This window comes from Petromyzon marinus, chromosome 48 (assembly GCF_048934315.1).
Source record: "Petromyzon marinus isolate PM22_M1 ecotype Great Lakes invasive population chromosome 48, UKy_Petmar_22M1.pri1.0, whole genome shotgun sequence".
In the NCBI taxonomy this organism is placed as follows: domain Eukaryota; kingdom Metazoa; phylum Chordata; class Hyperoartia; order Petromyzontiformes; family Petromyzontidae; genus Petromyzon; species Petromyzon marinus.
In genome coordinates this window covers 257,742-362,349 of record NC_133714.1, presented here as the reverse complement: position 1 = coordinate 362,349, position 104,608 = coordinate 257,742, and the positions used below count along the sequence as shown (strand labels likewise).

The window sequence follows — 104,608 nt, the reverse complement described above, 5'->3', positions numbered from 1 at the left end:
CTGTATCGTAAATGCGAATATAAATAATTTGAGGTCACAAAGTCCGTCTATGGTTTTTCCATTCTCGGTTGGATTCATTGAGTGACTGGAATGTGAAGGCAGTGGCTGCTTCATCATTCACACTGAGGCCCATCAAACACTTGCGTGAACATGCAAGTGTACGCTTGCATGGGGCGCCGCGGTGGCTCGGAGATGTTAACTCCCTCGCCTAATACAGGAGGTCATGGGTTTGATCCCGACTCTGATGCCTGCTGTATGTTTGGAGTTTGCGGTGTCTCTCCACGTGACCGAGTGGATGTTTCTCCGGGTTCTCCGGTTTTTCCCTCCACATTTCGAATGAACGTTGCGTTTAGAGAATGTGGCTGTTCTACATTTCCACGTGATGATGATCCACTTCGTCGGGCGATATTTTGCGATGGCCAGGTCGCTTCTGAAAAAGAGCTGTCTAGCCCAGTGGACCTTACCTGGGTAAAATAGCGTGGATATCCACGCATTAGCAATCGACCTCGAGACTCGCACAATCACATCTACGTCCCCCCATGACCCAAAGAGACTTCGCGCAGTGGCTTGATATCATCAGCACTGCAGCGGGCGGGCGTTAGCAGCCCATGCGACTGTTTGGGAGAGAGCCGGCCTGGTGGATCCCAGCAATCGCATCATCGTGGACCCATGCCGCGTAACCTTCAACGATCAGAGTTCATCCCCCCGACGAAGCTTGGAGAGCTGAATGGGAGTTCAAAAGAAACTCGCAAACACCGCCTTGTGAAAGAGCCAAGGCAGAAGATCCCCTGGGGTTTGATCTTCCACGAAGCTGTTCATGCTCCACCCTAAAGCGCATCATCTGCTGAGCAAACCGTGGTGGTAGATGCGGATTCCCGATGCACAAATGGAACATGGAAAACTCTCCAGTGGCAGTGGTGCGACTGTGGTGGTCCAGAACAGACCGTGCAACGTATCACAACGCACTGCCCGATCTACGTACGAAGGAGACATCACGACGACGTTGGCACATTTCTACTCCGCGACTGCTCCTGACGCGGTTGTCTGGGCCCGACCACCTGCACGTGGCATCGTCGTCGTCGCTCTGCGACAAGAAGCAGCAGCAGCACCGTCATTGTCAACATCGTCGCGTTGCCATCACAACTCGGGTGGACTTTGCGTGGCGGTGTTTCTAACGCCGTGTGTGGCGCTGCGCAAGTGAGAGCACGCGGTCCGTGTGGGAGTGAGTGTGGGTGTGCGAGTATGAGTGTGTCCGTCTGCTACAGCAGAGGTGTAGGGAATTCCAACAAGACCTACAGTGAGGGAAAAAAGTATTTGATCCCCTGCTGATTTTGTACGTTTGCCCACTGACAAAGAAATGATCAGTCTATAATTTTAATGGTAGGTTTATTTGAGCAGTGAGAGACAGAATAACAACAAAAATCCAGAAAAACGCATGTCAAAAATGTTATGAATTGATTTGCAATTTAATGAGGGAAATAAGTATTTGACCCCTCTGCAAAACATGACTTAGTACTTGGTGGCAAAACCCTTGTTGGCAATCACAGAGGTCAGACGTTTCTTGTAATTGGACACCAGGTTTGCACACATCTCAGGAGGGATTTTGTCCCAATCCTCTTTGCAGATCTTCTCCAAGTCATTAATGTTTCGAGGCTGACGTTTGGCAACTCGAACCTTCAGCTCCCTCCACAGATTTTCTATGGGATTAAGGTCTGGAGACTGGCTAGGTCACTCCAGAACCTTAATGTGCTTCTTCTTGAGCCACTCCTTTGTTGCCTTGGCCGTGTGTTTTGGGTCATTGCCATGCTGGAATACCCATCCACGACCCATTTTCAATGCCCTGGCTGAGGGAAGGAGGTTCTCACCCAAGATTTGACGGTACATGGCCCCATCCATCGTCCCTTTGATGCGGTGAAGTTGTCCTGTCCCCTTAGCAGAAAAACACCCCCAAAGCATAATGTTTCCACCTCCATGTTTGACGGTGGGGATGGTGTTCTTGGGGTCAAAGGCAGCATTGCTCCTCCAAACACGGCGATTTGAGTTGATACCATAGAGCTCCATTTTGGTCTCAACTTACCACAACACTTTCACCCAGTTGTCCTCTGAATCATTCAGATGTTTATTGGCAAACTTCAGACGGGCATGTATATGTGCTTTCTTGAGCAGGGGGACCTTGCGGGCGCTGCAGGATTTCAGTCCTTCACGGCGTAGTGTTACCAATTGTTTTCTTGGTGACTATGGTCCCAGCTGCCTTGAGATCATTGACAAGATCCTCCCGTGTAGTTCTGGGCTGATTCCTCACCGTTCTCATGATCATTGCAACTCCACGAGGTAAGATCTTGCATGGAGCCCCAGGCCGAGGGAGATTGACAGTTATTTTGTGTTTCTTCTATTTGCGAATAATCGCACCAACTGTTGTCACCTTCTCACCAAGCTGCTTGGCAATGGTCTTGTAGCCCATTCCAGCCTTGTGTAGGTCTACAATCTTGTTCCTGACATCCTTGGAGAGCTCTTTGGTCTTGGCCATGGTGGAGAGTTTGGAATCTGATTGATTTATTGCTTCTGTGGACAGGTGTTTATACAGGTAACAAGCTGAGATTAGGAGCACTCCCTTTAAGAGTGTGCTCCTAATCTCAGCTCGTTACCTGTATAAAAGACACCTGGGAGCCAGAAATCTTTCTGATTGAGAGGGGGTCAAATACTAATTTCCCTCATTAAAATGCAAATCAATTTATAACATTTTTGACATGCGTTTTTCTGGATTTTTTTGTTGTTATTCTATCTCTCACTGTTCAAATAAACCTACCATTACAATTATAGACTGATCATCTCTTTGTCAGTGGGCAAACGTACACAATCAGCAGGTGATCAAATACTTTTTTTCCCTCACTGTACATCTCTGCTTTATTGACCTGGTCAAGGCCTACGATACGGCTGCCCCTGTCTGACACACCAGGTAGACTCAGCATCTGGTCCTGCGAGCTCCTATGCGTTCCAACATTTTAAGTAACTCAGTTTGAATTTCAAAGTCGTTGTTGTTGTAAACGTGGATCCCACAGCTGGCACGGAGTGGCCTCTACTCCGCTCCTATTGATGTCACTGGACCCTCCCTCAAGTCCGCTCGAGGAGCTACTCCCAAAACCATGGGATACCTTTTTGCCAGTATCAAAGTATGAAAAATAATAATAGGTTTTACCCTTTCTGGCAATAAATATGCCATAAAGGGTTTCGCTGTTCACCCCAAGCTATAAATGCTCTGATACGTGTGTAATGACATGATGACACCTGCTGGTTAGAAAAGGGATACACGGATACAGGCACCGCTAGAACAACATCCAATCTGAAAGGGAGAGGTATCTGGGTAAAAGGTAATGGGCGGGGCTGGCCGAGATGCTCCGGGAACCTGCTCGAAGGTTCCACGAGAGGGCGTGGCCGGAGGCGGAGCCTAGCCGCGCTTGGGGGGATATACGCGGGGGCGGAGGAGGACTCGGGGTTCGTGTGTGGGGTCTTGGGTCAGGGCTGCGTCGCTGCTCGTCGTCATCGCCCTCCGTCGTCCGGCCACGTGGAAGATCTCCTGCGGGCTTCCATCGCCATCCTCGGCACGCCGCCAGTAGAGACGCTAACATCTAAGTGTTGTGCCCAGAGTGAGAGGATAAGGTTGGCCTGTGTTGTGCCCGTGTAAGAATAAAGAAGAAGCACCCTCTACACGACGTGTCGCGGGAGTCGCTCATTACACGTTGCATGGTCTTTGTACTGTTCGCCTTTTGTCGTTCTGTGGTCTGACACTGGTGGTGAGACAAGGCCATAGAGAATGCTGCTGTCTTTGGTGGAGGCCAATCAGTTCCAAAGGCAATACCGTCTATCATCAGAGCCACGTGTTTGTTTGCATGTTCCACAAAAGCATCGTGTGTGGTCAATGTAGTCCATGATTCCATGCAAAAGCTTTGTACTTTGGTGCTTGAACGTCTTGGCACAACTCCCGGTGTTATGCCAGGCAGGGTAAACAACCCGCTCTTATTTCTGAGGCGCTCCACGTTGGTGAGTGGCACAGTGCATTCTGCTCGAACGCCGCGCGTTTGTTCCATGACGCTGATTGGATGAAATACAGGGTGCTTCAAAACAATGTTAACAATTAGGAGACTCACTGTAACGTAACAAATTTCGATTTAAAGTTTTCGTGACTGCAAGGATTCATCTTCTTTGGTTCTTTCGGTAAAGTCACGTAGAATGAGAATAAAATAATAAATTGATAAAATAAAATAACACAATAAAATTCTCACGACGTTTCGGCCACAACACAAGCGGCCTTCATCAGGTCCTCCAGACAGTCTCGTCCCTTCACCTGATGAAGGCCGCTTGTGTTGTGGCCGAAACGTCGTGAGAATTTTATTGTGTTATTTTATTTTATCAATTTATTATTTTATTCTCATTCTACGTGACTTTACCGAAAGAACCAAAGAAAACGTAACAAATGTATGTTAATAGCTTCGAAAAGGCAAAGAGTCTCCACCTCAATCTTGATTTGAAGCTTTCGTGACTGCAGGAATCCATACTCTTTGGTTCTTTCGGTAAAGTCATCACGTAGGTATAAAATAAACAAATTACGACGTTTCGGGCGCAACACAAGCGTCTGTGGGAAAGGTTTTCCCACCTGATGATGGACGCTTGTGTTGCGCCCGAAACGTCGTGATTTATTTTATTTTATACCTACGTGACTTTACCGAAAGAACCAAAGAGTAAAAAGTCTCCATTTGTTCACCATCATTGTCAACACGTGCCTGGAATCTTCCAGATGGTATCCAGAGCCCGGAGGTACATTTCTTGTGATATTGTTGCAGTCTCAGAAGCGTTAACATTTTTTTAGAAGCACCTTAAATATATAAACGCCACCAATGTATTTAGGGAACGCATTTTATTTATGGGTTGTAACGCAGATGCGAGTTGGATACAACGCGATCTGAGCGAAGGGAGTCGTGTCAAAGTGCGAGCAGGAACACGTGGTCGTGAGAACACGTGGTCGTGAGAACACGTGGTCATCGTTGTTGTCGTTGTTGTCATTGTTGACGTCTTCGTTGTCGTTGTTGTCGTTGTCATCGTTGTCGTCGTTGTCGTCGTTGTTGTCATTGTCATTGTTGACGTCTTCGTTGTCGTTGTTGTCATTGTCATCGTTGTCGTCGTTGTCGTCTTCGTTGTTGTCATTGTCATTGTTGTCGTCTTCGTTTTCGTTGTCATCGTTGTTGTCGTTTTCGTCTTCGTTGTCGTCATCATTGTTGTTGTTGTTGTCGTCGTTGCAACACAAGCAATCATCTTGCTGTGGTTTTCACACCTGATGATGATTGCTTGTGTTGCAGTGGAAACGTCGTGAGAATTTTATATTTTTATAATTTTATTGTTTCCCTTCTACGTGGTGACTTTACCGAAAGAACCAAGAATATGAACCAGCACTAGTCGTAATCAACTAGGCACTAATACTATCTATACTCTAAACCTTAAGCAACCATCACTAATCCTATGGCTAATCAACTAGGCACTAATACTATCTATACTCTAAACCTTAAGCAACCGCCACTAATCCTATGTCTAATCAACTAGGCACTAATACTATCTATACTCTAAACCTTAAGCAACCGCCACTAATCCTATGTCTAATCAACTAGGCACTAATACTATCTATACTCTAAACCTTAAGCAACCATCACTAATCCTATGTCTAATCAACTAGGCACTAATACTATCTATACTCTAAACCTTAAGCAACCATCACTAATACTATGTCTAATCAACTAGGCACTAATACTATCTATACTCTAAACCTTAAGCAATCGCCACTAATCCTATGTCTAATCAACTAGGCACTAATACTATCTATACTCTAAACCTTAAGCAACCATCACTAACCCTATGTCTAATCAACTAGGCACTAATACTATCTATACTCTAAACCTTAAGCAACCATCACTAATCCTATGTCTAATCAACTAGGCACTAATATTATCTATACTCTAAACCTTAAGCAACCATCACTAATACTATGTCTAATCAACTAGGCACTAATACTATCTATACTCTAAACCTTAAGCAACCATCACTAACCCTATGTCTAATCAACTAGGCACTAATACTATCTATACTCTAAACCTTAAGCAACCATCACTAATACTATGTCTAATCAACTAGGCACTAATACTATCTATACTCTAAACCTTAAGCAACCGCCACTAATCCTATGTCTAATCAACTAGGCACTAATACTATCTATACTCTAAACCTTAAGCAACCATCACTAATCCTATGTCTAATCAACTAGGCACTAATACTATCTATACTCTAAACCTTAAGCAACCATCACTAATACTATGTCTAATCAACTAGGCACTAATACTATCTATACTCTAAACCTTAAGCAACCATCACTAATCCTATGTCTAATCAACTAGGCACTAATACTATCTATACTCTAAACCTTAAGCAACCATCACTAATACTATGTCTAATCAACTAGGCACTAATACTATCTATACTCTAAACCTTAAGCAACCGCCACTAATCCTATGTCTAATCAACTAGGCACTAATACTATCTATACTCTAAACCTTAAGCAACCATCACTAATCCTATGTCTAATCAACTAGGCACTAATACTATCTATACTCTAAACCTTAAGCAACTCCTACTAATCCTATGTCTAATCAACTAGGCACTAAGACTATCTATACTCTAAACCTTAAGCAACCACCACTAATACTATGTCTAATCAACTAGGCACTAATACTATCTATACTCAAAACCTTAAGCAACCGCCACTAATACTATGTCTAATCAACTAGGCACTAATACTATCTATACTCAAAACCTTAAGCAACCATCACTAATACTATGTCTAATCAACTAGGCACTAATACTATCTATACTCTAAACCTTAAGCAACCATCACTAATACTATGTCTAATCAACTAGGCACTAATACTATCTATACTCAAAACCTTAAGCAACCATCACTAATCCTATGTCTAATCAACTAGGCACTAATACTATCTATACTCTAAACCTTAAGCAACCGCCACTAATCCTATGTCTAATCAACTAGGCACTAATACTATCTATACTCTAAACCTTAAGCAACTCCCACTAATCCTATGGCTAATCAACTAGGCACTAATACTATCTATACTCTAAACCTTAAGCAACCATCACTAATACTATGTCTAATCAACTAGGCACTAATACTATCTATACTCTAAACCTAAAGCAACCGCCACTAATCCTATGTCTAATCAACTAGGCACTAATACTATCTATACTCTAAACCTTAAGCAACTCCCACAAATCCTATGTCTAATCAACTAGGCACTAATACTATCTATACTCTAAACCTTAAGCAACCATCACTAATACTATGTCTAATCAACTAGGCACTAATACTATATATACTCTAAACCTAAAGCAACTCCCACTAATCCTATGGCTAATCAACTAGGCACTAATACTATCTATACTCTAAACCTTAAGCAACCATCACTAATACTATGTCTAATCAACTAGGCACTAATACTATCTATACTCTAAACCTTAAGCAACTCCCACTAATCCTATGTCTAATCAACTAGGCACTAATACTATCTATACTCTAAACCTTAAGCAACTCCCACTAATCCTATGTCTAATCAACTAGGCACTAATACTATCTATACTCTAAACCTTAAGCAACTCCCACTAATCCTATGTCTAATCAACTAGCCACTAATACTATCTATACTCTAAACCTTAAGCAACTGCCACTAATCCTCAGCCTTACCAAATAACCATTAGTACTCACCCTAGCCAGCCCCTAGGGCTACCTCGAAACCTTAACCAACCATTACTAATCCTATGTCTAATCAACTAGCCACGGGTCCTAGCCCTAACCCTAACCAGCCCCGAGGAATAACTGTAATCCATAACCAGCCAGCCATTAGTACTCTGCCTAATCCTAACCAGCTACTATGACTAACCCTAAACCTCAACCAATCAACCCCTAGTTACCCGCCTTACCCTATACCCTAACCAACTAACCCAACCATGAAAATTACCCTAAACCCTGCCCAACCATCACCGATCCTAACCCTAACACTTCAGGCCTACAGTCAACCCTGACCCACCAGCGCTGACCATAACTATCACCAACTGGCCACTCGTACCAGCCTAAACGTTCATCGAAACCCAACCCAAGCACAAGAGCTCACAAGAATCCTGTCAGTGTGTTCGCTGCACCAAAGACAAAGATCCCCCGTGCAGCATTAACGGGCTGTAGGGGCAAGTGCTGTTAACGAGTAGCACCTCTGATGGCCAGCACAGCACACAAGGGGGTGGGTAGCCAACACCATGCCCAGCCGCCTTTGTCTCCCCAATGGCGATGTTTACACCGCACCAGGTACTAATTTGTGGCTGAGTCGACCTAGGGGAGGCCCAAGACCGGTTCAGATATTCGTCGTCACTGGTGTTGGCCGTGAGCGGGAATCGAACTCGGGTTGCTGGGTTCGTGGCTCAGTGCGTTGACCACTTGCGCCACCGCTCCCCACGTTCTCTGCACCACTGCCCCCAAAGCGCCCGTGCCTGGTGTTGAACGTTCCCAATTCTCCTCATCATCAGCATCATGGTGGTAGTGGTGGTCCATCGTTGCTTGGTCTTGAGGTCACCTATTCCTCCTTCAACTCCTGCTCAACATCATCACGTGGTGGTGGTTGGTGGTGGTGTCTTGGCATTGTGGTCTCCTCCTCCTCCCCCTCCTCCTCCTCCTCCATCTTCATCATCGTCACGCCCCCAGACACCGTCTCCCTCTAGATGTCTCCTCCTCCCCCTCCTCCTCCTCCATCTTCATCATCGTCACACCACCAGACACCGTCTTCATCTAGATGTCTCCCCCTCCATCTCCTCCTCCATCTTCATCGTCACGCCACCAGACGCCGCTCGCTCCGAATCTCCTGGTGGGAGCTACTCGTCAGCTTGGACATCAGCTCAGCTTGGCAGCACGGGTCGGCTTCCAACTCGAGCTGCTGCTCGTGCTGATGATGATCATTATCGTGATATTGATGATGATGAAGATACTGCTGCAGCTCTTCCTCCTCCATCTCCTCCTCCTCCATGTCCTCTGCTGCTGATGATGAACTAATCTTGTCTGCAAAGACCAGCGCCAGTACCGAGAGCACGGCGCCAATGAAATACATCTTCACGATGCGACCTGCAGACACCCTTCCGATTTCGGGGTTCGCAATGAGTGTCTGTGGGGGGGGGGGGGGGTCACAGAGGGGTGGATGGGGAGGGGGTTAGAGGGAATGACCGCAGTGGTTTTATTATTTGTATAATTTTACGTGTACAATCCTCGACTTAAGAACACTCGCACTTACGAACACCCACACTTACGAACACTCACTATGATCACTGTTACATTGCTTTTATGGATTTATTTTGGTGATTTCGAAAAGTTTTTTTGGTTTGGCCATGTTTGTTGTAGTACGGAGTTAGACTGATGGCCTTAATCTAAGTTGTCTTGTGGTTGTTGTTGTTGTTTGACTTGCATCCCACTGGGATTTTTGCACACAGCGTTGGTGTACGGTGCTTTTTTCAGGAATATTTTGCTGTTTTTTTTCATGGATTTTCTGTTTGCACAGTCACATAGTCACTTCAAGATGTTTTTCTTGTTCGTGTTTTTGTTTGTTGCGGTTGCACCCGATTCAAGAGCCGAATGGCTCACAGGGCTATACCAAATACATGAAACTGAAACACCCGACTTAAGAACACCCACACTTACGAACATCCGCACTTACGAACACCCGACTTACGAACACACACACTTACGAATAACCGACTTATGAACGCCTACACTTACGAACACCCACACTTACGAACACCTGATTTACGAACACCCGCAATTACGAAAACCCACACTTACGAATGCCCGCACTTACGAACCAGCTTCCATGAAATATATTTTTAATATTAGTAAACGTCGACTTAAAACGCGAACCTCGCACTGGCAAACTGAACCGCGAACTGTTTTGTTCAGCGGAGCAATCCTCCGCCAGATGTAATGAGTCAGCTTCGCGCAGCGAGTGAGTGTTTGTGTGTGTGCGTGTGTGAGAGACAGTGTGCGTGTGTGAAAGTATGTAGGGAGCGGTAGTGTCGTGGTTAACGCTCTGCGCTATGAACCCGGCGACCCGGATTCGTTTCCTGCTCACGGCCAACACCAGGGACGATTATCTGAACCGGTCCTGGGCCTCCCCTAGGTCGACTGAGCCTCAAATGAGTACCTGGTGCGGTGTGTAAACATCGCCACTGGGGAGACAAAGGCGGTCGGGCGTGGTGCTGGCCACCCACTCCCTCGTGTACCGTTCCGGCCTTCATAGGTGCTCGCTAACAGCACTTGCCCCTACAGTCTGTTGAGGCTACAAGGGGGATCTTTGTATGTCTGTGTGTGTGTGCGCTTGGTCCGTGTGTGTCGTTGTCTATATCTGTCTGTGTGTGTCTATGTGTGTCTGTGTGTGTCTTTGTCTGTCTGTGTGTGTCTATGTGTGTCTATGTGTGTCTGTGTGTGTGTCTTTGTTTATGTGTGTCTGTGTGTGTCTTCTCAGCAACCCACGACCACCACCCATCCTTGCAGCGCCTCACGGCTCTCCGAACCTCCGAGCGAAGGCTGCAGTAAGCCTCATTCTCTGACGTGGGATTCTGTAGCCGATGACAGTGGGCCTGTCGCTTTTTCTCAACTGTCCTGAACACCTCCTCTGTCAGCCAGGGTCTCTGGGGAGGTCTGGACTGCGTACCCAAAGCAACCATTGCAGCTGCATGAGTCACAGTCCTAAACCTCGCCCATTTACCCTCGACATCAGGAGGAGTAGGGGACGATGCCAACCCTAGCCGCAAGCGATGATGAAATTCTCGCTTGCAACTTTCATCAGATATATGAGACCAGGCCACTTTAGGTTGGAATGGGGTCCTGGGTGTACACCACCACCGAAGTGGAAGAATGGCAGGCGCATCTTACAGATGACTAGTCGATGGTCAGAGGGCAGATCAGCTCCACGGTAGGTCCTGGTGTCAAAGACATGGGCTCGCATCCACTGGCCCGTCACTCTGTAGTACAGCAGATGTTCTTGCTTGGACCCAGCATGCATCCATGATGTTGTGTGGATGTGCCGATGCCGGAACAGCGTGTTGGTAATTACAAGCCCATGGGCTGCACACAAATCTAGCAGCCTCGTACCGTTGTTATTGAGCTGATCTGGTCCATACCCTCCAATCACTCCAGACCAGGTGCCAGCATCATGACCTGCCTCAGTGGCCCGCGATCACAAATCACTATTTAACTCCATCAAAAAGTAACCTGCAGCGCCACACCTATTACCATCATTAGGGGAAAAAACGGTGATCCAATCTCCGACCCCCAGGAACAGGTTTGCAGATTTGCTGAGCATTTCTGTGAGGTCCTGAGGGAGGAAAACATCGTGGCACAAAGTGAGGATGACCCTGCTGAGGCTGCGGTGCCTCAAATATTGGAAAAAGTCACCCCCTGTGAGTGGCTGGCTGAAGTGCCATCTGTTGAAGTACTGAAGGCGATCCGGAGTCTGAGACCAGGAAAGGCAGCGGGCAGAGATGATCTCCCAAGCGAAATGCTGAGGGAGGGTGCCGTTTGTGCACAGACTGCCCTATATGACATCATAACAACAGTCTGGACCACTGGACGGGTTCCGCAGGATTGGAAGGATGCCCTGGTGGTCCCCCTCTTTAAGAAGGGGGACCGCACAGACTGTAACAACTACAGGGGCATCTCACTCCTCAGTGTGCCGGGAAAGGTCCTGGCAAGGATTACTCAATATCGCCTTACCAGGCACGCTGAGGAGAGGCTTGCGGAGCCCCAATGCGGTTTCAGGAAAGGGCGGTCCTGCACAGATGCCATATTTTCTGTCCGTCTGCTACAGCAGAGGTGTAGGGAATTCCAGCAAGACCTACATCTCTGCTTTATTGACCTGGTCAAGGCCTATGATACCATCAGTAGGCCTGGGCTCTCGGTTGTTCTTCGTGCTTTTGGCGTACCTGACCCTCTGCTCACGATCATTAAGGACCTTCATGATGGTGAGTGGGCCCGGGTAAAACTACGTGGCCGAGAGTCCGAGCCATTCCCTGTACACCTTGAGGTGCGACAGAGATGTCCTCTGGCTCCCACATTATTTAACATCTATTTTGACCACGTAGTTCGTGAAGCCTTCAATAGCTGTACCGGGGGAATCTCCATATGGTACAGATATAATGGGAGGCTGATCGATGCCCGGGTGCGGTCAAGGGATGGCTCCCTATTGCTCAACCACGTTATATATGTTGATGATTTGGTAATAGCTGCTCATTCAGAGGAGGAGTTGGAGACGCTTCTGCTGAGATTGGAGCGTGCCACTAAGAGATGGGGCCTTACCATCAGCCCCACCCAAACTAAGCACCTGCCTGGGTATTTTGTAGCATCGGACACTCCACCCCCACAACTCCCAATCGGTGATGAGGCAGTTGTGGAGAAAGTGGAGAGTTTCCCATACCTGGGCAGTGTGCTTATGACCGGCTCCAGTTTAACAGCAGAGGTCTCACTCCGAATCAGTCGAGCGGCAATATCTTTTCATCGGTTGTGTAACGCTGTGTGGAAGCTACCTGGTCTGTCGCTCCGCACTAAGCTTCAGGTCTTCTTGGCCACGGTCATTCCCTCACTTCTCTACGCTTGCGAAACGTCGACCCCCCTAATGGAACATCTTCGCCGGTTAGAAACATTTAGGCTGGCCTGCCTACGATCTATCCTGGGTTTAACCAGACAGAATTGTGTGAGGAGCTCACAAATCCTTGAAAGATCTGGGCAAGGTCCCATCGGTGAGCTCCTCTGGCGGGCAAGGCTGCGATGGCTGGGTCATGTAGCCCGCATGCCCAGCCACCGCATGCCGAAACAGCTTTTGTTCGGCCGGATCGAGGGGGCTAAACGGGCGCGGCACGGGCTAGAGAAGAGATGGAGTGATGTGGTACAGGAGGACGTGGAGCTGAGTGGACTTGCCGATGACTGGAACCAGCGGTGTCAAGATCGGCCTCTGTGGAGGAGGCTCGTGAAGGACGCTACTGGGCAGTTGGAGGTAGTCACCCTCCAACAACAACAGAGGGCGGAGGAGCGACGCTCACAACAACGAGCGGAGCGCCGGGTGGCTAAAGCACAGCAGGTTGGCATAGTAGGGGGCACAGGTGGTGCATCAGTCAGTCATCTCAGTCAGTCGACCCGTGGCACCTGGGTCTGCTCCGTGACCTGCTGCCAGCGGGCGTTCGACACTTCACGTGGCCTCAAGGTGCACATAGCCTGGCACAAGCGTCGTGGTGACGTCACCGGCACTTAGTGGCGAATGGCGGTTGTTGTTGTTGTCTGTGTGTGTCTGTGTGTGTCTTTATCTATGTGTGTCTGTGTGTGTCTTTGTCTATGTGTGTCTGTGTGTGTGTGTCTGTGTGTGTGTCTGTGTGTGTCTGTGTGTGTGTCTGTGTGTGTGTCTGTGTGTGTGTCTGTGTGTGTCTTTGTCTATGTGTGTCTGTGTGTGTGTCTGTGTGTGTGTCTTTGTGTGTCTGTGTGTGTGTCTGTGTGTGTCTGTGTGTGTCTGTGTGTGTCTGTGTGTGTGTCTGTGTGTGTCTGTGTGTGTGTCTGTGTGTGTCTATGTGTGTCTGTGTGTGTGTGTCTGTGTGTGTGTGTCTGTGTGTGTGTCTATGTGTGTGTCTGTGTGTGTCTGTGTGTGTCTGTGTGTGTGTCTGTGTGTGTCTGTGTGTGTGTGTCTGTGTGTGTATAATTGTGGTGACTCATTGCACCCCTTCCGACAAGCCAGCATCAGGACTCAAGGAAAGTGAAAATGAAACAGATTTTTTTTATCTATTCATGTCCATTTATTTTGTTTAATTTACGGTCGTGTTTATTTTCACAGTGCTACATGTGAAATGCATCATATTTCTTCTCATCTACGAGTTTAACAACGGGTTCCTTTTTGATGAAACGCCATATATTTTAGAAAAAAATAAGAATAGGTTTTACCCTTTCTGGCAATAAAACCAGGAGGTGTTAAGATGTTCAAACACAAAATAGATGAAGCCTCATGCAATTAATCAATTTGCTGCGTTATCCGCGCAAAGTGCCAGTGCTGAACAGGCACACAAATAAAAAGCCCTGACAATCATATCTGGCATTGACAACTGAAACTGATTTTTCTACACCAGAGACGACAGCCTTGTAGAGACTCGGCCTCTGGTGTCGACCAATCCGTTTCAAAGACAATTCCCACATAAAATAATAATAATCATCATGAGAGCGTGTTTGTTTGCATGAGTGTGAGTGCGAGTGAGGGTGTGTGAGTGAGTGTGAGTGCGATTGTGAGTAAGTGCGAGTGAGTGAGAGAGTGTGAGTGAGTGTGTAAGTGTGTAAGTGAGTGTGTAAGTAAGTGTGAGTGTGTAAATGAGAGTGTGAGTGAGTGTGTAAGTGAGTGAGTGTGTAAGTGAGAGTTAGTGTATAAGTGAGTGTGCAAGTGATTGTGAGTGTGATTGTGTGTTACTTCACCTGCGGTGCCTGCTCCATGCTTGCTGAGTCGTGGCTCTACAAAAGAGACGGAGTCGAAGCGACTCCGTCTCTCTTGTAGAGCCACGACTCCTCCTCCTGCTGCTGCCTCTCACCCCCAACACCACTGCCCCACACCACCACCCCACACCACCACCACCACCACCCCACACCACCCCACACCACCACCCCACACCACCAATACCACTACCCCACACCACCACCCCACACCACCACTTCCCCACACCACCACCCCACACCACCACCACCACCCCACACCACCACCACCACCCCACACCACCACCACTACCCCACACCACCACCACTCCACACCACCACTACCCCACACCACCACTTCCCCACACCACCACCCCACACCACCACCACCACCACCACCCCACACCACCACCACTTCCCCACACCACCACCCCACACCACCACCACCACCACCCCACACCACCACCACTACCCAACACCACCACCACCCCACACCACCACTACCCCACACCACCACTACCACTACCCCACACCACCACTCCACACCACCACCACCACCCCACACCACCACCACTACCCCACACCACCACCACCCCACACCACCACCACCACTCCACACCACCACTCCACACCACCACTACCCCACACCACCACTTCCCCACACCACCACCCCACACCACCACCACCACCACCCCACACCACCACCACTACCCAACACCACCACCACCCCACACCACCACTACCCCACACCACCACCCCACACCACCACCCCACACCACCACCACCACCACCCCACACCACCACCACCCCACACCACCACCACCACCACTCCACACCACCACCACCCCACACCACCACTACCACTACCCCACGCCACCACTCCACACCACCACCACCACCCCACACCACCACCACTACCCCACACCACCACCACCCCACACCACCACCTCACACCACCTTCCCCCGGCGACCAGAGTTCGATTCCCGCTCACGGCTAACACCAAGTTCTGATTATCTGAACCGGTCCTGGGGCCTCCCCTAGGGCGATTCAGCCTCAAATGAGTACGTGGTGTGGTATGAAAACATCGTCACTGGGGAGACAAAGGCGGCCGGGCGTGGTGCTGGCCACCTACCGCCTCGTGTGCCGTGCCGGCCTTCATAGGTGCTCGCTAACAGCACTTGCCCCGACAGTCTGTTAAGGCTATAAGGGGGATCTTTGTAATTTGGTGGTGATAATATTTAGATGATCATGCTCGTGATGGTGTGGATGATGGTGGCACTATTAATAATGATGATGGTAGTGATGGCATAACTCACCATCACTCACCAAACACCAGCGCACATCACTCACCATTCCTCACCGCTCATCATAACTCACCACCCCTCACCAAACACTATCGCTCATCAATCAACATTCCTCACTGTCTCTCACTGACTGAGATGACTGGCAGATGCACCACCTGTTCTCCCCACTGTGCCAGGCTAGGTGCGTGAGGTCAGGGAATAGACCCAAATGCCGTGGATTGACTGAGATGACTGGCAGATGCACCACCTGCGCTCACCATTGTGCCAACTCGCTGCGTTTTAAACGCGTGGCACTCCACTCGTTGTGAGCGTCGCTCCTCTGCCCTCTGCTGTTGCTGGAGGGCGACTGCCTCCAACTCCCCAGCAGCGTCCTTCACGTCACCCCATCTACAGAGGTGGATCTTGAGGTCATCGGCAAGTCCACTCGGCTCCACATCCTCCCGTACCGCATCAACTCCATCTCTTCTCCAGTTCATGGCGCGCCCGTTCAGCCCCCGCTACCCGGGCACACAGAGGCTGCTTGCGCCGTGCTGTGGCTGGGCAAGCGGGCTTCGTGACCCAGCCGATGGAGCCTCGCCTGGGGATTGTGTCCAGGCCACACAATAGCCGCACCACTCAAACCGTCCAGATCGCTAACAGCAAAGACGAAGATCCCCTGCGTAGCCTGAACAGACTTTTGTTAGCGAGCACCAATGAAGGCCGCCACGGTACACGAGCGGCTGGGTGGTCAGCACCACGCCCGGCCGCCTTTGTCTCCCCCAGTGGAGTTGGGGGAGACAAAGAGCGATTTGGCAGTTATTCAGATGGACGAGTCCATCTATGTTCGGAAAAAAGGAGGGGGGAGACGAAAATAATGGATGCGGTCTGAAAGCCACCGTAAGCGTGAACAATCAATTAAGACCCGAAATGGTTTATCAAACCCTTCCAATGATTGCTAAGCCAGAATCCATCTTCTCGGTTGAAATTGTCTCTGTGATTGTATATGTGGATAGCCTCATGAACGAATCTCTCATGGTAGCCAGATGGCTTGCAAAGAACCTCTGTCTTGGAGAAGTCAATGTCATGTGAGCCTACTGAATTATAACAGTGATCTGCCACGGCCGAGGTGTTGGTCCTACCTAAAACACGGTAGGACCAAATGATAAACCATTTCGGGTCTTAATTGATTGTTCACGCTTACGGTGGCTTTAAGACCGCATCCATTATTTTCGTCTCCCCCTCCTCTTTTCCGAACATAGATGGACTCGTCCATCTGAATAACTGCCAAATCGCTCTCCGTGGTGCTAACGTTAAAAAAACCCGCCACTTTTTTCAAAAAATATTTTGCTGTGGTTTTCACACCTGATGAAGATTGCTTTTGTTGTCGAAACGTCGTGAGAATTTTATTGTTTTATATTTTTATTATTTTATTGTTTCCCTTCTACGTGACTTTACCGAAAGAACCAAGAATAACAAACAAAATACACAAACACAATACACAAACACACGATACGAGTGAAAAGTATTGGAAATATAAACAAGTCACTTAAACAATATATATACAAATAAAATCTAACTGTTTATTTTACCTTGACCCGCACAACCCGCAGCACCACGGCGACTAGGGGATGTTCACTCCCTCGCCTGGTCTACAGGAAGTCGTAGGTTCGATCCCGACCCTGACGCCTGCTGCTGCTGCTGCTGATGTCTATGTGGAGTGTGTGCGTGTGTCTCTCTCCCCGTGGTCGCGTCGATTTGTCTCCGGGTCCTCCCGGGGCTTTCCCCTCCACGTGGAGAATCAACATCGCCGCGCCTCGCAGAGCATTTGGCTGCCGTAATTGTTCACACGACGACGACGACGATGATGAAGCCGCCACCTCCGTTGAGCCGCCATTCGTGATGGCCAGGTCGCTTCTGAACAAAAAGAGCGACACACAAAGTCGATTCACCTGGTACAATAAATACTAAAACATTGTTCAAGTTTAGCTGCTTCCCACTCAGCAGCGGTGACGTCACAGCCCCCCCCCCCCCCGCACGTGACCGTGGAGCCTTGCGGTGGAGAGTAGCCCAGCCAGCAGCCAGCCAGTGCGGGCAGTCCCCGACTTACGAACGGTGTTCCGTTCCCATTGCCCCCCCCCCAACCCCCAGTTCGTAAGTCGAACGGTACGGTAAGTCGTGGCACATTACCGCAGGGTGTTTAGATGCACGCACGGCCAGTGCACAGCAGTAGTCACGAGGTGTCTCCACTGAGTGCGCTCACCCGGGGCCACCGCTGCCCCTCTGGCCCCGTGCTGCTCGAGCCGGGACTCGGCCGCGTCGCGTCTCACCAAGGGGGGGGCGCTGGGTGACGACACTGCAAAGACAAAGATCCCCCGCGTAGCCTGGAACAGGCTTTGTCGGGGCAAGTGCTGTTAGCGAGCATGCACCCGCGAAGGCCGGCGCTGTGGCACACGAGGGGGTTGGGTGGCACCGGACGCCTTTGTCTCCCCAGTGGCGATGTTTACTGCACCACCGCACCAGGTACTCATTTGAGGCTGAGTCGACCTAGGGGAGGCGCAGGACCGGTTCAGATAATCTTCGCCGTGAGCGGGAATCGAACTCGCTGGGTTCGTAGTGCAGTCAGCGCGAACCGCTGCACCACCGCTCCCCACACACTGCACACACACACACTGCATACACACACTCTGCATACACACACTCTGCACACACACACTGCATACACACACACACACTCTGCACACACACACACTGCATACACACACACACACTGCATACACACACTGCATACACACACACACTCTGCACACACTGCATACACACACTGCATACACACACACACACACTCTGCACACACACACTGCATACACACACTGCACACACACACTCTGCACACACACACACTGCGCACACACACTGCATACACACACTGCACACACACACTCTGCACACACACACTCTGCACACACACACACACACTGCACACACACACACTGCATAAACACTGCACACATACACACTGCACACACACACTCTGCACACACACACTGCACACACACACACTCTGCACATACACACACTGCACACATACACACACTGCAGACACACACACTGCATACACACTGCACACATACACACTCTGCATACACACACTGCACACACACACACTCTACACACACACTGCACACACACACTGCACACACAATGCACACACACTGCACACACACACTGCACATACACACTGCACGCACACACACACTCTGCACACACACACTGCACACACACACACTACACACACACACTGCACACACACTGCACACAAACACACTGCACACACACTGCACACACACACACTCTGCACACACACACACTGCACACAAACGCACACTGCACTCACACACACTGCACACACACACACACTCTGCACACAAACACACACTGCCCACACACTGCACACACACACACTGCACGCACACACACTGCACGCACACACACTGCACACACACACACACATTGCACATACACACACACGCAGGCGTGCGCATACACTGTGTGTGTAGTGTCAACACCGCGTGCTCGATCCACTGCTGTATTAAAGAGTAATTTGCACGTGAAGAAAGGACATTGCCCGAAACGTCGCCTATTAAGAGTGAGGGTTGGGGGTCCGTGTGAGTGGTAGGGGTGGCGGTGAGAGTTGGGGTGAGTGGTAGGGGTCGAGGTGAGTGGTAGGGGTCCAGGTGAGGGTTGGGGTGAGTGGTAGGGGTCGAGGTGAGGGTTGGGGTGAGTGGTAGGGGTCGTGTCGAGATGAGTGGTAGGGGTCGTGTCGAGGTGAGGGTTGGGGTGAGTGGTAGGGGTCGAGGTGAGTGGTAGGGGTCCAGGTGAGGGTTGGGGTGAGTGGTAGGGGTCGAGGTGAGGGTTGGGGTGAGTGGTAGGGGTCGTGTCGAGATGAGTGGTAGGGGTCGTGTCGAGGTGAGGGTTGGGGTGAGTGGTAGGGGTCGAGGTGAGGGTTGGGGTGAGTGATACGGGTCGGGGTGAGTGTTGGGGTGAGTGGTAGGGGTCGTGTCGAGGTGAGTGGTAGGGGTGAGTGGTAGGGGTTCCTGCTGTACCCCCACTGTGGTCCCGTACCACTGATTACCATCTTCGGGGTTACATTCCTCTCCGTCCCTCATTATGACTGTTTACACCATTTAAATATTTTGTTAATTATATTTCCAAGACAAAGACCCCCCGTATAGCCTGTAACAGACTGTTGGGGCAAGTGCTGTTAGCGAATAGCACCCAATGAAGGCTGTCACGGCACAGGAGGGGGTGGGTGGCCAGCACCACGCCCGGCCGCCTTTGTCTTCCTAGTGGCGATGTTTACACACCACACCAGGTACTCATTTGAGGCTGAGTCGACCTAGGGGAGGCCTAGGACCGGTTCAAATAATCGTCACCGGTGGTGGCCGTGAGCGAGAATCGAACTCGGGTCGCCGGGTTTGTTGCGCAGCGCGCTAACCGCTACACTACCACTCCCCTCACAACTACACAGGCATCACACACTCACCAAACTACACACACACTCACTCACCAAACTATACACTCAGCAAACTACACACTCACTCACCAAACTACACACACACTCACTCACCAAACTACACACACATTCACTCACAAAACTACACACACACACTCTCACCAAACTACACACACACTCACCAAACTACACACACACTCACCAAACTACACACACACTCACTCACCAAACTACACACACACACACTCACCAAACTAAACACACTCACCAAACTACACAAACACTCACCAAACTAAACACACACTCACTCACCAAACTACACACACTCACCAAACTACAAAAACACTCACCAAACTACACACACACACTCACCAAACTACATACACACACACTCACCAAACTACACACACACCAAACTACACACACACTCACCAAACTACACACACACTCACCAAACTACACACACACTCACTCACCAAACTACACACACACTCACTCACCAAACTGCACACACACTCAACCAAACTACACACTCACTCACTCACCAAACTACACACACACTCACTCACCAAACTACACACACACTCACTCACCAAACTACACACACACTCACCAAACTACACACACACTCACCAAACAGCACACTCTCTCACCAAACTGCACACACACTCACCAAACTACACACACACTCACTTACCAAACTACACACTCACCAAACTACACACACACTCACTCACTCACCAAACTACACACTCACTCACCAAACTGCACACACACTCACCAAACTAAACACACACTCACTCACCAAACTAGACACTCACCAAACTACACACACACTCACCAAACTACAGACACACTCACTCACCAAACTACACACACACTCACCAAACTACACACACACTCACCAAACTGCACACACACTCACCAAACTACACACACACTCACCAAACTACACACACACTCACTCACCAAACTACACACACACACCAAACTACACACACACTCACCAAACTGCACACACACTCACCAAACTAAACACACACTCACTTACCAAACTACACACACACTCACTCACCAAACTACACACTCACTCACCAAACTACATACACACTCACTCACCAAACTACACACACACTCACCAAACAGCACACTCACTCACCAAACTGCACACACACTCACCAAACTGCACACACACTCACCAAACTAAACACACACTCACTCACCAAACTACACACACACTCACTCACCAAACTACACACACACTCACCCACCAAACTACACACACACTCACTCACCAAACTACATACACACTCACTTACGAAACTACACACTCACCAAACTACACACACACTCACCAAACTGCACACACACTCACCAAACTACACACACACTCACTCACCAAACTAGACACACACTCACCAAACTACACACACACACACTCACTCACAAAAATACACACACACTCACTCACCAAACTACACACACTCATCAAACTACACACACACTCACCAAACTGCACACTCACTCACTTACCAAACTACACACTCACCAAACTACACACACACCAAACTGCACACACACTCACCAAACTACACACACACTCACTCACCAAACTTCACACACACTCACCAAACAGCATACTCACTCACCAAACTGCACACACACTCACCAAACTAAACACACACTCACCAAACTAAACACACACTCACTCACCAAACTAGACACTCACCAAACTACACACACACTCACCAAACTGCACACTCACTCACTTACCAAACTACACACTCACCAAACTACACACACACTCACTCACCAAACTACACACACACCAAACTGCACACACACTCACCAAACTACACACACACTCACTCACCAAACTACACACACACTCACCAAACTACACACACACTCACCAAACTACACACACACTCACCAAACTACACACACACTCACCAAACTGCACACACACTCACCAAACTACACACACACTCACTCACCAAACTAGACACACACTCACCAAACTACACACACACACACTCACTCACAAAAATACACACACACTCACTCACCAAACTACACACACTCATCAAACTACACACACACTCACCAAACTGCACACTCACTCACTTACCAAACTACACACTCACCAAACTACACACACACCAAACTGCACACACACTCACCAAACTACACACACACTCACTCACCAAACTTCACACACACTCACCAAACAGCATACTCACTCACCAAACTGCACACACACTCACCAAACTAAACACACACTCACCAAACTAAACACACACTCACTCACCAAACTAGACACTCACCAAACTACACACACACTCACCAAACTGCACACTCACTCACTTACCAAACTACACACTCACCAAACTACACACACACTCACTCACCAAACTACACACACACCAAACTGCACACACACTCACCAAACTACACACACACTCACTCACCAAACTACACACACACTCACCAAACTACACACACACTCACCAAACTACACACACACTCACCAAACTACACACACACTCACCAAACTACACACACACTCACCAAACTACACACACACTCACTCACCAAACTACACACACATTCACCAAACTGCACACTCACTCACCAAACTGCACACACTTATGTGCGTGTGCACATAGGTACACACCAACTAGCACAGCACACCAAACACACACTCACCACACCGAACACACCACCACCACCTCACCCCTCACCCACCACTCCACGCTCTCTCTCTCCACGAGTGTCCTCAACTCTCTGGCCTCCACTCAGAGACAGAGAGAGGCTCCACTTGAACACAGCGAAAGAGAAGAGAGAGGGGAGAGACGTGGAGAAAGCGGTGGGGGGAGAGCGGAGCGGGAGACATGTCGAGATCGACAGAGACATGGGGGGAGAGAGAGATGTCGGAGACAGACAGGGAGACAGAGGGGCAGAGAGAGGTGGAGAGAGACAGGGGGAGAACAGTGGGCAGACAGGGAGAGAGACGGGGATAGCAGTGGACAGAGAGGGGCAGAGACAGGGGGAGAGACAGGGCGAGTTGTAGAAACAGGGAGAGGCAGAGAGATGGGGAGACACACAGAGAGAGATGGGGAGACACACACAGAGAGATGGGGAGACACACACAGAGAGATGGGGAGACACACACAGAGAGATGGGGAGACACACAGAGAGATGGGGAGACAGAGAGAGATGGGGAGACACACACAGAGAGATGGGGAGACACACACAGAGAGATGGGGAGACACACAGAGAGAAGGGGAGACACAGAGAGATGGAGAGACACACACAGAGAGATGGGGGGACACACAGACAGATGGGGAGACACACAGAGAGATGGGGCGACACACACACAGAGATGGGGAGACATACAGAGAGATGGGGAGACACACACACAGAGATGGGGAGACACACAGAGAGAGATGGGGAGACACACAGAGAGATGGGGAGACACACAGAGAGATGGGGAGACACACACAGAGAGATAGAGAGGGAGAGAGGGGAACGTGGAGAGAGACATAAAGATATGTGAAGGCAGAGAGAATCAGAGAGAGAGAGAGACATGGAGAGAGATAGAGAGAGACAGAGAGAGAGAGAGGCATGGAGAGATAGGGAGAGAGATAGAGAGAGAGATAGGCAGAGAGAGAGAGACAGAGAGAGATAGGAAGAGAGAGATAGGGAGAGAGATAGGCAGAGAGAGAGACAGAGAGAGATAGGCAGAGAGAAAGAGAGATAGTATGGGGGCACTGTCTGTCTCGGACGTACACGGAGTCACGAGTCGCCACTGGTCTGGGCTCCCGGCTGATGGTCCTCACCAACTCGCCCGTAGCCAAGCGCAGTGAGGAGGAGAGACAGTAAGAGAAAACAGAGAGAGAGAGAGTGAAATATTTAATTAAAAAGGGGGGGGGGGTTACATAAAGCATGAAAACAAACAAGAAAACGAAATGATGAACGAAGCGAAGTGCCGACTACACCGAGCATCTTCTTGTTTCCTCTGATCGTAAAAAGAAACGAAAAGAGAGGAAAGGAGAGAGAGAGACAGGGAGACGCAGGGCTGGAGAAGAGAGTGACAATGGGATAGAGGCAGAGAGCTACAGGATAGGGGAGAGAGATTAATGTTTTTGCAGGGGACACCATTGTACAGGCATTTTGTGCATTTTGTTACAGACATCCCCCGGATCCCCCTTCCTCCTCCTCCTCCCCCCTTGTGACGTCGTGTCACGCACGTCACGTGACGGTGCACACCGCCACCACCCCAAGTTGCGTCGCCTCAACCCCACACTCGCGTCGCTGACGGCACCGTCCCGTCTCGTTATCCGTCGCCTCTACCACCACCACCAACACCACCAACACCACCAACACCACGACCATCACCACCATCACCACCAACACCACTACCACCATCACCACCAACACCACGACCACCACCATCACCACCAACACCACCACCAACACCACCATCACCACCAACACCAACACCACGACCATCACCACCATCACCACCAACACCACCACCATCACCAACACCACCACAACCACCAACACCACCACCACCACAACCACCATCACAACCACCATCACAACCATCACCACCATCACCACCATCACCACCACCACCACCATCACCACCAACACCACCATCACGACCACCACCACCATCACCACCATCACCACCAACACCATCACCACAACCACCACCACCACCATCACCACCAACACCACCATCACGACCACCACCATCACCACCACCACAACCACCAACACCACCACCATCACCACCAACACCACCACAACCACCATCACCACCACCATCACCACCAACACCACCAAAAACACCACCAACACCATCACCACCACCATCACCACCAACACCACCACAACCACCATCACCACCACCATCACCACCAACACCACAACCACCAACACCATCACCATCACCACCAACACAACCATCACAACCACCACCATCACCACCACCATCACCACCAACACCACAACCACCATCACCTCCAACACCACCAAAACCACAACCACCAACACCACCAACACCACCAACACCACAACCACCACCACCACCAACACCACAACCGCCATCACCACCAACACCACCAACACCACAACCACCATCACCACCAACACCACCATCACCACCACCATCACCACCACCAACACCACAACCACCACGACCACCACCACCAACACCACCACCATCACCACCACCACCAACACCACCGCCATCACCACCACCACGACCACCACCATCACCACAAACACCACCATCACAACCACCATCACCACCACCACGACCACCACCATCACCATCACCACCACCAACACCACCATCACCACCACCATCACCACCATCACCACCACCACGACCACCACCATCACCACGAACACCACAACCACCAACACCACCACGACCATCACCACCATCACCACCAACACCACCATCACCATCACCACCAACACCACCATCACCACCATCATCACCACAACCATCAACACCACCATCACCACCATCACTACCACGACCACCACCATCACCACCAACACCACAACCACCAACACCACCAACACCACAACCACCAACACCACCAACACCACAACCACCAACACCACCACGACCACCACCATCACCACCAACACCACCAACACCACCATCAAAACCACCAACACCATCACCACCACCATCACCACCAACACCACCACAACCACCATCACCACCACCATCACTACCACCACCAACACCACAACCACCAACACCATCACCACCAACACAACCATCACAACCACCACCATCACCACCACCATCACCATCACCACCAACACCACAACCACCATCACCTCCAACACCACCAAAACCACAACCACCATCACCACCAACACCACCAACACCACCAACACCACAACCACCACCAACACCACAACCGCCATCACCACCAACACCACCAACACCACAACCACCATCACCACCAACACCACCATCACCACCACCACAACCACCACGACCACCACCACCAACACCACCACCATCCCCACCACCACCAACACCACCGCCATCACCACCACCACAACCACCAACACCACCACCATCACCACCACCACCACCACAGCCACCAACACCACCATCACCACCACAACCACCAACACCACCAACACCACAACCACCAACACCATCACCACCACCATCACCACCAACACCACCACAACCACCAGCACCACCATCACCACCACCAACACCACCATCACCACCAACACCACCATCACCAACAACAACCGCCATTCGCCACTAAGTGGCGGTGACGTCACCACGACGCTTGTGCCAGGCTATGTGCACCCTGAGGCCACGTGAAGTGTCGAACGCCCGCTGGCAGGAGGTCACGGGGCAGACCCAGGTGCCACGGGTCGACTGACTGAGATGACTGGCTGATGCACCACCTGTGCCCCCTACTGTGCCAATCTGCTGTGCTTTAGCCACCCGGCGCTCCGCTCGTTGTTCTGAGCGTCGCTCCTCCGCCCTCCGTTGTTGTTGGAGGGCGACTAGCTCCAACTGCCCAGTAGCGTCCTTCACGAGCCTCCTCCACAGAGGCCGATCTTGACACCGCTCGTACTAGTCATCGGCAAGTCCACTCAGCTCCACGTACGTCCTCTTGTACCACATCACTCCATCTCTTCTCTAGCCCGTGCCGCGCCCGCCTAGCCCCTTCAATCCGGCCGAACAAAAGCTGTTTCGGCATGCGGTGGCTGGGTATGCGGGCTACATGACCCAGCCATCGCAGCCTTCCCTGCCAGAGGAGCTCACCGATAGGACCTTGCCCAGATCTTTCAAGGATTTGTGAGCTCCTCACACAATCGAGTCTGGTTAAACCCAGGATGGATCGTAGGCAGGCCAGCCTAAATGTTTCTAACCGGCAAAGATGTTCCATTAGGGGGGTCCACGTTTCGCAAGCGTAGAGAAGGGAGGGAATGACCGTGGCCGAGAAGACCTGAAGCTTAGTGCGGAGCGACAAACCAGGTAGCTTCCACACAGCGTTACGCAACCGATGAAAAGATATTGCCGCCTCGACTGATTCGGAGTGAGACCTCTGCTGTTAAACTGGAGCTGGTCATAAACACACTGCCCAGGTATGGGAAACTCTCCACTCTCTCCACAACTGCTCCATCACCGATTGGGAGTTGTGGGGGTGGAGTGTCCGATGGTACAAAATACCCAGGCAGGTGCTTAGTTTTGGTGGGGCTGATGGTAAGGCCCCATCTCTTAGTGGCACGCTGCAGTCTCAGCAGCAGAGTCTCCAACTCCTCCTCTGAATGAGCAGCTATTACCAAATCATCAGCATACATAACGTGGTTGAGCAATAGGGAGCCATCCCTTGACCGCACCCGGGCGTCAATCAGCCTCCCATTATATCTGTACCATATGGAGATTCCCCCGGTACAGCTATTGAAGGCTTCACGAACTACGTGGTCAAAATAGATGTTAAATAATGTGGGAGCCAGAGGACATCCCTGTCGCACCCCAAGGTTAACAGGGAATGGCTCTGACTCCCGGCCACGTAGTTTTACCCGGGCCCGCTCACCATCATGAAGGTCCTTAATGATCGTGAGCAGATGGTCAGGTACTCCAAAAGCACGAAGAACAACCCAGAGCCCAGGCCTACTGATGGTATCATAGGCCTTTACCAGGTCAATAAAGCAGAGATGTAGGTCTTGTTGGAATTCCCTACACCTCTGCTGTAGCAGACGGACAGAAAATATGGCATCTGTGCAGGACCGCCCTTTCCTGAAACCGCATTGGGGCTCCGCAAGCCTCTCCTCAGCGTGCCTGGCAAGGCGATGTTGAATAATCCTTGCCAGGACCTTTCTTGGCACACTGAGGAGGGAGATGCCCCTGTAGTTGTTACAGTCTGTGCGGTCCCCCTTCTTAAAAAGAAGGGGGACCACCAGGGCATCCTTCCAATCCTGCGGAACCCGTCCAGTGATCCAGACTGTTGTTATGATGTCATATAGGGCAGTCTGTGCACAAACGACGCCCTCCCTCAGCATTTCGCTTGGGAGATCATCTCTGCCCGCTGCCTTTCCTGGTCTCAGACTCCGGGTCGCCTTCAGTACTTCCTCAACAGATGGCACCTCAGCCAGCCACTCACAGGGGGTGACTTCTTCCAATATTTGAGGCACCGCAGCCTCAGCAGGGTCATCCTCACTTTGTGCCACGATGTTTTCCTGGCTGAGGGATTTTCGCTCCCCCATGACCTCACAGAAATGCTCAGCAAATCTGCAAACCTGTTCCTGGGGGTCGGACCTGTTCCTGGGGGTCGGAGAGACAGAGGGAGGGATGATGGTGGTGATGGTGGTGGTGATGGTGGTGGTGATGGGATGAGTGAACCCCGCTCTCCGACTCGTGTACTCTGGAGGGGTGTTTGTAGGACGCGGTACACGTCTGCCTGTCTGTCTGTCAGTATCTCTGTCTGTCTGTCTTTGTTGCCTGTCTGTGTCTGTGTGTGTCTGTGTGTTCGTGGAGGAGGCTCGTGAAGGACGCTGCTACTGAGCAATAGGGAGGCAGTCGCCCTCCAACAACAACGGAGGGCAGAGGAGCGACCCTCACAACAACGAGCGGAGCGCCGGGCAGCTAAAATGCAGCAAGTTGGCACAGTAGGGGGCACAGGTGGCCCATCAGCCATTCATCTCAGTCAGTCGACCCGTGGCACCTGGGTCTGCCCGTGACCTCGACACTTCACGTGGCCTCACAGTGCACACAGCCTGGCACAGGTGCCGTGGTGATGGCACCGCCACACAGAGAGGGAGGGAGATGGAACAGAGAGGGGGCGGAGAGGGGTGAGGGTGGGGGTTGTTGATCGAGAGTAAGAGATACAACAAGGATGGGGGGAGAGGGAGGAGGCGTGAGAGTCGAGAGTGAAGGGAGAGAGGCAGGGAGAGAGGCAGGGAGAGCCTCACCCCCCCCCCACTCTACACCCCCCCACACTCTACACCCCCCCACACTCTACACCCCCCCCCCGCCTCTCTCTGTGTCCTCTCCCCCTCTCCCCGCGCCGTGTCGCGCACTGTGCGTGCGACTCAGCGTCACGTCCCGCGCGGAGACGGAGCGAGCCACCTCCTCCTTCCTCTTCCTCCTCCTCCTCTTCCTAACCGGGCAGGACCCGCGTTTCACTCCCGTGTCTGTCTGACTGTCTTTGTACGAACGGTACACACCCGCCTGCCAGACAGTCTGTGTGTCTCTCTCTCCGTGTGTCTCTGTCCGTGTGTGTGTCTCTCCGTGTGTCTCTCTCTCCGTGTGTCTCTCTCCGTGTGTGTGTCTCTGTCCGTGTGTGTGTCTCTCTCCGTGTGTCTCTCTCTCCGTGTCTCTCTCTCTGTGTGTCTCTATCTCCGTGTGTCTCTCTCTCCGTGTGTGTGTCTCTGTCCGTGTGTGTCTCTCTCTCTCCGTGTGTCTCTCTCTGTGTGTGTCTCTCTGTCCGTGTGTGTGTCTCTCTCCGTGTGTCTCTCTCCGTGTGTGTGTGTCTCTGTCCGTGTGTGTCTCTCTCCGTGTGTCTCTCTCCGTGTCTCTCTCTCCGTGTGTCTCTCTCCGTGTGTCTCTCTCTCCGTGTCTCTCTCTCCGTGTGTCTCTTTCTCTCCGTGTGTGTCTCTCTCCGTGTGTCTCTCTCTCCGTGTCTCTCTCTCCGTGTGTCTCTCTCTCCGTGTGTCTCTCTCTCCGTGTGTCTCTCTCTCCGTGTCTCTCTCTCCGTGTGTCTCTTTCTCTCCGTGTGTCTCTCTCCGTGTGTCTCTCTCTCCGTGTCTCTCTCTCCGTGTGTCTCTCTCTCCGTGTGTCTCTCTCCGTGTGTCTCTCTCTCCGTGTCTCTCTCTGTCCGTGTCTGTTCACCCGTCTGCTGGGGTTGTGTCGCTACGTGCCAACTGCTGTGCCCGTCTCGGTGTTTGTGCGCTGACCTGTCCGTCCGCCCGTCGAACTCTCCTCTCTCTCTCTGTGTGTGTGATGACTTCAGGTTGTGCCGTCTGGTATGACTACAGCCTGCCTGCAAGCTCGTCAGCCTCGTCGCTTACCTGACGCCTTGGCTATCTACCTGTCTGCCTGTCTATCCATCTGTCTGACTGTCTATCCATCTACCTGTCTGTCTGACTGTCTATCCATCTACCTGTCTGTCTATCCATCTACCTGTCTGTCTGCCTGTCTGTCTGCCTGTCTATCCATCTGCCTGTCTGTCTGCCTGTCTGTCTGCCTGTCTGTCTACCTGTCTATCCATCTAGCTGTCTGTCTGTCCATCTACCTGTCTGTCTATCCATCTACCTGTCTGTCTGCCTGTCCGTCTGCCTGTCTATCCATCTACCTGTCTATCTGCCTGTCTGTCTGTCTATCCATCAACCTGTCTGTCTGTCTATCCATCTACCTGTCTGTCTGCCTGTCTGTCTGACTGTCTATCCATCTACCTGTCTGTCTGTCTGTCTATTCATCTACCTGTCTGTCTGTCTGTCTGCATGTCTGTCTATCCATCTACCTGTCTGTCTGCCTGTCTGTCCATCTACCTGTCTGTCTGACTGTATGACTGTCTATCCATCTACCTGTCTGACTGCCTGTCTGTCCATCTACCTGTCTGTCTGACTGTACGACTGTCTATCCATCTACCTGTCTGACTGTCTGTCTATCCATCTACCTGTCTGTCTATCCATCTACCTGTCTGTCTGCCTGTCCGTCTGCCTGTCTATCCATCTACCTGTCTGTCTGCCTGTCTGTCTATCCATCTACCTGTCTGTCTGTCTATCCATCTACCTGTCTGTCTGCCTGTCTGTCTGACTGTCTATCCATCTACCTGTCTGTCTGTCTATTCATCTACCTGTCTGTCTGCCTGTCTATCCATCTACCTGTCTGTCTGCCTGTCTGTCCATCTACCTGTCTGTCTGACTGTATGACTGTCTATCCATCTACCTGTCTGTCTGCCTGTTTATTCATCTACCTGTCTGTCTGCCTGTCTGTCCATCTACCTGTCTGTCTGCCTGTCTGTCCATCTACCTGTCTGTCTGACTGTCTGACTGTTTATTCATTTACCTGTCTGACTGTTTGTCTATCCATCTACCTGTCTGTCTGCCTGTCTGTCTGACTTTCTATCCATCTACCTGTCTGTCTGTCTATCCATCTGTCTGTTTGTCTGTCTATCCATCTACTTGTCTGGTTGCCTGTCTGTCTGCCTGTCTGTCTGACTGTCTATCCGCCCACCTGCGTGCCCCTAACCCTCACCCTGACTCCGACTTCTGCAGCCATGAGCTCTGGCGGTCATCTGCCCAAGAAGGACAAAGCTGCCCTCGCTGAGTATGCAGCGCAGGTGAAAGGTGAGTCACTCACTCACCCTGACACAGTCACTCTGAGTCACTCATCCTGAGTCACTCTGAGTCACTCACCCTGACTCACTCACCCTTAAGTCACTCACTCACCCTGACTCAGTCACTCTGAGTCACTCATCCTGAGTCACTCACCCTGACTCAGTCACTCTGAGTCACTCATCCTGAGTCACTCACCCTGACTCAGTCACTCTGAGTCACTCATCCTGAGTCACTCACCCTGACTCACCCTTAAGTCACTCACTCACTCACCCTGACTCAGTCACTCTGAGTCACTCATCCTGAGTCACTCACCCTGACTCAGTCACTCTGAGTCACTCACCCTGACTCAGTCACTCTGAGTCACTCATCCTGAGTCACTCACCTTGACTCACTCACCCTTAAGTCACTCACTCACCCTGACTCAGTCACTCTGAGTCACTCATCCTGAGTCACTCACCCTGACTCAGTCACTCTAAGTCACTCATCCTGAGTCACTCACTCACCCTGACTCAGTCACTCTGAGTCGCTCACCCTGAGTCATTCACCCCCACTCACTCACTCACTCACCCTGACTCACTCATGCTGACTCACTCATGCTGACTCACCCACACTCACCCTGACTCACTCATGCTGATTCACTCATGCTGACTCACCCACACTCACCCTGACTCACTCACCTTGACTCACTCATGCTGACTCACCCACACTCACTCACTCACTCACCCTGACTCACTCATCTTGACTCACTCATGCTGACTCACCCACACTCACTCACTCACCCTGACTCACTCACCTTGCCTCACTCATGCTGACTCACCCACACTCACTCGCCCTGACTCACTCACTCACCTTGACTCACTCACTCACGTTGACTCACTCACACTCACTCACTCGCCCACACTCACTCACTCACTCACCCACACTCACTCACTCACCTTGACTCACTCGCTCACGCTCACTCACCTTGACTCACTCACTCACTCACCCTGACTCACCCACACTCACTCACCCACACTCACTCACTCACTCACCTTGACTCACTCCCTTGACTCACTCACTCACTCACCCACACTCACTCACTCACCTTGACTCACTCACTCACCCTGACTCACCCACACTCACTCACCCTGACTCACCCACACTCACTCACTCACTCACCTTGACTCACTCACTCGCCCACACTCACTCACCTTGACTCACTCACTCACCCACACTCACTCACTCACTCACCCTGACTCACCCACACTCACTCACTCACCCACACTCACTCACTCACCTTGACACACTCACTCACCCACACTCACTCACTCTGATCACCCACACTCACTCACTCACCCTGACTCACCCACACTCACTCACTCACTCACCTTGACTCACTCACTCACCTTGACTCACTCACTCACTCACCCTGACTCACCCACACTCACTCACTCACCTTGACTCACTCACCCACACTCACTCACTCACCTTGACTCACTCACTCACTCGCCCACACTCACTCACTCACCTTGACTCACTCACTCACCTTGACTCACTCACTCACCCTCATTCACTCACTCACCTTGACTCACTCACTCACCCACACTCACTCACTCACCCTGACTCACCCACACTCACTCACTCACCTTGACTCACTCACTCACTCGCGCCGAGTTGAGCCCCGTGACTGCGAGCTCCGTGAGCCACTCACAGCCGCAAGCCGCAAGCCGCAGTCCGTGACACGTGTTGCGGTCTTGTGACGTTCCTATGACGGGTCCCAGTCTGTCCACCGACACAACCGATGTTGTCGTCCTTTTTTGTCTCATTCAACAAAGTGTTACTCACTTTATCCACCCAGGAAGGGAAGGAGCGATGATGGGTTCTGGGGGTAGACGGGAACATCTTTGGACCTGAACCGGCGCTGATGTCTTTGAGATGGGGCACCGCGGTGGCTATGAGATGTTAACTACCTCGCCTGGTATACAGGAGGTTGTGGGTTCGATCCAGACCCTGACACCTGCTGTATATTTGGAGTTTACGTGTCTCTCTCTCTCATCATCATCACAATGGCTATGAGATGTAAACTACCTCGCCTGGTATACAGGAGGTCGTGGGTTCGATCCAGACCCTGACACCTGCTGTATATTTGGAGTTTACGTGTCTCTCTCTCTCATCATCATCACAATGGCTATGAGATGTTAACTACCTCGCCTGGTATACAGGAGGTCGTGGGTTCGATCCAGACCCTGACACCTGCTGTATATTTGGAGTTTACGTGTCTCTCTCTCTCATCATCATCACAATGGCTATGAGATGTTAACTACCTCGCCTGGTATACAGGAGGTCGTGGGTTCGATCCAGACCCTGACGCCTGCTGAATATTTGGAGTTTGCGTGTCTCTCTCTCTCTCTCATCATCATCACAATGGCTATGAGATGTTAACTACCTCGCCTGGTATATAGGAGGTCGTGGGTTCGACCTCGACCCTGACGCCTGCTATGTATTCGGAGTGTGCGTGTCTCTCTCTCCCGGTGGTCGCTTGGATTTATTCCTCTACAACATTTGGAATCATTGTCATGCGTTTAGAGTATGTGGCTGCTGCCCTACATGTCCACGTGATGATGATGATGACGTCAGCTGTGAAAGCCAGGGGGTCGCTTCTGACAAAAGAGATACACAGCTCAGTGGGGGCTACCTCGCAAAATAATAAAAATAGTTTATATACCTAGTAACATAATAAAAATAGTTTATATACCTAGTAAAATAATAAAAATCGTTTATATACCTAGCAAAATAATAACAATAGTTTATATACCTAGTAAAATAATAAAAATAGTTTATATACCTAGCAAAATAATAACAATAGTTTATATACCTAGTAAAATAACACAAATAGTTTGTATACCTAGCAAAATAACACAAATAGTTTATATACCTCGCAAAATAATAAAAATAGTTTACATACCTAGTAAAATAATAACAATAGTTTATATACCTAGTAAAATAACACAGTTTATAAACCTAGTAAAATAACACAAATAGTTTATATACCTAGTAAAATAAGAACAATAGTTTATGTACCTAGTAAAATAAAAACAATAGTTTATATACCTAGCAAAATAAAAAAGACAGTTTATATACCTAGTAAAATAACACAAATAGTTTATATACCTAGCAAAATAACACAAATAGTTTATATACCTAGTAAAATAACACAAATAGTTTATATACCTAGTAAAATAATAAAAATAGTTTATATACCTAGTAAAATAATAACAATAGTTTATATACCTAGTAAATAATAAGAATAGTTTATATACCTAGAAAAATAATAAAAAAAATAGTTTATATACCTAGTAAAATAATAACAATAGTTTATATACCTAGTAAAATAACACAACTAGTTTATATACCTAGTAAAATAACACATATACCTAGCAAAATAACACAAATAGTTTATATACCTAGTAAAATAACACAAATAGTTTATATACCTAGTAAAATAATAACAATAGTTTATTTACCTAGTAAAATAATAACAATAGTTTATATACCTAGTAAAATAGCGCAAATAGTTTGTATACCTAGTAAAATAACACAAATAGTTAATATACCTAGTAAAATAATAACAATAGTTTATTTACCTAGTAAAATAATAACAATAGTTTATATACCTAGTAAAATAGCGCAAATAGTTTGTATACCTAGTAAAATAATAACAATAGTTTATATACCTAGTAAAATAACGCAAATAGTTAATATACCTAGTAAAATAACACAAATAGTTAATATACCTAGTAAAATATCACAAATAGTTTATATACCTAGTAAAATAATAAAAATAGTTTGTATACCTACTAAAATAACACAAACAGTTTGTATACCTAGTAAAATAACACAAATAGTTAATATACCTAGTAAAATAACACAAATAGTTTATATACCTAGTAAAATAACACAAATAGTTAATATACCTAGTAAAATAACACAAATAGTTTATATACCTAGTAAAATAACACAAATAGTTTATATACCTAGTAAAATAACACAAATAGTTTATATGCCTAGTATAATAACACAAATAGTTTATATGCCTAGTAAAATAATAAAAAATAGTTTATATACCTAGTAAAATAACACAAATAGTTTATATACCTAGTAAAATAACACAAATAGTTTATATACCTAGTAAAATAACACAAATAGTTTATATACCTAGGAAAATAACACAAATAGTTTATATACCTAGTAAAATAACACAAATAGTTTATATACCTAGTAAAATAATAAAAATAGTTTGTATACCTACTAAAATAACACAAACAGTTTGTATACCTAGTAAAATAACACAAATAGTTAATATACCTAGTAAAATAACACAAATAGTTTATATACCTAGTAAAATAACACAAATAGTTAATATACCTAGTAAAATAACACAAATAGTTTATATACCTAGTAAAATAACACAAATAGTTTATATACCTAGTAAAATAACACAAATAGTTTATATGCCTAGTATAATAACACAAATAGTTTATATGCCTAGTAAAATAATAAAAAATAGTTTATATACCTAGTAAAATAACACAAATAGTTTATATACCTAGTAAAATAACACAAATAGTTTATATACCTAGTAAAATAACACAAATAGTTTATATACCTAGGAAAATAACACAAATAGTTTATATACCTAGTAAAATAACACAAATAGTTTATATACCTAGTAAAATAACACAAATAGTTTATATACCTAGTTAAATAATAACTATAGTTTATATACCTAGTAAAATAACACAAATAGTTTATATACCTAGTAAAATAACACAAATAGTTTATATACCTAGTAAAATAACACAAATAGTTTATATACCTAGTAAAATAACACATATAGTTTTTATACCTAGTAAAATAACACAAATAGTTTATTTACCCAGTAAAATAACACAAATAGTTTATATACCTAGTAAAATAACGCAAATAGTTTATATACCTAGGAAAATAACACAAATAGTTTATATACCTAGTAAAATAACGCAAATAGTTTATATACCTAGAAAAATAACACAAATAGTTTATATACCTAGTATAATAACACAAATAGTTTATATACCTAGTAAAATAACACAAATAGTTTATAGCGAAGAGCTAGCAATAGGAGTTAGACGTGAGTAACAATGGCCATTGTGCAACCAGGAAAGACACAATGAGTCCCAAGACTGCACATTGCGATGTCTGGTCAAAGATTCCGTTATTGGCTGTGGGTCTGTGTGTGTGTGTATGTGGATTTATGGGTATCTGTGTGTGTCTATGGGTCTCTGTATGAGTCTATGGATCTCTGTGTGAGTCTGCGTTTCTGTGTGAGTCTCTGGGTATCTATGTGAGATCATGGATCTGTGAGAATCTGTGGGTCTCTGTGTGAGTCTGTGGGTCTGTGTGAGTCTGTGGGATTGTGTGAGTCCATCGGTCTCTGTGTGAGTACATGGGTCTCAGTGTGAGTCGATGGGTATTTGTGTCAGTCTATGGGTCTCTGTTTGAGTCTATGGGTCGCTGTGTGAGTCTGTGGGCCTTGGTGTGAGTCTCTGTGTATCTATGGGTCTCTGTGTGAATCTACGGGTCTCTCTGTGGGTCAATCAGTCTCTCTGTGAGTCTATGGGTCTATCTATGAGTCTATGGGGCTCTGTGTGAGTCTATGGGTTCCTGTGTGAGTCTATGGGTCTCTGTGTGAGTTTACGGGTCTCTCTGAGTCATTTCCTCTGATCGTCTCTCTCGCTCTTTTCCGCGGAAGCTCTGAGAACAACAACATTCTCCTCGCTAAATTCCCATCCCATAACGCGTATATATAGCGCCGTATTCCGAGGTGCTTAACAGGAAAAATACAATTGTACACGAGATGATAGTGGTTGAGATAACGAGTGGGGCTATGGTTATTAAAAGTGGTGGTGTAGTTATGGTGACAGCAGAATGTGCGGGAGGGGTTAAGGAGGGGTTGGGATAGTGATAGGGGTAGAGATGGTGATAGGGGTAATTATAGGGATAGTGATAGGGGAATTGATAGTGATAGGGGTAGAGATGGTGATAGGGGTAGGGATAGGGGTAGGGATGGTGATAGGGGAATTGATAGGGGATTTGATAGTGATAGGGATAGTGATAGGGGAATTGATAGGGGAATTGATAGTGATAGGGATAGTGATAGGGGAATTCATAGTGATAGGGATAGTGATAGTGGAATTGATAGTTATAGGGATAGTGATAGGGGTAGAGATGGTGATAGGGATAGGGGTTATTATAGTGATAGTGATAGGGGAATTGATAGTGATAGGGATAGTGATAGGGGAATTGATAGGGGTAATTATAGTGAGAGGGGTAGTGATAGCGGTAGGGATAGTGATAGGGGTAATTATAGTGATAGGGGGTAATTATACTGATAGGAATAGTGATAGGGGTAATTATAGTGATAGGGATAGTGATAGGGGAATTGATAGTGATAGGGGTAATTATAGTCATAGGGGTAGTGATAGGGCTAGGGATAGTGGTAGGGGTAGAGATGGTGATAGGGGTAGCGATGGTGATAGGGGTAGAGATGGTGATAGGGGTAGGGATAGTGATAGGGGTAGAGATGGTGATAGGGATAGTGATAGGGGTCATTATAGTGATAGGGGTAGTAATAGGGGTAGGGATAGTGATAGGGGTAGAGATGGTGATAGGGGTAGGGATAGTGATAGGGGTAGAGATGGTGGTAGGGGAATTGATAGTGATAGGGATAGTGATAGGGGAATTGATAGTGATAGGGGTAATTATAGTGATAGGGGTAGTGATAGGGGTAGGGATAGTGATAGGGGTAGAGATGGTGATAGGGGTAGAGATGGTGATAGGGGTAGAGATGGTGGTAGGGGAATTGATAGTGATAGGGGTAGTGATAGAGGTAATTATAGTGATAGGGGTAGTGATAGGGGTAGAGATGGTGGTAGGGGAATTGATAGTCATAGGGATAGTGATAGAGGTAATTACAGTGATAGGGGTAGTGATAGGGGTAGAGATGGTGATAGGGGAATTGATAGTGATAAGGATAGTGATAGGGGTAGAGATGGTGATAGGGGAAGTGATAGTGATAGGGGTAATTATAGTGATAGGGATAGTGATAGGGGTAGAGATGGTGATAGGGGAATTGATAGTGATAGGGATAGTGATAGGGGTAATTATAGTGAAAGGGATAGTGATAGGGGTAGAGATGGTGATAGGGGTAGAGATAGGGGTAGGCGTAGTGATAGGAGTAGTCTGCGCTAACACTAACAACAGTGCTGTTCGTTGCTGGCCGCTGGGCGGTGTGGGCCATCCGGCCCCCGTGTTCCAGGCAGGGCCGTGGTAACCCGAGGGGTGCCTCGACTTGGCCTCGACTTGGCCCCGACTCGTCCCCGACTTGACCCCGACTTGACCCAGACTTGACCCTGACTTGACCCCGACTTGGCCCCGACTTGACCCGGACTTGGCCCTGACTTGACCCCGACTTGACCCTGACTTGACCCCGACTTGACCCCGACTTGACCCTGACTTGACCCGGACTTGGCCCCGACTTGACTCGGACTTGGCCCTGACTTGACCCTGACTTGACCCCGACTTGGCCCTGACTACCCTGACTTGGCCCGGACTTGGTCCTGACTAAGCCCTGACTTGACCCCGACTTGACCCGGACTTGACCCCGACTTGGCCCTGACTTGACCCTGACTTGACCCCGACTTGGCCCTGACTAGGCCCTGACTTGGTCCAGACTTGGCCCTGACGAGGCCCTGACTTAACCCCGACTTGACCCCGACTTGGCCACGACTTGCCTCGAGCCTCATCCTCCTCGTGCCACGAAGCAGAGAGAAAGAGAGAGCATCCACGGGTACACGTGTGGACAGTGATGGGGTGGGGGGCGGTGGCGCAGTGGTTCGCGCTACGCTACGAACCCGGCCACCCGAGTTCGACTTCCACTCACGGCCACCAGCACCAGTGATGGTTATCTGAACCAGTCCTGGGCCTCCCCAAGGCCGACTCAGTCCCTCCTGGACATCTGTGAAAGAACAAGCTTCATAGCTTATCGGAATCCTTTCAGCCTGAATAAATACTGCATTTTTAAATGAGTGACTGGTGCGGTGTGTAAACATCCCAACTGGGAAGACAAAGGCGGCCGGCCGTGGTGCTGGCCACCCACGCCCTCGTGTGTCGTGCTGGCCTTCATAGGAGCTCGCTAACAGCACTTGCCCCAACCGTCTGTTAAGGCTACACGGGGGATCTTTGTCTTTGGGGTTTCCCACTGAGCTCCAGGTTCCAACCCGGGTTTAAAATCTGCTGGTGATTGAGCCGGGACCGATCGACAAACATCGAGTCGTAGAGTTACATAGAGACTCGTAGACTCACATAGAGACCCATAGACTCACATAGCAACTCACAGACTTACAGAGACCCATAGACTCGCATAGAGACCCATAGACTCACACAGAGACCCATAGACTCACACAGAAACCCATAGACTCACACAGAGACCCATAGACTCACACAGAGACCCATAGACTCACACAAAGACCCATAGACTCACACAAAGACCCATAGACTCACACAGAGACCCATAGACTCACACAGAGACCCATAGACTCACACAGAGACCCACAGACTCACACAGAGACCCATAGACTCACACAGAGACCCACAGACTCACACAGAGACCCATAGACTCACACAGAGACCCACAGACTCACACAGAGACCCATAGATTCACACAGAGACCCATAGGCTCACACAGAAACCCATAGACTCACACAGAGTCCCATAGACTCACACAGAGACCCATAGACTCACACAAAGACCCATAGACTCACAGAAAGACCCATAGACTCACACAGAGACCCATAGACTCACAGAGACCCATAGACTCACACAGAGACCCACAGACTCACACAGAGACCCATAGACTCACACAGAGACCCACAGACTCACACAGAGACCCATAGATTCACACAGAGACCCATAGGCTCACACAGAGACACATAGACTCACACAGAGACCCATAGACTCACACAGAGACTCGGTAAAATACATCTTATCAAAACGGAACAGGGTATCTGGTCATCATTACTGCGCTTTGAAGGGCCGTTGCCCGAAACGTCGCCTATTGTCAAGGCCACACACACATCACGCTGCGTGAGTATTATTGGTGTTAGGTGAAGTGTATCATTTAGCTGACTAATCCGAGTACAAAAATGGGCCGCGATTAATTGTTTGGTGACTTGTTAACCGTTTAAACTATTTTGCACTCCGAACGTCTTTTCGTTTCGTGTTTGCTGCTGTAACTCGCTGACCTCGCCCATACCGGGCAGGCAGTGAAAAGGAAAGAGCTTCACAGCTCTTCGGATTCCTCTTCCCTGCGCTCGAAATCGAGATTCTCTGATCCTGACGAGTGGGGAAGACTCCCATGGGGAGACTCGAACGGGGAATCGACCTTTGAGCGGTAATCGCGACGTGGAATCGAAGGAGAGGAATCGAATCGCAAAGGAAACTGCCGGCTTCCTCTCGCGGCCCAAATCCCATGGCCCCCACCGCCCCGCCCCCACCGCCAAGCTGCCAGATTCTGCGATTCCCGCTCCATCTCCTCTCAAATCGTCCCCCCCCTCCCTTCTTCCTTCCCCCACCCCCTCCCCCCTCCAGAAGCCCAGACTCAATAAACACCACGGCCGAATGCTCCCCCCACTCCTCCCCTTCCCCATCACTCCCCCCCCTGGGTGAGTGGGTGAGTGGTTGGTCGAGTGGGTGAGGGGTGAGTGGGTGAGGGGTGAGTGGGTGAGGGGTGAGTGGGTGAGGGGTGAGTGGGTGAGTGGTTGGGTGAGTGGGTGAGGGGTGAGTGGGTGAGTGATAGGGTGAGTGAGTGCGTTACCGCCACTTAGTGGCGAATGGCGGTTGTTGTTGCTGTGGGTGAGTGTGTGGATGTGAGTGTTGGTGGGTGAGCAGGTGAGTGGGTGAGTGTGTGGATGTGTGAGTGTTGGTGAATGAGCAGGTGAGTGGGTGAGTGTGTGGATGTGTGAGTGTTGGTGGGTGAGCAGGTGAGTGGGTGAGTGTGTGGATGTGTGAGTGTTGGTGGGTGAGCAGGTGAGTGGGTGAGTGTGTGGATGTGTGAGTGTTGGTGGGTGAGCAGGTGAGTGGGTGAGTGTGTGGATGTGTGAGTGTTGGTGGGTGAGCAGGTGAGTGGGTGAGTGTGTGGATGTGTGAGTGTTTGTGGGTGAGCAGGTGAGTGTGTGGATGTGTGAGTGTTGGTGGGTGAGCAGGTGAGTGGGTGAGAGTGATTGGGTGAGAGGAAGTGATATGGTGAGGTGGTGAGTAAGGTGGTGAATAATTTAATGAGTGGGTGAGTGGATCAAGTGAGTGGATGAGTGGGAAGGTGAAGGAGCGATAGGTCGAGTGAGTGAGGGAGTGGGTGAAGGGGTGAATGGTTCAGTGAGCGACAAAGGTCGACCAATAATATCACACGGTGTGGAGGGGGTGTTCCCGAAACGTCGAGCTTTGTATATACATAAGTAAAAGACACATTCAGTTTATATTTCGTGGTAAATGGAAATGTAAACAACATTACCGCTAGCCAGGGTGGGGGGCCCTGCCAGGCTGGGGGGGGGGCTTCCAGGGTGGGGGCTAACAGGGTGGGGGGCCCTGCCAGGGTGGGGGGCCCTGTCAGGGTGGGGGGGGGGCTGTCAGGGTGGGGGGGGCTGTCAGGGTGGGGGGGGCCCTCACGGACCCCCTCTCTCACGGACCCTTCTCTCACGGACCCCTCTCTCACGGACCCCTCTCTCTCACGAACCCCTCTCTCTCACGAACCCCTCACGGACCCCCTCTCTCACGGACCCCTCTCTCACGGACCCCTCTCTCACGGACCCCTCTCATCTCCCTGCAGTAGGGGGGAGGGCGGGGGAGAGCGCTCTCGGGCTTGGCCACCACAAATAAACAGCGGCCCCGCCCTGGAGCCCCCCCCCCCCGCTCCGCTGTGATTGTCGCTGTCTGCTTCCTGCCCCCCCTCCCTGCTCACGAGTTCGGGGCCGGGCGAGCCGGCGAGCCGGCCTGCCCACGGGGATTGCGGTGAGGGTTGGGGTTGGCGCTAGGGTTTGAGGCTCGGGTTGCGTTCAGCTTGGGGTTGGGTTTAGGGTTGGAGTCAGGGTTAGATTGTGGGGTGAGCGTTGGGGCTAGAGACAGTTTTTTTTTGCATATTGCCGTTAAAATGGTCACCTCAACGAGGAATAGCTGTGCTGATGGTGTCTCATCAGCACAGCGGGGTCGCTTGAGCCACTGGTCCATTCCAAGCGAAACTCTGAACCTGGTTTGACATTCAGCGATGACTGATCACCAATCTTCTTGACCTCCTAGCGAATTCCTCCATCACCTCCTGACTTGACCCCCATGACCCTCAGACCTTCAGAGAGGCCCAATATTGAACCTCCCTAATCTCATACTCTTTGGTTCTTTCGGTAAAGTCACGTATTAAAAAGAAAAGACTTTACCGAAAGAACCAAAGAGTATGGTTTCCTGAAGTCACGAAAGCTTCAAATCAAGATTGAACCTCCATCACCTCCTGACCTGATTCCCCCCCCCCCCCCCCCCCGTGTGTCCGTCAGACCTTCGCGCCCGTCTCTCGGGCCAGCTGCGCTCGCTGGAGGGCCGTGCGGAGGACCGTGCGGCCCTGCTAGCCCAGATGCACGACTTCGTGCGGCGGCGCGGCGAGCTGGCGTCCGAGTACGCCCGGGGCCTGCAGCGCCTGGCCGACCGGGCCTCCCAGAGGGCCCCCTCCACGCGGGCCACGCGGCAGCAGCGGCAGGAGGAGGAGGAGGAGGACGAGGAGACGATGACGTCGTGCGGGTGAGTGGGTGGGCGTCGCACTGGTCAGGAGATGTTAACTACCTCGCCTGGTATGCAGGTCGTGGGTCTGATACCGACCCCGACGATGCCTGCCGTATATTTGGAGTTTGCGCGTCTCTCTCCCTCCCCGTGGTCGCGTGGATTGTTCTCCGCCTCCTCCGCTTTTCCCTCCACATTTAGAATCAACGTCACGCGTTTAGACTGCTATTTGTCTCACGCTTTACATTTCCACGTGACGATAAGACACTCCGTTGAGCTATCCTTGGTAATAGCCAGTGTCGCTTCTGTAAAAGAGCTACATAGCTCAGTGGGCCTTACCTGGTAAAATACAAAATAATATATTGTTTAGCTTTAATAGTTGAGAGTGAGTGGATCAGGGCAGTGTTCTTCACTAATTGTCAGAGGGGGGGGGGGGGGGGGTGGGGTCACACTTTCGCCGATAAGAGAGCATCAGTGTGAGGGCCGCCACACCATTTGTAACCATTGAGGGTTTGACAGCAGCAGCAGCAGCAGCACGATGATGGTGGTGGTGGTGGTGCTGATGGGGCGGTGTCATCACGACTTGTGTATTGCCCCGGGGTTGTCGCCCGTTAGGGGCCGTACTCAAGGGCCACCGGGGGGCCGCCAGTTTGGCCCGCGGGGCCTTGCAACGGAGGCCACTTGGGTGGCGGGTTGCTCGTTAGCAATTGTGACTGGCAGCAGCAGCAGCATTGGCAGCAGCAGTAGATGTATGGGTTGAGAGGAGATCTGACCATGAATCATCGTCACTTGCAGCAGCATTATCATCAACGTTGTCATCAGCAATCTCTGTGTGTGTGTGGTACAATCCCTCTGTGTGTGCGTGGTACAATCCCTCTGTGTGTGTGGTATAATCCCTCTGTGTGTGTGGTACAATCCCTCTGTGTGTGTGTGTGGTACAATACCTCTGTGTGGTACAATCCCTCTGTGTGTGTGGTACAATCCCTCTGTGTGTGTGGTACAATCCCTCTGTGTGTGTGTGGTACAATCCCTCTGTGTGTGTGGTACAATCCCTCTGTGTGTGTGGTACAATCCCTCTGTGTGTGTGTGGTACAATCCCTCTGTGTGTGCGGTACAATCCCTCTGTGTGTGTGGTACAATCCCTCTGTGTGTGTGTGTGTGGTACAATACCTCTGTGTGGTACAATCCCTCTGTGTGTGTGGTACACTCCCTCTGTGTGTGAGGTACAATCCCTCTGTGTGTGTGGCACAATCTCTCTGTGTGTGTGGCATACTCCCTGTGTGTGGTACAATTCCTCTGTGTGTGTGGTACAATCCCTCTGTGTGTGTGGTACAATCCCTCTGTGTGTGTGGTACAATCCCTCTGTGTGTGTGGTACAATCCCTCTGTGTGTGTGGGACAATCCCTCTGTGTGTGTGTGGTACAATCCCTCTGTGTGTGTGGTACAATCCCTCTGTGTGTGTGGGACAATCCCTCTGTGTGTGTGTGGTACAATCCCTCTGTGTGTGTGCTACAATCCCTCTGTGTGTGTGGTACAATCCCTCTGTGTGTGTGGTACAATCCCTCTGTGTGTGTGGGACAATCCCTCTGTGTGTGTGGTACAATCCCTCTGTATGTGTGGTACAATCCCTCTGTGTGTGTGGGACAATCCCTCTGTGTGTGTGTGGTACAATCCCTCTGTGTGTGTGGTACAATCCCTCTGTGTGTGTGGTACAATCCCTCTGAGTGTGTGGTACAATCCCTGTGTGTGTGTGGTACAATCCCTCTGTGTGTGTGGGACAATCTCTCTGTGTGTGTGGCAAGCCCTCCCACCCCACAAAGATGACAGGAGGCTCCACGTGGGTGGTGAGAGGGGGGAGAGGGGGAAGTGGAAGGGGCGCTGTGGGGTGGGGGTGTAAGTTTAGTGGCGGCGATGATGAAAGGGAAGAGGCGGTGTTGCAATGCTCACACGGAACAATCATCATCATCATCAGAAGCATTTCTCACCCCGCCATGACCGTGTGAACGCACTGAGCCCTCATTAGGCCGTTAAATAGTTGCAGAGCAAACGGATCTGCATGGCGCTGTCTACCCGTGCCTCCTCCTCCTCCACCACCACCACCCGTCAACGAGTGTAGATTCACGGGGAGGGACAGAGGACAGGGAAAAGGCGGTGGGGTTGGTGGATCATCGCACAGACCCCCCCTCCCCTCCCGCGGGTTGCCATGGAGGTGCCACAGTACAGCGAGTGCGCAGCAGACACCACCTGTCCGTTCTCGTACGGGGGATCGAGCGTTGCTCCCTCGCTCACGTTGGAGGTTTTCTCGGGGTTTTCCGGTTTCCTCCTCCCATGCGAACTAACAGCAACGCTCGCTAATTGACCGAAAACATCACAATATGTGGAGACTTTTGTTTAGTTTTGCCCGACAGGGTAAAAACGTATTCTTATTTGTTCATACTTTGATTCTGGCAAAACGGTATCCCATGATGCAGCTGCTCACCCCGCGCTATAAATGCTCTGACACGTGTGGCATTGTCTTGGTGCTGCTCGCCTTGTGGCGTCGTTCTCTGGCCTGACACTGGCGGTGAGACACGGCCACAGAGAAGGCTCCTGTCTCTGCTGTAGGCCAATCAGTTTCAAAGACAATGCGTCATTTGTCATCAGAGCCACGTGTTTGTTTGCATGTTAGCCACGAGTACGCCTGGTTAAGGCACTACTTGATTCCTTGATAAGGGTTTATATTTGGTGTTTGAACAACTTATACACAACTCCTGTTTCATTGGCAGAAAGGGCACACACCCCATTCGTATTTGTCATTCTTTGATCGTGGCACGAGGTCCCATGTCGAGTTGGTTTTCCTTTCTGCCCGCACCTCCGCTGAGCACGGCTCGGCTGTGAGCACTGCGAGACAAGTCCAGCGGAGCCTGCCAGGAAAGTGGTCCTTGGTGCCGCCCGGCAGCCTTCCAGCTCGGCCTGTGGCCCCTGCTCAGCGCAATGCAATTTGCACGAACGATGATGCTCCTGCTGTGTAACATTCGTGTTTATATTCCTTTATAGTGTTGAGAGGATTTTTTTTTTACACGGATGATGAAACTATTTCAACAGTTTTTTTAGTTTACCAGGTAAAACCCACTGAGCGAAATAGATCATTTTCAGAAACGACCTGGCTATCACAAATTAATTATAGCTCACCGAAGTGGCTTGGTTGGGTGGGTGAGTTAGTGGTTGGGTGGGTGAGTGGGTGAATGAGTGGTTGAGTGAGTGAGTGGTTGGGTGGGTCAGTGTGAGGATGGGTAGGTGAGTGAGTGGTTAGGTGGGTGAGTGAATGTTTGGGTGAGTGAGTCAGTGGTTGGGTGGGTGAGTGGGTGAGTGAGTGGTTGGGTGAGTGAGTGGTTGGGTGGGTCAGTGTGAGGGTGGGTGAGTGAGTGGTTGGGTGGGTCAGTGTGAGGGTGGGTAGGTGAGTGAGTAGTTAGGTGGGTGAGTGAATGTTTGGGTGAGTGAGTCAGTGGTTGGGTGGGTGAGTGGGTGAGTGAGTGGTTGGGTGAGTGAGTGGTTGGGTGGGTCAGTGTGAGGGTGGGTGAGTGGTTGGGTGGGTCAGTGTGAGGGTGGGTAGGTGAGTGAGTAGTTAGGTGGGTGAGTGAATGTTTGGGTGAGTGAGTCAGTGGTTGGGTGGGTGAGTGGGTGAATGAGTGGTTGGGTGAGTGAGTGGTTGGGTGGGTGAGTGGTTGGGTGAGTGGTTGGATAGGTTAGTGATTGGTTGGGTCAGTGAGTGAGTGGATGGGTGCATTAGTGAGTGGGTGGATGTGTGGGTGAGTGATTGGGTCAGTGAGCGAGCGGGTGAATGTGTGTGGATTGCGTACCAACCGAGTAAATCTGGCTGTGGCCCACAGAGTCACAACAGCAAACGACAACAAAAACAAACAACAGCAGGTGGATTAAGCCCCGACCCTTCCCTTACCACCGAAGAGCCCTTGCCACCGGGGCCACTCTGAGTGCGCAGGCTCCCTCGGGTCCGGGCCGGTAGCTGTGTGCGGTGTGTGCGTGATGTGTGCGTGGGTGCGTGGTGTGTGATGTGTGCGGTGTGCGTGGTGTGTGATGTGTGCGGTGTGCGTGGTGTGTGCGGTGCGCGTGGTGTGTGATGTGTGCGGTGTGCGTGGTGTGTGCGGTGTGCGTGGTGTGCGTGTGGTGTGCGGTGTGCATGGTGTGTGCGGTGTGCGTGGTGTGTGATGTGTGCGGTGTGCGTGGTGTGTGCGGTGTGCGTGGTGTGCGTGGTGTGTGCGGTGTGCGTGGTGTGTGCGGTGTGCGTGGTGTGCGTGGTGTGCGTGGTGTGTGTGATGTGTGCGTGGTGTGCGGTGTGCATGGTGTGTGTGATGTGTGCGTGTGGTGTGCGTGGTGTGCGGTGTGCGGTGTGCGTGGTGTGTGCGGTGTGCGTGGTGTGCGTGGTGTGCGTGGTGTGCGTGGTGTGCGTGGTGTGTGCGGTGTGCGTGGTGTGTGCGGTGTGCGTGGTGTGCGTGGTGTGCGTGGTGTGTGCGGTGTGCGTGGTGTGTGCGGTGTGCGTGGTGTGTGCGGTGTGCGTGGTGTGCGTGGTGTGTGCGGTGTGCATGGTGTGTGTGATGTGTGCGTGTGGTGTGTGCGGTGTGCGTGGTGTGTGGCAGGCGCGCGTGGCGCTCCGCCGGTGCCGTGCCCGCCCCGTGCCCACGCTCCTGCTGGGCCCTGCTGCTCGCTGCCACGCACGGAGAGGCGCGTTGCCACGCGGCCATCGCGGAGGCGTGCGGAGGAGCGGTGGCGCCGCGGTTGGCGCGCATCGCCGACAGCTCCGCGCGACTCTCCAAGAAGGTGCAGGGGAGGGGGGAGTGGGGGTGGTGCAGGGGGGAGTGGGGGTGGTGCAGGGGGGGGGGAGTGGGGGTGGTGCAGGGGGGAGTGGGGGTGGTGCAGGGGGGGGGGAGTGGGGGTGGTGCAGGGGGGAGTGGGGGTGGTGCGGGCGAGAGACCCCGGGGGTTTGGTTGTGGGGTGCAGGTTCTGGGCTGCACGTGGCTACTCGCTTACCCCCCCCCACCACCACCCTGGATCTATAGAGATCATAGACACCCATAGACCCACGCAGAGACCAGTAGACTCACACTGAGACCCATAGACTGGCTTAGAGCCCCATAGACCCACACAGAGACCCATACACCCACACTGAGACACATAGACTAGCGTAAAGACCCGTAGACCCGCACAGAGATTCATAGAGAGATTTGGTGATGTGTGGTGACCTATTGGCCTCGTGACCTATTAACCGTGTGACCCGGTCACATGGCGGTGCAGGGCAGGGACCTGGGGCAGCAGCTGCAGGAGGAGCTGCTGAAGTTCGTGACAGAGATCGGCGCGGTGAGTCCACCCAGTGGGTGTACGCCGCCGCACTGCACTCAGCCTTGCCACAACCACCGGCTCGCGGGAGCTGAATGCGTGGCCATTTTGAGGAGCGTGCAGACCACCGCGGTGCTCGGGTGAAGGAGGTTGGGCCCGTCACAGCACGCGGCAGCCGCCGGGCTCACTCCGCTGCTGGCCATGCCGCTGCTGCTGGTGGTGGTGTGTGCTGGTGGTACTGATGGTGGTGCTCGTGGTGGGCGTGGTGCTGCTGAGGCCCAGTACCGGTTCAGGAAATCGTCACTGGTGTTGGCCGTGAGCGTAAATCGAACTCGCGTCACTGGTTTCGGAGCTCAGTGCCCTAACTGCTACCACTGCTGCTCCCCACCACCACCACCACTACCCCCACCACCACTACCCCTACCACCCCCACCACCACTACCCCCATCACCACCCCCACCCCCACCACCACCCCCACCCCCACCAACACCCCCACCACTCCCACCACCACCACCCCCAACACCGCCACCACCACCACCACTACCCCCACCACCACTACCCCTACCACCCCCACCACCACTACCCCCATCACCACCCCCACCACCACCACCACCCCCACCTCCACCAACACCCCCACCACTCCCACCACCACCACCCCCAACACCCCCACCACCACCCCCAACACCCCCACCATCACCCCCAACACCCCCACCACCACTACCCCCACCACTACCCCCACCACCCCCACCATCACTACCCCCACCACCACTACCACCACCACCCCCACCACCACCACCACCCCCACTACTACACCCATCACCACCCCCACCACTCCCACCACCACTACCACCACCACCCCCACCACCCCCACGACCATCACCCCCACCACCACTACACCCACCACCACTATCACCACCACCCCCACCACCACTACCCCCACCACCCCCACCACCACCCCTACTATCACCCCCACCACCACTACCCCCACCACCACTACCACCACCACCTTACCCCCACCCCCACCACTACCCCCATCACCACCACCATCACCCCCACCACTACCCCCATCACCACCCCCACCACCGCCCCCATCACCACCACCCCACCACCCCAACCACCACCCCCACCATCACCCCCACCACCACTACCCCCACCACCACTACCCCCACCACCACTACTACCCTCACCATCACCCCCACGGTCCCCTGCCCATCTTCCCTCCGCAGGCCTCCAAGGCCTACCGGCTCTACAGGGCCCAGGCCCTCACGGCCGACACGAAGCTGCGGGACGCGGAGCGGCGTTTGGGTGGGGGGGGCGCCTCGGCCGAGGGGACCCCCGCAAGGAGCCCCTCGCGCAAGCTCACACGCCTCCTGGAGAAGGTGGTGCCGGTGGACCGGTCATCATCCGTTTGACCTTTTTCCTGTTTGACCGTTTCATAATTCCACCTATCCATCCATTGATTGCTTGTCCATTTGACCTTTTATACCGTTTGACCGTGTGGCCGTTTTATAATTGACCTATTGATCGATTGATTGCTTGTTCGATTAACCTTTTGTACCGTTTGACCTTTTTACCGTTTCATAATTAGACCTATTGATCGATTGATCGCTTGTCTGATTGACCTTTGAACTGTTTGACCCTTTGACCATTTCATAATTCCACCTATTCCTCGGATCGACTATTTGATCGATTGACCGTGTTGACCATTCTATTACCTGACATTGATTGACCCTTTGAGCATTTAATAATTTGACCTCCTCGTTCTTCGACTACTCGACCACTTGTCCATTTGACCTTATGACCAATTGACAAAAACATTTAATTATTTGTTATGTTTGCCAGGTCAGGGCCTCCACTGAGCTACATAGTACCTCTTTTTGACAAGCGCCCTGGCTAGCACACATGATGACAGCTCAACGAAGTGGCTGTCATCATCATCTTCGCGTGGAACATTTATAGCAGCAGCCAGATACTCTCCGAGCGCGCGGCGTTCATTCTAAATGTGGAGGGGAAAACCGGAGGAATCCGGAGAAGAATCCACGTGACCACGGGGAGAGAGAGAGACACCGCAGACTCGGAATATGCAGCAGCAGGCGTCAGGGTCGGGATTGAACTCACGAGCTTCTGTATACCAGGCGAGGGAGATAACATGTCCGAGCCACCGTGGCACCCCATTCCATAATTTGACCTCTTGATTGTTTATACTGTTTGGCCACTTGTCCGACTGGCCGCCTGACAGTTTGACCAAACGACCCGTTGATAGTTTGACCAGTTGATCCTGTGACCATCTCACCATCTGTCCAGTTGGCCGTTTGACCATTAAACTGTTTGACCGTTTGACCAAATGACCGACTGGCCATTCGACCTATCGATCCTTCGATCATTTATCCCTCTTTACTGTTTAACCATTCATTCCACGTACCGACGGCCGGTTTACACATTTGACAAAGTCATTCGACCGCGTTGGGACCGATCGACCTCCGTGTGACCCCCAGTGTGACCCCCAGTGTGACCCCGGCATGACTCCGGCGTGACCCCTGTATGCTCCCCCGCCCAGCGGCAGGCAAAGGCCGGTGAGGCGCGCCTGCGTGAGGCTCGAGCACGGAACGAGCTGCTGCTCACGCTGGCAGCCGCCAACTCCTCCGTGGAGCGTTTCCACGACTACGACCTGCCCAGCATCATCGACGTGAGCACCACGACCCTCACCGTGACCCCGCTGGCCCTGAACCCCTGGCCCTGACCTCCTGACCCTCACCCCCTGGCCCTGATTCCCTGGCCCTGACCCCTGGCCCTGACCCCCATGCCCCTGACCCCCTGGCCCTGAAATGTGGATTAGCAGCCAAATACTCTCTGAGTGCGTGTTGTCGATTAAAACATTTGGAGGAGAAATACTGGAGGGACCCGGAGAAAAATCCACGCGACCGCCATGGGGGGAGAGAGAGACGCAAACTACAAATATTACAACAGGCGTCATCAGGTTCGGGATCGAGCCCACGACCTCCTGCATACCAGGCGACGGAGTTAACATCTTGGCGTGCGTCCCCCCCCCCCCCCGCCGCCGCCAGTGCTGCGACGTGGCGTTCCACGCGCGGCTGTCCGAGGCGCTCTCCCTCTTTGTGGGCGCCGGCTGCGCCGCCGACGCCGCCCAGCGCGGGGCCCTGGGGGCGCTCCGCGGCGCCGTGGGGGGGCTCGACCCCCGCGCCTGCAAGCGCCGCTTCCTGCGCTCGAGCGGCGACCTCTTTGCCCGACCCCCCGAGTTCCCCTTCCGCCCTCACCTGGGAGACGAGGTGAGAGGCGCCGGCCGCCTCCGCTGCCCCCCCACCGCCACCCTCACCCCCACCCCTCGCCTCGTCGTCGCCCGCTCGCACGCTCGATGACCTCGCTGCCCCGTTGATTGAGATGCTGACCCACTGGTTGACCCACTGATTGACCCACTGATTGACCCACTGATTGATCCACTGACCCACTGATTGACTCACTGATTGACCCACTGATTGACCCACTGACCCACTGATTGACCCACTGATTGACCCACTGATTGACCCACTGGTTTACCCACTGATTGACCCACTGGTTTACCCACTGATCCACTGGTTGACCAACTGACCGACTGGTTGATCAACTGACCCATTGATTGACCAACTGATTGACCCACTGGTTGACCAACTGACCCACTGATTAAATCACTGATTTACCCACTGGTTGACCCATTGATTGACCAACTGATTAACCCACTCACTCTTTGACCCACTGACTGGTTTCCCCAGGTGACTTGTAGTTGCAGTCACCCCTTGTTATGCTTGGCCACCGCCGGTTACGTGCGAGCTGTCCAGGTGAGCGAGCTGGTCTCCCCCGGTAACGCGCACTTGCCCCGGTTACGTGCGAGCGCTCCAGGTGAGCGAGCTGGTCTCCCCCGGTAACGCGCACTTGCCCCGGTTACGTGCGAGCTGTCCAGGTGAGCGAGCTGGTCTCCCAGGCCAGCGTGCGCTCCGAGCTGCGGGCGAGGCTGCAGCAGCTGAGGGCGCGCGTTGCAGCGCTGCACGCGGAGAGCCAGCAGGTACACGCTCATCACCATCACTACCATCGTCAACAGCACCACCACTATGATCACCACCATCACCACCAACATCACTACCATCACCATCATTATCACTAACACCATCAATATCACTACCATCACCAACATCACTACCCTCATCACCACCATACACATCACTACCATTACCATCAGTGGGTGAGTGTGTTAGTGGGTGAAGCGGTGAGTGTGTTAGTGGGTGAAAAAGTCAGTGGGTGAATGTGATTGGGTGAGTGAGTGGGTTAGTGAGTGAGTGTGTGAGTGAGTGTGTGAGTGATTGAGTGGGTGAGTGAGTGGGTGTGTGAGTGATTGAGTGGGTGAGTGGGTGAGTGAGTGGGTGAGTGAGTGGGTGAGTCAGTGTGTGTGTGAATGAGTGGGTAAGTGAGTGGGTGAGTGAGTGAGTGTGTGAGTGAGTGGGTGAGTGAGTGGCTGAGTGAGTGAGTGAGTGTGTGAGTGAGTGAGTGGGTGAGTGAGTGGGTGAGTGGTTGAGTGGGTGATTGAGTGGGTGATTGAGTGAGTGAGTGGGTGAGTGAGTGTGTGAGTGAGTGAGTGTGTGAGTGGGTAAGTGAGTTGGCGAGTGAGTGAGTGAGTGTGTGAGTGAGTGGGTAAGTGAGTGGGTGAGTGAGTGAGTTTGTGAGTGAGTCGGTGAGTGGGTGGGTGAGTGAGTGGGTGAGTGTGTGAGTGAGTGAGTGGGTGAGTGTGTGAGTGAGTGTGTGAGTGATTGAGTGGGTGATTGAGTGGGTGATTGAGTGAGTGAGTGAGTGGGTGAGTGAGTGTGTGAGTGAGTGTGTGAGTGAGTGGGTAAGTGAGTTGGCGCGTGAGTGAGTGAGTGTGTGAGTGAGTGGGTAAGTGAGTGGGTGAGTGAGTGAGTTTGTGAGTGAGTCGGTGAGTGGGTGGGTGAGTGAGTGGATGAGTGTGTGAGTGAGTGAGTGTGTGAGTGAGTGGGTAAGTGAGTGTGTGAGTGAGTGGGTAAGTGAGTGGGTGAGTGAGTGAGTGGGTGAGAGTGTGGGTGAGTGTGTGAGTGAGTTGGTGGGTGAGTGAGTGGGTGAGTGAGTGGGTGAGTGAGTGGGTGAGTGTGTGAGTGAGTGGGTAAGTGAGTGAGTGAGTGTATGAGTGAGTGGGTAAGTGAGTGGGTGAGTGAGTGAGTGAGTGGGTAAGTGAGTGTGTGAGTGAGTGAGTGGGTGAATGGGTGAGTGAGTGAGTGAGTGTGTGAGTGAGTGGGTAAGTGAGTGAGTGAGTGTGTGTGTGAGTGAGTGGGTGAGTGAGTGTCTGAGTGAGTGGGTGAGTGAGTGAGTGGGTTAGTGTGTGAGTGCGTGAGTGAGTGGGTGAGTGTGTGAGTGAGTGAGTGCGTGAGTGAGTGAGTGAGTGGGTGAGTGGGTGAGTGAGTGAGTGTGTGAGTAAGTGAGTGGGTAAGTGAGAGAGTGAGTGTGTGAGTGAGTGAGTGGGTGAGTGTGTGAGTGAGTGGGTGGGTGAATGAGTGGGTGAGTGAGTGTCTGAGTGAGTGGGTGAGTGAGTGAGTGGGTTAGTGTGTGAGTGCGTGAGTGAGTGGGTGAGTGTGTGAGTGAGTGAGTGGGTGAGTGAGTGAGTGGGTGAGTGGGTGAGTGAGTGAGTGTGTGAGTAAGTGAGTGGGTAAGTGAGTGAGTGTGTGAGTGAGTGAGTGAGTGGGTGAATGAGTGAGTGTGTCAGTAAGTGAGTGGGTAAGTGAGTGAGTGAGTGTTTGAGTGAGTGAGTGGGTGAGTGTGTGAGTGAGTGGGTGGGTGAGTGAGTGGGTGAGTGAGTGTCTGAGTGAGTGGGTGAGTGAGTGGGTTAGTGTGTGAGTGCGTGAGTGAGTGGATGGGTGAGTGAGTGAGTGGGTGAGTGAGTGAGTGGGTGAGTGAGTGAGTGGGTGAGTGATTGGGTGACCTCTTGACCTCGGAGGTGCGGGCGTCCATGGAGGAGACGCTGTGTGCCCTGCGGGAGGAGACTCCGGGCGAGGGCCGAGTGGCGCGACCCTGGGACGGACGCAGCACCACCTCCTCCACCACCTCTTCCACCACCTCCTCGACCCCCTCCTCCACCCCCTCCGTCACCACAGCCGCTACCGCCAACAACAACAACAACTACCACCACAACCACCACAGCAACCACAGCCACCACCACGGCTCGCCTCCGACGAGACACCACGGCGGTCGGCACGACGCCGAGAATTTCTACTTCACGGTGAGTTCGTCATCGTCAACGTCGTCATCATCATCGTCAGCCATGGCCAATCAACTGCTGGATGAAGGCCTCCTATCCAAATCTGTCACCTCCGAAATTCTCAACTTACGCTATATGAGTCTACGTGTCTCTATGTGATGAGTCTATGGGTTTCTGTGTGATGAGTCTATGGGTTTCTGTGTGATGAGTCTATGGGTCTCTGTGTGATGAGTCTATGGGTTTCTGTGTGATGAGTCTATGGGTTTCTGTGTGATGAGTCTATGGGTCTCTGTGTGGTGAGTCTATGTGTCTCTGTGTGATGAGTCTATAGGTCTGTGTGTGACGAGTCTATGGGTTTCTGTGTGATGAGTCTATGGGTTTCTGTGTGATGAGTCTATGGGTCTCTGTGTGATGAGTCTATGGGTTTCTGTGTGATGAGTCTATGGGTCTCTGTGTGATGAGTCTATGACTCTCCGTGTGATGAGTCTTTGGGTCTCTCTGGCTAGGAGATGCTAACTCCCTCGCCTGGTTTGCAGGAGGTCGTGGGTTCCATCCCGACCCTGACGCCTGCTGTATATTTGGAGTTTTCGTGTCTCTCTCTCCCCGTGGTCGCGTGGATTTGTCTCCTGGTCCTCCGGTTTTTTCCTCCCACATTGAGAATCTCAGTTCCACACGAGTCACTTTGTGGAGCTGTCATTTGTGACAGCCTGTTCGCTGCTGACAAAGAGTTATGCAGCTCAGCGGGGCATTCCCTGGCAAATGAAACGAATTAAGTTCATAGTTTAGTAGTCGCCGTGGCTGGGGGCAGCTGACAAAACCCGGAGCGTAGTGTCGGATCTCCCTCACCTCGTGCGCTCCGTTTCTCAGAAGCTGAAGGAGCTGCTGGCCTCAGGCCACGTCGTGTCCCGGCTGCAGGCCAAGCAGCAGCTGATCCACCGGGCATTAGACGACGGTGGGTCGTCATTACCACCACCGTCAACACCACAATCACCACCACCATCGTCATTACCACCACCGTTTTCATCACCACCACCACCATCACCACCACCACCACCACCACCGTCGTCATGATCACCGTCATCATCACTGTCACCGTCATCATCACTGTCATCATCACCACCACCGTCATCATCACCATCGTCATCATCACCACCACCGTCATCATCACCAGCACCACCATCGTCGTCATCATCACCACCACCACCGTTTTCATCACCACCACCGTCATCACCATTGCCACCACCACTTGCGTTGCCATCGTTGTTACCACCACCACCACTACCACCGTAATCATTACCATCACCATGATCATCACCGTCGTCGTCATCATCACCACCATCACTCGCGTCACTACCATCACCACCACCATCACAACCACCAAAAACAAATATCTCCCCTATAGCCTTAACATACAGTTGGAGCAGGTGTTGTTAGCGAGCAGCACCTAGGAGTCCTGATCCGAGTCACGTGAGTCCTGATCCGAGTCCTCGTGAGTCCTGATCCGAGTCCTCGTGAGTCCTGACCAGAGTCACGTGAGTCCTGATCCGAGTCACGTGAGTCCTGATCCGAGTCACGTGAGTCCTGATCCGAGTCACGTGAGTCCTGATCCGAGTCACGTGAGTCCTGATCCGAGTCATATGAGTCCTGATCCGGGTTCTTGTCTTCACAGGTGCAGCGGGAGATCCCAGCAGTGTTCGGTGAGACTCGTCACGCGTGACTCATAACAGCGTGACACTGAGAGCACAGAGCTCGACTAACACACAAAGACCCCCCACGTAGCCTCAACAGACTGTTGGGGCAAGTGCTGTTAGCGAGCACCTGTGAAGACTGGCACGGCACACGAGGGGATGGGTGGCCAGCACCACGCCCGGCCGCCTTTGTCTCCCCAGTGGCGATCTTTACAGATCGCACCGGGTACTCATTTAAGGCTGAGTCGACCTAGGGGTGGCTCAGGACCGGTTCAAATATTCGCCACTGTTATTGACCGTGAGCGGGAACCGAACTCGGGTCGACGGGTCTGTCGCGCAGCGCTCTTCCCGCTACTTACACACAGAGTGGAACATATGTACGTGCGTTAAACTTCTTTCGCACCCTACATAGCCAACCACGCTAATCGGAGGTGCGAGAGGGAGGACAACAAACTAAACACAACAACAACAAGCAGCAGTTCTAAATAAATTAGTTTGTTAATCTAGAGGATGATGACGATTTTAAAGTGCGGCATAGCTCCCAGTGTCTTCCTAACATGGGAAGGAAAAGAGCGTTCCAGACGGCCCCAGGAGCAGCGCATCCGAAAGCGGAGACCACCAGCGCCTGTGCCGATGGCTGAGCCAGAAGCCGCTGTGAGGAGCGCAGGGCCACGTGGGCCGTGCCTCGTGGCTCCGTGGCGACACCAGCGAGCAGCCGAGGTCATGGTCGGTGGTTCATGTGCACCATGGGGAGGGGGGAGCGGTGGTGGAGCGGTTAGCGCTACGCTGCACTACGAACCCGGCGACTCTGGTTCGATTCCCGCTCACGGCGAAGACTGGTGACGACTATCTGAACCGGTCCTGGGTCTCCCCTAGGTCGACTCAGCCTCAAATTAGTACCTGGTGCGGTGTGTAAACATCGCCACTGGGGAGACAAAGGCTGTCGGGCGTGGTGCTGGCCACCCACCCTCTCGTGTACCGTGCCGGCCTTGGTAGGTGCTCGCTAACAGCACTTGCCCCTACAGTCTGTTAAGGCTCCACGGGGGATCTTTGTTTTTGGTGCGACCTCTCCTAACGCATTCGTTCGGCAACCGGAATCGAACCCCGTCACACAGCACGTGCTGCTGATGCTGAGTGCCTCACTGAGCTGTGCAGTCGCTCTTCTTCAGAAGCGACCTCGCTGTCACAAACGGTGGCTCAACAAAAGTGGCTTATCATACGGAAATGTTTAGCAGCAGCCAAAGACTCCAAGCGCGTGTTTCTGAACGTGGAGGGGAAAAGTAGCCGGAGGACCTGGAGAAAAATCCACGCGACCACGGAGAGAGAGAGAGAGAGACGCAAACTCCAAATACACAGTAGGCGTCAGGGTCGGGATGAAACACACGACCTCCTGCATACCAGGCGAGGGAGTTAACATCTCGCCATTTATCAGCACTGTGGATGTGGCTGTAGTCGAGGACACGGGAATCCCATTAGAAGGTCGCGCCCTCCCCATGGCGCACACAAAGCGCTCGCCGCACATGAACCACCGACCATGACCTCGGCTGCTCGCTGGTGTCGCCACGGAGCCACGAGGCACGGCCCACGTGGCCCTGCGCTCGCCATCCTCACAGCGGCTTCTGGCTCAGCCATCGGCACAGGCGCTGGTGGTCTCCGCTTTCGGATGCGCTGCTCCTGGGGCCGTCTGGAACGCTCTTTTCCTTACCATGTTAGGAAGACACTGGGAGCTATGCCGCACTTTAAAATCATCATTATCATCATTATTATCATCTAGATTGACAAACTAATTTCTTTAGAACTGCTGCTGCTGTTGTGTTTAGCTTGTTGTGCTTCACCCCGCACACGCGATTAGCGCTGTTCGCTATGTACGGTGTGAAAGATGTTCCACATACACCGTATATTACTGTGAAAACCAGGAAGGGCTTTCAGACAATGGGTCTTGAGACAGTGAAAAACTCGTGTGTGTGTGTGTGTGAACACCTATTAAGACGTGTGTGTGTGAACACCTATTAAGACGCGTGTGTGTGTGTGAACACCTATTAAGACTCGTGTGTGTGTGTGAACACCTATTAAGACGTGTGTGTGTGTGAACACCTATTAAGACTCGTGTGTGTGTGTGTGAACACCTATTAAGACTCGTGTGTGTGTGAACACCTCTTAAGACTTGTGTGTGTGCACACCTATTAAGACTCGTGTGTGTGTGTGTGAATACCTATTAAGACTTGTGTGTGTGTGTGTGAACACCTATTAAGACTCGTGTGTGTGTGTGTGAACACATATTAAGACTTGTGTGTGAACACCTATTAAGACTTGTGTGTGTGAACACCTATTAAGACTCGTGTGTGTGTGTGTGTGAACACCTATTAAGACTCGTGTGTGTGTGTGAACACTTATTAAGACGTGTGTGTGTGTGAACACCTATTAAGACTCGTGTTTGTGTGTGAACACCTATTAAGACTCGTGTGTGTGTGAACACCTCTTAAGACTTGTGTGTGTGTGAACACCTATTAAGACTCGTGTGTGTGTGTGAACACCTTTTAAGACGTGTGTGTGTGTGCACACCTATTAAGACTCGTGTGTGTGTGTGTGAATACCTATTAAGACTTGTGTGTGTGTGTGAACACCTATTAAGACTCGTGTGTGTGTGTGAACACATATTAAGACTTGTGTGTGAACACCTATTAAGACTTGTGTGTGTGAACACCTATTAAGACTCGTGTGTGTGAACACCTATTAAGACTCGTGTGTGTGTGTGAACACCTATTAAGACTCGTGTGTGTGTGTGAACACCTATTAAGACTTGTGTGTGTGTGTGTGCACACCTATTAAGACTCGTGTGTGTGTGTGTGTGTGCACACCTATTAAGACTCGTGTGTGTGTGTGAACACCTATTACGACTCGTGTGTGTGTGTGTGACCACCTATTAAGACTCGTGTGTGTGTGTGTGTGTGAACACCTATTAAGACGTGTGTGTGTGTGTGTGCACACCTATTAAGACTCGTGTGTGTGTGTGAACACCTATTAAGACTCGTGTGTGTGTGTGTGAACACCCATTAAGACTCGTGTGTGTGTGTGAACACCTATTAAGACTCGTGTGTGTGTGTGTGAACACCTATTAAGACTCGTGTGTGTGTGTGAACACCTATTAAGACGTGTGTGTGTGTGTGAACACCTATTAAGACTTGTGTGTGTGTGTGAACACCTATTAAAACTCGTGTGTGTGTGTGTGAACACCTATTAAGACTCGTGTGTGTGTGTGTGAACACCTATTAAGACTCGTGTGTGTGTGTGAACACCTATTAAGGCTCGTGTGTGTGTGCACACCTATTAAGACTCGTGTGTGTGTGAACACCTATTAAGACTCGTGTGTGTGAACACCTATTAAGACTCGTGTGTGTGTGTGCACACCTATTAAGACTTGTGTGTGTGTGAACACTTATTAAGACTTGTGTGTGTGTGAACACATTAAAACTCGTGTGTGTGTTTGTGTGAACACCTATTAAGACTCATGTGTGTGTGTGAACACCTACAGCGAGAGAAAAAGTATTTGATCCCCTGCTGATTTTGTACATTTGCTCACTGACAAAGAAATGATCAGTCTATAATTTTAATGGTAGGTTTATTTGAACAGTGAGAGACAGAATAACAACAACAAAATCCAGAAAACGTATGTCAAAAATGTTATAAATTGATTTGCATTTTAATGAGAGAAAGATCTATGGCTCCCAGGTGTCTTTTATACAGTTAACGAGCTGAGATTAGGAGCACACTCTTAAAGGGAGTGCTCCTAATCTCAGCTTGTTACCTGTATAAAAGACACCTGTCCACAGAAGCAATCAATCAATCAGATTCCAAACTCTCCACCATGTCCAAGACCAAAGAGCTCTCTAAGGATGTCAGGGACAAGATTGTAGATCTACACAAGGCTGGAATGGGCTACAAGACCATTGCCAAGCAGCTTGGTGAGAAGGTGACAACAGTTGGTGTGATTATTCGCAAATGGAAGAAACACAAAATAACTGTCAATCTCCCTCGGCCTGGGGCTCCATGCAAGATCTTACCTCGTGGAGTTGCAATGATCATGAGAACGGGGAGGAATCAGCCCAGAACTACACGGGAGGATATTGTCAATGATCTCAAGGCATCTGGGACCATAGTCACCAAGTAAACAATTGGTAACACACTACGCCATGAAGGACTGAAATCCTGCAGCGCCCGCAAGGTCCCCTTGCTCAAGAAAGCACATATACATGCCCGTCTGAAGTTTGCCAATGAACATCTGAATGATTCAGAGTACAACTGGGTGAAAGAGTTGTGGTAAGATGAGACCAAAATGGAGCTCTTTGGCATCAACTCAACTCGACGTGTTTGGAGGAGGAGGAATGCTGCCTATGACCCCAAGAACACCATCCCCACCGTCAAACATGGAGGTGGAAACATGCTTTGGGGGTGTTTTTCTGCTACTGGGACAGGACAACTTCACCGCATCAAAGGGACGATGGATGGGGCCATGTACCGTCAAATCTTGGGTGAGAACCTCCTTCCCTCAGCCAGGGCATTGAAAATGGGTCGTGGATGGGTATTCCAGCATGGCAATGACCCAAAACACACGGCCAAGACAACAAAGGAGTGGCTCAAGAAGAAGCACATTAAGGTTCTGGAGTGACCTAGCCAGTCTCCAGACCTTAATCCCATAGAAAATCTGTGGAGGGAGCTGAAGGTTCGAGTTGCCAAACGTCAGCCTCGAAACATTAATGACTTGGAGAAGATCTGCAAAGAGGATTGGGACAAAATCCCTCCTGAGATGTGTGCAAACCTGGTGTCCAATTACAAGAAACGTCTGACCTCTGTGATTGCCAACAAGGGTTTTGCCACCAAGTACTAAGTCATGTTTTGCAGAGGGGTCAAATACTTATTTCCCTCATTAAATTGCAAATCAATTCATAACATTTTTGACATGCGTTTTTCTGGATTTTTTTTGTTATTCTGTCTCTCACTGCTCAAATAAAGCTACCATTAAAATTATAGACTGATAATTTCTTTGTCAGTGGGCAAACGTACAAAATCAGCAGGGGATCAAATACTTTTATCCCTCACTGCATTAACGTAGCATGTAGGAGTTGTAATGACCGACATGCGCCTGTATGGTGCACATGTGCTGCGCAGGGACTGTGTCTGTGCGTGTCTGTGCGTGTCTGTGCTGTGTCTGTGCGTGTCTGTGCTGTGTCTGTGCTGTGTCTGTGCGTGTCTGTGCTGTGTCTGTGCTGTGTCTGTGCGTGTATGTGCTGTGTCTGTGCTGTGTCTGTGCGTGTCTGTGCTGTGTCTGTGCTGTGTCTGGGCTGTGTCTGTGCTGTGTCTGGGCTGTGTCTGTGCTGTGTCTGTGCTGTGTCTGGGCTGTGTCTGTGCTGTGTCTGTGCTGTGTCTCTCTTCTAGCCGATCCTCAAAAATCCTCACCGTAATTTTTTTTTTATTATTGTTTATTGGTGCTGTTGTTTACTGTTGATTGTTGCTGTATGTTGTTGTTGTGGGGGGGGGGGGGGTCAAGGACTTCGTTTGCCCCCCCAAAACCCCATCGCGAACGCGGTCGGAGGCGACCCTCGGTCATCGGCCTACGGCTCTTTGGGGGAGACCTCCTCACCTACATCCAGGTAACCCCCACTCACTCCTCACCTACATCCAGGTAACCCCCACTCACTCCTCACCTACACACAGGTACCACCACTCACTCCTCACCTACATCCAGGTAACCCCCACTCACTCCTCACCTACACACAGGTAACCCCCACTCACTCCTCACCTACACAGAGGTACCCCCACTCACTCCTCACCTACACACAGGTACCACCACTCACCTACACACAGGTACCACCACTCACTCCTCACCTACACACAGGTAACCCCCACTCACTCCTCACCTACACACAGGTACCACCACTCACTCCTCACCTACACAGAGGTACCCCCACTCACTCCTCACCTACACACAGGTACCACCACTCACTCCTCACCTACACACAGGTACCCCCACTCACTCTTCACCTACACACAGGTACCACCACTCACTTCTCACCTATACACAGGTACCACCACTCACTCCTCACCTACACACAGGTACCCCCACTCACCGACACACAGGTACTACCACTCACTCCTCACCTACACACAGGTACCCTCACTCACTCCTCACCGACACACAGGTACCCCCACTCACTCCTCACCTACACACAGGTACCACCACTCACTCCTCACCTACACACAGGTACCCCCACTCACTCTTCACCTACACACAGGTACCACCACTCACTTCTCACCTATACACAGGTACCACCACTCACTCCTCACCTACACACAGGTACCCCCACTCACCGACACACAGGTACCACCACTCACTCCTCACCTACACACAGGTAACCCCCACTCACCTACACACAGGTACCCTCACTCACTCCTCACCGACACACAGGTACCACCACTCACTACTCACCTACACACAGGTACCACCACTCACTCCTCACCGACACACAGGGACCACCACTCACTCCTCACCTACACACAGGTAACCCTCACTCACTCCTCACCGACACACAGGTACCACCACTCACTCCTCACCTACACACATGCACCACCACTCACTCCTCACCTACACACAGGTGGTGAAATATTGTCAATTAACTCCCCCCCAATGCCCGCCATGGTCTGCCCGGCATAGGGAGGTCCTCATCTAGCAGCGGAGTTATACATGCGTGTGTGTGAGTGTGTGTGCGTGTGTGTGTGTGTGCGTGTGTGTGTGAGTGTGCGTGTGTGAGTGTGGCTAGTGCTACGCTGCGCTACGAACCAAGCGATCACAGTTCAATTCTCGCTTGCGGTCAAAACCAGTGACGATTATCTGAATCGGTTGTGGGCCTCCCCTAGATCGACTCAACCAAAAATGAGTACATGGTGCGATGTATAAGCATCTCCACTTTGGAGACAAAGGCGGCCGGGCGTGGTGCTGGCCACCCTCCCCCTCATGTGCCGTGACGGCCTTCATAGGTGCTCGCTAACAGCACTTGCCCCAACAATCTGTGAAGGCTACACGGGGGATCTTTGTGTTTGTGTTCTCCAGGAGTCGGGTCACGTGATCCCCACCGTGGTGGTGAGCTGTGTGCGTTTCATCAACCTGTACGGTGGGTAACCCACCTGGTGCACCACCTACCTGCCTACTCACCCACCAGCCTACCTGTACACCCGCCCACCTGCCTGCGTGTTTACCTGCCTACCTACATACCCACCTACCTGCCTGTCTATCCACCAGCTTGTCTGCCTACCTGTCTACCTACCCACCTACCTGTCTACCTGCCTACCTATACACCTGTTTACCTACCTGCGTGTTTAAATGCCTGCCTGTATAACCATTGGCATGTCTATCTACCTGCCAAACTATCTACCTACCTACATGCCTGCCTAACCATCCGGCTGTGTATTTACCTGCCTGTCTACCTGCCCACCCTCCTGCCTGACTTTGTACCTTTTGGCTGCCTGCCTTCCTGTCTACCAATCAAACTGCCTGTCTACCTGCATGCCTAGCTGGATACCTACCTGTCTATCTACTAATTGTCTACCTACCTGCCTTTATACCTGTCTGCCTAGCTGTATAGTTACCTGCCTATCTACTAATTGTCTACCTACCTGCCTGTCTACCTGTCTACCGAGCTGCACACCTGGCTGCCTGTTTACATACTTAGCTACAAATAAAACTCTCCTGCCACCTGCCTTCTTGCCTGCCTACCTACTATTGAGACTCGTCCTCTACCCTGGTCCCTTGAGTACTCCGTTCGTCACCCGGAATCTACTTGAACTCCTGACACCTGCGAGTGTGTCACCCCTGTTACCCGCGACCTGTGCCCCTGGTCCCCAGGGATGCATCAGCAGGGGATATTCCGGGTCCCCGGGTCACAGGCGGAGGTCAGCGAGATCAAGCATGCCTTCGAACGAGGTGCCTGGAGAACACCTAAACTCCACTCACTCTGTAGGACATGTGGAAATCACACAAACTCCACTCACTCAATCTGTAGAACAGGGGGAGATCACAAACTCCACTCACTCACTCTGTAGAACAGGAGGAGATCACACAAACTCCACTCTCACTCTGTAGAACAGGAGGAGATCACACAAACTCCACTCACTCACTCTGTAGTACAGGGGGAGATCATACAAACTCCACTCACTCACTCTGTAGAACCGGGGGATATCACACAAACTCCACTCACTCTGTAGAACAGGGAGAGATCACACAAACTCCACTCACTCACTCTGTAGAACAGGAGGAGATCACACAAACTCCACTCACTCACTCTGTAGGACAGGGGGAGATCAGACAAACTCCACTCACTCACTCTGTAGTACAGGGGGAGATCACACAAACTCCACTCACTCACTCTGTAGGACAGGGGAGATCACACAAACTCCACTCACTCAATCTGTAAACCAGGGGGAGATCACACAAACTCCACTCACTCACTCTGTAGAACAAGGGGAGATCACACAAACTCCACTCACTCAGTCTGTAGACCAGGGGGAGATCACACAAACTCCACTCACTCTGTAGAACAAGGGGAGATTACACAAACTCCACTCACTCACTCTGTAGAACAGGGAGAGATCACACAAACTCCACTCACTCACTCTGTAGAACAGGAGGAGATCACACAAACTCCACTCACTCTGTAGAACCGGGGGAGATCACACAAACTCCACTCACTCACTCTGTAGAACAGGGGGAGATCACACAAACTCCACTCGCTCACTCTGTAGACCAGGGGGAGATCACACAAACTCCACTCACTCACTCTGTAGAAAAGGGGAGATCACACAAACTCCTCTCACTCACTCTGTAGAACAGGGGGAGAACACAAAAACTCCACTCACTCACTCTGTAGAACAGGGGGAGAACATACAAACTCCACTCACTCACTCTATAGAACAGGGGGGGAACACACAAACTCCACTCACTCGCTCTATAGAACAGGGGGAGATCACACAAACTCCACTCGCTCTGTAGAACAGGGGGAGATCACACAAACTCCACTCACTCTGTAGAACAGGGGGAGAACACACAAACTCCACTCACTCACTCTGTAGAACAGGAGGAGATTACACAAACTCCACTCACTCACTCTGTAGAACGGGAGGAGATTACACAAACTCCACTCACTCACTCTGTAGACCAGGGAGAGATCACAAAAACTCCACTCACTCTGTAGAACAAGGGGAGATCACACAAACTCCACTGACTCACTCTGTAGGACATGTGGAAATCACACAAACTCCACTCACTCAATCTGTAGAACAGGGGGAGATCACAAACTCCACTCACTCACTCTGTAGAACAGGAGGAGATCACACAAACTCCACTCACTCACTCTGTAGAACAGGAGGAGATCACACAAACTCCACTCACTCACTCTGTAGTACAGGGGGAGATCATACAAACTCCACTCACTCACTCTGTAGAACCGGGGGATATCACACAAACTCCACTCACTCTGTAGAACAGGGAGAGATCACACAAACTCCAATCACTCACTCTGTAGAACAGGAGGAGATCACACAAACTCCACTCACTCACTCTGTAGGACAGGGGGAGATCACACAAACTCCACTCACTCACTCTGTAGTACAGGGAGAGATCACACAAACTCCACTCACTCACTCTGTAGGACAGGGGGAGATCACACAAACTCCACTCACTCACTCTGTGGACCGGGGGAAGATCACACAAACTCCACTCACTCACTCTGTAAAACAAGGGGAGATCACACAAACTCCACTCACTCACTCTGTAGAACAGGGGGAGATCACACAAACTTCACTCACTCACTCTGTAGAACAGGGGGAGATCACACAAACTCCACTCACTCTGTAGAACAGGGGGAGAACACACACACTCCACTCACTCACTCTGTAGAACAGGAGGAGAACACACAAACTCCACTCACTCACTCTGTAGAACAGGGGGAGATTACACAAACTCCACTCACTCACTCTGTAGAACAGGGGGAGATTACACAAACTCAACTCACTCTGTAGAACAGCGGGAGATCACACAAACTCCACTCACTCACTCTGTAGTACAGGGGGAGATCACACAAACTCCACTCACTCACTCTGTAGGACAGGGGGAGATCACACAAACTCCACTCACTCACTCTGTGGACCGGGGGAAGATCACACAAACTCCACTCACTCACTCTGTAAAACAAGGGGAGATCACACAAACTCCACTCACTCACTCTGTAGAACAGGGGGAGATCACACAAACTTCACTCACTCACTCTGTAGAACAGGGGGAGATCACACAAACTCCACTCACTCTGTAGAACAGGGGGAGAACACACACACTCCACTCACTCACTCTGTAGAGCAGGAGGAGAACACACAAACTCCACTCACTCACTCTGTAGAACAGGGGGAGATTACACAAACTCCACTCACTCACTCTGTAGAACAGGGGGAGATTACACAAACTCAACTCACTCTGTAGAACAGCGGGAGATCACACAAACTCCACTCACTCACTCTGTAGAACAGGGGGAGATCACACAAACTCCACTCACTCACTCTGTAGAACAGGGGAAGATCACACAAACTCCACTCACTCTGTAGAACAGGGGGAGATCACACAAACTCCACTCACTCACTCTGTAGGACAGGGGGAGATCACACAAACTCCACTCACTCACTCTGTAGAACAGGGGGAGAACACACAAACTCCACTCACTCACTCTGTAGAACATGGGGAGAACACACAAACTCCACTCACTCACTCTGTAGAACAGGGGGAGATCACACAAACTCCTCTCACTCACTCTGTAGAACAGGGGGAGAACACAAAAACTCCACTCGCTCTGTAGAACAGGGGGAGAACACACAAACTCCACTCACTCTATAGAACAGGGGGAGATTACACAAACTCCACTCAATCACTCTGTAGAACAGAGGGAGAACACACAAACTCCACTCACTCTATAGAACAGGGGGAGATCATACAAACTCGACTCGCTCTGTAGAACAGGGGGAGAACATAAAAACTCCACTCACTCTGTAGAACAGGGGTAGATCACATAAACTCCACTCTGTAGAACAGGGGGAGATCACACAAACTGCACTCACTCACTCTGTAGAACAGGGGGAGAACATACAAACTCCACTCACTCACTCTATAGAACAGGGGGAGAACACACAAACTCCACTCACTCACTCTGTAGAACAGGAGGAGATCACACAAACTCCACTCACTCACTCTGTAGTACAGGGGGAGATCATACAAACTCCACTCACTCACTCTGTAGAACCGGGGGATATCACACAAACTCCACTCACTCTGTAGAACAGGGAGAGATCACACAAACTCCAATCACTCACTCTGTAGAACAGGAGGAGATCACACAAACTCCACTCACTCACTCTGTAGGACAGGGGGAGATCACACAAACTCCACTCACTCACTCTGTAGTACAGGGAGAGATCACACAAACTCCACTCACTCACTCTGTAGGACAGGGGGAGATCACACAAACTCCACTCACTCACTCTGTGGACCGGGGGAAGATCACACAAACTCCACTCACTCACTCTGTAAAACAAGGGGAGATCACACAAACTCCACTCACTCACTCTGTAGAACAGGGGGAGATCACACAAACTTCACTCACTCACTCTGTAGAACAGGGGGAGATCACACAAACTCCACTCACTCTGTAGAACAGGGGGAGAACACACACACTCCACTCACTCACTCTGTAGAACAGGAGGAGAACACACAAACTCCACTCACTCACTCTGTAGAACAGGGGGAGATTACACAAACTCCACTCACTCACTCTGTAGAACAGGGGGAGATTACACAAACTCAACTCACTCTGTAGAACAGCGGGAGATCACACAAACTCCACTCACTCACTCTGTAGTACAGGGGGAGATCACACAAACTCCACTCACTCACTCTGTAGGACAGGGGGAGATCACACAAACTCCACTCACTTACTCTGTGGACCGGGGGAAGATCACACAAACTCCACTCACTCACTCTGTAAAACAAGGGGAGATCACACAAACTCCACTCACTCACTCTGTAGAACAGGGGGAGATCACACAAACTTCACTCACTCACTCTGTAGAACAGGGGGAGATCACACAAACTCCACTCACTCTGTAGAACAGGGGGAGAACACACACACTCCACTCACTCACTCTGTAGAACAGGAGGAGAACACACAAACTCCACTCACTCACTCTGTAGAACAGGGGGAGATTACACAAACTCCACTCACTCACTCTGTAGAACAGGGGGAGATTACACAAACTCAACTCACTCTGTAGAACAGCGGGAGATCACACAAACTCCACTCACTCACTCTGTAGAACAGGGGGAGATCACACAAACTCCACTCACTCACTCTGTAGAACAGGGGAAGATCACACAAACTCCACTCACTCTGTAGAACAGGGGGAGATCACACAAACTCCACTCACTCACTCTGTAGGACAGGGGGAGATCACACAAACTCCACTCACTCACTCTGTAGAACAGGGGGAGAACACACAAACTCCACTCACTCACTCTGTAGAACATGGGGAGAACACACAAACTCCACTCACTCACTCTGTAGAACAGGGGGAGATCACACAAACTCCTCTCACTCACTCTGTAGAACAGGGGGAGAACACAAAAACTCCACTCGCTCTGTAGAACAGGGGGAGAACACACAAACTCCACTCACTCTATAGAACAGGGGGAGATTACACAAACTCCACTCAATCACTCTGTAGAACAGAGGGAGAACACACAAACTCCACTCACTCTATAGAACAGGGGGAGATCATACAAACTCGACTCGCTCTGTAGAACAGGGGGAGAACATAAAAACTCCACTCACTCTGTAGAACAGGGGGAGATCACATAAACTCCACTCTGTAGAACAGGGGGAGATCACACAAACTGCACTCACTCACTCTGTAGAACAGGGGGAGAACATACAAACTCCACTCACTCACTCTATAGAACAGGGGGAGAACACACAAACTCCACTCACTCACTCTATAGAACAGGGGGAGATCACACAAACTCCACTCGCTCTGTAGAACACGGGGAGATCACACAAACTCCACTCACTCACTCTGTAGAACAGGAGGAGATTACACAAACTCCACTCATTCACTCTGTAGGACAGGGGGAGATCACACAAACTCCACTCGCTCACTCTTTAGAACAGGGGGAGATCACACAAACTCCACTCACTCACTCTGTAGACCAGGGGGAGATCACACAAACTCCTCTCACTCACTCTGTAGAACAAGGGGAGAATACAAAAACTCCACTCACTCACTCTGTAGGACAGGGAAAGATCACACAAACTCCACTCACTCTGTAGAACAGGGGGAGAACATACAAACTCCACTCACTCTATAGAACAGGGGGAGAACACACAAACTCCACTCACTCACTCTATTGAACAGGGGGAGATCACACAAACTCCACTCACTCACTCTGTGGACCGGGGGAAGATCACACAAACTCCACTCACTCACTCTGTAAAACAAGGGGAGATCACACAAACTCCACTCACTCACTCTGTAGAACAGGGGGAGATCACACAAACTTCACTCACTCACTCTGTAGAACAGGGGGAGATCACACAAACTCCACTCACTCTGTAGAACAGGGGGAGAACACACACACTCCACTCACTCACTCTGTAGAACAGGAGGAGAACACACAAACTCCACTCACTCACTCTGTAGAACAGGGGGAGATTACACAAACTCCACTCACTCACTCTGTAGAACAGGGGGAGATTACACAAACTCAACTCACTCTGTAGAACAGCGGGAGATCACACAAACTCCACTCACTCACTCTGTAGAACAGGGGGAGATCACACAAACTCCACTCACTCACTCTGTAGAACAGGGGAAGATCACACAAACTCCACTCACTCTGTAGAACAGGGGGAGATCACAAAAACTCCACTCACTCACTCTGTAGGACAGGGGGAGATCACACAAACTCCACTCACTCACTCTGTAGAACAGGGGGAGAACACACAAACTCCACTCACTCACTCTGTAGAACATGGGGAGAACACACAAACTCCACTCACTCACTCTGTAGAACAGGGGGAGATCACACAAACTCCTCTCACTCACTCTGTAGAACAGGGGGAGAACACAAAAACTCCACGCGCTCTGTAGAACAGGGGGAGAACACACAAACTCCACTCACTCTATAGAACAGGGGGAGATTACACAAACTCCACTCAATCACTCTGTAGAACAGAGGGAGAACACACAAACTCCACTCACTCTATAGAACAGGGGGAGATCATACAAACTCGACTCGCTCTGTAGAACAGGGGGAGAACATAAAAACTCCACTCACTCTGTAGAACAGGGGGAGATCACATAAACTCCACTCTGTAGAACAGGGGGAGATCACACAAACTGCACTCACTCACTCTGTAGAACAGGGGGAGAACATACAAACTCCACTCACTCACTCTATAGAACAGGGGGAGAACACACAAACTCCACTCACTCACTCTATAGAACAGGGGGAGATCACACAAACTCCACTCGCTCTGTAGAACACGGGGAGATCACACAAACTCCACTCACTCACTCTGTAGAACAGGAGGAGAACACAAAAACTCCACTCACTCACTCTGTCGGACAGGGAAAGATCACACAAACTCCACTCACTCTGTAGAACAGGGGGAGAACATACAAACTCCACTCACTCACTCTATAGAACAGGGGGAGAACACACAAACTCCACTCACTCACTCTATAGAACAGGGGGAGATCACACAAACTCCACTCGCTCTGTAGAACACGGGGAGATCACACAAACTCCACTCACTCACTCTGTAGAACAGGGGGAGATTACACAAACTCCACTCACTCACTCTGTAGAACAGTGGGAGATCACACAAACCCCACTCACTCACTCTGTAGAACAGGGGGAGATCACACAAACTCCACTCACTATGTAGAACAGGGGGAGATCACACAAACGCCACTCACTCACTCTGTGGAACAGGGGGAGATCACACAAACTCCACTCACTCTGTAGAATAGGGGGAGATCACACAAACGCCACTCACTCACTCTGTAGGACAGGGGGAGATCACACACACTCCACTCACTCACTCTGTAGGACAGGGCGAGAACACACACACTCCACTCACTCACTCTGTAGAACAGGAGGAGAACACACAAACTCCACTCACTCACTCTGTAGAACAGGGGGAGATTACACAAACTCCACTCACTCACTCTGTAGAACAGGGGGAGATTACACAAACTCAACTCACTCTGTAGAACAGCGGGAGATCACACAAACTCCACTCACTCACTCTGTAGAACAGGGGGAGATCACACAAACTCCACTCACTCACTCTGTAGAACAGGGGAAGATCACACAAACTCCACTCACTCTGTAGAACAGGGGGAGATCACACAAACTCCACTCACTCACTCTGTAGGACAGGGGGAGATCACACAAACTCCACTCACTCACTCTGTAGAACAGGGGGAGAACACACAAACTCCACTCACTCACTCTGTAGAACATGGGGAGAACACACAAACTCCACTCACTCACTCTGTAGAACAGGGGGAGATCACACAAACTCCTCTCACTCACTCTGTAGAACAGGGGGAGAACACAAAAACTCCACTCGCTCTGTAGAACAGGGGGAGAACACACAAACTCCACTCACTCTATAGAACAGGGGGAGATTACACAAACTCCACTCAATCACTCTGTAGAACAGAGGGAGAACACACAAACTCCACTCACTCTATAGAACAGGGGGAGATCATACAAACTCGACTCGCTCTGTAGAACAGGGGGAGAACATAAAAACTCCACTCACTCTGTAGAACAGGGGGAGATCACATAAACTCCACTCTGTAGAACAGGGGGAGATCACACAAACTGCACTCACTCACTCTGTAGAACAGGGGGAGAACATACAAACTCCACTCACTCACTCTATAGAACAGGGGGAGAACACACAAACTCCACTCACTCACTCTGTAGAACAGGAGGAGATCACACAAACTCCACTCACTCACTCTGTAGTACAGGGGGAGATCATACAAACTCCACTCACTCACTCTGTAGAACCGGGGGATATCACACAAACTCCACTCACTCTGTAGAACAGGGAGAGATCACACAAACTCCAATCACTCACTCTGTAGAACAGGAGGAGATCACACAAACTCCACTCACTCACTCTGTAGGACAGGGGGAGATCACACAAACTCCACTCACTCACTCTGTAGTACAGGGAGAGATCACACAAACTCCACTCACTCACTCTGTAGGACAGGGGGAGATCACACAAACTCCACTCACTCACTCTGTGGACCGGGGGAAGATCACACAAAATCCACTCACTCACTCTGTAAAACAAGGGGAGATCACACAAACTCCACTCACTCACTCTGTAGAACAGGGGGAGATCACACAAACTTCACTCACTCACTCTGTAGAACAGGGGGAGATCACACAAACTCCACTCACTCTGTAGAACAGGGGGAGAACACACACACTCCACTCACTCACTCTGTAGAACAGGAGGAGAACACACAAACTCCACTCACTCACTCTGTAGAACAGGGGGAGATTACACAAACTCCACTCACTCACTCTGTAGAACAGGGGGAGATTACACAAACTCAACTCACTCTGTAGAACAGCGGGAGATCACACAAACTCCACTCACTCACTCTGTAGTACAGGGGGAGATCACACAAACTCCACTCACTCACTCTGTAGGACAGGGGGAGATCACACAAACTCCACTCACTTACTCTGTGGACCGGGGGAAGATCACACAAACTCCACTCACTCACTCTGTAAAACAAGGGGAGATCACACAAACTCCACTCACTCACTCTGTAGAACAGGGGGAGATCACACAAACTTCACTCACTCACTCTGTAGAACAGGGGGAGATCACACAAACTCCACTCACTCTGTAGAACAGGGGGAGAACACACACACTCCACTCACTCACTCTGTAGAACAGGAGGAGAACACACAAACTCCACTCACTCACTCTGTAGAACAGGGGGAGATTACACAAACTCCACTCACTCACTCTGTAGAACAGGGGGAGATTACACAAACTCAACTCACTCTGTAGAACAGCGGGAGATCACACAAACTCCACTCACTCACTCTGTAGAACAGGGGGAGATCACACAAACTCCACTCACTCACTCTGTAGAACAGGGGAAGATCACACAAACTCCACTCACTCTGTAGAACAGGGGGAGATCACACAAACTCCACTCACTCACTCTGTAGGACAGGGGGAGATCACACAAACTCCACTCACTCACTCTGTAGAACAGGGGGAGAACACACAAACTCCACTCACTCACTCTGTAGAACATGGGGAGAACACACAAACTCCACTCACTCACTCTGTAGAACAGGGGGAGATCACACAAACTCCTCTCACTCACTCTGTAGAACAGGGGGAGAACACAAAAACTCCACTCGCTCTGTAGAACAGGGGGAGAACACACAAACTCCACTCACTCTATAGAACAGGGGGAGATTACACAAACTCCACTCAATCACTCTGTAGAACAGAGGGAGAACACACAAACTCCACTCACTCTATAGAACAGGGGGAGATCATACAAACTCGACTCGCTCTGTAGAACAGGGGGAGAACATAAAAACTCCACTCACTCTGTAGAACAGGGGGAGATCACATAAACTCCACTCTGTAGAACAGGGGGAGATCACACAAACTGCACTCACTCACTCTGTAGAACAGGGGGAGAACATACAAACTCCACTCACTCACTCTATAGAACAGGGGGAGAACACACAAACTCCACTCACTCACTCTATAGAACAGGGGGAGATCACACAAACTCCACTCGCTCTGTAGAACACGGGGAGATCACACAAACTCCACTCACTCACTCTGTAGAACAGGAGGAGATTACACAAACTCCACTCATTCACTCTGTAGGACAGGGGGAGATCACACAAACTCCACTCGCTCACTCTTTAGAACAGGGGGAGATCACACAAACTCCACTCACTCACTCTGTAGACCAGGGGGAGATCACACAAACTCCTCTCACTCACTCTGTAGAACAAGGGGAGAATACAAAAACTCCACTCACTCACTCTGTAGGACAGGGAAAGATCACACAAACTCCACTCACTCTGTAGAACAGGGGGAGAACATACAAACTCCACTCACTCTATAGAACAGGGGGAGAACACACAAACTCCACTCACTCACTCTATTGAACAGGGGGAGATCACACAAACTCCACTCACTCACTCTGTGGACCGGGGGAAGATCACACAAACTCCACTCACTCACTCTGTAAAACAAGGGGAGATCACACAAACTCCACTCACTCACTCTGTAGAACAGGGGGAGATCACACAAACTTCACTCACTCACTCTGTAGAACAGGGGGAGATCACACAAACTCCACTCACTCTGTAGAACAGGGGGAGAACACACACACTCCACTCACTCACTCTGTAGAACAGGAGGAGAACACACAAACTCCACTCACTCACTCTGTAGAACAGGGGGAGATTACACAAACTCCACTCACTCACTCTGTAGAACAGGGGGAGATTACACAAACTCAACTCACTCTGTAGAACAGCGGGAGATCACACAAACTCCACTCACTCACTCTGTAGAACAGGGGGAGATCACACAAACTCCACTCACTCACTCTGTAGAACAGGGGAAGATCACACAAACTCCACTCACTCTGTAGAACAGGGGGAGATCACACAAACTCCACTCACTCACTCTGTAGGACAGGGGGAGATCACACAAACTCCACTCACTCACTCTGTAGAACAGGGGGAGAACACACAAACTCCACTCACTCACTCTGTAGAACATGGGGAGAACACACAAACTCCACTCACTCACTCTGTAGAACAGGGGGAGATCACACAAACTCCTCTCACTCACTCTGTAGAACAGGGGGAGAACACAAAAACTCCACGCGCTCTGTAGAACAGGGGGAGAACACACAAACTCCACTCACTCTATAGAACAGGGGGAGATTACACAAACTCCACTCAATCACTCTGTAGAACAGAGGGAGAACACACAAACTCCACTCACTCTATAGAACAGGGGGAGATCATACAAACTCGACTCGCTCTGTAGAACAGGGGGAGAACATAAAAACTCCACTCACTCTGTAGAACAGGGGGAGATCACATAAACTCCACTCTGTAGAACAGGGGGAGATCACACAAACTGCACTCACTCACTCTGTAGAACAGGGGGAGAACATACAAACTCCACTCACTCACTCTATAGAACAGGGGGAGAACACACAAACTCCACTCACTCACTCTATAGAACAGGGGGAGATCACACAAACTCCACTCGCTCTGTAGAACACGGGGAGATCACACAAACTCCACTCACTCACTCTGTAGAACAGGAGGAGAACACAAAAACTCCACTCACTCACTCTGTCGGACAGGGAAAGATCACACAAACTCCACTCACTCTGTAGAACAGGGGGAGAACATACAAACTCCACTCACTCACTCTATAGAACAGGGGGAGAACACACAAACTCCACTCACTCACTCTATAGAACAGGGGGAGATCACACAAACTCCACTCGCTCTGTAGAACACGGGGAGATCACACAAACTCCACTCACTCACTCTGTAGAACAGGGGGAGATTACACAAACTCCACTCACTCACTCTGTAGAACAGTGGGAGATCACACAAACCCCACTCACTCACTCTGTAGAACAGGGGGAGATCACACAAACTCCACTCACTATGTAGAACAGGGGGAGATCACACAAACGCCACTCACTCACTCTGTGGAACAGGGGGAGATCACACAAACTCCACTCACTCTGTAGAATAGGGGGAGATCACACAAACGCCACTCACTCACTCTGTAGGACAGGGGGAGATCACACACACTCCACTCACTCACTCTGTAGGACAGGGCGAGAACACACAAACTCCACTCACTCACTCTGTAAAACAGGAGAAGATCACACAAACTCCACTCACTTACTCTGTAGAACAGGAGGAGATCACACAAACTCCACTCACTCACTCTGTAGACCAGGGGGAGATCACCCAAACTCCACTCACTCTGTAGAACAAGGGGAGATCACACAAACTCCACTGACTCACTCTGTGGGACAGGGAAAGATCACACAAACTCCACTCACTCTGTAGACCAAGGGGAGATTATACAAACTCCACTCACTCACTCTGTAGACCAGGGGAAGATCACACAAACTCCCCTCACTCACTCTGTAGAACAAGGGGAGATCACACAAACTCCACTCACTCACTCTGTAGACCAGGGGGAGATCACACAATCGCCACTCACTCACTCTGTAGAACAGGGGGAGATCACACAAACCCCACTCACTCTGTAGAACAGGGGGAGATCACACAAACTCCACTCGCTCTGTAGAACAGGGAGAGATCACACAAACTCCACTCACTCTGTAGAACAGGGGGAGAACACACACATTCCACTCACTCACTCTGTAAAACAGGAGGAGAACACACAAACTCCACTCACTCACTCTGTATAACAGGGGGAGATTACACAAACTCCACTCACTCACTCTGTAGAACAGGGGGAGATCACACAAACTCCACTCACTCACTCTGTAGAACAGGGGGAGATCACACAAACTCCACTCACTCACTCTGTAGAACAGGGGGAGATCACACAAACTCCACTCACTCACTCTGTAGAACAGGGGGAGATCACACAAACTCCACTCACTCACTCTGTAGAACAGGGGGAGATCACACAAACTCCACTCACTCTGTGGAACAGGGGGAGATCACACAAACGCCACTCACTCACTCTGTAGGACAGGGGGAGATCACACAAACTCCACTCACTCACTCTGTAGAACAGGGGGAGAACACACAAACTCCACTCACTCACTCTGTAGAACAGGGGGAGATCACACAAACTTCACTCACTCTGTAGAACAGGGGGAGAACACACAAACTCCACTCACTCACTCTGTAGAACAGGGGGAGAACACACAAACTCCACTCACTCTGTAGAACAGGGGGAGATCACACAAACTCCACTCACTCACTCTGTAAGACAGGGGGAGATCACACAAACTCCACTCACTCTGTAGAACAGGGGGAGAACACACAAACTCCACTCACTCACTCTGTAGAACAGGGAAAGATCACACAAACTCCACTCACTCTGTAGAACAGGGGGAGAACACACAAACTCCACTCACTCTGTAGGACAGGGGGAGAACACACAAACTCCACTCACTCACTCCGTAGAACAGGGGGAGATCACACAAACTCCACTCGCTCTGTAGAACAGGGGGAGATCATACAAACTCCACTCACTCTGTACAACAGGGGGAGAACATACAAACTCCACTCACTCACTCTGTAGGACAGGGGGAGATCACAGACACTCCATTCACTTTATACGTATCTGTATCCCTGTATCTTTGTCTGCATCTCTGCAGAGTATACCACTGTATATCTGAGTGTGTCTGTATCTCTGTATATGTACGTGTGTTCATATCTATGTATGTATATGCGTGTATATCTCTACATGTGTCTGTATCTCTGTATGTATCTCTGTGTATATATCTCTGTATGGATGTATTTGTGTCTGTATATATCTGTATTTGTTTGTGTATCTTCCTATGTATCTCTGTATATCTTTGTTTGTATTTGTGTCTGTATCTGTTTATCTCGGTGTCAATCTCTGTATGTACTGTGTCTCTGTATGCATCTGCGTGTGTGTGTATATATCTTTGTATGTATTTGTGTCTGTATCTGTTTATCTCGGTGTCAATCTCTGTATGTATCTCTGTATGCATCTGCGTGTGTATGTATATCTTTTCTGTGGGGAGCGGTAGTGTAGCTGTTAGCGCGCTGCGCTATGAACCCGGCAACTCGAGTTCAATTCCCGCTCACGGCCAACACCAGTGACGATTATCTGAACCGGTCCTGGGCCTCTCCTAGGTCGACTCAGCCTCAAATTAGTACCTGGTGTGGTGTATAAACATTGCCACTAGGGAGACAAATACGGTCGGGCGTGGTGCTGGCCACCCACCCCCTCGTGTACCGTTCCGGCCTTCATAGGTGCTCGCTAACAGCACTTGCCCTGATAGTCTGTTAAGGCTATATGGGGGATCTTTGTTCTTTGCTTGTATATCTTTGTACGTCTATACAGTATATATGTGTGTCTATATATTTCTGTATACCTGTGTGGTGTTGTATATGCCGGGTATTGAAAATTTGATGAAAATAATAAAAAATAATTTAAAAAATGCGTAATTATCCGAAATGATAGTAAATTATGTATGTATGTGCATAATTTATGCTAATTCGAGAGATACTCGTATTAATTTATGCGAATGTATGCGATTATGCTAATGCGAGTCGTTATGATAATTAGGCCCTGCCTCGCTGACGAGGGTCGTATCATCAATCGGGATAAGACAACGAATTGTATGAAGTTATGCAGGTGTGCTGCCAGTACCCCAGATTAAGTTCGGATTCGTTTCTAGGTTCGTATTATCGATCGGTATAATATAATTATTCTCGCCTTAACATTTACTGATTATGTATTAGTGTGTTTTATGTCAGGTCTCCAAATTCAAATCTCACCGCAGGATACAGTTCTTATAATTAAGATTATTACGCATGAACTCAGGAAAGAAACACTCAAACACTTCTGTGTTAAGCAATTTTAATTTCTAAACAAAACCTTAACAATTCTAGATTTAAAGCTTTCGTGACTGCAAGGATCCATACTCTTTGGTTCTATTGGGTAAAGTCACGTAGGTAAAAAATAAAATAACAAAAATCACGACGTTTCGACCACAACACAAGTGGCCTTCATCAGGTGAAGGGACCAACCTGTCCGGAGGACAGCGTTGGAGTGAAAAAAGTCAAGCGCAGGTCGCCTCCTTTAATCTGTGAGTGGGTAAACAGAAAAGACGCCTTGACAAAGGCATTAGCATAAAATGTAAAGCTGTGCAAGCTCGCAAATAGAATCAAAGATACATTAGCACCACCGTGAGAGTTGTAAAGCTGTGCAAGCTCGCAAATAGAATCAAAGATAAAAGACGCCTTGACAAAGGAATTAGCATTATTCTATTTGCGAGCTTGCACAGCTGTACATTTTATGCTAATTCCTTTGTCAAGGCGTCTTTTCTGTTTACCCACTCACAGCTTAAAGGAGGCGACCTGCGCTTGACTTTTTTCACTCCAACGCTGTCCTCCGGACAGGTTGGTCCCTTCACCTGATGAAGGCCACTTGTGTTGTGGTCGAAACGTCGTGATTTTTGTTATTTTATTTTTTACCTACGTGACTTTACCCAATAGAACCAAAGAGTATAAAACCTTAACACTCTAGTATGTGAATTCTTATGCTTGAAATTGTCAACACAGTACTCCAGATGTTCCCCTCGTTGATCCATACATTTAACCCTCAATGATTACATTTGTTAACCGGGTAACAGAACAATTGATTACTTCCTCAGAGTAACACTAGCATATACGGCGATAGGAACCAAAAGTCATTAAAAATTCATGCGACGATATTCATACGAAAGGCGATAAAAGCAAAGTACTATACCCCAAAGGCAAAAGTATACGTCAATAGATTAATCGGCAAGATTATATAATTAACGAAATGTCTTGGAATAAGGGTGTACGACGGGGTGTGTGCTCTCCCATGGAAGATTCTTATCTTTGGCTAAGTTTTTTATTAATTCGTGGACAAGATTATATGATAAAGAAACAGGTTTAACACGATATTCTCTTTGTGAGCGTGTAGAATCGTGACAAAGGTTTCAAAAGTTTAGTTTGTATCGATGAATCTATTGGTAATTTATGCTATTGGAAGTAAAATCACGTAAAACAAAAAAAGAAAAAATTGACGTACTTATAAACGACGTATTCTTATCACTCGATGAGCCGCGATGCCTTCACGGCCAGCTGATTGTTCATGCACTTTATAATTCGTCTTCTTATTAATGATTCATGTATGTGTTGAGTGGGGATGGTATGGGTTGAGTGGAAATGTGTTCTTGATCAATTATTTGCGTCAAGCAGACGCCAGGTGATGCGTTGTAATGTGTGGCAGTGTGCGTATCGTACGGATAGCTGGGTTCTCCTTCTTTCACACGGGCGGCCGGAGTTCGGTCCCACAGCTGGTTGGACGAGTTGGCACGACGCTCGCCGCCGTTGCGCGATGATCCGTCGTCAGATAGCGCCGGGACCTCGTCCGCTGGCTGCAGTTCCTCTCTCTCGTCTTGGTTCCCAGCTGGTGCCAGTCGGTGTGCGTGTGGGTCGAACCCACGGCGCGCTCGCTGGCGCTGACACTCCTGCTCACGGGCGGCTGGTCGGGCTCTTTCCCCTGCTGGATGAGCCAAGTCGGCACAACGCTTGTCCGCTGGCAGCTGTCACCCTTGCTTAGTGACGCTGGTGGCGCTGCTGCGCGCTCTCTCTTGCTCCGTCTCTCTCCCTGGTTGATTGCCTGACGCTGAGAATAACTTTTCAGCGATACTCTGTCGAACTCAGCACAGAGCATCCTCTCGCCCCTCTTCTCTGCGATGCACCACACGCATTGTCGATCTCGAGGCCATGCCTCGGAGCTGGCTTGCTGTCCTCTTCTGAGCTGCTGTGTGTCTTCTTGTCGAGCTGATGGTCGCCGTCTTCTGCCGCTGGTAGCTGGGATGATTCAATGCTGGCGTGTCTCTCTTTTTATGCCAAAATTTCTCCCTCTGACTCGCCTTCTCACAAAGGACCGGATCTCTCTTTGATCTCGCTCTGTTGTAGTAGTGTTTCCATCGTGGTGTTTGATTTTTATTTTTAAGAGGAGATGCCCTCTGCCTGCGTATGCAAATTCTTATCACGTGCTGCTGGAAGACAAAGGTGGCTGGGAGGCTCTCTTTCTCTCTGGAGTACATTTATCTTGAACACGTGATCGACCTTCCTCGCCTCATCTCTTCTGGCTGGCCCTCGGTTTAACACTGCATCATTATTATTTTGGTTTATGTTTCCCAAGATTTGTGATCTAACATTGTCATCATTAGATGTTACCTCCGGTATTTCAAGGGTTTTATTAACTTTTGCTCCCTGTCTGCATCCAGGGAGCCGTTTTTTTTTATTCTCGAGGTCAGAGATATCCCAAGGCTGGAGATATAACCAAGCCCTCACTTTCTTGACTGCCAGAATTCACATTCCTTGGTTTTTGTAAGGTCACGTAAATGGCAAGATGCAATATAATTTAAAGTGAATAACGTTAGCATTAATATTATGTATGAGAAGTAATAACCCGCTATGTAGATTGTCTGTTTTTTTTTCGTAGTGGGTGTGTAGATTCCTATAATGTCAGCTTATTCTTGTTGCTGAGTGTTTCTTGGACTTCTGTTAATTAAAATAACCCAAAACTTTTCTGCCCGGTTTCGTCTGATGTGTGTTTGATCTATTTTATTATGGTGATGAGACGTCTCCTCAAGGCCTGGCCCCTTCCTTCGTAGTCGGGTATTGCCTTGTCTATCCCGGTGGGAGTTGTGATCTCTCCCTTTGTGGTTTTATTGCTACCCCATGTGGCTAGGAGACAAGGTTGCCGGTAGGTTTCCTCTATGGAATTTTTTTTGGTCACGTGATCAAGCCATCTTTGATGTGTCGCCTGGGTGACCCTTGGCTTAACTTTAATAACCATGATTTGAATTTTGATTTAAAGCTTTCGTGACTGCAGGGATTCATTTCGTGGTTCTTTCGGTAAAGTCACGTAGATGGCAAGAGGTCATAGAATGTAGTATTAATATGACATGTATGAGGAGTCATAACCCACTAGGGAGATTATAGTCTGGTGTTTTTTGTGAGCGTGTGGATTCTTTATGATGTCGACTCATTTGTTGCTAAGTTCTGAATTTTAACCGTTGTATTAATAGCAACGAAGGGGAAAATTATTTTAGAATTCGCCTGTGAGTGGCGCCTTATTGTCTCTGAGCTCAAAGAGGGGGTCTTTGAAGCTTTGAATTCCCCTCCAGCTTCATTAGTAATTCCCCCCCCCCCTTTCCTCTTTGTTTTGGTTTTATTACTTTTTATTGCTTATCTCCGGGCGGCTTGTTGTGTGTGAGGGGAGGGGGTTGTTCATCTCACCCCCTCTTTGCCCAAAGTGATACCACGATTGAAAAAAAAAATCGGCAAAATCGTTATTAATATCAATTTTGGAAAAAGGCCTATATGTACAACAATGGGGAACGGTTAGTGTGCTGCGCTATGAACCCGGCGACACGAGTTCGATTCCCGCTCACGGCCAGCACCAGTGACGATTATCTGAACCGGTCCTGGGCCTCCCCTAGGTTGACTCAGCCTCAAATGAGTACCTGTTGCGGTGTGTAAACATTCCCACTCGGGAGACAAAGGTGACCGGGCGTGGTGCTGGCCACCCACCCCCTCGTGTGCCGTGCCGGCCTTCATAAGTACCACTCGCTATACGTGGGATCTTTGTCTTTGTGTCTCTATATCTGTGTATGTATCTCTCTGTATGTATCTCTGTATATCTGTGTGTATGTATCTTTGTAGGTGTATCTATGTATTTCTGTCTGTGTCTGTGTATTCATCTATGTGTGTTTGTCTGTATATCTCTGTCGGTGTATCTATATTTATGTTTGTATGTATCTGTACCTCTGTATGTACGTATTTGTGTGTGTATCTGTGTATCTCTGTATATATCCGTGTGTATCTATGTATCTCTGTATGTATCTGTGTATGTCTCTATGTATGTACATCTGCGTGAATATGTATGTATCTCTTTATCTATATATATGTGTGTGTATATCTATGTGTGTATCTGTGTATGTATTTATGTATCTGTGTGTATGTGGGTGTACATTCAGTACCCCATTCAAACCCACAGTGGCCTGGTCTTAGCTCGCTTATGAACGTTGCAAACGAGAATTTCATCATTGCTTGCAGCTGGGGTTGGCATCATCTCTCACTCCTGATGTCCAGGGGAAATGGGCAGAGAATGAGGAGGCTTACCCCAGCCTTCGCTCGGAGGTTTGGAGAGCCGTGAGGCACTGCAAGGATGGGTAGTGGTCTCGGGTTACTGAGGAGATGGAGTCTGCCTCAATAGCCCGCAATCACAACTATGTAACTCCATGAAAAAAAAAAATTGCAGCCCGACACCTATCACCATCATTAGGGAAAAGAAAGGTGATCCGATCTCCGACCCCCAAGAACAGGTTTGCAGATGTTTTGACCATTTCTGTGAGGTTTTAGAGGAGGGGAAATCGCCCCCATGATGAACACTTCATGGGGAGAAGTGAGGATGTCCCTGCTGAGGCTGTCGTGTCTTAAATATTGAAATAAATAGTCACCCCCTGTGAGTAGTTAGCTGAAGTGCCATCTGTTGAGGAAGTACTGAGGGCGATCCAGAGTCTTAGACCAAGAAAAGCACCGGGCAGAGATGATCTCCCAAAGTGAAATGCTGAGGGAGTGTGGCATTTGTGCGCAGACTGCCCTATATGACATCATAATAACAGTCTGGACCATTGGACGGGTTCTGCAGGATTGCAAGGGTGCCCTGATGGTCGCCCTCTTTAAGAAGGGGGACTGCACAGACTGTAACAACTACAGGGACATCTCCCTCAGTGTGCTGGGAAAGGTCCTGGCAAGGTTATTCAACATTGTCTTGCCAGGCACGCTGAGGAGAGGTTTGTGGTTCCAGGAAAGGGCGGTTCTTCACAGATGCCATATTTTCTGTCCGTCTGCTACAGCAGAGGTTTAGCGAATTTTAACAGGACCTACACCTCTACTTTATTGACCTGGTCAAGGCCTTTGATGCCATCAATAGGCCTGGGCTCTGGGTTGTTCGATCGATGCCCGGGTGCAGTCAAGAGATGGCTCCCTATTTGTCAACCATTGTTACGTATGCTGATGATCTGGTGATTGCTGCTAACTCAGAGGAGGAGTTGGAGGCGTTGCTACTGAACCTGGAGACTGCCACTAAGAGGCTCACCTCCCCACCAAAGATAAGCACCTGCTTGGGTATATTGTGCCACCAAACACTCCACCCTCACAATTCCCAATTGGTGATTGGGCAGTTGTAGAGAAAGTGGAGAGTTTTCCAAACCTGGGCAGTGTGCTCATGGCCGGCTCTAGTTTGACAGCAGAGGTCTTACGCCGAATCAGCCGAGCGGCATTATATTTTCATCGGCTGCGTAACGCTGCTGTGTGGAAGCTGCCTGGCGGGTGCAGGAAAGAGTGCCATTGGATCTCACCGATGGCACTTTATGCAAATCTTTCAAGGATTTGTAAGCTCCTCAAACAATCCAGTGTGGTTAAACTCAGGATGGATCGTAGGCAAGCCAGCCTAAATGTTCCATTAGGGGGGTCCACGTTTTGCAGCATAGAGAAGGGAGGGCATGATCGTGGCCGAAAATCCACAAAGCTTCGTGTGGAGCGACAGATCAGGTAGCTTTTGTTTAGCCACATAGAGGCTAAATAGGCACGGCATGGGATAGAGAGATCGAGTGATGTGGTAAAGGAGGATGTGGAGCTGAGTGGACTTTGTGATGACTTGTACCAGTGATGTTAAGATTGGCCTTTGTGGAGGAGGCTCGTGAAGGATGCTGCTACTGTGCCGTTGGAGGCAGTCGCCCTCCAGCAACAATGGAGGGCAGAGGAGCGATGCTCACAACAATGAACAGAGCGCCGAGTGGCTAAAGCACAGAAAGTTGGCACAGAAGGGGGCACAGGTGGTGCATAGTACCTGGGTCTGTCCCGTGACCTGCTGTGAGCGGGAGTTCGACCCTTCACGTGGCCTTAACGCGCACATAGCCTGGCACAAGCGTCGTGGTGACGCCACCGCCACTGAGTGTTAAATGGCGGCCGTCGTTGTTGTGTCTGTGCATGTGCGCGAGCGCCGTAGGTGAAGATCCGCTGCTGGACGAGTCCGGCTGTGGGGACGTCAACTCGGTGGCGTGCGTCCTCAAGCTCTACTTCCGCGAGCTGCGCACCCCCCTCTTCCCTGCAGCCGCCTTCTCACACCTCCTCCTCGCCTGCTCCGGTCAGAGAGGCCTCTACCCACCCACTCCTCCACCCGCCCACTCGCATCCACCACCCACCCTCGCCTCCACCCGCCCTCACCTCCACCCGCCCTCGCCTCCACCCGCCCACCCTCACCTCCACCCGCCAAAGCCTCCACCCGCCCACCCTTACCTCCACCCGCTCACTCGCACCTCCACCCACCCACTCCTCCACCCGCCCACTCGCACCTCCACCCGCTCACTCGCACCTCCACCCACCCACCCACTCGCACCTCCACCCACCCACCCACTCGCACCTCCACTCACCCACCCACCCATCCTCACCTCCACCCACCCACCCTCACCTCCGCAAGGGTGGGAAAAACCCGATGTTTTTGCCCGACAAATCGGGTTATTCGTTTTAATGGAATTAAACCCGATTTTGCCGATTAAAACCTGGTTTTATTATCGGCGTCTCGTGCACACTTCAATCCTGCTCCTCGTCGTCGTCCGCCGCCGCGTCGTCGTCGTCGCTTTTGCTGCTGGACTCGGTGTTGTCGCCGTCATCGGGTAGCCTTAGAACGTGTTGAGGTTCGACTTAATGAAGACGAGCTTCTCGACTGTGTTGGGCGCCAGGCTGTTCCTCAACTTGAAATGGATAAATCCCATCGTCGAGAAGTTTCGCTCAGACGCAGCGGTCGATGGGGCCATGCTGAACAGTTTGATGGCGATCTTCTGGAGCGCAGGATAGTCGCTGCCGTCGGTCAGCCATCACTCTAGCGGAGTCTTCCTCCGCTTGGCCAGGAGCTGAAAGCTAATGGGTGCGTGTGACTGATATCCCGACTTAACTTTAATAAAACCAAATAAAACCGGATTTGGGCAGGATCCAGATGCTCCGGTTTTATATAAAAAACGATTAATTCCCGAATGAATAAAACCGGGCCATGCCAGCCTTGCACCTCCACCCGCCCCCTATCACCCTCGCCCCTCACCATCCCTCATCATCACCCTCCACCACCCCACCATCCACCACCACCCACCATCCCATACCCACCTACCCACCATCCTAGACCATCACTCCCACCACCCACCACCACCCACCATGCCCCACCATCCCCCACCCACCTCCCCCCCCACGCTCCCCCCCCCACACGCTCCACCATTGTGCGACTGTTTTACCTGTGACTGTCAGCATGATCGTGTCACTGTGGAGGAGGCTCGTGAAGGACGCTGCTACTGGGCAATTGGAAGCATTCGCCCTCCAGCAACAACGGAGGGCAGAGGAGTGATGCTCCCGATAATGAGCGGAGCGCCGGGCAGCTAAAGCGCAGCGAGTTCGCACAGTGGGGGGGGGGGGGGGCACAGGTGGTGCTTCTTCCTTTCATCTTAGTCAGCCTATCCATAGCGCCTGCGTTTGTCCCGTGACCTCCTGCCAGCAGCGAGCCTCTGACACTTTACGTGGCCTCCGTGGGTGGGTTGGTGGATGGGTGGGTAAGTGGGTAGGTCAGTCAGTCGGTGCGTTGGTGGATGGGTAGGTGGGTCGGTTGGTCGATGTCTGGGTGGGTGAGCGGGCGGGCGGGCGGGTGGGTCGGTCGATGGGTGGGTGGGTGAGCGGGCTGTCGGGTGGGTGGGGGGTGAACGGGCGGGCGGGTGGGTGGGTCGGTCGGTGGGTTGCTCGGTTGGTCAGTCGGTCGGTCGGTGGGTCAGTGGGTTCGGCCGCTTGCCAGTCAACCAGGAATCCAGCTAGCCAGCAAAACTTTGTACCTAACACAAAGCAGTATGTGTGACTGTTGGGAGTGACGCCCATGCGTGCGTGGCCGTGTCCGCTGGCCCCGTGCGTGTCCAGGCGCCGAGGGCCCACTGGAGGGGGCGGTGCGGATCCGCTCCGTGATGCAGGAGTTGCCACCGCCTGTCGCCGTGGTCCTCCGCTTCCTCTTCGCCTTCCTCCACCAGTGAGCGCCCTGCCCTCGGCACATGCTGCCAAAATCGCTGTTTTTATCCGCACCCCCACCCTCCCCCTGCATGCGAGCGCTGTCTGCCGGCGGCCATCTTTAGACACCGGCGGCCATATTTAAACCCCGCGGCCATATTTAAACACCGGTGGCCATCTTTAGACACAGGCGGCCATTGTTATACACTGGCAGCCATATTCAGACACCGGTGGCCATCTTTGGACATTTGGTGGCCATCTTTAGACACCAGTGGCAGGTCCAGCTTACCGCGTGGGACGGTTTGCCCCCCGGTCTCGTGCGGTAGACAGGGGGAACATTGGGTTGCGCGCATTACGAGACGCACCCGTGATGTGCAACTTCCCGACCATGCCCGATTGGCGCCACTGCCACCACTGCCACTACCGCTATCACCGTCTCGACGGTTCCCTATCAGCGCCACCACCACCACCACCACCGCTATCACCACCACCGCCACTACCGCTGTCACCTCCCCAACGGTGCCCGATGGGTGCCGGGTGCCATCGCCACCATCACCATCACAACTATCACCTCTATCACTGCACCAGCTGTGTCTGATCGGCGCCACTGGCACCTCCACCATCACCATAACAGTTATTAGCACCCTGACAGTGCCTGATTGGCGCCATCACCACCACCACCACCGCTTCCACCACCACGATCACCCCCTTCGAGTGCCCGCTCGGCGCCATCACCACCACTGCTATCACCGATCGGTGCCGCCGCCACCAACATCACCGATTGTTTTGATTGCCGACCTTCTCTACCCTCCCCTCCCACACCGTGTGCCACCTCAGCCTGGCACAGCTGAGCGACGAGAACCTGATGGACGCCTACAACCTGGCCGTGTGCTTCGGCCCCACGCTGCTGCCAGCGCCGCCCGCCTACGACGAGGCGTCGGTGACGGCGCGCGTCCACGAGGCGTGCAGAGCCATGATCGCGCTTGGCGGCGCAGCCTTCCCCGGGCCACGCCGCCTGCCGGGACCCCTCTACGAGACGTGCATGGGCCTGGAGCGGTGCGCACCCGCCACGGCCACCGCGATGATGATCACGACGGCAACGATGATGACGATGATGACGACGATAATGGCGATGATGACGACGATGATGATGACGATGATGATGACGACGATGGCAATGATGATGACGATGATGACGACGATAATGGCGATGATGACGACGATGATGATGACGACGATGATGATGACGACGATGGCAATGATGATGACGATGATGACGATGATAATGGCGATGATGACGACGATAATGGCGATGATGACGACGATGATGATGACGACGATGATGATGACGACGATGGCAATGATGATGACGATGCTGACCACTCGAGAATTCTTCCGGCTCAATCGCTCGTGTGCTTGGCCGGTACCGGACCGGGGGAGGAGTGGTGGCGCAGCGGTCAGTGCTCACGACCACCGCTACTGGCACCACCACTACCACTGCCATCACCACTACTACCACCACCACTACTACCACGACTGTCACCACCGCCACTACCACCACACCGCCATTACCACCACTACTACCACCACTACCGCTGCCACCACCACTACCGCCACCACCATTACTACCACCACCACCACCACGACTGTCACCACCGCCACTACTACCACATCGCCACTACCGCCACACCCCCATTACCACCACCACTACCACCACTAACGCTGCCACCACCACTACCGCCACCACCAGCATCACTACCACCATAACCACTGCCACCACCACCGCCAACCTCCACCACCACCACACCACCACCGCCACTACCACCACCACTGGCCACAGTCACCGCCACCACAACCACTTCCGCCACGACTACCACTGCCACCACCACTGCTACTGCGACCAACACCACCGGGCAGGGACGATTGAATTTGTTTGACCGTGTCAGGGGGTGGAGGGCTTCACAGCAAACAACGTGGCCGTATCATTACCTGGCCTCGGCCATGCACACATCGGCAATGTTTCTTGAAAGCGGCGTGTGGCAGCAGCAACCGCTTGCTCCTGGCTCTCCCCTAGGTCGACTCGGCCTAAAATGACGGGGTGAGACAAAGGCGGCCGGGCGAGAGATCGCGGTTGTTTTTTTTTTCCAGGCCACACCAACCGACACCACCACCACCGTCGCGTCGGCTCTGTTGACACCACTTGCCCCACGGCGCCATCCGTCCGGCGCGGGCTACCTGGGGGACCTTTGCCTGTACGTGTGTGCGTCTCACAGCGATGGTCAGGACGCGTACAGCGAGGCGAGCACGGTGGACGAGGAGGAGGAAGTGGAGGAGGTGGAGGAGGTGGGAGAGGTGGGCGATGGTGACGATGGCGATGAGGAGGAGAACGCGGCGGCGGTGATGGACGATGAGGAGGAGGAGCGGGCGAGCGGCCGCGGTTCTTCCCTGCCGGGCCGGCACGCCGCCGCCACCTCGGGTGGCGCCGCGCTGGGCTGGTGGCGCGAGTGGGCACCACGCGGTCCCACCGCGGGCGGCGTGGTGCCCGCAACGCTCGTGGAGATGAATCACGGGTGGGTGAGCTCGGGGGGGGGGGGGGGCGGTTGAGCCGGGTTCCACCGGGGACAGCCGCTGCTGTGTGTGGGTCCTGCAAGTGCCTTCATCCACCGGTGTCCACAGCCGCCCTGTGTGCTTCACCCGCACATCCACTCTTCCTTACGCCCGCCCCCCTCTCACGTTCACCCCCCCTCGTTTACCCCCCCTCGTCCCCCCCCTCTATCACCCCACCCCCCGTTCCCCCCCTCTTGACCCCCCTCCCCCCTCTCGTCCCCCCTTCTCGTTCCCTCCCACCAGGCACGGCCCAGCCAGTGAACCGGTGACCCTGCAGAGGCCCTGGGTGGTGGAAGTTGGGGGGCCCGGGGTGGGGGCCCCACGGGAGGCCGGGCCCTGGCTGCCCCGCACGGAGCCGGCCCCCTCGGCCGCACGAGGGGGGGCGGCACGGGTGTGGGGGGCGGGGGGCGCGGGGGGAGGGCCCACGAGGGGGGTCACCGAGGAGGATGAGCCGCGGCTCACGCCGAGACAACGGTCGCCGCGTCGCTTCGTAGGCCGCTCACTCACTCACTCACTCGCTCGCTCACTCGTTAGCTCACTCACTCACTTACTCACTCACTCGTTAGCTCACTCACTCACTGGCTCACTCACTCACTCACTCGTTAGCTCACTCACTCACTGGCTCACTCACTCGCTCACTCACTCACTGGCTCACTCACTCGCTCACTCACTCGTTAGCTCACTCACTCTCCCCCTTGCTCACTCACTCACTCACTCGTTAGCTCACTCATTCGCTCACTCACTCGCTCACTCACTCACTCGCCCCCTTGCTCACTCACTCGTTAGCTCACTCGCTCGCTCACTCACTCGCTCACTCACTCGCCCCTTGCTCACTCACTCGTTAGCTCACTCACTCACTGCTCACGCACTCGCTCACTCGCCCCCTTGCTCACTCACTCGTTAGCTCACTCACTCACTGGCTCACTCACTCGCTCACTCACTCACTCGTTGGCTCACTCACTCGCTGGATCACTTGTTCGCTCACTCACTGGCTCACTCACTCGCTCACCCACTCACTCGCTCACTTGTTCACTCACTCGTTAGCTCACTCACTCGCTGACTCCCTCACTCGTTGGCTCACTCACTCGCTGGATCACTTGTTCGCTCACTCACTGGCTCACTCACTCGCTAGCTCACTCGCTCACCCACTCACTCGCTCACTTGTTCACTCACTCCCTCACTCGCTGGCTCAGTCACTCCCTGACTCACTTGTTCACTCACTCGCTGGATCACTTGTTCGCTCACTACCTGGCTTACTTGTTCACTCACTCACGGGCTCACTAACTTGCTGGCTCACTTGCTCACGCACTTGCTGGGTCGATCACTCAATTTGCTCACTCATTCACACGTTGGCTCACACATACTGGCTATGGTGGCAAAGTGGTGACACACCTTACAGCAGGAAGGAGCCTGGGTTCGATTCCCGACTCGGGCGCCTTGCTGAGTGGAGTGTGTATGTGTTATCCCTGTTCTACAGAGTCTGAGTGTGTGAGCGCCTGTGTGTGTGGGGAGCGGTGGTGTAGCGGTTAGGCCGCTGCGCTACGAACCCGGCCACCCGAATTCGTTTCCTGCTCACGCCCTATACAAGTGACGAATAACTGAATCTGTCCTGGGCCTCCCCTAGGTCGACTCGGCCTCAAATGGGTACCCGGTGCATTGTGTAATAAACATCGCCAGGTCCCTTAATAGTTCAGTGGGCCTTACCTTAATATAACATTTTTTGGGGGTTAGATCGCGACCAATTGGTAGGGTGGTGTCACGCAAACAAAACGTGACAATTAGTTACCAGTTCAGCACTAATCGGTTGTGTTGGAGAGTAAAACCCACGACAACATTTACAATTCGAGTAACCGTGACGTTTCGCCAGGTAATTACAACCGCCACCAGCACGATCGCTCACCGCCTGGTGATGATGCTGGTGGCCTTCAACAGAGGTAATGGCGCCACCCGTGAGCCTCACCTGGGTAAAAAAAATATATATAGTTTGTAAAGTTGAGTTGACTGCGAGTGGTGAGACGCGTGGGGGTTCGTCCTCTTGCCATCGCCGTTACCTCCCAGGGTGGTGGCACTGCGCCGGGCCTCGGTGGCCACCCTGCGGGCAGGAACGGGGGCAGCTTTGGTACGGCGGGTGGCGCCGCGGTGGCGCTCGGTTTGGTGGGGCCTGTGAATGGTGGCACCGCCACCAACACCACCACCACCAACACTACCACCACCGCCGCCACCAACAGCATCAGCAGCGGCAATGTCTACCCACACAGGACTCCATGCCTGTCGGTTCCAGGTGATTATTCACATGGTTGGCTACGTTATGGCGCGGATAGAAGTTCAACACCCGTGCACGTTGAGGGTCACCTCAGCGTTGCTCAACATTCTTAATATGCAAAGATCCAGAACCCTGATGTTACACTAACTCCCTAATGCTGTCATTAAAAATCATGGGCGGGTGACGTAACTCCACATGGAGTGCCCCTTCATTCATAATCATAAGCGGGGAACGTCACTCCACATGGAGCATCCCCCTCAATAATCATTCCTGGATGTTTTAATCGAAAATAAACCATATGGCTCAATGGGATGCCTACCTAAAACCTGACTCCCACCACCATCCATCCCAGAAGAATTCCCTCATCAAAACTCTACACTATAGAGCTCAATGTATCTCCGAACATGAACACCTAACCAGTGAACCTTAACACGTACACCAAGCTCTCAAGATGAATGCATATTCAGACTACACAATCCGTAAAGCTATCACCTCAATCATTGGGAAAGAACCATCTGAGAACCCAATCAAAACCATCACCTTGCCATATATAGCAGGGGTCACTAAAAAATATTTCCAAAATCATGAGCAAACACAAGATCCAGGTTCGATTTAACACAGTACATAAAATTCGTGATCTGATCCCATCTGTGAAGGATGTGATCCCTGACATGCAATACCCCGGTGTCTACAAACTAAGCTGTGTTTGCGGCAGTTGTTACATTGGGGAAACTAAGTGACATGTCTCAGACCGTGTTCGTGAACATAAGGCAGATCTGAAACATGGTAAGACCAATACCTTGACCATAGCTGATCATTGTTTTAATGTGGTGGGCTCACACGAAATTTATTTTTTCTAAGACGAAGGTACTTTGCAAGCCCACTGGCTATCAACAAAGATTCGTTCATGAAGCCATCCATACATACAGACACAATTTCAACCGAGTAAATGGGTACAAACTGAGCAATCGTTGGAAGGACGTTATCAACCAGTTTAAGTCACAATTGGCAATGATGTTCCCATCCTACCACCTTCCGATGTTAGTTGTGCTTTATGCCCATTTCAAACTTGCGCTGTCAGTCACTTCACACGCCGACCCCTTGGCTGCGCCTCTGCAATCTCCCATTAACATGCTAATCTCCCATTAACATGCTAATCTCTCTTTAATATGCCAATCTCTCTTTAACATGCTAATCTCCCATTAACATGCTAATCTGTCTTTAACATGCTAATCTCTCTTTAACATGCAATCTCTCTTTAACATGCTAATCTCTCTTTAACATGCTAATCTCTCTTCAACATGCTAATCTCTCTTTAACATGATAATCTCCCATTAACATGCTAATCTCCCATTGACATGCTAATCTCTCTTTAACATGCTAATCTCTCTTTAACATGCTAATCTCTCTTTAACATGCTAATCTCTCTTTAACATGCCGATCTCTCTTTAACATGCTAATCTCTCTTTAACATGCTAATCTCTCTTTAACATGCTAATCTCTCTTTAACATACCTAATTTTCATACTCTTTGGGTCTTTCGGTAAAGTCACGAAAATAGAAAAACAATGCTAATTTTCACCTGGCAGCCCTCTGATTGGTGGAAAACCAACCACCGTCGGGTTGGCTACCCACCACTTACATTATCAGTGGCTGCTGACATTTGGACTACGCCCATTTCAAACCCTTATATACAGTTTCCCTTGGAAGCTAGCCCCCCTTTTCCTGAAGACGACCGCTTGTGTTGCGATCGAAACATCGTAGTTTTTTGTTATTTTCTTTGAACCTATCTACGTGACTTTACTGAAAGACCCAAGAATATGAATTCCTGCAGTCAAGAAAGCTTTAAGTCAAGATGGGTAACTTGTTCTCCGCACTGCTATACTTATTTATCCTATGGAGCTCTCACAACCCAGCTACTCACTCACTCACTGCCTTTCCTCTCCAGGTGTAACTCCCCCCCTCCCACCAAGTGCTCTTCCTCCCCTTAGTAGTCTCCTTTGTAGTCTCCATCGCCTACGCAGTTTGTTCACTTTCATTTCGAAGTCCAAAACGCCAAGGGCACCGCCAACGAGCGGAACTGTTGAAGGTGTGAGTAGAGCAACGTTGAGCGAGGTTGTTGTTGTAACAACAGCAACAACTTCCCCTAAACATTGTTGTTGGGGGTGAGGGTGCCTTGTCTCATGCGCTCGCCCACTCTGCCATCTCTCAGGGGGCGGCCATGATGGGGGAGGTGGCAGTCACACGAGGCCGCTCCTCCGGCGAGGCGGAGCGGAGGGCTACGGAGACGAAGACCCCTTCACGCCGGTGCCACGCTCACCGCCCGTGCCACGCTCACCACCCGTGCCACGCTCACCGCCTGTGCCACGCTCACCGCAATTCACTAAAACACTTCCCCATCATAATCGCCACGATATCAACCACAACAACCGCCACCACATTCACCACAGCTGACCACAACACTCCTTAAAACATTCAACATAATACTCACCATCGCACTCCCTGTGGTCGCGTGGATTTTTCTCCGGGTCACCCGGTTTTTGACTGCAGCTATAAATTACGACGTGATAATGATAAGTCGCCACTTCATTGAGCTGGTCACTTCTGAAAAAGAGCTAGACAGCTCAGTGGGGCCTTACACCTGGGTAAAATGACAAAATATAGGTTTTAGCGTCACACTCGGGTGCGATGCTTGTCTAGACGCTCCGTATGACAGAGGCCATACCGTCGGCTTGCAGCAAGGGATTGCTGGGCTAGAGAGTGGAGGGAGGGGGTGAAGGCTGATTCATCCAATAGTGGATAAGGCACGACTGGCCATGACCATAGATGCCTGCATTCCGTAGGAGATCGAGGCGGCGCTCCACACCGCTCTGCACGAACTCCAGGAGATGGAGCGCCAGGGATCGGCGGAGCGAGCTCCCGACCTCGTGCTGGACACATTCCCTGGCAGCCCATCACCGGCACCACCACCGTCATCATCACCGGCACCACCACCATCATCATCACCGTCATCGCCACCGCCATCATCATCACCACCACAGCAACAGCAGCAGCAGCCATCACCATCATCGCTATCACCGCCGATACCCACCCACCACCACCATCAACGCCACCTCTGTCAACCGTGCCGCCACCATAACCACCACCGCCATGACATCACTGCCAGCTGGAGCTCCGGCGTCCGCCCGCCGTGGCCGTCGACCACTCACAGCCTCCCGGCGACGCCCGTGGGCCGCCGCCACCGGCTGGCCTCCTCCTCCTCCCCGCCGCTGCCGCCGCCCGGGAACAGCTTCCGCGCGGGCCTCTCGCTGGGGAAGACCGCCGGAGGGCCAGGCGGCGCGAGGGCCGCGGCCGGAAGACTGCCACCCGCCATCCGGCCCAAGCCTGCGGGCCTAGCTCAGGCTTCTGCCACCGCCACTGCCGCTGCCGTCCCTCCAGCTGTCGCGCGGGTCAGGCAGCCCGGTCCCACTTGCTGTCCTGCATCTGCCGCTGCGACTGCCGCTACTGCGCTGTCTTCCGCGCACAGCATGGGGAGCATTGCGGAGCGGCACTGTGCGGTCTAAATCCCGAATCTGATTTTGGATATAGATATAGCCAGAGCGAATTTCCCTCAAGGAGGCGGATGTTGCACTGCGGAAACGGCGACGCGGAGTGGAGTGGCGGAGCTGGCAGGGGAACGCGCCACTTGCGAGCTGTTGAGGAATGCGTGACAGCGATAGAGGGGTACTACGTCATTATCGTCGTCACAATCCATGGGGCAGATAGCCCATCGGAAGTGTCCACTGCACATTTCGTAATTTGTTGTTTCCACTCTCCTCTTTCTGTGTCCTAGTGCCAATACGCGTTAAGTAGTGGCCCCCATCTTTCTGGCACCACATCTATTCATGATGTCGTCGTCAAACTATTCTCTGTTAGCGCTTCCTCTCTTTCCGGTTCTTTCCATTTTCCCGAACAACAACAACTATACATACTACTATATACTACACAACTATACACTTTTAATTTTCCCGTTGTTCTCCATCCCACTACATGTTTGTGTGTGTCCAAATAGTGTCAGTCTCCTTCTTGTCATTGCCTGCCTGCATGCAACATCAGGTTGTCTTCTACATGCAACCATTTTTCTTACTTCTACTTTGCAACCTAATCTAATTTAGATTCAGATATGCAGCCCGTTTTTCTGTAACGCCGCTTGTTGTTGTCATAATGCCAATTGGATATAACGCGATCAAGTGAATGGAACTGCGTCACGCGAGTCGGGATAAGCGGTCGTATGGCTACCTCGGCTTAGGATCACACAAGGTAGTGGGATGCTGCTGGATGCTCTTTGAGGCTGCCCACTGCATGCCTCCGTCTTTGTTCAGCCTGCGTACGCATCTCACGCGTTATCGCAGACTGCGCCTTACCCTATATGGTAGAACCCATTTTAATGACAGTAATTGGTTCCACGAAATCGGCCGTTAAGTGATTTGGTCGTTGAACAAGTATAGGAAATACATGTTAACGGCTTAATTCGTTCAGATAGCATCGAAAGTTACCCTGTTTCACCCAAGAAACGTACTTTATATTTAAACAATGGATATTAATACGTAAATATACTAACCACATTTTAAACACATCAAAAGAAACTTGGTTAATCAATGCATTCATATTTACTGTACCTGCAACAGCCCGTCGTTAACAGAGGAATTGTCGCTAAGTGAACACATTGGGCTCTATGGAGGCAATACACTACGATACACTAGACTATACACGACACTACTATACACTACACTATACACTACATTACTATCAACTACACTACTATACACTACACTACTACACACTACGCTATACAGTACACTACTATACACTACACTACTATAGACTACACTATACACTACATTACTATCAACTACACTACTATACACTACACTACTACACTATACACTACGCTATACAGTACACTGCTGTATACTACACATTGGGCTCTATGGAGGCCCGTCATCAAGTGATCAGTCGTTAACAGGGATGATCGTTAAGAGGGGTTCTACTCTACACTACTATACACTTCACTACTATACACTTCACTACTATACACTACACTATACACTACACTACTATACACTTCACTACTATACACTACACTATACACTACGCATTGGGCTCTATGGAGGCCCGTTGTTAAGCGATTAGTTGTTCACCGGGGTGGTCATTAAGAGGGGTTCTATTGTATTATATTTGATTCATTATAATGCACATTATTCCATAACGCGGTGTTTTCCAAAAACGCAACTACCAGCGCGTGATAGCAGAACAGGCGGCACCCAGAGAGAACGTCGCTCAGGGAGGCTAACGTAGCTCGACGGAGTCGGCAGGGGCACTCGCCACTGCGAGCTGTCAAGGATCGAGCGACGGCGATAAAGGGGCACTCTGGGGGGTCATTAAAGGGGGTACTCGGGTGGACAGAGAGTAGATGGATGAGGGGAGGGAAAGGGAAGAGGAATGGGCAATGGAGAAGAGGTGAGGATATGAAAAAAATATATACAATATTTTGTATTTTACAATTTTATTTTATTTAACCAGGCAAGGTCCCACTGAGCTATATGCAGCTCTTCTTGAGGAGCGACCTGGCCACAAATGACAGCTTAACGAAGTGGCTTATCGTCATCATCACGTGGACATGTATAGCGGTAGCCGAATACTCTCTAAACGCGCGACGTTGACTCTAAATGCGGAGGGGGAAACAATCGGAGGACCCAGAGAAAAATCTGCGTGACCACGGGGAGAGAGACACGCAGGTGAGGCAATGAACATCTCCTAGCCACCGTGGTCGCCATGCAGTGTGACTCTCCATAGCAGCAGCAGGGTTGGTGGGCGGGCTACATGCTCGGAGGTGGCTCCATGATATCCACTTCCGCTGGCCGCTTCTCATCGTCGGGGGTTGGGCGCGGTCACTGTGAGATGTCCGCGATCGTGGCCGATGCGAAATCTCTCACCTCGGGCGTCACAGCCGCACTCACCGGGTAATAAGAGCGCCACGTTTTTGTGTTACGATGAAGACGATGACGGACTTCTTTCGCACCGTATGCAGCCAACCGTGCTAATTGGAGGTGTGGACGATGGTGACATGTGGATAACGATGCTGACGAGAGAACGGCGACGATGATTACTATATGGACGATGACGATGTAAATAATAATGATGATATTCTTGGTTCTTTCAATAAAGTCTCATAGAGGGGAAACAAAATAATAAAAATATAAATCAATTAAATTCTGATGACGTGTCGACTACAACACAAGCAATCATCATCAGGTATGAAAACCATAGCAAGAAAATTTGAAAAAAGTGGCGGTTATTTTTAACGTTAGCACCACGGAGAGCGATTTGGCAGTTATTCAGATGGACGAGTCCACCTATGTTCGGAAAAGAGGAGGGGGGAGACGAAAATAATGGATGCGGTCTGTTCGGAAAAGAGGAGGGGGGAGACGAAAATAATGGATGCGGTCTGAAAGCCACCGTAAGCGTGAACACTCAATTAAGACCCGAAATGGTTTATAAAATCCTTCCAATGATTTCTAAGCCAGAATCCATCTTCTCGGTTGAAATTGTCTCTGTGTTTGTAAATGTGGATAGCCTCTAACCCAAATCTCTCATGGTAGCCAGATGGCTTGCAGATAACCTCTGTCTTGGAGAAGTCAATTTCATGTGAGCCTACTGAACACAAAGCAGACCTAAAACACGGTAGGACCAACACCTCGGCCGTGGCAGATCACTGTTATAATTCAGTAGGCTGAAATGACATTTCGTTGAGCTTCTATCATTTGTGGTGGCCAGGTCAGAGCTACACAGTAGCTCAGTGGGGCCTTAGATGGTGAAATAAAAAACAGCTTTTGTTTATGATGACCGCTTCCACTCGCAACGTCGCGCTAATGGCCTCACCTTACAAGAGCCGCTCCCCGCTCTTGGAAAGAGAGTGGGCGATGACTCAGAGGCGCCAGGAGGAGACGAGTGGGATGGCAGCAGCAGCAGCCACACGTGGGTCAGCCGGCGCCAACAATTGCCCAAGTTCCGGGGTCCTCCATGTTTCAAGGTGTTATCGGACCATTAGTGACCGTGTTTATACTCGTGGGAGGAATCTGGAGTGCCAAGAGCAAACCCACGCGTGCGAGCTGACAACACTGTATCCCATACAGGGATAGAGTGTTGTCCCCTGTACTGCCTTCTACGACCAGAGTCAGGAGGTATGGCTTCTTGACGCAGATGGAGTTGCGTCCACACGCTGTGCTGTACCGCATTTTACAGAGCTGGGGTACGGCTCCTCCTCGACGCCCACCCACGGGTAGAAGGGAGTGAGTGTGGAACAGATGGAGATTAGTCCACACTCGTTGCTGGACTGCCTGTCTGTTGGCAGAGCCCAGGGGGGGAGTTTGCCAACATTAATGCGGTGATCCACCAACCCCCACTACAGGCAGCCACGTGCAGTGCAATCACCACCAGCAGGACCACCACGACAGCTCGGCAAATTCTACCAAACACCTACACAGCACCACCACCATCACCGCCCGGCTAATTATGTGAAGTCCTCCATGTTTTGAACAAAATGATGGACGTTTATTCAACGTTCAATGAGTCCAGCAACGCACTGCACTTGAGAACCCTGTTTAAATCACAACTCAGCCGATGTGAGTCTATGGGTATCTGTGTGAGTCTACTGGTTTCTGCATGAGTCTCTGGGTCTCTGCGTTAGACTATGGGTCTTCGTTGGAGTCTATGGGTCTCCGCGGAAGTCTGGGGCTCTGTGTGAGTCTAGGAGTCTCTGTGTGAATCAACGGGTCTATGTGTGAGTCTACAGGTATTTGCGTGAGTCTATGAGTCTCTGCGTGAGTCTATGGGTCTCTGCGTGAGTCTACAGGTCTCTGCGTTAGTCTATGGGTCTCTGCGTGAGTCTATGGGTCTCTGCGTGAGTCTACGTGTCTCTGTGTTAACCTGTGGATCTCTAGTTGAGTCTATGGGTCTCTGCGTGAGTTTATGGGTCTCTGTGCGAGTTTGTTGGTCTCTGAATCTGTGGGTCTCCGTGTGAGTATATGGGTATCTGTGTGAGTATATGGGTCTCTGTGTAAGTATATGGCTCTCTGTGCGAATCTGTGGGTCTCTGAGTCTGAGTATCTTTGTGAGGCTATATGCCTCTGTGTGAGTATATGGGTCTCTGTGTGAGTCTATGGGTCTATGTGTGAGTATATGGGTCTCTGTGTGAGTCTATGGGTCTATGTGTGAGTATGTGGGTCTCCGTGTGAGTATATGGGCTTCTGTGTGAGTCTATGGGTCTCTGCGTCTCTCTGTCAGCTAATGAAGCCCGGACTGGAACTCAGGCTCTCAGTGGTTGCTGGCAAAGCGTCTCTGTCTCGGGAATGGAGTGAAACACAACAACACAAACACAACACAAACAACCACACTAAAACAGCAACACAAACTCAACAACACGAACACAATCACTCAAACAAAACACGTAAACATAGCAACACAAACACAACAACACGGGCACAATAGCACACACAACAACACAACAAGAAGAACACAACCACATAAACACAGCAACATAGACACAACACAACAACACAAACACAACACGAACACAACAACACGACCACAACGACACAACACAAATACAACAACAACCACGTAAACGCAGCAACACAAACACAACAACACGAACACAGCAACACAAACACATGATCACAAACACAACAGCACAAAACACAACAGCAACACACAAACAACCACAAAAACACAACACAAACACAACAACACCAATATACAAACAACCACACAAACACAACACAAACAGAATAACGCAAACAAATCCAACACAAACACAATAACAATACCAAAACAAAACAACGTAAAAAGACACGCACCACAACAAAGAAACAATAACAAACAACACAACTTTCAAATATACAACAAAAACACAAGAAAGCACAAAAAACAAAAAATATAAGCTGAAGAACACGTCGCCACAACCCAAACACAATAACACTCCTTGAGACTCGAGAGAGACCCGACGTCATTCGTAACGACAACGCCGTTTATGTTCACATCCATGCACACATTGCACAGCGGTCTCCTCAATGCGACGGAAAGCTGCTCAGCCCCCCACTCAGCCCCCCACTTAGCCCCCCGCTCAGCCCCCCGCTCAGCCCCCCATTTAGCCCCCAATTTAGCCCCCCGCTCAGCCCCCCGCTCAGTCCCCCGCTCAGCCCCCCACTCAGCCCCCAACTTAGCCCCCAACTTAGCCCCCCCCCCCCCCCCGGGGCCTTGCATCCACTCGACACAGCGGGAGCGGTGGCGCAGTGGTTAGCACCTTGCACGCTGCACCCTGCATTGTGTCGTATCCATGAGTTTCGTTGACTCAGCCGATTATTACCAACATTATAGCAAAACTCCATTCGCTGACAGTCGAGACGGCGTCGACGTTCAAACAATGCGAACGATCGTGGGCTCACGTCGATATCGTGGGGACCCAAACGGCTGTGGCCCATCGCTGGACGTCGGATACCGCCTTATCCGCGTTCAGTGAGACGCGTACATTGGAAGTGGGACAGCTTCGGACCCATGGGCTCGACACGAATGCATCTCTCTGAGGCCCCTCGACTTCCAAGTTGGCGCGTATCGAGTTGAACACGTAGCAGCAGCAGCCGCAGGAGGCTTTTGCGACCAATATTATCCACAACACAGGTTTCTGGGTTAGACAGCGTGACTATACATGTGTGTTGATGACCCTATGAAGAACCCAAAGGGGAATGTATATCCCCCTCCCCAGCCTTCGCATTGGCTCACAAGTGACGACATCACATTGACCCCCTCCGATTTAAGACCGAAACAGCAAGAGGATGTCTCCACAACTCCGGCTCTCGCCTGATGATGCTGGTGGTTGTTGTGGTTACCGGCGAGACGTCACGGGTACTCTCCAACACACAACATGTGTGCTGTACTAGTCACCAATTGGCACGTGTTGTTTACATGACACAACCTTTCGAATTGGCCGTGTCGGGCGGTGGCGGGTTTGACGACACATAATCACGCGATCTAACCCAAAACGCTGTCTATTTTGGTTCGTGTCATAGGCAAATTGCATCGCCTCACGTCAGCAACGTCTCTCGCAAGCGATGTTAGGCGATGATGAGACTTATCCATCGTTCATTATGTTGAGATTATTTTTTTCCGGGGCTCACGGCTGCCATGAGTAGCGAACCGCCCGAGCCGGTTTTCAAACAGTTCCACCGTGGAATTCGGGCGCTTGAGTGAATCCGTTTGTTACAAAAACACCAACAACAACAACAACGCCACCACCGACTTCAACAAACTTGACAACCGTATTGCTTCAACTCTCGCGCCAGGAGACTGAATCGGCTTTGGTTATATTCGACGTCCAGCGCGCTGACCACGACACCACCGTGACAAACATCCCATACACTGTGTGTGTCTATATTATATATCTGGTGGATTTATACAGAGCCTTAAACGCACCGGCATCTCAAGGTAATGAGCAAAGAGAGAGAGAGATAAATATATAATATGTAACAGGTACATTACTCGATTGGGATTACACAGCAATCATCATCGCCCCACTCTCCCCCACCGCGCCCCTACTGGCAGACCGATGCCCGCTCACAGCCCCAGGTGCTCAGTCCACTTTGCGCTGCGCAGGGACAGCTGCTACTGGGGGTGCCCCCAGGCAACTGCGTCGAGATGTGAGCGACCCAGCGCATGCGAAGCGCCATCAAGGATGGTCGGCTCGAGGTAACGAAAAAGACAAAGATCTCCCGTGTAGCCTGTAACAGACCATTGGGGGCAAGTGCTGTCAGCAAGATGCACCTATGAAGGCCGACACTGCACACGAGGGGGTGGCCAACACCACGCCCGGCCGTCTTTGTCTCCCGAATGGCGATGTTTTTTCACAACGCACCAGGTACCTAATTGAGGCTGAGTTGATCTAGGGGAGGCCCAGGAGCGGTTCAGCCAATCTAGGGAAGAAATACACAGATCCCCCGTGTAGCCTTAACAGGCTATTGGGGCAAGTCCTGTGAGCGAGCACCTATGAAGGCCAGCACGCACACGAGGGGGTGGGTGACCAGCAACCACGCCCCTCCGCCTTTGTATCCCTAGTGGCAATATTCATATACTGTACCAGGTACCAATTTGAGGCTGAGTCGACCTAGGGGAGGCCCAGGACCGGTTCAGATTATTGTCACCGTGAGCGGGAATGGTCGTCGGGTTCGTAGCGGAGCGCGGTAACCGCTACACCACCGCTCCCCTTGCACCACGGTGACAGTTACCCACACTACACCTGTACAGGTGTAGTGGAGTACAGGTGTGGTGGGGTGTGTGGTGGTGGAGTGTGTGGTGGTGGAGTGTGTGGTGGTGGTGGGGTGTGGTGGTGGAGTGTGTGGTGGTGGAGTGTGTGGTGGTGGGGTGTGTGGTGGTGGGGTGTGTGGTGGTGGAGTGTGTGGTGGTGGTGGGGTGTGGTGGTGGAGTGTGTGGTGGTGGAGTGTGTGGTGGTAGAGTGTGTGGTGGTGGAGTGTGTGGTGGTGGAGTGTGTGGTGGTGGAGTGTGTGGTGGTGGAGTGTGTGGTGGTGGAGTGTGTGGTGGTGGAGTGTGTGGTGGTGGAGTGTGTAGTGGTGCGGTGTGTGGTGGTGGAGTGTGTGGTGGTGGAATGTGTGGTGGTGGTGCAGTGTGTGGTGGTGGTGGAGTGTGTATTGGTGGAGTGTGTGGTGGTGGAGTGTGTGGTGGTGGTGGAGTGTGTGGTGGTGGTGGAGTGTGTGGTGGTGGAGTGTGTGGTGGTGGAGTGTGTAGTGGTGGAGTGTGTGGTGGTGGAGCGTGTGGTGGT

The 104,608-nt window shown here is 50.9% G+C and overlaps 1 protein-coding gene and 1 long non-coding RNA gene across 2 annotated transcripts; one reads left to right on the top strand and one right to left on the bottom strand.

The window, feature by feature from the left end:
* Positions 1-4,897: 4,897 nt before the first annotated feature.
* On the bottom strand, positions 4,898-14,675 carry LOC142931063 (uncharacterized). Its single transcript, XR_012947066.1, has 2 exons — positions 14,585-14,675; positions 4,898-9,257 (listed from the first exon to the last, which is right to left on the bottom strand). It is a non-coding gene; the product is annotated as an uncharacterized LOC142931063 (long non-coding RNA).
* Positions 14,676-29,424: 14,749 nt separating this feature from the next.
* On the top strand, positions 29,425-99,621 carry LOC116952748 (rho GTPase-activating protein 4-like). Its single transcript, XM_032972357.2, has 23 exons — positions 29,425-29,604; positions 31,665-31,736; positions 43,343-43,583; positions 48,197-48,377; positions 48,852-48,914; positions 50,120-50,272; positions 51,451-51,579; positions 51,959-52,180; positions 52,849-52,950; positions 54,886-55,167; positions 56,014-56,098; positions 56,816-56,843; positions 62,380-62,482; positions 63,940-64,000; positions 64,732-64,809; positions 85,844-85,981; positions 87,787-87,892; positions 88,708-88,926; positions 90,144-90,440; positions 90,721-90,967; positions 92,536-92,758; positions 94,952-95,046; positions 95,583-99,621. Exons 2-23 carry the CDS (start codon positions 31,667-31,669, stop codon positions 96,300-96,302), a joined length of 3,843 nt encoding a protein of 1,280 aa, XP_032828248.2. The 5' UTR covers positions 29,425-29,604; positions 31,665-31,666; the 3' UTR covers positions 96,303-99,621.
* The last annotated feature ends 4,987 nt before the right edge of the window (positions 99,622-104,608 follow it).

Excerpts from the sequence above, each read along its gene's own strand:
- LOC116952748 (XM_032972357.2), top strand. The coding sequence starts at position 31,667 with ATGAGCTCTGGCGGTCATCTGCCCAAGAAGGACAAAGCTGCCCTCGCT. Across the intron at positions 43,584-48,196 it reads GAGACGATGACGTCGTGCGG|GCGCGCGTGGCGCTCCGCCG; the intron begins GTGAGTGGGTGG and ends GGTGTGTGGCAG. Across the intron at positions 51,580-51,958 it reads ACCTGCCCAGCATCATCGAC|TGCTGCGACGTGGCGTTCCA; the intron begins GTGAGCACCACG and ends CGCCGCCGCCAG.